The 138,775-nt window shown below is 53.5% G+C and overlaps 6 protein-coding genes and 1 long non-coding RNA gene across 8 annotated transcripts; 3 read left to right on the forward strand and 4 right to left on the reverse strand.

Annotated features, from left to right (window-relative positions):
* Positions 1-35,562: 35,562 nt before the first annotated feature.
* C16H1orf174 (chromosome 16 C1orf174 homolog) lies at positions 35,563-41,634 on the forward strand. The gene is made up of 4 exons (XM_052654002.1): positions 35,563-35,683; positions 39,320-39,430; positions 40,185-40,658; positions 41,081-41,634. Exons 1-4 carry the CDS (start codon positions 35,669-35,671, stop codon positions 41,192-41,194), a joined length of 714 nt encoding a protein of 237 aa, XP_052509962.1. The 5' UTR covers positions 35,563-35,668; the 3' UTR covers positions 41,195-41,634.
* Positions 41,635-44,086: 2,452 nt separating this feature from the next.
* DFFB (DNA fragmentation factor subunit beta) lies at positions 44,087-57,521 on the reverse strand. The gene is made up of 7 exons (XM_052653957.1): positions 57,367-57,521; positions 55,666-55,792; positions 52,513-52,701; positions 51,662-51,741; positions 50,415-50,585; positions 49,054-49,154; positions 44,087-45,121 (listed from the first exon to the last, which is right to left on the reverse strand). Exons 1-7 carry the CDS (start codon positions 57,487-57,489, stop codon positions 44,887-44,889), a joined length of 1,026 nt encoding a protein of 341 aa, XP_052509917.1. The 5' UTR covers positions 57,490-57,521; the 3' UTR covers positions 44,087-44,886.
* A 325-nt stretch (positions 57,522-57,846) lies between these two features.
* Positions 57,847-97,402, forward strand: CEP104 (centrosomal protein 104). Its single transcript, XM_052653722.1, has 22 exons — positions 57,847-57,974; positions 61,856-61,981; positions 71,443-71,616; positions 72,012-72,150; positions 73,223-73,285; positions 73,570-73,646; positions 76,309-76,477; positions 76,918-77,073; positions 77,848-78,075; positions 79,183-79,380; positions 80,041-80,208; positions 80,829-81,002; positions 82,597-82,773; positions 84,350-84,556; positions 84,996-85,103; positions 89,102-89,138; positions 89,351-89,417; positions 90,447-90,555; positions 91,895-92,033; positions 92,191-92,258; positions 94,375-94,465; positions 95,318-97,402. Exons 2-22 carry the CDS (start codon positions 61,869-61,871, stop codon positions 95,431-95,433), a joined length of 2,778 nt encoding a protein of 925 aa, XP_052509682.1. The 5' UTR covers positions 57,847-57,974; positions 61,856-61,868; the 3' UTR covers positions 95,434-97,402.
* On the reverse strand, positions 81,357-102,442 carry LOC128061413 (uncharacterized). Its single transcript, XR_008200732.1, has 3 exons — positions 101,705-102,442; positions 82,648-82,951; positions 81,357-81,979 (listed from the first exon to the last, which is right to left on the reverse strand). It is a non-coding gene; the product is annotated as an uncharacterized LOC128061413 (long non-coding RNA).
* A 24-nt stretch (positions 102,443-102,466) lies between these two features.
* On the forward strand, positions 102,467-112,438 carry LRRC47 (leucine rich repeat containing 47). Its single transcript, XM_052653723.1, has 7 exons — positions 102,467-103,180; positions 108,916-109,368; positions 110,060-110,176; positions 110,715-110,830; positions 111,122-111,224; positions 111,459-111,548; positions 111,693-112,438. The coding sequence occupies exons 1-7, from the start codon at positions 102,482-102,484 to the stop codon at positions 111,939-111,941; spliced, it is 1,827 nt and encodes a 608-aa protein (XP_052509683.1). The 5' UTR covers positions 102,467-102,481; the 3' UTR covers positions 111,942-112,438.
* Positions 112,439-115,355: 2,917 nt separating this feature from the next.
* SMIM1 (small integral membrane protein 1 (Vel blood group)) lies at positions 115,356-119,354 on the reverse strand. 2 transcript variants are annotated; one of them, XM_052654035.1, is made up of 4 exons: positions 119,311-119,354; positions 118,892-119,017; positions 116,538-116,664; positions 115,356-116,283 (listed from the first exon to the last, which is right to left on the reverse strand). In XM_052654035.1, the coding sequence occupies exons 3-4, from the start codon at positions 116,648-116,650 to the stop codon at positions 116,157-116,159; spliced, it is 240 nt and encodes a 79-aa protein (XP_052509995.1). In that variant the 5' UTR covers positions 116,651-116,664; positions 118,892-119,017; positions 119,311-119,354; the 3' UTR covers positions 115,356-116,156. The 2 variants fall into 2 exon arrangements, with proteins under 2 accessions (XP_052509995.1, XP_052509996.1); XM_052654036.1 differs by lacking the exon at positions 119,311-119,354 and adding an exon at positions 119,184-119,253.
* Positions 119,355-120,568: 1,214 nt separating this feature from the next.
* On the reverse strand, positions 120,569-136,589 carry CCDC27 (coiled-coil domain containing 27). Its single transcript, XM_052653558.1, has 13 exons — positions 136,404-136,589; positions 135,716-135,848; positions 134,457-134,567; positions 133,772-133,929; positions 128,985-129,164; positions 128,225-128,317; positions 127,799-127,954; positions 127,519-127,720; positions 127,176-127,306; positions 124,108-124,185; positions 123,668-123,880; positions 122,253-122,357; positions 120,569-120,712 (listed from the first exon to the last, which is right to left on the reverse strand). The coding sequence occupies exons 1-13, from the start codon at positions 136,587-136,589 to the stop codon at positions 120,569-120,571; spliced, it is 1,890 nt and encodes a 629-aa protein (XP_052509518.1).
* Positions 136,590-138,775: the final 2,186 nt, after the last annotated feature.

Raw genomic sequence — 138,775 nt, forward strand, 5'->3', positions numbered from 1 at the left:
AATGATTTTTTATGGGAGCACAACCACTTTATTTACACAAAGAACTCCTAAAACTCACTAAGAAAACAAACTCTTATTTTCAAATGGGTTAAAGACCTGAACAGACACCTCACACAAAAAAAAGTGTACAGACAGAAAACAATTATATGAAAAGATGTTCCCTATGTTATGAGAAAAATTCAAATTAAAACAACAATAAGATACCACTACACACCTATTAGAATAACAAAAACAATCTGGAACACTGACAACACCAAATGTTGGGAAAGATGTGCAGCAGTAGAAATCCTCACTCATTGCTAGTGGGGGTACAAAATGGTGCAACCACTCTGGAAGACAGTTTGGTGGTTTCTCACAAACTAAATCCAACGAGTATGCTCCTTGGCATTTATCCAAACGAATTAAAAACTTATGTCCACACAAAAACCTGCACATGGGTATTTATAGCAGCTTTATTCATAATTGCCAAAACTTGGAAGCAACCAAGATGCCCCTCTGTAAGTGAATGGATAAACAAACTGGTACATCCAAACTATGGAATATAATTTGGAGCTAAAAAGATATGAGATATCAAGCCATGAAAAGATATGGAGGGAATTTAAATGTGATTGCTAAAGTGAGAGAAGCACATCTGAAAGGCTACAGAGGGACAATTTCAACTATATAACATTTAGACATTGGAGGCAAAACCATGGGGACAAGAAAAAGATCTGTGTTTGCCAGGAGTGGAGGAGGGAACAGGCAGAGAGCAGAGGAGTTCTAGAACAGTGAAAATACTCTACGAGGTTATAATGATGCAGATACACCATTGCCCGTTTGTCCAAACCCACAGAGAATACAGCACTAGGGTGAACACTAAGGTAAGCTATGGACTTTGGGTAATAACAATGTGTTGATGTAGGTTCTTCTTCCGTGGTAAAAAGTGTACCAGTCTGGTGAGTGATGTTTTTTGTTTTTTTTTTTAGTATTAAGTTTTTTATTTTTTTAATTTTAAAATCTTTAATTCTTACATGTGTTCCCAAACATGAACCCCCCTCCCACCTCCCTCCCCATAACATCTCTGTGGGTCATCCCCATGCACCAGCCCCAAGCATGCTGTATCCTGCGTCAGACATAGACTAGCGATTCAATTCTTACATGATAGTATACATGATAGAATGCCATTCTCCCAAATCATCCCACCCTCTCCCTCTCCCTCTGAGTCCAAAAGTCCGTTATACACAGCTGCGTCTTTTTTTCCTGTCTTGCATACAGGGTCGTCATTGCCATCTTTCTAAATTCCATATATATGTGTTAGTATACTGTATTGGTGTTTTTCTTTCTGGCTTACTTCACTCTGTATAATCGGCTCCAGTTTCATCCATCTCATCAGAACTGATTCAAATGAATTCTTTTTAACGGCTGAGTAATACTCCATTGTGTATATGTACCACAGCTTTCTTATCCATTCATCTGCTGATGGACATCTAGGTTGTTTCCATGTCCTGGCTATTATAAACAGTGCTGCGATGAACTAATAGGGGAGGCTATGCATGTGGAGGGCAGGCAAAGTACATTGGAAATCTCAGAGATTTCTGCACGTTCCCCCTCAATTTGCTATGAACCTAAAACTGCTCTAAAAAGGAATTTTAAAAAAGAAAAAAGTTATTACAACTGTCTTCCATATATTCAACAAGTTAGAAACAGGTAAAATACTTTAAAAGACTGAAAGTTCTAGACATGAAAACCACAATATCTGAGATGAAAAATACACCTGATGAAATTAATAGCTGATTAGATGTTGCAGGAGAAAAGAGCAATGAACTTAAAGCAATAGAAATTATACAAGACATAACACAAAGAAGAAAATAATTTTTAAAAATTAACAGATGTGTAAGCTGGAGGATAATTTCAAACAGTGTAAACAGTGAAACTGGAATCCCCAAAGGGGTAGAGAATAGAAAACCTATTTGAAGAACTATGACTGAAAATATTCCAAGTTTGATAAAAACTACAAACTCACAGATTCAACAAGATGTGTGTGTTAGTCACTCAGTTGTGTCGGACTCTTTGCGACCCCATGGACTGTAGCCCATCAGATACCTCTGTCCATGGAATTCTCCAGGCAATAATACTGGAGTGGGTTGCCATTTCCTCCTCCAGGGGATCTTCTTGACCCTGGGATCGAACCCAGGTCTCCCACGTTATAGGCAGATTCTTTACCAACTGAGTTATCAGTGAATCTCAAACACAAGATAAAGTTACACCATGATCAAATTGCTTGACTTCAAAGATAGAAAGAAAAGACCAAAATTAGCCAGAGGAAAAAGATGTGGCATGCACACAAAAATTAAAAGGACAGATTTCTTACTGAAAACAATATAAGCAAGAAGACAGCAGATGAACATCTTTTAATTTCTGAGGAATCAAAAACCTAGAATTACATGCAGTGAAATTATCTCTAAAAGATAAAGACAAGGATCTCAATTTCGGAAAAGTTGAAACAAGCACAGGTCATCTGGTCTCTCCCACTAAGCACAACTATAACACCTGGACGTGTGCATGGAGCAGTTATTAGAGGACTTTGAAAAGTAAATAGAGCAGACAGATCAAGGAAGAAAACCAGGTTTTTTTCCTTTAAGTACCATGGGGAATTTCTGGGCAATCCAGTGGTTAGGACTCCGGGCTTCCACGGCAGGGGGCACAGGTTCAATCCCTGGTGGGAGAACTAAGATCTCACTTGGTGTGCCAAAAATAAATGAAGTATCACAAAATCAGCAGTGAATTCACCATCTTTTCCTCTAGTACCTTGGCCTGAACACAATGCAACTCACAACCCAAAAGTGAGCATTGGCACAAACAGACAGCTTCAGGGGCAGCCCTCTCATTCTGGCTCAAGGAGCGGGAACAGAACCTCCTAAATGCTGTAAGAAAATGTAGAGCCCACGTCCTTTCTCTCCTTTATTTTCTCATGCCTCAGCCCCCAAATAATCCCATAGCAGTGTTGGCAGGATCACCACAGGAACCCCAATGGAGGGGAAACTTCTTCTCCAGTTTGGATCTGTGATTCCAAAAATGGGGAAAACCCTGTTGCTTTTTCCTCTTTCTATCTCCACCACTTGACACCAGATAATGGTGTAGTCACGTGGTGCCAGTGGTAAAGAACCCACCTGTCAATGGAAGAGACGTAAGAGACGCAGGTTCAGTCCCTGGGTCAGGAGGATCCCCTGGAAGAGGACATGGCAACCCACTCCAGTATTCTTACCTGAAGAATCCCATAGACAGAGGAGCCTGGTGGACTTCCGTCCATAGGGTCTCAAAGAGTCGGAGACGACAGAGTGACTTAGCTGTGGTGTAGTGACAGAATTGCACATCAGAGCAAGGTCACTAGAGCCCTAGATTTCTGACCAAAAGACTGAAACAAGTCCAGAGATTATGAAAAGACTACAGAGAGGGGAAAGCTGTGGAAAATAACGCCATCAGGATGTATTATAGACTCCTGGTCTCACCTCCCAGGCTGCGCATGGCATGAATCTGATCCTGGACAGTATACTGAGGACTTCAAGAACTGAACCTCTGGGTTGTGCACACAAGGGACAGATGTGAACAGCACCCCACAGGCTTTGAAAACTGAGCTGACATCGGAACCACCTCCCCAAGCCTCCTCAAGTACAAGCAACAAAGGAAAGCACCACGTATCACCAGTTGACCACACTGTTTGCTCCGACACCAATCCCCATGGAGTTTCCCCCAAGCACAGCAGCCAGCCCGCCAGCCCTCATCTTTCTCTTTCATCAAGTGGCCTCGTCACTGACCGCATTTCATTCTCATCACCAGCCTGCTAGGTCAGAAGATACAACGGGTCTGACATGTTACCCTGCTTGCTAGGTAACTGGCCCAGCGGCCGTGTATTCTGACACAAACAGAATGCTTATTGCTCACAGCAAAGCCAGTGCTCAGAGTAGCTCTTTCACAATCCCATGGGCAACCAGCTGACTAAGCTCACAGCTGCCTGGGTTACACTGTGGGAAGGAGCACCAAATTATGAGACTCAGCGCTTCCACAGGGCGACTGGGACCCCTGCCCCTCCATCCCTTCCGAGAGACCTTGTCTCTACTCTGGAATGTGAACAGACCTTCCCCAGGCTCTGGTGGGAGCAGGAGAGGGACCTCTGTGTTCACTGTCCAGAGTGTAAACAGGTGTATCTGAATAGAGGTGTGTCGGCTGTTCTGTCGACATGCCAACACCCTCTACTCAGACGCCCCACCTGTGCAGACTGTGAAATTGTCATTGAGAACTGCCCCCCGACAATCTGACAGATCTGGAGGGGTTCATTTCAGATTGGGGAGGCATGTGGGGGGGGGGGAATGCCGAGGGAGGTCACGTGCTCCTGGGTGGGCTCCTTCAGAAGCTGGGAGCTGTCCACAAAGACAATACAAATGGCTAGAGGGACCACTTCTTTCTAGCAGGGAGGGAATTAGAGCCTGTTTGAGTGGGGATTCCAGGGTGGCCTCACCCTCAGGGCAGGAATAATGGTTTCCACTCACAGTGTTGTCCACACTGCCCTGGACAACTGCCCAGGTGAGCCAGGGACTGTCTGCACCACTGAGCTAACAAGTCACCTCTGCCTCCCTGGGCAACAGATGTTCCCAGGGACATTCTTCATTCTTCCCTGTGAGAGCACAGCCCCCAGAATTGGATGGCCTGCCTTCAAATCCCAGATCCACTGTTTGTCAGCTGTGTGACCCTGGGCTAGTTCTTGCCCTCTCTGTGTTAGGCAGGTGGGAAGATGGCAGTGCCTGCATCACCAAGGATCTGAGAGCTGGCTGAGCTGAGCATGCATTCTGGATGCCTGGGCACAATGAAAGTGCCCAGTGCTGTGAAAGGCAACTGACCTGGACACCCACAGGTGCTGGTCAGGGACAAGCTGCCTCTCTCGTCCCCAGCACTGCCATCAGTCACAACTTCCCCTGCAGCCACCTTCCTCCCAGAGGAACAAGGTATGGCTGCTTCCATGTCTTGGGGCTGCCATAGCCAACCACCAGGCTCAGCAACTTAAACAACAGAAGTCCTCACGATTCTGGAGGCTGACGTCCAAACTCAAGGTGTCAGCAGACTGGTTCTCTCTGAGGCAGAGGTCAAGGCCCAGTCCAGACTTGCCCCTGGGCTTGTATGGGCCATCTCCATGTTCACGGGCGTGCTCCCTGAATGCATGAGCCCACGCCCAAACTCCCCTGAGAAGGATATCAGCCTTGTTGGATTGGGGCCCATTCTAACGGCTTCATTTTTTTCATTTTTTTATTATTATTATCTTTTGGCTGCTCTGGGTCTTCATTGCTGCTCGTGGGCTTCCTCTATTTGTGGCAATCAGGGGCTATGCTTTAGTTACTGTTCTCTAGCATCTCACTGTGGTGGCTTCTCTTGTTGCAGAGCATGGGCTCTAGAACACACGGGCTTCAGTAGTTGGGCACATGGGCTTAATTGTCCCTTGACGTGTGGGGTCTTCCCAGACCAGGGATGGAACCCAGGTCCCCTGCATTGGCAGGTGGATTCTTAACCACTGGACCACCAGGGAAATCTCCTAATGACCTCATTTAACTTTAACCTCCCCATCCCCAAATGGGTCCACCATGTGAGAATCTGGGGGCTAGGACTTCAGCACACAAATCTGGGGGACGTGATCCATAATCTGGGGGACATAACCCACCCTCTCAGGTTAATGCCTTGTGCTACCCACGAGTTCATGAAGAGGGGCCTTCGTGTGACAAGGTGGCACTAACAGTGGAGGATAAGGGTGCAACTTACCCTCCAAGTGGCCCCAGACTGCCTGGTGTATGTTTCTCGCTCCACGGGCTGGGGAAGCAAAGAGACCAGACCTTAGTACAGTTTCTTAGGGTGGGTGGTGGTGGTTGTCTAGTCACTAAGTCGTGTCCACCTCTTTGTGGCCCCATAGACTGTAGCTCACCAAGCTCCTTTGTCCATGGGATTTTCCAGGCAAGAATGCTGGAATGGGTTGCCATTTCCTACAGGGGATCTTCCCCACTCCTCCAGGGATTGAATCTGGGTCTCCTGCATTGCAGGCAGATTCTTTACCAACTGAGCCACGAGAGAAGCCCTTCTTAGGGCAGAGGTGCTCCAACAGCTGCAGTGTGAGGGGAGAAAGGCCAGCCAAGAGGGGCATGGAGAGCCAGTCACAGGCATCCCACGTCCAGGCCCCCCTGCAGCCAACAGATCCAGACTCATTACAAGCGGGGCTCAGGTGGGCTCTCCTACCCCCACTAGCACCCACAGGCCTCTGCACATGTGTGAGGTGGCGGGGGAGAGGAAGAGCAGGTCAGAAGCAGAGGTTCCAAATTGTTCACGTCCTAATTTCCTTCCCCAAGAAGAACAGCATCACCAGGCAATTGCTCTCGTTTCTCTCTCGGCATTTTTATTTTCCTCTGGTTCCTGTAATTACCCCTGTGCTGGCAGCTGCGTTAGAGGTCAGCCCCCGGAGCCCAGTGACTCAAGGCTGGCCCTGGGATGACCCCAGGATCTCACGGCAGGGGCAGGAATGAGGGTTCCCCTTAGTCTCTCTACTTGGGGAGGCATTCAGAGAGATGCTCTTGGTGGGAGCTTGATAAACTGTGGCATGAAATATTCATCCACTTACACTAGCCTAAGTAATTTGGGTTTGCTGGAAATCAGCATCATGTTTTCATTTTTAATAAACTGTCCATAAAGCAGCCCCTTCTGTCACTGTCCAGTGCGGAAAGCGGGAGCTGCCAGAGCCCGATGCAATTTTAATTCCCTTCACAGACAGCGTTGAACAAGGCTCCATACCGGCGAAGCCCGGCCCAGACCTCGGGGAGCTCGACCTTTCAGTCCAAGCAAGCCCCTCGTTTGTCAAGGAGGCTCAGAGCAGGGAACCCCTCCTCCACTCTCCCTACTCTGATTGCCAAGGATACTCGTCACTCTTTAGGCAGAGCCCACAGGGGCTGTGGTTGGCTAAAGGATGGCCCCTGTAGCTGTCCCCATCCTAGTCCTGGGAACCTATGGATGTGTCACCTTACCTGACAAAAGGGACTTTGCAAAAGTGGCTAACTTAAGGATCTTAGACGGGAGTTATCCTGGATGACCTGTGTGGACAAAGCAAGCCACCTGCCCTGAAAAGAAAAGAAAGTGAAAGGGCTTCCCTGATAACTCAGTTGGCTAAGAATCCACCTGTAATGCAGGAGGCCTCGATTCAATTCCTGGGTCTAGAAGATCCGCTGGAGAAGGGATAGGCTACTCACTCCAGTATTCTTGGGCTTCCCTGGTGGCTCAAACGGTGAAGGATCCACATGCAATGCAGGAGACCTGGGTTCAATCCCCGGGTTGGGAAGATTCCCTGGAGAAGGCAATGCCTTCACTTCCCTTCACATCCACTCCAGTATTCCGGCCTGGAGAATTCCATGGACTGTATAGTCCATGGGGTCACAAAGGATGTTGCAGCCGTCAAGGCCAGCAGCCACGGCAGCCGCCCCCAGCTGGGAACCCTGAGGGGACTCAGGATGAGGAAACAGGACACTGGCCCTAGATAGTTACGATGCACATCAAACGAATGATTTCAGTGAGCCCAGACTCTTGCATCTTCCCATACGTAGCAAAGTGCTAAGTCCATTCACTTGAGGTGTCTCTGTTGTTCAGTCACTAAGTTGTGTCCCACACTTTGCCACCCTTTGGACTGCAACACGCCAGGCTTCCCTGTCCTTGACTCTCTCCTGGAGCTTGCTCAAACTCATGTCCATTGGGTCAGGGATGCCATCCAACCATCTCATCCTGTCGTCCCCTTCTCCTCCTGCCCTCAATCTTTCCCAGCATTTGGGTCTTGTCCAATGAGTCAGCTCTTCACATCAAGTGGCCAAAGCATTGGAGCTTCAGCTTCAGTATCGGTTCTTCCAGTGAACACTCAGGATTTATTTCCTTTAGAATCAATTGGTTTGGCCTCCTTGCTGTCCAAGGGACTCTCAAGAGTCCTCCAGCACCACAATTTGAAAGCCTCAATTCTTCAGCACCCAGTCTTCTTTATGGTTCAACTCTCACATCTGTGCATGACTACTGGGAAAATCATGTCTAGTTTTCTTTAATTAACAGTAATCTTTTCATGTTCTACTTGGTTTTTGCTTTAAAAATTCCTTTATATCCTGGCTCCTTCCTTATCTCTTCTAAGCAGTCCCCCGGAACTGAGAGGCTGTCTCCTGGGCTTGAGTACTCAGAAAGTCATTTAAATAAAGCATAATTCTCACCTTTTAGGTTGTGCATTTTTTTCAGTCAACACCTGGTGGCCCGATGCCATCACAAAGTCCCTATAAGAGGGAGGCAGTGGGGGTCACAGTCAGGGGAAAGATGCTGCACTGCAGACTTGCAGGTGGAGGAGGGACCACAAGCCAAGGGAAACCTGGAAAAATTTTTAAAATGGGTTCTCCCTGGAGTCTCTAGAAGAAACTATCCCCAAAGACCCATTTCAGAGTTCTGGCCTCCAGTGGGTAAAAGAAAAAATTGGTATGGCTTTAAGCCACTGTGTACATGGTCACCTGTTACAGCAGCGATGGGAAGCCAGTTCTGTGAGCGTCTCATTTCCAACTTCCCCCCCAGACACGTGGTCAGTGCTGGCCCCCTGGGCTCTCCGGACACCCAGCTTCAGATCTGCCTCCCGCTGCTTCCTGGCCCTGTGACCTCGAGCAGGTGCCAGAGTTCTCTCTAAAGTTGGGACAGCATCGTGTCCCGGGCACCACGGCAGTGAATGTGAGCGGCTGTGCTTCCATAGCCCTGCACCTCGGGCTGCCGAGGGCAACACAGTCACTCATGCTGCCTTCAGAAATGCTGACCACAGAGCCTCATAGAGCAGACAAACCTTCTGCTGGCTGCCCCCCCCACCCCCCGCCTCCAGGAAAGATGAAACAAGCACCACCCACGGCCCAGGGAGGAATAACGAAGCCTGAAGGTGCCAGCTAAGCACTGGGTGGACAACAAAGCCCCACATGGGGCTGGGACTCCAGGGCTGGGACAATGACTCTGACGGCCAGAAGGAGGATGAGAATGCCTCCCACTCCCTTTCCAACCCCAGCGCCGGCCTCGAAGAGAGAACCCTGGACATCTGACTCATGCATCCCACCTTCTGAATCCCAAGGGCACAGGAACAGACTTGGTCTCCGCCCTCGGAAAGCCCAGGGTCTAGACGGAGGAAAAGAGCTGGGCAAGGAACTGAGGGCGCATGGAATGACCCTGTCTCCTGAGGGCAGGAGGTCTTCCTGGAGCAATGAGCTGGAACCCATGGGAATGAAGTGTCTTCGGCAACACAGCACCTGGTTACAAACTGGTCTGTGTAGTCCCAGCAGGGCAGGGAGACTGTCACCTGGTTGGAGACAGGCGTGTCCACCTGCAACTCACTGTGATTCAGGAATCCACGGGCGGCTGCCGGGAGGAGGCAGAGCCAGGGGCCATTCAGGGGACAGACACTGATTGGGAGGACGATTCCCTGAGGGGCCAGGAGGGCAGAGGAGCTGCAGGTGACTCTGCCAGCTGTGGCCTGGGGAGCTGGGAGGACAGAGGACCATCGGCCAAGATGAGAGCTTGGTCAGGGCAGGGCTAGGGGATGGATGCAGGCCTGAGCCTGTATGGAGCTACAGACTTTGAGGTCTGGCAGAACCTCTGCGTCAAGGCATAGACAGCTACCACTAGTGGAGGGGGACGTGCTCAAAAGACCACCAACAGTCAGAACGGGGGGCTGCCGAGCAGGAGAGGCCTCTCTGAAGGGCGGACCCTTCCTCCCTCAGGCGGTATCTTTCCTCCTCCCATAGCTGCTCTTCCGGGCCATTGACAGCTGGGGGACGTTACCCGTCATCCTCTCATCCACAGTGACAGGCAGTACCAGGCACAGAGGCACTGCCTAAGAAACCAGTGGTCTGGAGAATGTGTGGGTGCTGCCTGCCCCCAGGCGTGGGTCCAGGCAAGGTGGGTACAGGTACAAGAGCGCCCTTCCCATAGGATGGAGATGCAGGGCCCACGGAAGAAAGGGATGGAGCCCCGGGGCAGGGCAAGAGGGTCCCATCTGGCTCCTCACAGCTGCTCCGAGGTCAAGTGCCTCCAGCAAATCCCTCAGGACAGTGAACTTCTAAAAGGACATAATCAGAAACCCGTGCGTCGGCTCAGCCGGCGGCTGTCAGAGCATCTGTAATGACTTCAGACTTTCTTAATCCCTCCAACTCTGCAAGTGTCTTACATAATCCGCCCGTCCATCAGCAGGGAAACACATAGTGCAATGAGCAGGCCTGTCCCCACGTGACCCGGCTTGTAGGACCGCAGGACAGCAAAGACAGGGCTCCCCCTCTGCCTGGTCAGCAGGCTGCTCCCAAACCCGCTTCCCCCAGGGCCCCAGGGGCTAGGCGGCTGGCATTTCCAGACTCACTTGGTGCCCAGTCATGGACAAGGCTTATTCCTTTCACTCCCAGTAAAATACTGGATGCCCAGCGGGGCCATCCCTCCCCTGGGGTGTGAACAGGCCTGGCACACCCTCTCCAACAGGTCTGGGCCTGGGTCTGTTTCTCATCCCTCCAGCCAGGCCCCGCCAGCTTCCCATAACGATGTGACACCCAGGGATTCCTGGCCTGTCCCTGGGAGACTGAGTCGCTGGTGGCCCATCTGGCATGACTCTGGGGTTCTGAGCCCTCCTCAGGTGTGTGATTTTGAGAAGATGCAGCAAAGTCAGTGGTCCAGAGAGTGAAGCCAGTGCCCAGAGCCAGGGTCTGAATCCGGGCTTGGAGCCATGTGGCCCGGGTAGGCTGTCCTCCCCATGGGGGCCCCACTTCCCAATGTTGGTGAACACACTGCCTGCCAGACACACTCTCAAGGCCTCAAAGGCATCCTGTGTTGGTGAACACATTACCTGCCAGACACACTCTCAAGGCCTCAAGGGCGTTCTCATTTTCTCCTTGCACAGCTGCAGGAGGCTGTGTGAACACGGCCCTGAAGTTGCTGGTGAAAACACCGAGCCAAGGGGAGGTTGGCTGGCTTGTCCCAGCTCCCCAGCTTGTCCTCGGTGGCAGGGACAGGACCAGATTCATGCCTCTGGCTGACAAGCTTGATTCTGCCTCTCAGAACAGCAGCGGCTCCAGGGCACAGAAGCCCAAACCCAGGCAAGGGCAGGGCTGCTACCTGCTGGAGGCCCCTCCCAGCTCCTGGTGGCTGTCGGTCACCTATAGCTTTCCTTGGCTTATAGACGCATCGTCCTGGCCGCTGCCTCCATGGCCAAGTGGATTTCTTCCCTGTGTGTGCATCTGTGTCCAAGTGTCCTCTCCTTGTAAGAAGACCAGTCATCGGATAAGAACCCATCCTGATCCAGGATGACCTCGTCTTAACATGATGACATCTGTAAAAGGCCTTCTTTCCAAATAAGGTCATGGTCACAGGTATCAGGGCTGGAACTTGAACTTGTGTCTCGAGAGAGACACAGTACACCCCACAACAGCAGCTGAAACCAAAAATCAGTGAAACAAGACTCTACAGGCTGCCTCACCGCAGGGACCAAACAGAGTTTGATTTTTGTGGTTCAGTTGCTCAGTTGTGTCCGACTGTTTGCAACCCCATGGACTGCAACATGCTAGGCTTCCCTGCCCTTCACTGTCTCACAATTTGCTCACATTCATGCCCATTGAGTCGATGATGCCATCCAACCATCTCATCCTCTGCTGTCCCCTTCTCCAGCCCTCAATCTTTCCGAGCATCAGAGTCCTTTCCAATGAGTCAGCTCTTTGCATCAGGTGGCCAAAGGATTGAAGCTTCAGCTCCAGCATCAGTCCTTCCAATGAATATTTAGGGTTGATTCCCTTTAGGATTGACTGATTTGATCTCCTTGTATTCCAAGGGTCCCTCAAGAGTCTTCTCCAGCACCACAATTTGAAAACATCAATTCTTCAGTGCTCAGCTTTCTTTATGGTCCAACTCTCACATCCACACATGGAAAACACACTACTGAAAAAATCATAGCTTTGACTAGACGGATCTTTGTCAGTGAAGTGATGCCCCTGCTTTTTAATATGCTGTCTGGGTTTGTCATAGCTTTTCTACCAGGGAGCAAGTGTCTTTTAATGTCATGGCTGAAGTCACCATCCACAGTGATTTTGGAGCCCAAGAAAATAAAGCCTGTCACTCTTTCCATTTTTTTTCCCCAGCTATTTGCCAAGAAGTGATGGGACCAGATGCCTGACTAGAGTCTGATTGAGCCTCTGGTTTCAGCTGCCTCCTGCCAGGAAGTCCCAGGACAGAGGAACACGAAACACAGCACCATGAGGATGCAGTCAGCAAACCCAGAGTGCAGGCACCTCCACTGTCCCAGGGCCCAGGCCCAAGTGTAGGGGCAAGAAGGGATGAATGTGGAATTTGCCCAGTAAAAGAGACTCAAAGATACACCGGGTTTAACTTACTGAATAAACAAAACCACATTCCATTTCTTGATGTGGATGGTGGTCTCATGGGTGTCTGCCTTATAATAATCCAGCAAACTAAACATTTCTCTATGGTTTTTCATACACGTGCTTTATTTTACTATGAAAACATTGGGCTTCCCTTGTGGCTCAGCTGGTAAAGAATGTGTCTGCAATGCAGGAGACCCGGTTCAATTCCTGAGTTGGAAAGATCCCCTGGAGAAAGGAAAGGCAACCCACTCCAGTATTCTGGCCTGGAGAATTCCATGGACTGTATATAGGACTTTGGGATCGCAAAGAGTCGGACAGGACTGAGCAACTTTCACTTTCTTTTACTATAATTGTCATTATAATCATCATGTTTAAATCACTCCCAAAGGTTTCTGGAGAGTTCCTAATGTCCAAGGCTGTGCAGTGTGGAGCACTCAGTGAAGACAGACAGACTTGCTCCCTGCACCCATGAAGCGCACCACCGGAGGCAGGTGGGTGGCAGACAGGTAAACCCTGTGCACACAGGCGATCACAGAGTCTCTGCATTGATCCAGCGTGGGGTGCATGAGTGGGGGCGGCAGGGGCATGAAGCCTCAGGGAAGATGAATCTGACCCAATGAACACTCCCCAATTCCACTGAAGACAGAGTGCATTTCACTTCAGCGGAAGGATCTAGACCAATCACCAGGAATAACAAAGTGAAAGTGAAGTGAAGTGAAGTCGCTCAGTCATGCCCGACTCTTTGCGAAGTGGTGACAATGCTGACGGCTAGCCTTTATTGCCAATTACCATGTCCTGGGCCCTCTACCAAGAGCCTTGCGTGGATATCTCATTTAGCTTTCACAACAGTCCCCATTTCACACATGAAAAAAAGCAGAAAGAACTACTAGCTGGTGCTTGGGAAATGTTTTAATGGATGTATGGTTTACATATCCCACAAAATGCACAATGCTGAAGTGCTCATTTCCACAAGTTTTGGCAGCTGTATGCACACATGTAATCACTGCTCCAAAGAGGAGCTGCAGGGGGACATGCTCCACATTAGAAAGTTCCCTTGGGCCCCAGCCGTTCCAGCCCAGTGCCTCCCCCACAGGTCTTGACCTTTATATTGTGAGAGCCTGATCGAGGTGGTTTTAAGAAGCTGTTCTGTCATTTTTTTTTCAATTAAGACTTTATTTTTGGCCATCTGTGACACCTGAGACCTTTGTTCCCCGACCAGGGATCAAACCCATGCCCCTAGCCTTGCAAGTGTGGAGTCTCAACCACTGGACCACCAGGAAGTCCTCTGTCATCATTTGCTTGCATCTCTCCCTAAGGAGAAGCTGGAGCTGGTGGCCACTCCCAAGGCCCTTGGAGCACCACTGCCCGTCGTCACTCCCAAAGGTGCAGAAACAAGCAGGAGGAAGCGCCAGGGAGCAAACACTTGGGGATGGGGCCAGGTGGGCATGGCGCCCAGGTCCATGTCACCCTCAGGACTGCAGAGTTCACAGAGCCCGCCTGCACTCAGGGATGAGGGCCCAGAAACCTCGACAGGCCTGGGCTGCAGGCTGAGAACTCAGAGCAATTTCTGGAACATGAGGGGACAAGGATGCCATTCCTAGCTGGCCAGAAGCGTCCCTGAGCCTGGAGAGTCGGGAGTCTTTATCGCCTCTTCCTGGGATCGGAGCGCTGGAAGCAACCCATCTCCATACGTGGAGGGTGGCTTGGTTTGGATGTTCCTCCAATCCGTCTCTTGTCAAAACATCCCTGGAACTTAAGCAGACATAGTCCCTGAAGGTTAGCTCTCCTCTGCTTCCTGGTGTCCAGCTGGCCACTTGCTATCACTCACCTTGATCACAAGGTAAAGTGGCCAAAGAGAAGGTGGGGGTCTCAAGATGAGCCCCGCCCCCTACTCCCCACCCACACCCGCTCCCAGAGCATCACCCTCCATCCGCTGCCTCAGTTCGGAAGAGGTATCACAATGCAGGTGATTTTATGCCCTATTTGGGAAAGGAACACAGTTGTCTCTGAAAAAGCAACTGACGTCCGTGGGCTGGGACTCAATGGCAGGAGGAGCTATCCTCCACGCTGGCCTTCCTGGCTCACAAAGTCTTTCTCCAAACCAAGTAGGAGACACATCTGAGCAGAGAAGCCACAAATAGCACAGGAGAGGGTGAGCCCTTTGAAGCTGGTGAATCGCCTGGCAGGGGTCCAGGGTCAGGAGAGAGGGATCAGGGTGTCTTGCTGGGAGGTTGAGGAGCCCAGAGACTCCCTATCTTCTATGCCAGCCACTCCCAACAGCCCTTTGGCTCCTCTCTGGCAAGTCCCAGGGGTGGCGATCCTGGAAGGAAGCCCCTATCCTAATAATAGTCCTTTGGGGCACAGGGTGGAGGAGTGGGGGGTAGGTCACCCTCTGACATCACTCCAGCAGGCTGGGCTGTTTGCAGCAGGGATTTTGGATGAGAATTCCACTTGGAATTAGTTCCAAAGTTACATAGGAAATCTGCTACATGGAAGTCAGTGAGGTGCACCTGGAGTCAGTCTTCCATCTGCCCTCCCCCCACCCTGTGGGCAGACACAACTGTGCTTATTCAGAAAAAGGAGGTGAAGTGCTGATGCCCCCTCCCAGGCAGAGACATTATGTGAGTGGACGGTTCCCTGCATGCCCTTCAAGGGCAGCCCCACACAAATAAGGCCTCCTTTGGAGTTCCGTCAGGCTTGCTGGGGGGCCTCCTTCAGCATGCTGGCACCCCCTGTTCTCCTCTGCACCCCCGACACCGTCCGGTCAGCCCCGAAGAGCAGATGACTGAATGGGAGGGAAGGAGGGGAGGAGAACTGAGTCTACAGAAGCCCCAACGTGCGCCAGTCCCTGCGCAGGCATGCAGAGGGCCCTGTTCACATAGAAGCGGGTGCAGGGGCCTGGTGTTCGGGCATCAGCACATGGTCCCTTGCCCTGGAAAGACCCCTCTCCCCACCCATCTGGGGTGCCCTGGGGCATCCCAGGTCTGAAGGGGCATGTAATTCAGGCCTGACCAATAAGCCCCACCCATGCCCTGGCTCACACAAGGGATGGGACCCAGTCAGCACCCAGTCAGCAGGGACGCTGGCACCTTCCCAGGTGCCTGGAAACTGGGAGGACCTGCCCTGAGCTGGCGTCCAGCCCCCACATCCAACATGAGGTGAGGAGAACTAGAGACAGAGGCCTGGCCTGGGTTCTGCTTCCCAGGCAGCGCTAGTGGTAAAGAATCCGCTTGTCAAGGACATAAGAGATGCGGGTTCGATCCCTGGATTGGGAAGATCCCCTGGAGGAAGAAATGGCAACCCACTCCAGTGTTCTTGGACAGAGGAGCTTGGCGTGCTATAGTCCACAGGGTCGCAGAGTCAGACACAACTGTGCGACTTAGAATGCACACACCCATCACTTCTTACTTTGGGGCCAATTTGGGTGATTTCCCCTTATCACCTGCAACCCAAAAGGCAACCTGGGTTACGTTCACTCTCAGACCAGGTAACTGGGGTTAAGTAACGGGGTCAAGTTCACACGGCTGCTTAGCTGCAGAGCTAAGCTTTTAACTCAGATCTGTGTGAATCTGCTTGAAATAAATTACACATTTCACCAACTCCAAGGCAACTCCTGTGTAAACCACTAAGAAAGAATGGGAAATGCTGCCAGTGCATCTCCGCACAATGCTTTCTTATCACTTATCATTCAATTGCAGAATCCTTGAAAAAAAAAGTTTCATACTTAAGAGTTTTTAATTTACGAGCACAGCAGAAACATGGAAGGGCTAGAGGAAGTCAAAGGAAGGTTTTGGGCCACAAGCAGGACCCCTGTTCCTTCTTCACATGGTCCCTGGGTGGCTGGTGGCTGGAGTCTCAGGCTCCTGGGATGGGGAAGAATGTGTCATACTGTTTGTATATGGTTCTAGGCAGCTTTCAGAAAACTTGCTCATCTTTGAACCGTCCCATCTGATTCTGAAATTTTCAACAAGAACTAATTTTATATGTATTTTACTGGGAGGACCAGGGATTCAAAAGTGTCACCAGGCCACACAGCTGATAAGGGGCAAAGCCTGGATCCCAACTCAAGCTTTCTGGGTGCAGAGCAGAAAGGAGACATTCAGGTGGAGAACAGAGTGTTAGAGGCTTTGAGATGCTATTTGTACAATCACCTGTTGCCCAGGTCTTTCAGTTCAGTTCAGTTCAGTTACGCAGTCGTGTCCGACTCTTTGCGACCCCATGAATTGCAGCACGCCAAGCCTCCCTGTCCATCACCAACTCCCGGAGTTCACCCAAACTCATGTCCATCGAGTCGGTGATGCCATCCAGCCATCTCATCCTCTGTCGGCCCCTTCTCCTCCTGCCCCCAATCCCTCCCAGCATCAGAGTCTTTTCCAACGACTCAACTCTTCGCATGAGGTGGCCAAAGTACTGGAGTTTCAGCTTTAGCATCATTCCTTCCAAAGAACACCCAGGACTGATCTCCTTTAGGATGGACTGGATGGATCTCCTTGCAGGTCTTTGGGGGGACACAAAAACATCCCCCTTTCCACCCTTTCTGAACTGTCACCTAAAAAAAAAAATGGGAGCTATGACTTTCAGGTTTACTTGGAGACTTACTGCGCTCTGAGGGACTGCTTCAAAGAGGTTGGAAGGAGGTTAGTATGTACATGATTCTGGAGAAGAAGGTACATACCATCAAGCATACACCTTGGCAGAAAATTGCTGCTCGTCACGAGGAGCAGACATATCAGTTAATGATTTTAGTGCTTTTCTAGGTAAGTGTGTGTTAGTCGCTCAGTTGTGTCCAACTCTTTGCAGCCCCCTGAACTGTAGTCTCCCAGGCGCTTCTACCCATGAGATTTCCCAAGCAAGAATACTGGAATGGGTTGCCATTTCCTGCTCCAGAGGCTCTTCCTGACCCAGGGATCGAACCAGTATCTCTGCATCTGATCCATTAGCAGGCGGATTCTTTACCACTAGTGCCACCTGGGAAGACTTTTCTGGGTATTACCCCACTCCAGTACTCTCGCCTGGAAAATCCCACGGACGGAGGAGCCTGGTAGGCTGCAGTCCATGGGGTCGCTAAGAGTCAGACACGACTGAGCAACTTCACTTTGACTTTTCACTTTCATGCACTGGAGAAGGCAATGGCAACCCACTCCAGTGTTCTCGCCTGGAAAATCCCATGGACGGAGGAGCCTGGTAGGCTGCAGTCCATGGGGTCGCTAAGAGTCAGACACGACTGAGCAACTTCACTTTGACTTTTCACTTTCATGCACTGGAGAAGGCAATGGCAACCCACTCCAGTGTTCTCGCCTGGAAAATCCCATGGACGGAGGAGCCTGGTAGGCTGCAGTCCATGGGGTCGCTAAGAGTCAGACACGACTGAGCAACTTCACTTTGACTTTTCACTTTCATGCACTGGAGAAGGAAATGGCAACCCACTCCAGTGTTCTTGCCTGGAGAATCCCAGGGACAGAGGAGCCTGGTAGGAGGCCGTCTATGGGGCCACACAGAGTCAGGCACGACTGAAGCAACTCAGCAGAAGAGGATGCAAGAAATTGGGTTCATAAAACTTTCTCCTGAAAACATCTATCTGAAGGCTTGTGCTGCCCATTCTCCCAGAGCACAGAAGGCCTCCCTCCTGATCTCTGCCCTGGACTCCTTTCAGAAGCTGTTGAAGGTCGGCGATTGCAGAGGCTAATGACTCAATCCTTGTAGAAACTGATGACGAGGACATTTTGTTGTTGTCAGAATCAAACAGGAAGTCAGACAAATGGGTCAGCAGGTGGAGAACTCAAATCTCAGTATTGTTGGGAGTGGTTGGGGGTGAACTGGGTCACAAGGCCACGCAGAGGGAGCAGAGTGGGAGCACCCTAACAGGAAGGCATGGCTCGCTGCCTCTCCTGGCCTGGCAGAGGCCAGGGAGGAGGAGCCGCCCATCAGCTCAGGACACCTCCAGTTTGTCTCCCTCCAGTGGGCAGAGGTGGACCCCAGGCTGCCCCCAGGGGAAGTTTCACCCACTGCAGACGGAGGGGACAGGGCTCTGGATAAGAGCCCAAGAGCCTCCCTGGATGGACGCCTCTCCCTCGAAGGGAAAGTCAGTGGATGGCAAGCACTCCGCCCAACACCCCTGTCTGTCCCCTGAGCCCTGGAGTGTCAGGGTTTCACCTGGGGAGAACCTCCCCTCTGCTTAATGGGAAATCTCACCAGCGGGCTTTCTGGTAACCCAGAGATGCACCCAGAGCCTCCAGGTTGTACAAGAGGTGGTGTGTGGTAGCGGGGGGTGGGGGGCACTGGACACAGTGCAGACCCCTCTCCTGGGTCCTGCTGAGAACACATGGTACAGGCCCGTTTGGGTCCAGACAAGAAGACAGAAGATGCCTCACATTTTAGGAAAAGGGAGTTTCCTATGGTAACTGAGGCTTTTGTAAACAAGAGGGTGGCTGAGGCAGTGAGGTCTGGGTGAGATGGGGAGAAAGGCCCCTAACCCCCAAGCCTGGAGGAGGGAGCCAGGCCCCCAAGTGGGACCACAGCCAGGGCTCTGGGATGGTTAGATGAGACCCCGAAGCCTCTGCATCTGGGTGCCAAGATCACAGCTGATGCTCCATGGCCACGCCACAGGTCTCATGGTCCTCCTCTCGCTGGGCAACCCCAGCTACCAGAGGAGCAGGCTCCAGACTCACAGGAATGCAGGCAGTAAATGACCTGGCAGCAGACGACCCGGCCCTCTGGCTGGGGTGAGAGATGAGGGATCAGAACCCTCAGGGATGGGGGTGTGGGCATTCCACCATGGGGCTGGGAAGGAAGGAGAGAGGCACAGAGGACCCAGCATGGACAGAAGGACCAAGGGATGCTTCATAAAGACAACAGTAAGATCCTCCCTTTCTGGAGGGATCCATGGGTCAAGTAGGCCAGGACCATAACAGAGCAACTCACCAAAGGGAAGAGACTGCAATGAGATGGCAGGCTGCCCGGGCAGGGGCCGAGAGCAGGTCAACTTTGGAGGGGCTGGAGGCTTCCCTTGCAGGAGGAGAGGGTGTCGTTATGTGCTGTGCTTTAATGGGAGGTTTTCCTGGGGACGGTGAGGCTCTGACAGCACAGCCATCAGCAACTTGGCCTAAGGACAGAAACTTTTCACTCCAAGAAACCATGGCATCACACACTCACTCTCAGTCACATTCTTGGAGTCACCACACGGACCTCATCCAAATCCCCAGGATGCTCCTCAGCCCTCACTAGGTGCTGCTCCTTGGACAGTCACCATTTCTACTCTTCTGCGTCAGAACACCCAACCGTGTCCTGCCCTCATGCATGAATCAGGATTTCAGAGACACAGAACCAAAAAGACGTGTATAACATGGAGAGTTAATCCAAGGAGTTGGCTCACACGGTCACAGACACTGGAAGCCCAACACTTGCAGGCTGGAGATGCAGGAAGCGTTGCTGCTGAAGTTCAGGTCCAAAGCCCATCTGCTGCAGGACTCCCTCTTGCTGGAGGGACAGCAGCCTTTGGGTCTATTCAGACCATCGCCGGATTGGACGGGGCCTACCACTCTAGCAGATTGGAGGGCAATCTGCTTCACTCAGAGACCACTGATTCAATGTTAATCTCATCCAGAAACACCCTCACAGAAACATCCAGAATAGTGGTTGGCCCTGTGTCTGGGCACTGAGGCCCAGCGCAGGTGAGCATAAAGTGCACTGCTGCAGTTGGTCTTGAGGTGGTGCCTGGGTGTCTCCACCAGTTCTTTGTCACAGCCAGGAATAGGGTCACGCACCCTGAAGATGAGCAGGGGTGGGACTTGGCTGCCCTTGTTTCTCCCTTATCCCCCAGTAGCATGGCTACTACCACCATGGATCAGAACCACTCTGAGGATGAGCAGCTCCAGAACCCACAGGCGTGCCAAACCCAGCCAGCCTTTGCTGGTTCTCACAGCCCTGCAGTGGTCTCTGAGCTCATTCTCAGGATGCTGGCTTCCGTTACAATGTTATTAACATCGCAGGGCCTCCCCAGTGCTTCTGTCCCCCATCCATCCTGTTTAGTCTCCCATTGCCCTCGGCACGATCTCACAATGCTGTGTAGCCTGCTTAGTCACGTAGATGTTACTCATTTTCCATCTCCCTAGGCCCCAACCTTCACAAGGGCAGGCACTGGAGCCAGTGGTGTCCCCAGCATTGTCCACATCAACGTCATGCACATAAGAGACAGTAAGTACGGGCTGAATGCATGGATAATCCATATCTCAAAATCGATTTCGAACCTAAGCCTGTCTCACTCAGGCCCCAAACAATGACCCCATGGTTTCTGTCTGCAGACCTCAACACTGACAGTTTTATGGCCAGTCCTTCCCTCAGTGTCATTTGTCACTGTCCCCAAATGCGCTTAGCAGCCCGAACAGCAGAAGCTGAGTTTAGATCACCTGGACCTCAGGGCAGAGTGCCCGATGAGGAGAGAGGTTTCTGAGCCACGTCAAGAGGGTTCCAGCAAGAAGGGCAGTGGACAGGTCTCCACCCAAACCCACGAGGTAGTCTGCACCCAGAAGCCCAACACCACGCTTCCTAAGGCTGCCGGCTCACCTGGGCCTTGAAGCTTGGAGGTCAGAGGTCAGGCCCAATGAGCATGACTGAGGCCAGAGGGGAGACCCTGCCAGACTCCAAAGAGATGAGGTGACCCCTTCACAACCTCCTGCTCTCCTAGCACCCCCTGGCCACTTGCCACAGGAAAGGGCCCACCTGGGGTCACTGGGGGCCCAGACACAGTCTGAGGGCAGAGGCAGGAACATGGTACCACAGAGGTCCGGCCACAGCAGAGGTCTGTTTCCGGGGTTTAGGGCAAGTTTGTGGGGGAGTCTGAAGCAAGGATAGAAGTTCCCCCTCAACAGATATGTGTATATGCACGGCTGAATCCCTTCACTACTCATCTGAAACTAACACAACATTGTTAACCAGCTATATGCTATGCTTGCCAGGCTCCTCTGTCCATGGGATCTTCCAGCCTGAATACTGGAAGGGGTCGCCATGCTCTTCTTCAGGGGATCTTCCCAACCCAGGGATCAAACCCGTATCTTACATTGGCAGGCAGGTTCTTTACCACTAGCACCACCTGGGAGGCCCGATTCTGCTGCTGCTAAGTCGCTTCAGTCATGTCCGACTCTGTGCGACCCCATAGACAGCAGCTCCCCAGGCTTCCCCGTTTCTGGGATTCTCCAGGCAAGAACACTGGAGTGGGTTGCCATTTCCTTCTCCAATGCATGAAAGTGAAAAGTGAAAGTGAAGTCGCTCAGTCGTGTCTGACTCTTAGGGACCCCATGGACTGCAGCCTAGCAGGCTCCTCCATCCATGGGATTTTCCAGGCAAGAGTACTGGAGTAGGGTGCCATTGCCTTCTCCAGCCCAACTCTACTCCAATACAAAATAAGAAGTTAAAAAAAAAAAATTCTCCCTCAAGGAGAATGAAGAGCAGTGGCTGAGACCAGGAGTTAGACGCTTCTGAGACTCGGTGGATCCCCTATGTCTGCTCCTGAAGCTGAGCAGCCCCACCTCTCCCTGCACTGGGGTCACTTTTCAGCCCAGGGAGGACCAGGACACAGAGCCAGGTTTGGGGAACCCCAGTGATGACTCAAGACAGGCCCATCCTGAGTGAGAGCCTGACTGAGCTCTGAGCGCTGCCATCCCCTCCAGGCGCTCATGGGAGCCAAGGAAACAGAAAGTTACCCCGGGGGCTGCGTTTCAGATCTGTGCAGAGAGGGCTCTGCCTCTGCGGGTGAGATGAGCTGCAGACGGGCTGCCTGGTCAAGATGACCTCAAAGGCCCAGAGAGAGCGGGCCCAGAGGTGGCTCTCCAAGTCTCTGCTTTGTTTTGGTTCAGCCTGCCGACAGACACACTGGCTCCTGCACCACTAGGGCCTCAGCCTCCCTCTTGGGTCCCCATGACCTGCAGCAGCTCAGAACTGCACCCACAGGCTCAGGTCTAGGAGGAAGCCAGTGTCGTGGGATGATCTGACAGTACATCCACATGTTCGGTTCCAAGTCTGTTTTGGGGCCCAGATTAGTCGAAGACTCAGGGTCAGGTCTGGAGGAGACTCTTGAGAGTCTCTTGGACTGCAAAGAAATCAAATCAGTCAATCCTAAAGGAAATCAACTCTGGATATTCATTGGAAGGACTGATGCTGCCAATGGACCGAAGCTCCAGTACTTCGGCCACCTGATGCAAAGAGGTGACTCATTGAAAAAGACCCTGATGCTGGAAAAGATTGAAGGTAAGAGGAGAAGGGGATGACAGAGGATGAGATGGTTGGATGGCATCACTGACTCAAAGGAAATTAATTTGAGCAAGCTCCAGGAGATGGTAAAAGACAGGGAATCCTGGCATGCTGCAGTCCATGGGGGGCAGCCTGGATGAGTGCCCCCAAGAAGCAGAGGAAGGAAGAAGGTTTGGGGCAAGAGGAGAGAAAGGAAAATCTGGTGGAGAAAAGGAAATAAACAGTAGCTGGAGCAGCAAACAGGCCCAGAATCGAAGCCCTGGGGAAGTACAGCCGCCCACAGGGAGAGCTGGCAGACACACATCAGGAGCCAGCCCATCAGGGGCTCCGGGACTGGGAAGCTCCTGAGTCACCTTGAGTTCCGTTTCCCCGCCTCTGTGAACTAGGGATGTGGACCATCGGGTACCCACGTGACCCCATAAAAGAGCAGGATTTTCCAAAAGTCCAGGGGAGAGTGGGGCAGGGGAGGGAGGGACAGATGAAACTCTAACTGAGTCCTAAGACTCCATGCACTAAGGCTGGAGGCAAGGAGCCCTGCTTGCCCACCAAACGGGATGGCCAGTGCTGGCGAACTCGGGCGAGGGCCAGAGCCCCCACCTCCACACAGGAAGGTCCCTAGGCAGCAAAGGTGCTTGAAACGACCACCAAAGAGGTCAGAGAAAAACAAATGCCATCTGATTTCACTTATAAGAAGAATCTTAAAAAAAAGGTACAAGTGAACTTATTTACAAAACAGACCCATAGACACAGAAGACAAATTTATCATTAACAAAGGCAAAAGATGGAGGAGAGGGATAAATTAAGAGGCTGGGATTAACAAACACATCCCTGTGTCTAAAAGAGATGACCCACAAGGATCTACCATATAACACAGGGAATGCTACTCAATGTTCTGTAATAGCCCACAAGGGAAAAGAATCTGAAAAAGAATACATATAATATATATGGAAATATTATATATATAATAGTATACAGTATATTTTATATATATATACACTTTGTTACATATATATACATATTGCTGAATCACTTTGCTATATACTGGAAACTAACAATATAAGTCAACTATATTCAATAAAAATAAATTTTAAAATTAAACTAAAAAAGAATTTGATCAGTTAGGAGCTTGGGATTAGCACATATACACACCATTATGTACAAGACAAATGACCAATAAGGACCTACTGTACAGCACAGGGAACTGAATATCCTAATAACCTATATGGGAAAGAATCCAAAAAAGAATAGATGTGTGCGTGCATAACTGAATCACTTTGCTGAACACCAGAAACTAACACAGCATTGTTAGCTTCAACTGCGCTTCAATGTTTTAAAAGTGTAGGAAGACAAAAGACCAGCAAAGGAGGGGAGCTGAGCCAGCCCCAGGCTAGAGGCAAAACTCCAGAATCAGCATTCCTTCACCAAGATGCCCCTACGAGGTACAGAACCTGCAGGGACCCCGAGGGGATCCATGTGACCGCCAGACCAGAGGGCAGGTGGGGGCACGGGTGTCCTTGCAGGTGCTGCCTGGCAGGCCAGTTCCACTCCTGACAACCCCATGCTGGAAGCAGCTGCCGCTTCTTTTTAATTCATTTTTAATTCTCTCAATTCACTCCCTGGCGGTTCGCCAAGGTGTTGGGAGCCTGAGAGGCGGAAAATGTACACTTTCTAAAGAAGTAGGGCTACTCACTCTGCACCCAGCCTGCCAGAGGGGCCTGAAAGTCGTGAGAAAAACAGCCACTTTCTCTGCGCCACTTGCCTGCCCGCACCCACCGCCCTCCGAAGAGCAGGGCCGGCCCGGAGCCACCACCTCCACCTCCGTTCCCTGTCTCATCCTGCCCCCTGGTGTCGAGGACCCGAGACACGGAGACACCAGACCTGGTGGGTAAGGAGGCCCTGCTGCTCCAAGTGGCCCGCCCTCCCTCACCCCGCGCTCCCTCCGCACCCAGCCCTCCCCGGGGGCAGGTCCCCCCACTGAAGAGCCCCAGTGGGTGGAGAAGCGGGAGCTTTGGGCCCAGATCCTGCCCTAGGCCCTCCGTGCTCTGTGGTCTTGGGCAAGTCACACCCCACCTCTGGGCCTGTTTCCAGGTGTAAATGGGGCCTGGAGAGAAGCTGTCTCGTGGAGGGCGTGAGAAGATGGGGAGGGAACCCTCAGAAGAGGCTTAGAGCTGTCCAGGCACCCGCGGACACGCTCAGAAAACTTGGGAGCCTCACCAGACCCATCCCATCAGCATGGAGCTCAGATGTCAACACAACTTGGTTATTCACTCAGTTGTTACAGGGTACCTGGTAGGGCCCGCGCTCCTGTCTGGCATATCCCACCCAACCTGTGTCAGCTGCCGTCCCAGGTGGACACCCTATTCTCTGCAAAGCTGAAGCTCTCTTGCTGGTCAGAAGTTGGGGGGACCATGTCTGCAGAGCTGGGGCACCTGGCCCCTCTGATGCCTTCACCTCCGTATCCCTGCCATCCCCATGAGACCTCCCCAGGATCTGAGGCCAAGACGCAGCCTCCCTGCCTGACTCAGCACCCCAGCCCCAGCCTCGGGGGTGATGCTGCACACTGACCACACAGAGAAGTGTCCATGGCACAAATGCAGCCCAGGTGGGAAGGCTTGAGAGGTAGATGGGCACCCCCTGACCTGGACCATGGGGCCTCAGATGCTATTTCCAAGAGTCAGAGGTACCTGACACTGAGCACCCTGGCAGTAAAGTTTAAGAACCAATCGCTGAGAAACTCAAGTGGAAAAGATCACTGTTAGGACACAGCTCTGCCCTGTGGGTGATGCAGAGCAACTGCCAACTCAGGAGCTGCCATGCAGGGAACCATCAAAACTTTACTGACCTGAAAATACATTATTTTTAAAAATTCCAGGCAGAAAATGAAGAGCAGACAACATCTCTTTGGGGATATGGAAAATTAACTTCTCAGCAGACAGCGGAGGCTGGCCTCTGGTCTGGATGAGGAGCTGGGGTCATTCTGAGTCAGGCCAGAGAGAGGAGCCTCGCTCCAGCGGGGAGGGACAAGGCTGTACCGGGCAGCCTGGGGTTCCATTTTTGTGGTTTCGGCAAGATGACAGGAGTTGCCTTACAAATCACGCCGTGGCCATCGCTGGGCGCCCTCTGCAGCAGCACAAATATTAAAACATTGTTATCTGCGAGCCCCGCTGCTGGAAGATTGCATCCTTGAAGCAATGGCATCAAAAAAAAAGTTAGTAAATTAAAAATTATTCAGAAGAACATTTATCTCTCACTGAGAAATGGGTAGGGTGCCTCTTTTTCTTCCTGAGAGGAAAAATGTTCTATAAAACCTTTTCTTTTATAATCAGGTACATACAGACAATAGGCATTCATTCCAGGGAATTCAACAGAAGTCAGGAAAAAAATAGATAAGAAATTTCCAACCAGCCTATGAAAGGAGTTGTAGACCCACAGAGCAACATTTTATTTCATTTCCCCCTCCCCACCCCACTCTGCCTGTGTGTGTTAATGCATTTAATCTGGCTTTTGTTCCCCACTTCCAGGCAATCACTCCTAAGATATCTTGCCTGATAGGAGTGTCTTTGCTTTCCTGGGGGCCTCTGTTCACCCTTAATGGGCCAATAACAGGCTTCCCAGGTTGTGCTAGTGGTAAAGAACCCATCTGCCGATGCAGGAGACATAAGAGACTCTGGATCGATCCCTGGGTGGGGAAGATCCCCTGGAGAAGGAAATGGCAACCCACTCCAGTATTCTTGCCTGGAGAATCCCCATGGACAGAAGACCTTGGTGGGCTACAGTCCATGAGGTCGCAAAGAGTCGGACACGACTGAAGCGACTGAGCACGCAGTGAGATGCAGGGTGGGGAGCAGCTCACCTGGAAGGCTCAGGGTGGGGCTGGCTGGGCCAGAAGGACCAACCTCGTGATTCAGGGTGGGGGTCAAGGGCATCAGTGGAGACTGAGGCCAATGATGTGGGAACTCAATCATCAATCAAAAATCAGTTGACTGGAGGCCTACCTAGTCAGGGCATGGGACACGGAGGTGCAGGAGAGCACTCCACAGGGAGGGCACTCCTCCTCAGGTATTTTCCTAGGACTCGCCTGGGCGTCTCCTCCTTTGGTTGATCTCCATCTGCATCTCTTCCCTGAAGAAATGAAACCGAATCCTGAGGATCATACCTCTCATGAGCTCTGTGATTCCTTCTGGACAATCAGCAACTCAGGGTGGTCCTGGGGGCCCCCAACCTGCAACTGAATGAGGTCTTGCGTCCTTTGACTTTGGCTTCCCAGATGGCGCTAGTGGTGAAGAATCCACCTGCCAATGCAGGAGCCAGGAGAGACTTGGGTTCGATTCCTGGGTCGGGAAGATCTCCTGGAAAAGAGCATGGCAACCTATTCCAGTGTTCTTGCCTGGGAAATCCCACAGATAGAAGAGCCTGGCTGGGTAGAGTCAGACACGACTGACCATGCACACACACTGAACTCTCCAAAACGTGCCTGTGTGTGTGTGCCTGTGTGTGTGTGTGCGTGCGTTTGTGTGTGTGTGTAAGGGAGGACAGAGATGAGTTTCTGTCCCAACCCGGACCCGATACAGATCTGCCTTCTGGAATATGGAAGTTAGCGATCCTGGGACTGGCAACTCCAACAGAAAAGATCATCCCCACCTTTTCACCTCTAAGCTCATGCCAACTGCATTAGCTTGAAATGTTCCCAGATTTCCAGATGATTCAGTCATAAAAGACTCAATAAAGCACAAACCTTCTGAGCTGCTCCCTGTCCACGAGCCAGCACCCCACAAACTGAGATGTGTTTGGACACCAGACAACAAAGCAGGTTCCCCCTCCCATTTTGCACCCAGACTGAAAAGAGGATTGGCTCGAGGCAGGAGGGGAGCCCACGCCCGGGTGAGACAGGTGAGACTGCAGAGAACCAGGCAGCCAGCCAGCCGTGGCCGAGGCACCCCTGAGAAGCAAGGTTATGTCCACAACATCAGCTCACACCTGCTAGCTGCTGAGCAGGAGCCACAGGTAACCCTGGCTGCACCACTTCAATCTGCGCACGGTAACACTTACCCGGCACTGAGCTGCCTCCGAACGCAGGGACTGAATCTGCTCTGGATGCTTAGGAAGCAGCATGACGGGGACGCCAGTGCGGGCGGGGATGCGAGGAAGCAGACGCCCTTCAAGGACACGGGGATTCCTGCGGGCACAGGAGCCAGCTGGTGCGGGCAGGGCGGCCACGTGTCACTGTACTCCCTGTGCCCATGGATCTGGGAAGACCCCACTCATCAGTGTGGGGTGGGGGCCCTTTTGGCATCCCTTAGGGCCCCTGCAGACTCATGCAGATTATGTTTCTGTGAATTAACCCCCTCCCCTATCAAGTAACTTTCTCCCTCTCTGAGTCTGGCCACCAGCTACTGGGCCAGGGAAACAGACGAGGTCCCAGAGACCTTGTCTTGTTTCCAAGCTGCTGGAGCAAAATCTCCCCGCCCCACCCACATCACTGAGAGCAAACCTGCATATTCATGGCTTTCTAGTCTTTCTAGAGACTGAGGGCATCTGGAAGGAAGGCTTCAAACTGTAGTCCCAGGTCCCCCCACCCCACCCCAGGCGGGCACTCCCATCTCCCTGCTGCCCCTCAGAGGGCCTTCATCACCTTTCCCGACAGCAGGGGCGGGGGCAGCACCTTGAAACCTCTCTGCAGCCCAGGTGGAACTTGGGGGATCTGGACTCCGATAAAGTTTAGCCCCTTGAGACCTAGACTTGAGGTCAACTGTTCCCGGTGCTAACTGACTCCATGTCCAACCAGAATGTGATGTCAGTGAGAACCACGGTCACCACCAGCCTCTCCTGGTAGCCTTCCCCATATCACGTCGGGAATGCAGGGTCCTGTGATGCTCAGGCTGGGATGCAGGCAATGCCCAGAACTCAGCACCTTACAAGCGTATTAACCCCACGCTCAGCCCACACACACCGAGACAGCCGAGGAGGGAGAATGCACTGAGCTAATGATGCAAATTCACACCTTTGGCAGCTGTCCCTAACGCGTCACTGACATTTGTTTAGCCAAAGGAGCTGAGAGGGCAATGGAAGACACCTGGGAGCAAAAGGCAGGAGTAAATCTGCAGCAAGAGACAAATTCACACTTTCCCTCCTGACCTGAGCATCCCCCTTAATGTGACCATGAGCCAAGGTCCACTACCCCCACCCTGGCCCGAGGGCCTGGAGCTCTCAGAATAGACCTTTTCACCTCTGTGTCGTTCTTTCTGCTGGCCCAAAGGTCCTCATAAAACAGCACTTTCTTTGTCTCACTGAAAATTTAGCCTTTTCCAGGCTCTGCAAATCCCTGGGTTTTTACTCAAAGGACACAATCACTGTGATGCCCGTGCCCACCGAAAAGCTTTGTCCCAACACAGCCAACCAGAACTTCCAGGCCAGCACACAGTCCTAAATGTCCCACTTGGACTGTGGTTCCATTAATACCCTCGGGGAGTGTGCTCCATGTGTTGTCAAGGCAAATGGAGATCACAGCGGTTCTCAAAGCACCAGCCTGGTGGTACCTCTGCCCTGGCTTCCAGTGAACGTCTGCGGTTTCCCGAGATGCCAAGCCCCCAAGCTTCACGGGAGCCACCCCCAACTTATAGCTGTCAACCGAGCTGTGTAATGTGGACACAGTATTTCTTACGGCGATGAAGTGCGGTACACACACAGAGCTCTGTAAATGTTGGATGAATGAAATGAATGGATACTGATGGCAGTTACAGTGCAATCGGAAGGCCTCCAGGGACCAGCCCTGGCTGATCCTGGTGAATTTCTAGCTATTTGATGTCAATGCAACTGGAGGCATCAGAAGTATTTGCCTCATATACATTTACATCCTGACTACTTCCTAAGACGATTCAGAGTTGCTAGCAGTAAAAACAGAAGCACAGTTAGATTCTTTTTTTAGAACACACACATGATTAATTGAAGATAAAAGACAGAAGCCCAGCATGGAAAGCCAAGTGAACAAGGAAAAACAAGATCAAGAAATTCTGAATAAGGACGCCTCCAAGTTTCCTGTCAGGGAGGAAAAGAGAAGTGGGGAACAGCCGTGAGCTGGGGGAGGGCGCCCTCACACAGGTCTCTCCGTGGATCCTGTATTTGCTGAAATGTGAACTTGTGTAATAGACCCACCATTGACCCCTCTTCCCAGCAGTTTGTAGGGGATTTGAAGCAGAAAATGACCTATTATTCTCAAAGGCTTTAATGTCACAGACTGATTAGCCTGCAAAGCAGCTGATGGAAGCTGCACTGGTATTTAACCAGCAAGACCTTGTATAGGGCAGCCCTGGGCTCCCACACCCACAGATTGTTGTTCAGTCGCTCAGTCATGTCTGACTCTTTGCAGTCCTGTGGAGTGCAGCATGCCAGGCTTCCCTGTCCTTCACCATCTCCAGGAGTTTGCTCAAACTCATGTCCATTGAGTCAGTGATGCCATCCAACTATCTCATCCTCTGTCGTCCCCTTCCCCTCCTGCCCTCAGTCTTTCCCAGCATCAGGGTCTTTTCCAATGAGTCGGCTCTTTGCATCCAGCATCACCTCCTCCAAAAAGCCTTCCCTGACCGTCCTCCCTCCACAGAGACTGTTTTCTGCACAACACTAGTGGCCCTTTGGAACTTGTTGGCACTTGCTCTGCTCACAGGAGGATATGTGCACCTCTTGTGAGCCCTGCAGGGCTCTGAGCCTGCACCTCCTTGTCAATGTTCATGTTCTGAAGATGCTTGGTGCCTGGTAGGACCTTGGCAAATTTGCGTGTGATTGACTCGTTCAAGGAATTAGATGGCTGCACAGCTGTAGCACTGTGATTGTGAGTCAGGCAGGAGAGGTGAGCTACTAAGGAAACTGTCTTTCAGGTCAATCAAAACATTAAAAATCAGGCTGTGAGATTTTTCTTTTTTCTAATCACGGCTGAAATTTATCACATTTTTTTTGCTTCAGAGGGTTTTAAAAGAGAATCTTTAGGCTCACGGAAAAATTGCAGGGAATGCACAGAGATTTTCCACGTACCTCCCATCAGCATGCCCACTTGAGGGATACATTTTTCACAATACATGAACCTAGGCTGACATGTCATTATCATCCAAAGTCTACAGTTTACATTGGGCCTCACTCTTGGTGCTGTACACTCTACAGATTTTGGCAAGTTTATGATAACGGGCTTCCCTGGTGGCTCAGCTGGTAAAGAATCAGCCTGCAATGCAGGAGACGAGGATTCGCTCCCTGGGTCAGAAAGATCCCCTGGAGAACAGACAGGTTACCCACTCCAGTATTCTTGGGCTTCCCGGTGTCTCAGACGATAAAAAAAAAACCACCTGCAATGCGGGAGACCTGGGTTCAATCCCTGGGTTGGGAAGATCCTCTGGAGAAGGGAACGGCAAGCCACTCCAGTATTCTGGCCTGGAGAATTCCATGGACAGAGGAGCCTGACGGGCTACAGAGTTCATGGGGTCATACAGTCAGACACGACTGAGCCACTTCCACTTTCATAATGATACGGGCTTCCCTGGTGGCTCAGACGGTAAAGAATCCGCCTGCAAAGCAAGAAATGTGGATTCAATCCCTGAGTCAGAAAGATCCCCTGGAGAAGGAAATGGTGACCCACTCAGTGTTCTGGCCTGGAGAGTCCCATGGACAGCAGAGCCTGCAGGCTACAAAATCCACAGGGTCACAAAGAGTCAGACATGACTGAGCAACTAACATTTTTCACTTTCTTTCCATGACACGCAGCCATCGTGATGATATTGTACAGAGTATTTTCAGAGCCCTAAAAATACTCTATGCTCTGCCTACTCATCTGTCCCCTCCCCAAGCCCCTGGCAACCACTCATCTTTTCACTGTCTCCATAGTTTTGCCTTTTCCAGAATGTTATATTGTTGGAACCACACAGTATGCAGCCTTTTCAGATTGGCTCCTTTCACTCGGTAAAATGCATTTAAGGGTCCTCCTTGTCTTTTCAAGGCTTGGGAGCGCATTTCTTTTTAAACAGTAAATAATACTCTATTGTCTACCGAAGGACATCTTGGTTGCTTCCAGGTTTTAGCGACTGTGAATGAAACTGACATAAACATCGTGTGCAGGCTGAGTGTGGACACAAGCTTTCAGCTCCTTTGGTTAACTACCAAGGAGCATGGTTGCTGGGTCAGATGCTAAGACGCTGTCTGGGTTTGTTGGAACCTGCCCAGCTGTTTTCCAGTGGCTGCACTGTGCTTCAATCCCTCCAGGAACGAATGAGGGTTCTTGCTGCTCCATGACCTACTGAGAGCTTTATTTTTTTTTCATCTTTCTTTTAAATACAAAGGGTCAGGGTATCAGAGACAACCCCTCATCATATAGGCCAGCATCTGCTGGGAGTAACTAGACACACTCCAGATTAGGGGTGGCCTCAGATAATGAACCGACGGACTACTAATCAGTGGAAAATTCTCTTCTGATTTCTCGCCTGCCCTGTGGTGTTCATAAAATGCAGACACTGAGCTATGGACACACAGGTGTTTCAGCAGTGAGACTGTGTCTTCATTGAGAAGACAAAGTTTCCTCGGAATCTTCCATCCTCAGCTTCTTCTGATATGTCACACCACCATCCATCTTTTGTCCAGTGCTTCCCGAATCCCTGCCAGCATGTCCCAGCCATGGGCCAGGGTCCTAGGACATCATTGTGAGCAAGACACAGTCCCTGCCTTCAGGGAGCTTGCGATCCACCTGGGGGACCAACCAATGAGGACCAGCATCCTGCCATCATGAGACACCCCTCTCAGTGCTTCTAACCCTGACAGGGCAGGGGGTACAGCTGTTGAGCAAGAAAAAGAGACACCAAGGGCACCGAGGAACCCAGAAGGATGCTCCGAGACATGATTTTGGTTCCGTGTTCTCTGTGCACCCTCCAGGATGGATTACATCCCGACATGGCAGCTGGGGAGGTGGGGGAGAGCAAAGAGTCCAAGCACGGCTCCTCCACCAGGGCAGAGCCTCCGTAAGGGTGACCCTCTGCCCAGGCGGGGGCTCCTGTGTGATTCACCCTGGGGAACATGAAAAGGGCTTGGGTCCTGGGGGAAGAGGTGACTCCTGATCCACTCCCACTCTCCAAGGAGTCTTACTCGACCCCATGTGGGTCTGACATCCCAGCTGCTGCCCCTGTGTGGCTTCTCCCTGTGGCCTCTTGCTCCAACACAGACTGATGGGTCCTTGTGTGATGACTCCACCAGTGCCCAACCCCCTGCAGGGCCAAAGCACTAAAAGGCAGGCTCCGTATGAGCTCACCACCACTGCCACACCAGGCCCAGCTTGGTGCCGGCCACGAGAGGAGCACAGCAGACACATGGAGTGAGCAAGTGCAGGAGTGTGCCATGTGGTGCTCCAAGAGAGGGCCGAGCCAGCTGGCACTGTGTCCTGGAGCAAGACCGCATGATGCTTAAAAACAATTGGCAGGCTGACTTTCAGTGGTTAAGACACCAAGCTCCCAAAGCAAAGGGCACAGGTTCAATCCCTGGTCGGGGAACTAAGATCCCACATGCCCACATGGCATGACCAAAAAAAAAAAAAAAAAAAAGATTGGCAGACTTAATTTGGGGGTTTGAGGGGGAACATTTAGTAATGTCCCCCAACCAAGACACTGAATCTGAGTTGAGGTTTAAGGAATGAATTTGCTGAACACAATGGGTGGGGGCTGGGGAGAAACTTGTCCAGGTAGAAAGAACAGAGCGTGCAGGGTGGGGGCACACAGGGGAGTGGGGTGCACAGCACAGCGGGAGTAGGGGCAGCAGGGCTAGATGGATCCAGATGGGGGCAGCGGTGGGCAACCTCACAGGGGCTCCTGTGCACTTATTCAACCAACATTCATTGAGTAGCCACTGAGCCAGGCACTGTGCCGGGCCATGCAGGTCAATTAGGACTGTTGGTCTTCATCCTAAAAGCGGTGAGGAAGAGCTGAAGAGCATTAGCAGACGGGCAGGTCACCATGCATCAACGACCATTCTGGCTGCCAAGGCAAGAGGAGAAGGGAGACCAGAAACGTTCACTGAGGGACTCGGGCAGTAAGGGCCTCGGGGTCAGGCCTGAGCGGCTGCTGGGCAGCTGGAAGTACCACTCACACAGACTAGGGGCAGGAGCGTGGTGAGGGAAAAGCTGAATGTGTCAGCAACAAGAGCCCAAGAGCACCTTAGGGAGGTTAAACCAGGGTGACACTGAGAGGATGTGGTCCAGCTCATCTCAACTGACATCAACCATAACCACCTGGAGCCAAACGCTAGCTTGTGACCATCAACCCCAGGTTAATGAGAACTCAGAGCCCTAAAGGAGCCTTAAGTAAAACCACAGAACCTACCTTATTATGAAACCCACTCCAGTGAAAATGGAATGTTCATGCTCAGTTCTGTATGACTCTTTGCAACTCCATGGGATTTCCACTGAAGTGGGTTGCCATTTCCCTCTCCAAGGGATCTTTCCTACCCAGGGATCAAACCTCCATCTCTTGTGTCTCCTGCATTGGCAGGGGGAATTTTTACCACTGTGACATCTGGGAAGCCTGAAAATGGGACAGGTTAGGTATTTAACACTGTATCACTTTGCTTCTTTCTTAGCAGCTGACAGTGATTATGTTAGCTTCCTCTTCAAATGGATTTCCTGCCAGTCTGCATTAGTCTTTTTTCCCTTCCCTGTGCACCATGGGGAACAACTCGGTGAGAAGCAGGGGACTGGGAAGGAAGATGGACAGGCCAGGTGGGTTAGCTTGTGCAGGTGTGTGCAGTGTGTACTCTAGGACTTGATGCACTGCCGAAAGCAAAGCCCCAAGTGCGGTCTATGGGAAGGGGCTCCCCCTAATTAGCAAAAGTCAGATTTCTAAAGACGGGACAGTCTGCAGGGCTTTTTGGAGGATCCTGAGGGACCCTGCTTTTTATGTACTAAAAACGGGCATCGACTGTTTTTCCAGGCTTCGAGGGTCATTCCGTCAGAGCAGAGCATAACATGAAACCTTTGGCAGAGCCAGGGAACATGAGTGAGGGTCCCTCAAGCGGTACACACTTCAACCTTTACACTGTAAGTGCAAAATCTAATGTTTCTTATAAAACTGCCTGATGTAAATGTTCTCACCTGTTAGAACAGTAATAACAAAAGTACACAGCACTGCGTCCCTAATGAGAAGGTGGGCGGTTCCCGGAAGGAGCCTCCCGCGGGCACAGAGGCCGGTGTCTCCCGGCTCTGGAGGCCCGAAAGCCCGGCGGACTTCAGCCACGTCCGTGGACCTGGCTCCGTGGCGCCGACGCCCGCGCCCGCGCCCCGGGACCCAGGAGGCAGGTTCCCGCCCGTCGGCCGCCGCCAGGTGGTGCGGGCCAGCGCGGGGGGCTCCACCCGAGGGTGGCCGCCCCGGAGCTCGCGGCGGGAGAGGCCGCCGCCTTCCGAGCCCCCGCGATCCGGCGCGCTGTGCAGCCCCGGGCCCGGCCCGCCCCGCCCCCGGCGGCGGGCAGGGCGAACACGGCCGGGGACGGCCTCGCGGGCCCACTTCCAGAGACTGTGTAGCATCGCGCCCGGAGCCCAGAAGACAGGGCCGACACCGGGGAAATTCAGCTGCCCGACTCGCGTGGAAGAGACCACCACGCAGGACCTTTCCGCCCACCTCCACGCACGTGGCCAGGGGCAGCAACCAGGGTCCCTCAACCTAGTCGCCACCGCCCCACTTAAACATGGGGACCGCAGAAACTACCAGGGAGGCGCCTCTTATAATCATGGCCGCCGCCCCACTTAAACATGGCGGCTGGAGAAACCGCAAGGGAGGGCCCCCTCACAAACATGGCCGTCTCCCCGCCCATACGTAAAACGCCGACTCTGCTGGGTCACATACCTGGGGACGCCGAGCTGTGATTGGCCAGTCTTCTGGTGGCGTCACACGCCGCCGCGCGAGCCAAGGGCCGCCGGATCTCTTCTCCGGTGGAAAGGATCAAGCTGGGCGCGGGGCCTTGGCGGCGGGGCTGAGAGCGGCAGCGCGCCGCTCACACTCATGAGGAGCCGGAAGGTGAGGGGGGGCGGAGGCCGCGTGGGAGCTGAGGCTGAGCCACAGGACGCCTCGGATGGAGAAGGGGAGGGGTCTCCGCCTGTGTCTCGACCCCCGGAAGGGGTCTCCCAGGCCACGCCCCCCGGGAGCGGGGTTCTCCCAGGCCACGCCCTTGGGCGCCCCCACGCACACACCAGACACACAGACGCACGTACCCTAACCCCCCCGGCTGGGAGCCTCTGAGAAGGATGTTCCCAGACCAAGTTCTGGAATGCGGGGCTCCCTCTCCAGAGCTAGTTTGAACCCCCGATACTCTGATGCTGCCTGGCCCGGGGTCTGTCAGCCCAAGTTGGGGCACACGATGAGGGGTCCACCGCGGAGGGTGGAAAGAATTGAGGGGCTGTAGCTCCTGGTACTGGTTGCCGTCGGGCGGTCTAGGGCCCGGGACTGGATACGCCCTGCCTGGGGAGGTGGGCCTCTTGGGGATGGGAGCCGCACCTGGGCTCTCTTGGTCTGCTCTTCTTTTTATTGTTTGTACCTTTGACTCAAAAGTGGGTCTCCTGAAGACCCCATGTGGATGGCACTTTCCCAGTCTGACTTCCCTGACTTGTGATGGATTGTTTAGCTACGCCGCTTGGGGATTCCCAGAATCCTGCAATGCAGGAGGCGCGGGTTCCATCCCTAAGTGGGTAAGAGCCCCTGGAGGAGGAAATGGCAACACACTCCAGTATTATTGCCTGGAGAACCCATGGACAGAGGAGCCTGGAAAGAGTCGGACACGACTGAGTGAGCTCTTGCTGTTTGCAAGACCTTCCATAGTCCTTGACTTGCCGCATTTGTAGTGTTGCATCTGATTATAGGTCTCTTTGCAGTTATCCTACTTGAAATTCAGCTATTTGATATTGCTGGGTTTGTACATCGTTCTTCAATAAATTTGGGAAGTTTTCAGCCCTTATTTTTTCCAATATTTTTTGTACTCCTTTCTTCCTGGTACTCCCATTACATGTATGATGGTTCATTTAGTGGTCTCTGAGGCTCTCTTCATTCTATTTCATCCTTATTTCTCTTTGTTTTTCGGTTTGTGTAATCTAGCAATCTATCTTCTTTTTTTTTTTTTTAGCAACCTATCTTCAAGTTCTCTTATTCTTCTGGTCCATGTCTATTCTTGAGCATTGCCCGCTCCGAACCCACCAGTGAATTTTTAATTTCAGCTATTGTAATGTTCAACTCCTGCGTTCCCATTTGGTTTTTTTATAATGTCTATTTTTTTTTATTGATAATCTCTATTTGATATGATGTCATTAAATCTTTAATCATGGTTTCTCTTAGTTCTTGAACGTGTTTAAAATGGCTAGTTTGAAGTTCTTTTCTGATAAATCCTGCATCTGATCACTGTCACAGGCAGTTTCTTTTACTTGCTATTATTCTAGTGTTTGGGTCTGCATTCCTGTTTCTTTGCATGCTTCCTAACTTTCTGTTGAAAACTGGACATTTTAGATACTATAGCAACTCTGGGTACTGTGTCTGCCACCCCCGCCCTGAGTGGTAACAAGCCATCTGAGGAGCGGTTGCACCCCAGTATTTTAAGGACTATGTAGAGAACACCTAGACGCACCTTGCTGCTACTGGAGGGCCTACACAGCACACACCCCAGAACCGGGCAGGGTCTTGGCTCAGTCCCCCTGACAAGCCACCAGGGCTTTCACATGGTAACTCTGGTGGCAGAGCAGGGAGAGGGGCTCCGATGAGTGTGTGACCCCAGCAGGGTCCTCGCCCGAGTTTGAAGTGGGAGTGCTGCTCCTTTTAAGGCTGTTCAGCACAAGCAGAACCTAAGCAGCAACACTTGGGTGATGGCAGCTGTCATGAGGGCCAGTCCATTCCCCACACCCCACCTTGAGAAAGCCGGTGTGACCCGGGATCGATGCATTTGGAGTTGGACTCTTAACGGTGAGACCTACTGGTGTCATATCTGGGGCTCCAAAGAGCTCCAGTACCACTGTCCTTTATGTCTCAGTGCAGAAAAGAATTCAGCAAGAGCAAAGTGATGGATAAGAAGAGATTGTTAGAATGGATGCTTGTGCGGTTTACGAGTGGGTGGAAGAGGGGGTGCTGCACCCTGAGAACTTAGGCTTCAGTTTCATAATCAAAGGGAAAGTGGCCAGGGGGAGAAGAACTTTGTCTTTCTTGAGTAGACATCGTGCTTCCATCATCAGCTCCTCCAGGCTGGGCAGGGGAGTTTTCTTGTCCCTATATGGTCAAGGAAGGTCCACAAATTATTGTTTTGTGTGTTCAGAGAGCACATCCTAGGGATCGTTACCTTACTGAAGTCACTGGGCAGGACGTGGGGCTCAGGTCACCACTGTTTTATTGTTTGAGGGCATGTCTTATATTTCTGTCTCATGGTTTTGTTGCTAAGCAAGCCCACTTTCTCAAGTAATTGCTAACTTAACAGGGGTCTCCCATATTTTTTCCATTTACAATCTCCTAGTGGGATTCTCCTGAGAAGGCAATGGCAACCCACTCCAGTACTCTTGCCTGGAAAATCCCGTGGACGGAGGAGCCTGGTAGGCTGCAGTCCATGGGGTCGCTAGGAGTCGGACACGACTGAGTGACTTCACTTTCACTCTTTACTTTCATGCATTGGAGAAGGAAATGGCAACCCACTCCAGTGTCCTTGCCTGGAGAATCCCAGGGATGGGGGAGCCTGGTGGGCTGCTGTCTCTGGGGTCGCACAGAGTCGGACACAAATGAAGCAACTTAGCAGCAGCAGCAGTGGGATTCTCCAGGCAAGGATACTGGAGTGGGTTGCCATGCCTTCCTCCAGGGGATCTTCCCAACCCAGGGATCGAACCTGTGTCTCTTAGGTCTAAGGCTCTGTGGGTGGGGGCGGGGCAGGGATGGGTGAGAAGCTGCTATTAAAGGTTTCTCAAGGAGCTTGTGTGATTTCTGATCTCTCCTCTCCACTCTGGCACGTGTTGCTCCCCATCCAGCCGGTCTGTGTCTCCACGTCTCGGTTACTGTAGCTTGCCCTCCACGACTCCCTTCTCCCTGTCACCCACCTCTTTCACTTTCAAGTTCTCACTTGAGCTTTCGTGTGTTGTTTGCTAAGTGTCTGAGTGTCCCCATTCTGCAACAGAGAAAGCAGTTAGTGAAGAAGCTGGTGAGACTCGCATAAAGCGCGGTCTCATCTTCATTTTGACAGATGTGCGGGTTGTTGGCTCCAGGGAAGCTGAGGGAGGCCCAGGGCGGGAACTCCCTTGTCATCTTCGCTGTTTTTCTGAAAACCTAAAGTTACTCTTAAATAAAATGATTGTAAGTTTTATTGTTTTAATTAATCCCTTCCTTGTTACTAGAAGACTTAATTTGCCTTCTGAGCAAGATGGCAGTAGGGTGGTTTGTCAGCATCGAGGTCTGTCCACCAGCAGCTGGAGCGCCTTCAAGCTAATGGGATTGGGACCCCTCCCCTGAGATTTCAAGGAGGGGCATGGAGGGGTGTCTTTTGGTTTTTTCGCTTTTTACCAAGAACTCGGGACACCCTGTAAAAGTTCGAGAACCTTCTGAGCAGGGACACAGGCCGCCGTCTTTCCACAGTCACTAAAAACATGGGGGCGGGAGGGGCCCTCTCCGGGTGTCTGACTGGCTTCTGGTCTGGCCCAGCTGGCAGGTGGAGTGCGGTCCTCAGCACGCCTCCGAGCTCGGAGCTGCTCAGCTGCGTCAGCCTCAGACCAGGACACCCACGTCGCCACGTCTGCCCAGACAGCATGTCAGGTGAGCCTCACCCCTCAGAGACAGGACTGGGCAGAGTGTCCACCTTCCCACGAGACGCATTGCGTTAGAAAGCCTGGGGCAAGGCCAACAGACCAGCATGAAGGTCATGGTGCTGGGACCGTGGGAGGACCCACCTCAGGGCTTGTGCTGCCCTCTGAGGGCAGTGGGCTCAGCGGCCTCTGCCAGGCAGCCTGAGTGACGTGGGCATGGGCTGTGCTGCTCCCCACTGTGGGCAGGTGGGGAAGGAGGGGCCCCGTGTCTGCCGTCCAGGGTATTGCAGGCCTGGCAGCCAGGCAGCCCCGGCTCCTGGAGCTGCTCCCTGAGCCACAGCCTGGGGTCTGGCTGGACTGTGTCTCACAGCCGCACCGGCCTATATCTCCCAGGGCACTGCTCCTTAAAGCTGCGCTGAGTCCAGTCCCGTTCCTGCGCCGGGACACAGAGCTGTCTCCTGGGAACCTGCGTCCCAGCAGAGACAAACAGAAGCTGGTTCTTGGGTTGTCGTTTCACTTGTCACAACACCCTTCCGGGGACAGCACTGGGCGTGTCTGGACTCTTTCCCAGCCATCCATCTGGACACTGCCCCTTCACTGGAAACAGTGAAAGGACCCTGTCCTCAAAGCTGTGGTTCCAGCAGAGACGCTGTCAGCAAGGAGCAGGACGATCAGCCTCCAGGGTTGAGGCATGTTAATTATATGCCATCTGCTTCGTATCCCAAGACATGTCTGGTGTCCCCTTGCATGTTCTCTCCTGACAGACTCCCTCATCACACAAAGCCACCGACAGGCGGACGTCCAAGAAGTTCAAGTATGACAAAGGTCATCTTGTGAAGGCAGAACTCCAGAAACACCGGAGTGACAGCGCTGCCATGCCCTCCGAGACCCCGGGTACACACGACCCTCTGGCGTCAGCCGAGGATGGGGCATCGCTTCTGGGAAAGGAAGCTGGCGGCTCCGCTCCCCAGGGGACAGCTGGTCCCCTCCCAGGGCGCTGCGGAACCGAGAGTGATGCCAGCCCGGCAGAGACTGAGGACGAGCCGCTCCCACCGAGACATGGGGCTCCTGTGGGAGGAGAGTCCAATGGTGGCTGCCCTGCTAGGGACGGGGTGGCGCTGGACCTGGAGCAGGGCCCCGCGGCCCCACTGCTCATGGACGGCAGCGCCCTTCTGGACGATGACAGCAACCAGCCAATGCCTGTGAGCCGCTTCTTTGGAAACGTGGAGCTCATGCAGGTAAGGCCAGTGCTTCTCCCCGGCTCAGGATGGGCATCCCCAGCAGACTGCGTGCTCGGTCCTGACCTTGGTCCACATGTGTGCACCCTGCTCGGTGAGGATCACACACAGTAAGAACTGTCACTAGGGAGGAGAGAGCAAAACAGGTGCCAATTTGGGGCCCCACACCCCTAAGTCTGAGAACTGATGCCCTGGTGAGCGCAGGTGTGGGCAGGCCTGGCCCTGTGTGAGTCTGGGCCCTGCTGTGCAGTGGGAAGTCATGGCTATGGCCTGTGGTTCTCTGGGCACCTGCCCACACTTGCCGGGCTGGCTCCTGCCTTTAACCTGCTGCCTCTCCTTCCTTCCGTCATGCAGTGGGGAGTTGAGCCCACAGTGGGGGCTGGAGCCAGGGGGCTCATGCCAGGTGTTTTCTTCCCTCCAAGGACCTCCCGCCAGTGTCCTCCTCCTGCCCTTCCATGAGCAGACGCGAATTTAGGAAAATGCATTTCAGAGCCAAAGATGACGACGAGGATGACGCCGATGGTGCGGAAACGTAGCGGGTGAGAGGCTCACGCTGGTTCTCTGCACGGCTAGTACCACTGACAGTGATGATTTTGCAGATTACGGGGTTTATTCAAAACACATCTCCAAGAGGACGTGCTCGTAATCAGCACTCAGCGCTGACCCACACAGGTGGGCAGTCCCTGCGGGAGGCTGGTGCACGGGGGCTAAACGTCCTCAGGTATAAAGCTGCTGTTTCCACAGTGATGTGTTTTCTCCCATCTCTACACGTGGTGGTGGGTTGAGCCAACTTCTCTCATAAATGAGAGACATCTCTGTCAAAAAAACTCTTCACTCAAGCTCTCTACTTTTGATAACATGCAGGTTTAGTTTCTATAATCAAAATTTGATCATTCTTATGACTGATTCAATGCCAGTTCTTAAAGAACTCTCCTTTATTTCCATACACAAAGTTTATGTTTACCTTGGACATTTAGCAAAATCCATATGGAAAAGAAATAAAATATATTTTGAAAATGTTTTTAAGGAAGTTTTCTGTCCCTTGAGCTGTATTCCTTCAGTGAGAAAGCTCATTCTGTCCTGTCTTCTCTGCTCAAGGCTGGCTTGGCCCTTGGGTCCATTCAGCAGCCGGGAGTCGGGGGTGGGGGTGGGGGCCCTGGGTACAGCCCCCTGAGCTGAGAGCACAGGGCTGTAGACTGGAGAGGACACAGCCCCTCTGGTGAGGTCGTGGGGTCTCTGAGGAGGCAGGTGTTGGATGCATCCCTCCCCCGTTTGGTGGGGGGCCGCTGTCTGGCGAGGCCATGCTCTCTGTGGTGCAGGGTTGCCGGGCACCGCTGCCCAGCTGAGCTAAACTGCCAGGGTCCTCGTGTCATGGGGCACCTGGGTCACGTCCCTCCCAGTGGGCGCTGGAGAGGGACGGGGCCTGCTTGTCTGCCACCACCTCCTGTCACCGGCTGCTGGCAGAGGACACCAAGGCCAGGGACAAGGAGGGCGTCCAGGAGGAAGCCTGTCCTGAGTGATGGGCACAGGAGGGGAGCGGCCTGCAGTCCCAGAGGCCGAGCTAGGTTTTCATGAGCAAGTAGCAGTCTCGCTCTTTCTGGGCTGGTAGACACTTCTGGTTCAGTCATGATGGCTGCTAGACCCCATCCCCCTCAGACGTCCTATGAACCACGTTTGGGAGCAAAATGTAGTTGAAGTGCCCAGTGAGGTGCCACAGCCCTTGACAGTCCACAGTGCTGCCCTGAGGTGCCTGTCGCCGCAGCCACTCTGCCTCCGTGTGACCGCTGTCCCGTCGGCAGCCGTGATGGCCCCTGCTCTGAATTGTTCTGTGATTTACTGATGACAAACTGCTTTAATGATGGGACGATACTGCTTGTGAGGCACTGTGGCAGCAGCCAGGGAGAGTAATTTACAGAGATTCTGCGAGAATGACTGTTGTGACTGCAGCGCTGGGGTGCCTGGGGGTCGACCAACGTGCTTCCAATTTCAGGGGACTTTACGTTTCACCCACACTGGCTCCCAGGAGAAGCGTCACCCCTGCAGGACATGTGCCTCCTCATGTTCCCGCCAAAATGCAAAATGTCACCTTTAGTCTTGGAAGCCCAAGGTCTGGTAGCTCACGGTCCTCGGGGAACCTGGAGAGGCTCCTCCCCAGCCCCCCAGTCTGCCCTGTCAGCCCCAGGCAGCGTGTTACCAGTTCTGAGCCTTTCTATCTCTAACCCATGATAGATAGTATGGTGGGTCGTCCTGCCTACCCCCTAGCACCAGCTGGCACCCCTAAGTCACAGCTGTGGTCTCTTGTGGCGACTGGAGGGTCACACTGAGCACAGGGAATGCCCTATGGACTCTGCTGGGTGTTGGAGGTGGCAGGTGGCAAGTCTGTCTGTGGCAAGTCTATGTCACCAGAAGAAAACTCGCGGTGTCCCTGTAAAGAGGGGCTGGGACCACTGCGACGCATCTGGGGAACCTGTTCTGTACTCACACGTCCAGACAGCACACCAGCCCAGGGTGACAAGCAAAACAGGAGGAACACGGATCAGGCCCGGGACGAATTAAAGTTTCAAAAGGCACATTACAGTGCATGTTAAATTGCTCTAATTGTGAGTAATCTGAGGGTGCATCCTGCCCAGGGTGTCTGGGGTGGGTAGAATAAGGAGGCGGGTCCCGAGGAAGCTCTGTGGAGCTGCTTTCCAGAAACGTCAGGAAGAGGCTGGAATGAGTGCACCCCCACAGCGCAGGGTGTTGGGGAGTTGCGGGGGCCAGTCAGTGGAGCTGGAGGGACCAGGGCTCCTGGGTGTGGTTGGGACTCCACTGCACAGACATGACCGCCGCGCTCTGGGGCCTCTGGCCCCTCCCACGTCCCCACTTCCCATCAGACCAGGTCAACACCAGGAGTTGACACAGCACTTCTCAAATCCCACACAGGACTGGCACTTTGTAAAGTGTGCGGAAGGACTTCCCTGGTGGCCCACTAAGACTCGAGTTCCCAATGCAGGGGGCCCAGGTTCCAGCCCTGGTCAGGGAACTAGATCACACATGCCACATTTTTAAAGTTCTTTAAAAATAATAATTAAAAAAATTCAGTGTGTGTATGTTTCAGTGACATACATAGAAAGATTTGGGTCAGTTTTTTATGTCGTTGACCCCTTATTTTTCTCATTTTCGTCATTCTCAATGAGGGCAAACTTTTTTGACATGTTTATTTTTAAAAAATCTTTATTGCTTTGTGATTATACAATAAGTATAAAAATTTAAGTATTATAAAATATGACTTCAAAAAGTGAATTTTTAAAAATTATGAAATAAAGGATCATTTTAAAATCTTCAAGTATCATAAAATGCATGGTTTAGAACATTGGTCCTTTGTGACTCAGTTGCACCCCACTCCACCCCCCAGGATTCCTGCTGTTCACATGCTTTGTGTCCCTTTGTGACAGGCTCTGCATGACCAGCACGCGCTTGTGATACACACTCATGTCACACTGGACATGGCCAAGCCACCTTCCTCGCCTGTACACTCAACAGCCAGCTTCCCACATCTCACAAAACGCCTGAAACTGCTACAGTGTTTTGCATTAGGTAGATGTGTTGGGTTGAATCATGAAATTAATCTGACCATTTCTGACCCATAAAAACAGCAATTTCCTCTGGTTCAACGTCATGCCACAGTCAGCTCTCTGGACATTTGGAGGGTTTCCCACTGTTTGCTGTTGGAAACAGTACAGCAGTGGATATCCTTGTATTTTACCCAAAAAGAGTCACAACTCTTTCAGCCATTCAGAAGAGGCCTGAGGAGGGGCGCTGCATTGCCTGGGGAGTGGAGGCCCGTGGAGCTGGAGGTTCCCCGAAGCCCGCCCAAGTGGCCAGGCAAGGGTGGAATCTACCTGATGGGGGACACTGCACTCACACGGGTGAAGCCTCAGGGCCACCACTCCTGACCCCAGGCATCCTGGGAGCCCCTAGACTTGTCCTCTGGCAGCTGAGCTCGCGGAGTTCAGAAAACAGCTTCAGAAATGTGCTCCAACAAGAGTCTGTAGGACGATGTTATCAAGTGTTTTCCAAGAATATTGGAGTGGCCAAAAAAACCGAGACTTCACTGGTGGTCCAGCAGTGAGGACTCCACTTCCGACGCAGGGAGCACGGGTCCAACCCCTCGTCAGGGGGCTAAAGCTCCCCCACGCTGTGTGAAGTAGCAGCTGTTGGAAGGATGCCAGCAGTCCGGGGCGCGTCATGGGCGCTGGCGGGCAGGCCGCTTCCTCCGCGATGCCGCTGGGGTACAGTAGACCCTGCTGGGGTCGCAGTGGAGTTTGTGGGTGGTCTTCTTGTGGCAGGCGATGTGGACTAACTTGAGGTTCTCCAAGGTGAAGAGCAGGCGGTAGAAGTACTCCCAGTCCACCTCTCTCCCTTCGGCGCCATGGACGGCCGCAGCCAGCGTGGGCACGACCGCACGCTTCTTTTCTATCCTGTAAAGCAAGCTTAGGAATGTCATCTTCTGTCCTCACAATGCCTGCGCCACCTGCCCCCGTTTAGTTAGCGCCTCATCTTCTGCTAAACTACAGAGATGGGTGGACATGGTGTCTACTCAGCTGAGCCATCAAACAAGATTTGGCTGCATCCAGGAGAGACAGGTGGAGAGGGTGAAGCTCTCCAGAGGAGCCGCCCTTGGATCATCCCAGCCAGAGGCGGGTGGGCACTGGGAAAGGGCTCACCCAGCAGCCACTGATGCGCTGGGGACACCCCTTCACAGACTGACAGGGGCACCATCGCCGTACATGGCCCCCACCCACTGGGCCAGCCACCTCACGTCGTAAAAAGTACATGGTGCGTAGTTAAAATACCGAGAAGTACACCGGAAAAAATGAGTCAAGCATAGTCCCATCACATGAACAACAACATTCTGACTTCCTTGGCTCACACTTTATCTATGTGCAAATTCACAAAAAAATTACAAGATGATATATGAACATTTTTTAAATAGAACCTTACAAACAAAGCTATACTCACCTCCAACTATAGCCTTTAATCTCACTTCCCAGAGACAATCCCTGTTAAGGGTCTGACATCTGCCTTTCCAGACCCCATCCTATAATCTTATCTGCAGACACATGTGTCCATTTAAAACAACCATGACGTCGCTTTATGTGACCCAATTTCACGTATAAACAACAGTTCAAAAGACCTCACGGCACCCAGTGGAGAAGCTTGTACACTGATAGATGGGACCGGAAACAGCGAAGCTGGGGGCTGGGGGCCACTAAACTGGCACAGAGGGCCCTGTCCCCATGACACAGAAATGCTGAGCACCAATGAGTAAGCATCTGGGAATAAAAGAAAGAAGGTGGCTCCCTCTGCAGACACAGAAACCATGGCTGGACCACAGGACTGCGCTGCACTCCACAGCCCCCCAGGGTTCCAGTCCTGGTGGGGCCCAGGGGCCTCGAAAGCCAGGTGGGGTGGGGCTGAGACCCCCTCCCTGGCCATTAGTAGAGGAAGAGAGAAGATGCCACGGGTCCGGGTCTTCCAGAAGAGGAAGGAAAAGCCTCTGTATGAATTACCAACCCCACCTACTGGTTCTGTGGGTCAGCCTGGCCCACTCTCAGGGCTGTGCTCTGCTCTTGGGCTGGCTGGGGGCTGGCCCTTCTCCCCACAGGGTCTTTCATCCTCCCTGCGGGTCGGGTTGGGCTTCCTTGAGTGGTGATGGTGGCATTCAAAGAGGATGTACCCATGTGCGAGCCTGCACCGGGCCTCCCCGGCTCCCTGTCTGCTGGAGCAGGTGGCCAAGTAGATGCAACGTGGGGGTGGGAAGGAGGCCCGAGGTAAAGACACGCACAAGTGCTGGGCACAGGGCGCCATCAGCACCCTGTGAAGCTCCAGTCACATGGAAAACCAGGCCCTCAGCCCACCTCTCACGCAGACACACATCCAACTTCCACACATCCCACCACATACCGCTGCAGGTGGTATGGAAGCTGCCACCAAGGAAGCAACATGCAGTTATCTGACAGCCTCTGACTGAGCCTCACCACACGGGCAAAGGATGGCAGCTGTCAGCTCAGATGGGCCTGTCTCAAGCCCGTGGGAATAAAAGCAATAACATGGCCAGTGGGACAGCCCTCAGACCAAAGGACATGTCAAGGTTGACAGGACAGGCCAGGAGTGGCAGATCAGGTTAAATCCAGCCGCGCATATCTGAGGCCACGTGGATCTGAGTCCACAAACACTCACACCGCCACCATGCAGGCTCGGAGGAGTCATGAGTGACTGCGGCATTGAACAGGCACCAGGAGAGGCAGCCAGGAATCCGGCAGCAACTGAAGACATATGCCTACCCCTACACCTGGCTCAGACGGCAAAGAATCCGCTTGCAATGCGGGAGACGCAGCTTCAATCCCTGGGTCAGAAAGATCCCCTAGGGGAGGAAACGGCTACCCACTCCAGTATTCTTGCCTGGAGAATCCCACGGACGGAGGAGCCTGGGGGGCTAGTGGAGCCTGGTGGGCTACATACAGTCCACAGGGTTGCAAAGAGTCAGACACAACTGAGCAACTAACACTAACACCAAGCAGTTCACAGAGCAGCCATAAAATCGCGACGGAAATGACGGAGCCCTTAGACCCAAATAACAATACAGTCACCCAACTCACAGCAAGTGGCTAAAGCGGACACCGACCTGAAATGTGTGTGTTAGAGGACAAGAAAGATGCAAAGTAACTGATAAGCAAGACAAACACCTCCAAAATAGAAAGAGCAAATGAAAAATAAAAGGCAAATGAATGGAGTTAAAGAAGAGGCCGAGGACAGCTCTGAAGGGAGGGAGGGAAGTGCTGGTTCCAGAAGGAAGACCTGTCACAACACGGGGCCCTGGGGGGGGTGCCCTTGGGGGTCCGGCCCCATGCTCCCAGGGGCCCCTGCTGCAGGCAGCAGGCCTCTGGGCCCAGAAGCCCTGCCCACCTGAAGCCCACCTGGACCCCTGCCCCGCCACCCAGCCATCACTTCCAGGACAGGCTGCAACCTGGTGCACGCACCCTCGTGGTGTGAGGGGGCCTGAGGGTGGGGGAGGAGGGCAGACTCTGGAAGCCAGCCACCGCAGCCGCATCCCAGAGCCCTGAAAAGGCCACCAACTGGGACAAGGAGCCTGCAAACCGTCCAGGAGGGCGGACGACGTATGCTGCATTGAGAGTCGGTTACTCCTGTGTTTCACTATTTAAACACATGGCTTCAGCCCCCCCAGAGTCAGGGTGGGCCTGCGGCCATATCTCAGGAAAAGAAGCCGATGTTTTCAGACCCTGGCTGCCTCCTGGTCAAAACCACATTTTAAATTAAAAGCCAGTATGTGTATCTATGTGGATGTACATACGTTTAGAGAAAGAGCGGAAATGTAACCGACGTGTTTCAGGAGACGTGCCCCTGGCTCCAATGTACAAGCCCAAACCGTAAAAACGTACCCTCAAAGAACCAGTGTCCAGGATGTAGAAAGAATTAGGAGACCAAAGCCAGACAGAAAACGAGCAGAGGCGGCAACAGCAGCTTCACAGAACGCGAATGGCCAACAAACTCACAGACAGCCCAGCTTCCTAGTAGCCAGGCAAACGACCTGTGACCAGAAAAGCTGCTCCCCACCCAGCAGGCCGGGAGCACGCAGAAGACCCGACACCAAGGGGGGCAGGGCCGGGGCCTGAGGACTCTCCACTCTGCAGGGCAACCCGAGACTCGTGGGGGCAGACGGCAACGCTAGGAGCTAGCGCCCCACGCAGGCGAGAACCCGAGGATATCTTTGTGGGGGGCTCTGCCTGCAGGTTCCTCCGTATCTGTGCCTCCTTCATATCCGTGGATTCAGCCAACGCAGATGGAGAACTGTAGCATTTCCTACTGAAAAACCTTGTGCGTAAGTGGACCCGCGTGATTCAAACCCCACGTTGTTCAAGAGTCAACAAGAAAAGCGTCTTGGTTAAAATAGTAAAATTTTCCATTTCTTTTTTTGAATGAGCTAACATACACATAAAAGCGATCCTGCCACCCAAGACGCACTTACACTAGCTAAAGCAGGAAACGCCCTGCACATCACCGCCCAGTCCCCCCACCCCCGACCCCGGGACAGGCAGGGATCCCACCAGTGCCAAACTGACTGGGCCCTCGGCTGCCAACCACCAGCTTGGCCCACTGGTGGGTGCTGGGGATGGGCGAGGGGACGTGGAGGGCTGCACTGGTATGGATGGGGGCCTGAGCCACCACACTGAGTGACACCACCACGCAGGTGACAGTGGACATCCAGGGGTCTGTGGTCCACGAGCCGGGCGTGTGGAACACCAGGCAGCCATCAGCCCCGGAGCCCGGGCAGGGCCAGGCCAGCAGGCGCCCTGCAGTCTGTGCCCACACCCCCACCCCACACACTCACACGTGGTCCAGGTTCCAGGTGCTGAAGAGCACACGGCTCTCCCGGTTACTGTAGGGGTTGATGGAGTGTCTGGAGGTACAGTCGTCCACATCAAAAGGACCCTGGACAGAAGAGAAGAGGTGACATCCCCGAGGCCAAAGAGCTGCACCCCCAAGTCGGAGGCACCCGAGTCGGGGGTAAGGCCCTGTACATGGTCTGTGCTCAGGAGGCAGACACTCTGTCCTGGCAAGGCACCCCGCTCCCTGGTGACCCCAGTGATGCACTGCATCTGCAGAGGGGACCAGTTAACCTGTCAGCCGCCAGGAATGCTAGGCTCCCTACTGTGTACCTTCTGTGCCCCCGGCCCTCCCCACGCTGCTCCATCACACGGCTGCTCCCTTTCTGCCTCCTCCATAGCATCCCGGCATTTCCCTGTTACCTGCACAGGCTGGGCCATGCAGACGTGCTAAAGTGTCACCTCCCCCTGAAGCCCCAGCTGCACCCCACCCAGAGACCCGGCCAGCATCCTGAGGGGCCCCACAGCCTCTCTGCAAGAAACCCACCACCCAACTCGCTGACAGGCCTTCGACCCAGAGCCTGCCCAGACCGGGGTAGAGGAGCTGGTCACTGTCCCCGCCACACATACCGCCGGGCTCAGGACACACTGCCCGGGAGGGAGTGGTCAGGTGAGAGTGACGTGAAGCCAGGTGGGAAGGAGCAGTGTCTGGGTGCTTAGGACATCACCTTTGGAAGGGGCTGCCGGAGGGGGGACAGAGGCACGGGGGGCTACAGGGGGAGACTGGCCCACTGCCAGTGGCAGGGAGGGGCTTTCACTGGAAGTGCTACATGCAGCTCACATCCACCCACACCTGGCCTGCGAGCAGCTGTGCACAGCAAGCAGTGCCCCTGCGCTGTCCCCACGGCTCAGAAGGCTGCTGCCAGCTGATGCCGCCCCGCCAGGGCGCCAAGCTCTACCAGCGCCGACATGTCGCGTCCAGCCACGACCCTGAATCCAGGCGGGCTCTCTCATCCGGGCTTTCCCACAGGGCAGACCACGCATCAGCCACCACCCAAACGCTTCCCTCCTCTGAGGCCAGGACAAGGTCTCTGCTCACAAGCAGTTGTGTCCTGACCCCTCCCTGCATGGGCATCGTGGGAACTCATCGGGAAGGCAGGTTCTCAGGTCCCATGGAGCTGCTGAACAACAACCCTGGGAGGGGCCCAGCCGTCCTCACAAGCCCTCCAGGGGTTCCAACACCACTGAAGTCTGGGAACCACTGGTGGGGCTGACCATTCCCTCACCGTGTGCAAGCTGGCTCCCAAGGGCTGCCCCAGCTCACCAGGCCTTGGCCAGGCTGGCCCAGGAGACACTCATGACTCACCTGGCAGGAGAACCAGCCTTCGGGGGTGCAGAGCCGGCGGCCGGCCTTTGCCCCTCGGTCGAAGTAGCTGCTGTTGTACTGGGCGGCCTGGAGCTTCTGCTGCATGGACCCCACGAGCCGCAGGTACTCCTCACGAGCCTCTGCGCCCACCAGGGAGGCGCCAGAGGTCACCTGGAGAGGCAGGAGCATCCCTGAGCACTGGCCACACACCCTAAAACCCACCGCTGCCTGGCTCCCAGTCCCCTGAATGCCATGGCCCTCAAAGACCCTGCCCCCCGGGGTCCCAGCAGGGCCCTGAGATTGGGGGGGGGGGGAGGTGGTCTGAACTCTGCCCCCTGAATTCCCAGCAAGGCCCTGAGATTGGGGGTTCTGGATCCTGCCCCCTGGAGTCCCAGCAGGGCCCTGAGGTCAGGGGGTTAGAGCTCACACCCACCATAACTGTCTGACTCTGGGACGTTCCTCTGGGCCCATGAGACGGAGCTTTGGTCACAATCAGATAAGAAGCTCAAGCTCTAGGCACACTGGCTGCTCCGTCTCCCGAGCGCCACCCGGTGCTTCACGGCAAGAAACCGGAGAAAAAAGAGTGCAGGTGAGAAGCGACCTCCACATCACCACCCACTAGAGTGCAGGTGAGGACTCGCACCCATGGGCCCACACTGAGCACCAGGCAGAAGCAAGGGGACCGCCTGGCCCAGTGGGAATGACAGCAGGACAGCAGACAGGTCATCACAGAATGGGGCTGGCACCCAGCGGGGTCTGTGGATGATGCCCTGGAGACACCCATCAGCCAGCCTGGGAAGAGCACTTCACCAGCAGAAGGAGCCTGAGGGTGGCTATGGTCAGCAGGGGTGGAAGCAGGGATGAGGGGGAGCTGGGTCAGGCCCCAGGGCCTCAGATACCCCAGCCCTGAGGTTTCCTCTGTGTTCTTAACAGAGCTCACGTGGGCAGTTCTGCACCATGAATGATAAACTCTAGTCCAGGACACACAGCCGGGAGCAAGGTCAAGGTGTGGGGGTGGCGGGTGGTCTGCAAAGAATGGAACATGACACCTCCTGGCTGACGTCCGACCATGAGGTATAGGAGCAACGGCAGGGGGCTCCCGGGGCGAGCAACTCAGTGCTGGCTCACTTTCACCTGTACCCACACCCACACCAGCCCTCACTCCTCTGACATCCACGCCGGTCCTGGGAGCCAAGTCCCAGAGGCAGAGCCGGCTTCCTAAACCTGCCCAGCATGCCAGGACCTACTTCTCTCAGATAGCTCCGGATCCGGCTCTCGCAGCTGTATCTCAGATAGCCAGACTTGCTCCTAAAACGGGACTCCAAGCCTGCCGGAAAGAGAGACAAGACGCCTGGAGCCTGGGGCTGTGATCTGGGAGGGGCGGACAGGAGGGCTCTTGACTCGGCTCCATCTAGAAACGTTCTGACGGGAACCTGCTCCTTCTGCAAAGGAAGTCATCTCTGGTCCACCAGCACAGAGCACCTCAAATGCCACCAGGGAGCCGCTTTCCCAAGGGGGCTGCTCCACCTGGCTCAGAAGACCAGTCCAAAAGGTGAGATAGGTCCAGGTGACTAGATAAAGAAGATACGGTCCACCCATGAGATGAAATATCATTCAGCCTTAAAGAGGAAGGGAACCCTGACACCTGTCTCCACACGATGAACCAAGAAGAGATTATGCTGAGTGAAGAAGGAAGATGCATGAGCGCACTCATATGAGGTCCCTGAGGAGTCATATTCCACGGACAGGAAGATGGGGGACCAGGGGCAGGGGAGAGGTGGGGAGTGATGCCCACTGGGGACAGAGCCTTAGTTTGGGAGGATGAAAACCTCTGAGAACAGGTGGTAGGGCTGCTGCACAACACTGGGAATATATTCAATACCAGCGAAGAACTACATGCCCAAAAATGGTGAAGATGGTGAATTTTACTTCATCACGATTGAAAAATAAAATGGCCAACTCCAGGGCTGCCTGGACCCTGGCCCTGTGCTTGGGAAACCCCTGGATCTGGGAACTGACGGAGACCCCGGGTCTCAGAGAGTCAGTCCCAGGGAAGCCCTCCGCACCCGCTCCCTCCAGGCCAGAATCCATGAGGTACCTTCAAACCACGGCGGGTCCTCGGCCCTGGTCTCGGCCGCGATGTTCTCGCTGACGGTGCCCAGCAGGTCGGCCAGCAGCTTCTGCCGCAGTGGGGCCTGCTCATCCAAGAGCAGCTGCCGGGCGGCCTGGATGACACCCGCGTGCGGCTCCTGGAACACGCTCAGGAAGCGGCTGATGTCACTCACGACTGCCACCGAAGAGGACAAACACAGAGGCCACCAGGCCTTGGAGCACGGCCTCTGGGAAATCGCCTCCTTCCCCTGCCCCGACAGCCACCAGCCCAGTGCTCCAGGCCTGGGGTCTGGCCCCCCACATTTAAGGTGGCAGTGGGGAGGACAGATGGGGAGAACACGGGAAATGAAACACACCAAAGAGAGTTGCTGCCCTTCCCCGTCGGCCTCGCCTCCTCCAAGTGAAACCACCTGGTCTTGGGCCCTCACTCGAGACCTCAGGCTCCAGATCATCCCTTCACTATCCGGCTGACTCCCCACTTTTCCACACGCACCCAAAAGCAGCCAGCCCTCCAGGTAAGCATGAGAAACTAAGGGCTTCGTCCTATAAGCAGAAATCCAGACCCACACGAGGAACAGGCCCCACAGTGGCTTGGGTAATTTCAAGGACTTGGGGCTGCTTGGAGTTCAAACATCAGTGTGATCCACTCTCCACAGGCTAAGCAAGAAAAGCCATGTCATCATAGCAACTGGCGCAGAAAGACAGAGAAAATCTTCAAGACCTAGAGCTTGTCGAAAAAGTCTCAGACTGAACCGCAAAAGTATATGTACAGAAACATAAAGGGGCTTCCCTGATGGCTCAGTGATAAAAAATCAACCTGCAATACAGCAGATGCAGGTTCAATCCCTGGGTTGGGAAGATCCCCTGAAGAAGGAAATGGCAACACACTCCAGTATTCTTGCCTGGAAAAGTCCATGGACAGAGGAGCCTGGTGGGCTATATAGAGCTGGACATGCCTTAGTGACTAAAATAAGAACAAAGAAAGATAAAAAGGGACAAGAAGGACTTCATCAAAAGTAAAAATTTCTACTCCATGTATAAGACCTGGTTAAGAAAACAAAAAAGATGAGCTACAGAGAAACTATCTGCCAACCACACATCTGACAAAGACTCACGTCCAGAATGGACCAGGGGAACCCGCAGGACTCAAGCAGGAAAAATACCCAACTACACAGTGGACAAAAGATGCTTCGCAAGAAGGTTTACAGATGGTAAATCGGCCCAGAAGATGGCCAGCACCATCAGCTGGGAGGGACATGAGAATCCAGACACCACCACATGCCTGCCGGAGTGGCTAAAGCAGAAACAGCGACAAGGCCAAGAGCTGGTGAGGCCACAGGCGCCTGCTCCTGTCCTTGTTGTGGAAATAAGCCAGGACTGCAACTCTGGAAAGCAGTGTGGGGCTGCTTCCTTTTCTTGGTAACAACGGTATTCAGATTTAATTCTCTAGAAGGATAAGGCCCGACAGAGGAAGGATGCTCGCCACACCATACATGTCACCTTCACTGCTGCCAGCAAAGTCCCAACAAAGGGCCGAGGCCACATCCACATTCCTGTCAGTCTCTCTCTCCCCATCCTTTCAGCAGAGGGGGCAGGACAATCTCAGTCCTCGGAGCTCCACTGCCTCCCCATAGCACCTGAATTGGAAGCCCCTTTCTACAGGGGCCAGACGACCCTCCTGGGGAACATGCCTGGCCAGTGGCTTACGGCTCCAGTAGCACTTGTCACCCAGCAAAGATTCCACTAAAGACCCACCTCCAAGGGCACTGGCTCCAATGAGGCAGCGCCAACAGGACCCTGAGGATGGATGGGTGTCCCCAAACCCGACAGAGATCAGACACCAAGCGCGGAGTCAGTCGCCTGCCCGTCCCTTAGAAAACAGATTAAGGAAATGTTTACCGACCGAGACACGGAGTCGTTTGGACGCCTACAGAAGTTAACTTGAATTTGATGCTGACTAGAACAGCCTGTCTGTGGTAGATCATACATACGGTGTGCACCTGCCTCAATTATTAAAGAAAAGGTGCACTGACCAGAAGTAAAGAATGTCCACGTTAAAAGTAAAGATTGGGGAATTCCCTAAAGATCCCATGGTTAGGACTCTGAACTCTCACTACCAAGGACCGTGGTTCAATCCCTGGTTGGGAAACTAAGATCCCACAAGCTGGGCAATGCAGCAAAATAAGTAAATAAAGTTTAAATACCCCTGTTCCTGGGACGCCAGTGATGGTTACTCCTTCAATGGGCAAGACTCTGCCGGTGCCAAAGCCATGCTGACGCTCTGTGCACATGCTGATCTGCTGTTTCTGAACCCTTAAAGGAAGGCATCCCTGACTTGTTTAACAGTCTTTGTCCTGAAGACACAAAACTGTGCTGAAAACCCTGCTTCTCCGGAGCAGATCCTCGGAGTGATCTTAGAGACTGTCTTCTGGGCTACAGTCCTCAGTCTGGCTCAAATAAAACTTTTCTATTCTTATTATTGACTGTTTATTGATTAGTTTGGTCAACAAAGCCCAGTAAACGGGACAACCTTGCTCTCTGGCTCTGCTTCTCCTGTAAAACTGGGCAGCCTCCGAATCCCAAAGCCCACTCTCTGCCCTTAGGAGTTACTGCTGCTGCTGCTAAGTCGCTTCAGTCATGTCCGACTCTGTGCGACCCCATAGACGGTAGCCCACCAGGCTCCCCCATCCCTGGGATTCTCTAGGCAAGAATACTGGAATGGGTTGCCATTTCCTTCTCCAATGCATGAAAGTGAAAAGTGAAAATGAAGTCGCTCAGTCGTGTCCGACTCTTCGCAACCCCATGGACTGCAGCCTACCAGGCTCCTCTGTCCATGGGATTTTCCAGGCAAGAGTACTGGAGTGGGGTGCCATTGCCTTAGGACACCTCAAATGAACATAAATAAAACTAAAGGAATTTCCTAAAGAGACACATACAACAACAAACTGGACAGGTGGACTCCTGGCCAAGAAGATGGACAACTCTGCCATCTGAGTGAGCTCTGCCTCCGGGGGCTTTTTCCTTTAGGGACCAGAGCACAGGGACCCTCCTTCCCAGGGCTGGCATCCCCTAGCAGACCCTCGGCACCTCCACGACCACACCCACTTCCCCATCAGTCTCCAAGATCCCCAACACTTACAGCCCTGCCAGGTCTGGCCGGCAGTGAGAAGCACAAGCTCTGAGTTGTCAGGGGCACTCCAGAAGTAATCTCCAGTCAATTCCGTGCCATCCTCATAGAGACACAGGCGGGAACCAGGGACGGGGAGCTGGGGAGAAGACGGAGGTGAGATCGGGGTGGGATGCTCACTTCCTGGGTCTTAGGGGGGCCCAATCTTGGGGTGGCCAATCTTGGGCTCCCATCTGCAGCCCTCACAGAGAACAAGAAAGAACCATGTTGTAAAGAATCCTGCCAGAGATGCAGTCTGCACGTAGGGAGCACGTCCATCCAGGGCCCCTACTGTAGGTTGTTCTAAGACTTGGAAAGTCACAGAGATGAATATACACTGGTGACCCCTTTGCAGGATTCACCACCACTCAGACCCTTTCAAACAGAGCTCCCCTAAGGGACTTTAAAATCCAAGCCTGTTTCCAAAAATGACGCTTGACTGCTTGCACTAAGCCTGTAAATGCATCCCCATCAATGAGGCACATGGCCTGACAGGTGTCAGCATGCAGTACCTATGGCTCAAGTCTCTCCCTGGCACTGATTAAGGAGAACCTTACTGAACAGGACTCACCTCCTCTGTCTACAGAAGTGTGACCAGCTCACGGGACTATGAACCTGCTGAGGTTTACTCCTTTGCCACGCCACATTGATCCATTTTATAAGTTTTTATACCCAATTCCTTCCCTTCCCCCGTGCCATGCAAGTACACACACACCCAGCGCTGGTCTAGGCCCAGTGGAGGAAGTTAAGACAAGGGTAGGAAGGATGGCTGAAATCCCTAGAACAGTAGTGCCTAAGGGCCATGAGAGGCCTCAGAGCCTGACCCTTCATGTTACACCAGGGAAACCAAGGCAGGGAGCATGTGAGCCATGAGCTGATGGGCACCAGAACCAGGTCCCTGGGCATCAGGCCAGAGCTGTCCCGAGCCTGGCAGTCAGAAGGGAGGAGAGCCATCCCAGTTCTCTACAAAGTCCCCCTGCTCTGACCTGGCCCAGGCACCAGACAGGGCACTAGGGACTTCACAGCACAGGAAATGAGGATCTCTGCAGCTCAGACGTCTCCCACATCCCTGGTTTGGAAGTACAAGAGCAGTGCCTCTTATTCTCCCCAGATGTCTCCCAAACAGGTGGGCTCCTAAGCGCAGGGGCAGAGGCTTCACTAACTCTGCTGAGACCCGGCACCAGGACCCAGAAGCCTGGAAGGACCCCAATCACAGCCCACCCCCTATCACACACACACACCCCTCCCCGCAGTGCCCACACCATCAGAGGCTCGGCTAAGAGGCTTTGGGTGGACCTAGTACTGGGTTGGGTTTAAACACCAGCCTTTCCTCGGTGGCTACAGCAGATTACTCAGTCCCTCCGAGCCTCAATTTCCTCATTTGTGAAACGCGGTGGGAGCATCCAGTTCAGAGCAGGGCACCTGAAAGCCACCAAAGCCCAGGACAGAGCCCGGACAGAGCCCAGGGTGGGGCACGTGGCCATCGGCAGTGGTCAGGCTCAGGCTCTCTGCCCAGAGATGGTGGACAGCGTCCTCTCCCACTGTCAGGACTCGGAGGCCTACTGTGTGGCTTGGGGCAGCCTGAACTCGGCCAGTCCCGACGCCGCAGGACGATGGATCAGCACGGTCCCATCCTGCAAGTAGAGGCTCCCACCCCGCGGCCCCACGGGGCACCTGCAAGTGTTGGCACCCCTTCCGCAGCACTTCCTCACAGCTCCTGCCCGCCACCCCAAACTTCTTCTCGCTATGCAGGGACCGCAGCTTGAACGTCTTGGGCTTCCGGAGCACCGCCGACATCCTCAGAAACTCTGGCCCCGCGGGCGGCACCTGCTCGGCGGATCGCAGTGGTCTCCACTCCAGGTGGTCTCCACTGGGAGAATCAAGGCCACGCGCCGCCCTCGGAAACTACATTACCCAAAAGGCCAGGAAAGCGGCGGCGTGCCCCTGCCTTGTGCGCAGGCGTCGCCGCCAGAAACTTCATTACCCAGAAGGCCAGGAAAGCCGCGGCACACCCCCGCCTTGTGCGCAGGCGCAGCGCGACGGGGGCGGGGTTGCGCACGCGCGGCGGCCCGGGCGGGCCCGCCTGGTTGTCATGAGAGCGGCGGCCGCGGCCCGGGCGATGGGCGCTGGCCGCCGCGGCTGCTCCTCGACTGCCACCGCCACTGCGGCTCGGGGGTGCGGGCCGGCCCGGGGCGGCGGCGGAGGCGTTGCCTGAGCTCCGCAGAGGGTGCGGCGCTGCCGAGGGCTGGCGGAGATCCTGAGTCTTGCGAGTGTCCTGACAGGTACCTGAGCGGGCCGGGGCGGGACCGACGTGCGGGGTTTGGAGCGGCGGGGCCGGGTCCACACGGGCCTCCGTGGGCGCGGCCCGCGCGCTGCGTCACCGCCCGGGCGGCCCGCGGCGCCTGCGCTCGGTTCCTGCGTTGGGCGGCTGCGCGAGCCCGGCGACCCCGACTCCGTGCGGGCGAGGTGGGAAGGAGTCGGCTCTTGAACCTCTTCTGCTCCGAGGACTCTCTGGGGCACTTGCGAACCTTGAGGTTGCTGCACCAAAAGCCATTTAACTGTGTGCCATTTACCATAAACCGTTTAACTGTGTACTACTTACATTTTCGTAAGAAAAAAGTGAGTACAAGTTTGTCTCCTAAGCCTTGTAGCAAGACGTTTGGAAGTTGCTGAATTGTTTCAGCGTAACGTAGCTATCCAATTTCCCTGGTGCAGAGTGAAAAGCTGACTCCGCAGGGATGCCGGAGATAGAGCTGGCGCTGGTTGTGGGGAGAGGACCTCTGCACCCGGCTAGCTGGGGCCCGACCGAGCTCCGGTTCCCCCCAAAATGTTAATGATGAATTTTGTAGTGCCTGATATTAGTGTCCTCAGTGACACCCCAGGTCTCTTACAGAAGACTTGAAGGATTATGCAGAAAAGATTCTAGGGTACAGGGTGGAAGGAGGTGGCCGAAAAAGAATCCTTTTCAAATACCCAAACCGAGGTAATAACGTTGCCTCTGCCGTTCCTCTGCACTTCTCCTACCTGGCTCCTAGATGCCAGGGCTGTGTTTGGGATTCATTGAAGCCGCATTGTATAGTGGACACAGCCTTTATTCCCATTTAAAGGGCCCCATTTCCGAGTCTTAGCGCCATGGCCGAGGGTATTGGTCAAGATCAGAGACTGGAGCTTGAGCAGCCTTAGGACAAACCCTGCCTGCGTGGCTTCATAGCTGATGATCCTGGGCCAGGCCTCTCTGTGCCTCAGATTCATCATCTCTACATCAGGACTGTCAGAACTGTCATGAGGGTGTAAACACGTGTATCTGCATGGAGACACACAGTGTGAGGATGTCGGTCTGTACGCACATAGCAAGATGAATAAATAGCATTTCAGATCTGCAGAATTTCAGGGTACACAGTCACACTCAGGTGAGAATATTGAATAGATAACCTCTTTTGTTCAAGGTGGGATAGACAGTAACAGCACCTTTAAAGGTGCTGGAAGGATGTGGGGAATCCCCAGCACAAGGCTCTCACCCTGAGCTTCAATAAGTTTGGCTGGACTTTAGAATCTACCACAGGAAGAGAGGGTTAGAAAGGCAGATTGGGCTTGAGTAGGGTCCCTCAGGCGGGGCAGTGCTCCAGGTCGAGAGGCCTGGCTACTGTCTTCTAAAGAAGACAGTGGATCCCTAAGAGGGGATGTATTCAGTCATCCTTCCAAAGGTGGGGCCAGTGACACTTGGCACAGAGGGTGGACTTAGAAGTAGATGGGCTGGGGGAGGTATGGAGACTGAGGGGAAAGTCAGCCCTGGCTGTGAGCCTGAACCCTAGTGCGTGGGAGGAGCTGCAGGCTGGGCGAGACTGGTGCCCGTCTGGCACTGGAGCTGGAACAAAGGCCACGCTCTGCAGTTGCTGTGGATTATGTCACACATGTCCATTTTCTGTGCCTGCATTTCATCAGTTTCTGGGTTAGTTTGATGTTCCTCTACTATCCTGTGACGTCCTTCAGCGAGCTTTGTATACCGAATGACTGGGATCTTTAATAGTGGTATCTCTTTCTGTTTTTAATGCGTTTGTTCATATAGTCCAAGAAACCTTAGCAAGTGCCGGCCAGTAATTAATTTGTCGACATAGTCCTTTTCAGGGTATCAATAACAGTCAGAGGAGGATCCAGATCCATCCCGAGCACGTTAAAACAAGCATGTCTTACGTGGGGTGTGCTCATGCGTCACCGCTTCCTGAAAATCTCAGTTAATAGTGTGTCCCACCCCAGAGAACCTTCTGGAGAAGCCTTTATCCTCTGTGTTTTTGAGGGCTCTTGGTTGCATACTGACCCTTCAGCCAAACTGGCCAACTGCAGAGCATCAACGGCCTTAGTAACTGGGGAGTCAGTGGGAGTCTGTGAGTCCTTTGGGCTTTAAGTCCTGATGCTTACAAGTTGGGGGTGCCTGCCTCTCTCAACACTGCTTCCCCATGTCAGCCCCACCCCCTGCCCAGAGCTCCCCGCTACTCTAGCAGCCACCCTCCTCCCAACTCTTACCCCCTACCCCTGATGCTGTGCTGCAGCTCAGCCCCTGCAGCAGAGTCCTGGGACTGAGCAGCTTGGTCCTGTTCTCATGGCTCCTGAGTCAGCTCCTAAGGAGGACGTGGAAGTCTTGAACTGGCTGAGCTGGGAAACATGCCCCACAGGCAGGGGCTGAGGGGTGCAGGGTGTGGGGAGGGCGGAATCACGGAGGGAAATTGGGATTGCGGTGCTGTTTTCAAAGGAGTGGGCAGAGCTGGACATCATTACAGCCACGCTCAACATGATGGTAGGTAGCTGTGAGCCAAGCCAGGTGCGATTTTTTTCTCCTGAGAGGCAATACTTACCCATCTCCCCACCGCTGGCCACACACCCTGGCTCCAGGAGCACGGTTGTGCACGGAAGGTTCTGTCTGTGGTTCTGCTCTCCCTCTGCTGGTCAGCGTTTTCATGTAGCAATGGTTATGCTGTTGATTAAACGGCCCCCTTTCCCGCTTATCTTTGTATAGCTGTTTAACACACTGATTTATTAGTTTCCTAACTAATTTGAAAAACTTTGTATTCATATCTTAGCAAATGACCTTGTTTTTCGGAGTGACACAAACTGGATGAATTAAAGCCACAGAGATATATTCTGGAGACCAGAAGTCCAAAATCAAGGTGCACGTGTGTAGGGCCACACCCCCTGTGCAGATCCTCCTGGCCGCTCCCAACTCTGATGTCCAGGTGGTCCTGGTGCATGTGCAGGGCCACGCCCACTCTTCAGATCTCCTGGCCCCTCCCAGCTCTGGTGTCCTGGTGGTCCTGGTGCATGTGCAGGGCCATGCCCCCTGTGCAGACCCCCTCCTGGCCCCTCCCAGCTCTGGTGTCCAGGTGGTCCTGGTGCACTTGTACAGGGCCACGGCCCCTCTGCAGACCCCTTCTGGGCCCTCCCAGCTCTGGTGTCCTGGTGGTCCTGGTGCACTTGTACAGGGCCACGGCCCCTCTGCAGACCCCCTCCTGGCCCCTCCCAGCTCTGGTGTCCAGGTGGTCCTGGTGCACTTGTACAGGGCCACGGCCCCTCTGCAGACCCCTCCTGGCCCCTCCCAGCTCTGGTGTCCAGCAGGGCCACACCCCCTCTGCAGAACCCATCCTGGCCCTCCCAGCTTAGGTGTCTGGGGGTCTTGATAGCCTTGGCTTGTAGGTGTGTTGCTGCACCTGCTTGGCCCTTGTCACTTGGCTCCTGTCTGTGTGTGTCCCTGTCTCTTTACTGATAAGGACACAGTCGTGTTGAAGCAGGGCCCTCCCTACTCCCATAAGACGTCCTCTTAACTTGCACACTGTTCCTGGATGTCCTGTCAGTGGTCCTGGGAGTGAGGGCTTCAGAGCGCTTTGGGGACACAGTGCGGCCCACAGTGCTGCTCAAGCTCTTTGGACATGTTAGTGTATTTGGGAAAAGTCATGGTAACTTGAATGATACTCTTAAGTAATATCAGAGGTGCCTTAGAAATTACATAATGGGAACTAGACTGTTTCAAAGCAATGGGACAGCCTGACTGGGCTGTGAATTGCTTGTGTGTTAGTGAGGCGAGAACTAACACGTAAGTGACACTCGTGACGGTGTCACTGTGTGCCCCCGAGCCCCCTGATTTTGAAGCCATCTCTCCTGCTCTCACACACAGCCTGGCTCACAGAATGCCCCACAAGATCGGATTCGTCGTCGTCAGCTCATCTGGACATGAAGACGGCTTCAGTGCCCGGGAACTGATGATCCACGCACCGACCGTCAGCGGGTGGAGGTCACCAAGGTAGGCGGGATGAGGGGCCGTGGAGGGTGGGTCGTCAGGGGCACGTGGACTCTCTTGGTCTAAGTGCTAATGTTGTTACAACTCAGACGCAGGACCATGCAAGTGTGGGGTTGTGCTGCCGCCTCAGCCATCTAGTTACATGCTGGGCTCTTTTCTTTCTATTTTTAATGAAAATTTGTTGAAACTTTTCCTCTATAACTTTACCCCACATTCACTTAAGTGTGCACATACGGAAAAGTAGAAGGAGAACTGCCTGCACACTCCGCCGCCCTCCCCCCCCCGCCCCCCACACACACCCAGTTCCCTGCTTGAGGGCCAGTCTGCATTCTCTGTGCTGGGTGGTAAGGATTTTGCATCTCACTGCTGTTGTGTAACATAGGACCTCAACCCAGAAAGTCTCTTTAAGATTCCTCTGGAATGTTTATTTGTACACCTTTAAAAATGCTCGTTACTTGAGTGATGTAACACTAGTGAGTGTTTTTCAGAAACGTATTCCCGAGAAGCCTTCTTTCTTCCCCAAAGGTGGGGCAGAGTTGGTTATTGGGCTGCCCTGGGGCTTGGTCGGGCTTCCTGGGTGTTGTCAGCGTCAGCCGCCTGAGGCTGCTCACCTCCGGGGTCCGTGCTCCTCGAGCCTGGTGTTCCAGGTGCCAGGAGAAGGCTGACTGTTGCTCCTAAGTCATGAGCGTGTGAATCTGTGTGACATTTACCCTCAGTCATGTGCTCGTGAGTTACATTTACTCAGGAGGTATGTTGCTGAAAAGTTGAATGCAAATCCCATTTAAAATTCAGACGCATTTTCCTCTCGGAGTTTTTAAGAAATGATTATGTAAAACAAAATTTAAAGTAATGTGACAGTTCCAAATTGTATGATGGTTCTGACCCACGACCGTGGGCCTGAAGGTAGCCAGCTGAACAAATGAAAGGACCAGGGAATATCAGGTGAAAATTTTTTGCAACCAGTGCACTTGCTCCCTGATTTTGTGTAATTGGGTTTCTACCTCTCCTGGAACATTTTTCCATGTGCAGTAGGCGGTATTTGCTGTCATTCCAACACCTCCTTACTCAGCAAATCGGTAACTGGGGGCTATGTACTCTTTAGCCAGTAAGTTAAATGATCGCCACTGGGTGGCTACTCCTGTGGCTGTGGAATCGGCCAGCTCTTCTAATGGTGGGAAGAGGTTTCTAATCATGTTCGTTGGCACCTACTCTGATGGGAGGAGAAGGACCCTCCCTACAGAGGCAAACCCAGGGTCCTCTACTGTGCCTCCGAGAAGCTCCATGTAAGGCAGCTAAGGAGGTTTAATGGGGTGGACCCATTGGGGGTGGGGGGTTTATTTTGTTATGAAGAGAAAGTAGAACAGTGAATATAGCAAAAGCGCACTGTTTTTTTACACTCCAGCTGTGGAGACGATGAGGTGTCCAAGCACAGGGCCATTACCAGGACTTCCACATGTGAAGGAGTAGCCAGGAGGAGATGTAGGACCCCCTCCTCAGGAGCAGCATTTGTGGACTCGTTTGTCCATATCAAGGAGTCATTAGCATCATTCAGCCAAGCCTCAAATACGACGTTATCACATAGTGAGAGTCTTCCTAAATACAGGGGTATGACAGCCAGTTTACACACGGTCTGACTCGCATCGGCTGCTCCAGTGTCGTCTGCATGTATATCCAAGAGAGCTTGAATTAAGCCACAGAACAGGGGCACGTGGATTTCGTATTCTCACCTTATAAGAGGGCCCTACAGAACAGTTAGGTACAGAGTGGCATTGGGATTCCAGAGAAGTTACATACAGGGTGAGTAAGGGGTCACTGCTGTCATGGACAGGTCGTTTCTGGTGATAACTCCAGCAATCAGAGAGCACCCTTCTTTCACAGTAGATTGGGAAATGCGTACAAAAGTGTCTGTCCAAGGGAGAGAGGGGGAAATAAAGTAAGAAGCAATGGTGAGAAAAGGGCATATGGGCCTGGCCAGTCTTGGCCATCCATCTCGTCAGATGTTGTCTGCTTCCATTCCTGGAAATTGGTGCTTTCACATCACCACTCATTGGTGTGCAGGGCCATCCACTCAGGGCTTGGTGCTCTCTCTAGGTGTGACGTAAATCCAGGAGCTTAGCCGCACAAGGGTTGGTTAGCAGTACCTGATGGGGCCTTTCCAGTGAGGTTGAAAGGAGTCCTTCTGGGGTGTCTTTTCCAGAAGGTGAGATCTCTAGGCTGCAAGGTGTGACGCTCACAGCAGTCGTCTCCCGGGAACCTGCTGTGAGAAGGCTATGCTATTAAAGCACGATCATTGTCAGTGGGAGCAGTAAGGCTCATGCAGTATTGAAGCACGTCTCTGTTTATCAGCTGTAGGTCAGAAGAGGCAGGACTGGCTGTCCTGGGCATCCTCTGACCATCTCAATGGGTGAGTGTTTGAGTTCCCAAAGGGGTTGATCTGGGGGTTTATAGGGACCAACAGCGATGCTTTTGGCCAAGGTATTTGGAAGGTCTCTACAAATGAAGCTTCCCTGATGGCTCAGGCAGTAAAGCGTCTATCTACGATGTGGGAGACCCAGGTTCGATCCCTGGGTTGGGAAGATCCCTTGGAGAAGGAAATGGCAATCCACTCCAGTACTATTGCCTGGAAAATCTCATGGACAGAGGAGCCTGGTAGGCTACAGTCCATGGGGTTGCAAAGAGTCGGACATGACTGAGCAACTTCACGTTCACGTACAAATGTTGCCAATTGGGTCTTAATAATGTCATTAATGCATTAGATTAGCCCTGTGGATTGAGAATGGTAAGACAGTAAAAGTGTAAAACCGACCAGACAGCACAGACCCACCTGTCCAAGTGTTCAGCTACTGAAGTTCAAGGGGTTCCCCAGGTGTAGATGGTCTTTTCTAACAGGATCTCAGTCACAGAAGAAGCAGTAGCCTTTCTACAGGGGAAAGTTTCAGTCCAGTGAGAAAACATGCAGCTCATAACTAAACATGTTTATGTCCCTGAGATGGGAGCAGCTGAATAAAATCCCTTTGCCAGGCCTCACATGGCCCGTGAGCAGTTTAATGCAGTGCAGACAGGCTTTCCTGGATTAAGTTTCAGACAGATGAACAAGTAAGGGGGTCGCTTTACACAACCTTATTAATATCGTCCCTCCAATACTGGCTCGTGAGCTCTGTCGTTTTTGCCAGTAGACCAGTGGCATCATGCGTGTACAGTGGGCAGTGATGGGGACTCTGTAGCTTCTGCTAGGACCAGATTGTGGTTTGGCCCAAACCGAGAGTTCTCTTTTTTATCAAGCCAACAGTTATTCAGTTCCCAATATTGTTTTTCCTTTTCTGGGGCCAGTTGTTGGGCATTTCTAGTCAGTGTTCCCAAATTGTCCTCTGGGGCACATGGGGCTGTCTCTTTGGACCACGGTAGAGGTTTAGCCAGAGGTTCCTTTGAGAGCAGCATTTTGGCAGAAACGCCAGCAAGGTCATTTCCTTTTACTTCCAGGGAGTCGAGTCAGGAATGCCCAGGGACCTTGACAGCAGCCAGAGCAGGTGGCATGAGTATGACATCTAATAAATCTCAGACATAAGAGCCATTTTAAACTTTATTCCCATCAGAGGTAATGCTGTTTCCATATCGTCCCAAAGTCATGGGCAACTGCACAGGCATACAGGCTCTGAGTATAAACACCGGTGGTTTTGCCCGTGGCTGCACCACGAGCTCCAGTGAGAGGGTGTGCTTCCTCCTGTTGGGCTGAAGCAGCCACAGGTATCGGTGCTGCCTTGACAGTTTCAAGAGACGCTGCGACAGCAGCCCCACGTGGTGATGCCTTTTCATCCTGTGAATAAGAACCTTAGTAAACCATGGAAAATCTGCGTTGGTCAGAGGAGTCTCCTGTAAGTTACTACAGAGTCAAAGGGGATGTGTCGGTGTGAGCCGTCTGAAGGAGTTTTGTCGGTGAAGCGGGAGAGGAGTAGCAGGGGTGAGGTTATTACAGCAACAGTGAGTTATTCAGGAGCAGTCAGAAGGAGTGTTTCCCAGGAAGTGAGACGGCTAGCAGGCCAGCATGGTGAGGATTCGGGAGAGCTCAACTGCACAGGCTACAGAGATGGTTAGAGGAACCCGGAGATTAGTTTTTGGTGCCCGGAGTGGCTCTGAGACAAGGGGGCTGTCCCCATGGCACAGGGTCCAGCTGTCGGCCATATACCCGATGGGTCGATGATGGTCCCTGTGTTTTGGGGCAAGTGCTCCAAGGGTATTCCCCTCCTCCTCATGTCAGAGAGGAAGAAAGGAAACTGAAAGCTGGGATGTCCAGGGGCAGGGCCCTTATTAAACTTCTCTTTAAAGCTCCAAAGGCAATATCATCCTGATCTCCGCAAATAAAAGGACCAAGTTTGTTGGTTTTTAGAAAACATATAAGGGCTGGGCCTTAAGAGGGAAATTTGGAATTCAGTTTTGACAGTAGCCAGCTATCCAGAACACCTTGTAATTGGACTGAGTTTCAAGTTTGGGGAAGTTGAGAATACCGTGAAGCCTACGGGGATCTAAATGTAGCCTCATTCTAAGATCAGGTGCCCTAAATACTGAATCTGAGTTTGAGCAAATGGCAGTTTTTCCTTAGAGACCTGGTGTCCCTTTAAAAGGTTTAACAAGTGAATGCTGTCTTCCTGTGAAGTTTTAGAGGAGAGTACAGAAGCAAACCGTTCATATGTTTTAACAAAGTAGAGCCTACAGAAAACTTGATTGTCCAGATAAGCCTTTAAGGTTGGAGAAGTAAGGGGGACTTTCAGGGCCTTCCCTGGTGGTCCAGTGGTTAATCTCACCCTCAGGAAGCAGTCCACAGAGCAGTCACAGGGTGATTCTGCTCCTGGTAGGAACAGATGCTGATCTTAGATGGTTTAGGGACCACAGGGTGCCAGGGGTAACGACATTGTGGATTCCAGAGATTCTGGACAGACCTCCATCCTCAGCCATTGCATTTCTCATGGGCGAAACAGAATGCTGCAGGGACTGATAGGAGCAAGCATGTGGCCCTGGCTTTGAAATCTTCTGCTATGGACTTGATGCCTCTAAGGACCTCTATTTAATTATAAGGTATTGATTAATTCTGGGGAGAAGTTTTGAGGGATATGTTTAAATATTAATGTGAGAACACTGGATTCTGTGAATTTCAGTTGGAGATTTTTCATATAAGGAGAGCAATAGCCGATCCAGTGGTGACCAGTGATTAGTGTCCTTGAAATCAGCTCTAATACATCTGAGACCGAGCAAGTAAAAGATAGTGGAGGTCATTCAGTTCACCTGGTTGGCTATTTTGATGGCCAACAGTTCAAATTCTAGACCTGTTTCTCCTTTCAGGAGAAAGAAATTCCAGGATGGCACTTTCCTAAGAAATCTCTGCTCCTGCTCGAATAGGGGTGAAAGAACTGAAGGAGAAAAGAGTATGTGTCTCTCAAATGGCCTGAACGAAAGGGAGCAGGTTCCAAGATGGGAACCTTCTGGGGTTTGTTAGACATCCCCCGCTTTTTCAGCTGTTCAGCACTCTGAGACAGAAGCTCCCTGAGAGCAGTGGGCTGAGCACCGAGAGTGTGGCTCTGGTCATTGAGGATACAGATTCCTTCCCAGTCCAGAGGGTGGTTTCTCCAAGCCAATTAGGAGGTTTGGGAAGAATCCCTGTGGTTCCTCAAAGCCTGGTGCTTGGGTTAGCAGGACATGGAAAGGTTGTTTGGAGCATGGAAGGCACCTGCAGTGCTTAAGCCCTAAAGGTCTTCCCCCCACTCCCCACAATGTCCTGGCTTTTTGCAGTAATAGCAGAGACTAGGGTTTTTTCTTTGTTTGTTTGGAGGTGTGACGGGGGCTCTATTTGTTGAAGATTAAGGATGTTAGTGGCTTTCCTTCTGGTTGAATCATCCAGGGCTCAAACAAGCTGATCTACCAAAGTAACCAGACCTGGAGTGGACATTGTTTTCCATTCTATTCTGGTCCTTTTAACTGAAAGAGAATCCCCATTCAGCCCATTCATGAACACAGAGTTGGAGGCAACCCAAGTGGATTCAATATCCAAAAGAAGACCCGACATTCTCAAGTCAACTATAGTGGTCGTGAGCAGGGTTTATAAGTTTCTGCATGCAGGCCTGAATTTTGTTCCAATCATCAGGATTAAGAAAACCTTTGGAAACTGTTCAGTGAAAATTTCTAGCAAGTTCTTGGGTTTCCTGCTGTCAGTCAGCATCTGTTTCTCCAAATCCTTTTCAGGATTTTCCCATCAGGCAAGTTTCACACAACGTCAGTCCTGACGGACATAAACCTGAGAAGCTAGGTTGCTAAGTTCAGAAGTGTCCTGGACTCCTCAGCAAACACATGGGGTTCCTCAGTTCCTTTGGGAGCATCTCTGACTGTAGCTCAAAGTTCAGCTTTAGTCCAGGGACCATTAAGAAGAACCCAGGGGTTTAGCATCTGGACCCCTAGAAGGCTAGGCTTTCAAGGGGCAGGATTTAAGTTCAGGGAAAGGAGAAATGGGGAGGGTTTTGGAGAAAAAGGAAAGTTCAGCCAGATGGGTGGGGGGTTGCAGAGGAGTGGAGGATGAGCAGAGGGGGAGGGAAGGTGGCACAGGGTAGGGGGAGGGACCTCAGAACCCATCTTGTCTTCCTTCAATTGCTTGTTCACCCCCACTATTTCTGCTTTATTGACTGTGCCAAAGCCTTTGACTGTGTGGATCACAGTATACTGTGGAAAATTCTGAAAGAGATGGGAAAACCAGACCACCTGACCTGCCTCTTGAGAAACCTATATGCAGGTCAGGAAGCAACAGTTAGAACTGCATGTGGAACAGCAGACTGCTTCCAAATAGGAAAAGGAGTGCATCAAGGCTGTATATTGTCACCCTGCTTATTTAACTTCTATGCAGAGTACATCATGAGAAACGCTGGGCTGGAAGAAGCACAAGCTGGAATCAAGATTGCTGGGAGAAATATCAATAACTTCAGATATGCAGATGACACCACCCTTATGGCAGAAAGTTGTTGCTTTAGGGGTTAGAATATACATCCTTAAGTTTAACAGTCTATTTTAAGTTGATACTGAATGAATTCACATGTGATGTGGAAACCTGCAACTTTGATGACTGAGTAATATTCCCTTGTATATATGTACCATATCTTCTTTATCCATTCCTGCGTCTTGGCCGTTGTAAACAGTGCTGCAATGAACACTGGGGTGCATGTATCCTTTTGGATCATGTTTTTCTCTAGGTACATGCCCAGGAGTGGAATTTCAGGGTCGTATGGTAGCTCTAGGTTTAGTTTTTTAAGGAACCTCCATGCTGTTCTCCACAGTGTCCATACTAATGTACATTCCCACCTACTGTGTAGGAGGGTTCCCTTCTCTCCACACCTTCCCCAGCATTATAGTTTGTGGATTTTTTTGATGATAACCACTGTGGCTGATGTGCGGCAATGTCTCATTGTAGGTTTGCTTTGCATTGCTCCAATGGTCAGTGGTGCTGAGCATCATGCGCCTGTCGGCCGTCTGTATGTCCTCTTTGGAGAAAGGTCTGCTCAGGCCTTCTCTGGCTCCATTTTGCATGGGGTTCCCCTTCATTGCTTTTCACAATGTATTGTCCTTTCTTGTAATCAGTTTGAGGGGTAGTGTTGATTCATCTGTAAACTCTCAATAAGCTACCTTTGAATAGCTAAATCATAGGCTCTTTTTTTTTTTTTTTGGTCGCACTGCATGACTTGCAGGATCTTCATTTCCCAACAGGCATGGACAGGCATCAAACTCTGGCCACAGCAGTAAAAACGTCGAGTCCTAACCACTGTACCACCAGGGAATTCCCATAGCTTTTTTTTTTTTTTTTTTTGAAGGGTTTTAAAATACACAATTTCAAAATTTTGTCAGTAGTCTTAGTTTTCCTTAAACAATTTTGTAGTTGTTTTTTTTAATAATAAAGGATTTTTTTTTCACACAGATTACTGTGTCCCTATGTCTAGAATGGTCTCACCACCAATTATAGTGTCTGTGCCCTGCATTGAGAGACAGTAAACATCTTAAATGTCTACAGCAGTCTTGGCCAAAGGGGATTCGAAGCTCGAATTGCTGGGTTCCCCATTTCCTGGCTGTCCTGCCCCACATGGGTCTCTTTTAACAACAGTGGCAATTTTGAAAACTCAGCATTAGGAAACCCCAGGGATCTCACCCCCAGAATAAGAGCGTTTTGTCCATCGTCACTGGCCCCACTTTCTCAGTCAAACACAGAAGTGCCCAGAGCCCCATAAGCTCAACCTAGCATTCCTCCCTGTGCGCTCTTTCTGTCAGGACGGGTAGGAGCCTGGCAGGCGGGTCGGGGAGCTGGGCAGGGAGCATGTTCGTCTGTGTGGTGTCTCACGCCTCTCGGATGCCTGTGTGCAGTGTCAGGCCACCTGTGAGATGCTCAAGTTCAGGCTCAGGGTGGTGTGTGCTTCGGGTTCCTCCCCGAGGGGAGGTTTTCAAAGCCATGGGGTCGGGGGGATGCCCCACGCACGGTTGAGTCTGCACAGAGAAGGGAGCCTGGAACCCTACCCAGGGCATAGACAGGGCAGGAAGGGCCAGATCATGACCGGCAGATGCAGGTCGGACTCGGCCTCATGGAGGTCACTGGTGACCTGTGATGTTGGCTGAGGGGGCAGCTAAGAAATGAGATGGGGCCCAGAGGGCGGGGATAGGTCACAGGAGGCTCCCCGGGCCGTCTGGCGTGTGTGTGTAGCTGTCTGGAGGGGTGTGATGGGGCGGCTGGGAGGAGAGGCGGGAGAGGGGCAGGCAGGCCAGCCGCCAGGTCACTGCTGCGCTCTCAGGCATCGTGACGTGTGCTGGAGGGGCCCTGCCTCCTGCCCCATCCTCAGGACTTCCCCGGCTCCAGTAGCCCCTGGACACCTGCTGCCGGGTACACCCAGCCTGGCCTGCTCGGCACACGCCCCTCCCACTGTCAAAGCCTTGTGTTGTCTCTCTGGTCATGACCGTGTACTGCGGCGTGAGGCTTCTGACAGCTGTGTGCCTTCTGAGCAAAACTGATGCTCCAGTGGGGTCAACCGTAGGCTGCTCCTCCAGGCTGCTGAACGAGCGTGGGTGGCACTCAGGACAGATTGCTCATTGCCCACTCCACTCAGGATTCTGTAAAGCGAGGGGTTTTCTCAAGTGTATGGGTTCCAGCGGGAAATCCTCTGGCTCACTTGGACAGCCTCTTGTTTATCTCGTGTGTTTATCTCATGATAAACTTTGGGTTTCACTTCAAACGACAAACTAGCCACTCCAAGTTTAATTCACTCTGGGTGCCCAGCAGACCCCACTCTTGAGTTCCAGCTGTGACTGGAAGGCTTTGAGGGGGCCAGGACCGGGGCCCTTGCAGCATCAGAACCCACAGAGCCGCCCTGTTACCTGGACATGTGGGCGGGGACCACCTGAAACCCTCCTTGGTGATCCTGCAGGAAAAACAGGACTGTGCTTGCTTTCAGGTTTTGCCAGTTCCCACAAGAAATCGTTCTTCAGATGGTGGAGCGATGTCAAATAAGGAAGCTGCAGCTGCTCGCGCATCAGTACATGATCCCCAGCAAAGTTGAGTTCTACATCAGTGAGAGCCTGCCTGAGTACTTCACCCCATATCAAGCAGAGCGGTTCCGGAGGCTTGGGTAAGGGTGGAATTTAGCGTGTATGGTGGGATGTCTAGCCTGAACAATTCTGCCTCAAAGTGGGTAAACACTGCGGCATCCCCCTTGCCGTGGCGCTTGCTCACACGCTCACGTGTGGGTCCGGATCTCACAACTTGTGTACACCTGCTACATGCCGAGCATGTTCACTGAGCAGCGTTCCCGCTGATTGGTCGTGTTCAGACTGCATATCAGATGCAGAACTCGTCTGGAGAACACTGTTTAGAATTTGACTTCTGGACTTTGCCCAAGGTTTTTTGTTGTTTTTTTTTTTCATTCCAAGCCTAGCTTTCCTTGAAACCTGTGGAGTTCATTGGGAGCCAAGGGCAGCACGTTTCTGCACTGACGTGGTTCCACAGTTGTATTCTTTCTTCCAGCTACGTGTCTCTCTGTGACAATGAGAAGACAGGCTGCAAAGCCCGGGAACTGAAGTCGGTGTACGTGGACGCAGTGGGGCAGTTTCTGAAGCTCATCTTTCACCAAAACCACGTCAACAAATACAATGTGTATAACCAGGTGAGATGCATGGGCCTGCCCCTCAGTGGTGTCTCCCTTCATAGAAGAACCTGGACTCTTCCTTCAGGGTGGTGTCTGTGGGGCAGTGCTAGGCTCTCTGGAGCTGTTCCTCCGATTCAGAGCCACCAGTCCCGTGTGGCCGTGTGTGCTAGGGGCGTGACTGGTCCACGGGCATGGGCTGTGTGTCACCCAGACTTGGTAACCAGATGAGACATTTTGGATGTATTAAGTTTAAATATATTGTTACAATCAGTTTTATCTGTTTCTTTTAAACTTTTTTTTACTCTGCCAACTAGAAAACTTAAAATTATCTATGTGGCATCATATTTCTATGGGACAACACTGTTCTAGGTATACTTTTGTAAGGTAAATCCCTTACAAAAGGTGATTTCATGTGGCATGCAGTCCAGAATCTCTCTGGTTCCCTTTCTGTTGCTTTGGCATAATTAACACAGTGGAAATCAGAGGTGTCAGAACAGTCTTGTTAATTGAAGCAGATATTTATAACACTCCTTGCCCCTTCCAGAGGCACGCAGGTGTTCCAGCCAGTCAGAGTTTATGCTGAGCAGGTGAGCTGGAGGAGGGTCTGAGACATCAGGTGCCTTGTCCATACATGGCAGCAGAGTTCTGAACTGTCTCTTTCCTCCACTTCATCTCCTTGTCCACCAGGAGTTCCTTGGGTTTTAGCTCAGCCTCAGTGATTCTCGAGGGCTGGGGGGCATGTCATGGGAGAATCACTGCCTCGGACAAACCGAGCTGTGTTAATGTCGGTTTTCATTCATGGTCTAACTTACCACCATCAGGTAGACATGATCCCATTCTTAACTCAGGTGGATGTTTCAATATAAGGCTGCATTAAAACTTTGTTACTGTTTTAACATCCTTCAAACATTAAAATAGCTACTTGGTTCAACATTAGAATATTAATAATTCTATGTTAGCATGAGATTTTGCATTAGTACATTTAGATGTACATCATCCCATTTGATGACAGGATGAATCAGAGTATTATAAAGGGGTTAAGTCCTGTCTAACATTTATACTTAATTTCTGTTGGTGAATTCTCTCTTAGGTTGCTTTGGTTGCAGTAAATATCATTGGAGACCCTGCAGACTTTGGCGATGAAACCAATATTGTAAGTTTGGGAAGTCTCCTTCCTAAAGAGAGACATTTATTTCTAACAAGGAGGGGTCATTCATTTTTGTCACAAAAGTGTCATCCTATAAATTCTCACAGAAGTGTCCAGTGACCAGCTTGCAGGTGATTTTTCAGCAGCTGTTGTTTTAAACTTTCCTTTACTCGAGAAGTTTAGTTGTCCCTCCAGCAAACGGGATCACCAAAGCCCCTTCATATCACATCATCTCTTTGTTTTATGTTGTTCCTTTTTCCTCTGAGATACTAAGCAGAACTCCCCCACAGACCTCCAGGGAGAAGCTGATTGATCACTACCTGGGGCACAATACAGAGGACCCAGCTCTTGAAGGAACTTGCTCTGGGTAAGAGCCCCGCCCGCCCCAGGCCATAAACTTCTGTGACTTCCTCCCTGGAAGCCAGCTCTGAAGGACCCTGGACTCGGGGGCCCCAAAGTGCAGTCTGGAGCTGAATAAGCCACTGATGGGATTGTCATAAATACACTGTAGATTAAGGTCACCCTTCTGTTTAGCACATCTTCATTCAGCACCCTTCAGAGAGGACTTCATTTCCTGTGTGGTTCGGTATCACCAAACAAAAGAGCCATCAGCCGTCCTTTGATGTTTTAGTGGCACAGGTAAATTCATAGATGGAATAATTGACCAAGATTGTCAGTTACTGAGCTTCATCTTCCCTCTACTCAGAGCTTCAGTCCTTCAGGGAGTGAGACCTGCCCGTCTCGTCAGGTCTTCCTGAGAGCCTCTCTACACTCTGCATGCACGCAGTTGTGCAGACTCAGCCATCCTGCTGCCTCTTTAGCAGGTCAGGCTTGGAGGGCAGACCTGAGGGTCCAGCTCTTTCTCCCTGTGTCCCAGCACCTCTCTGGGATCAAATCCTCAGCACCCTGCCTAATACCACCCAGCCTAAGGAGAGAGGAATTCAAAATGACACCCAGGGCCCCATCTCTGACAGCAGCTCCCCAAGAGTGAAAGGATAAGATGCTTAGAAAAGATAAGATGCCTCGATGTCAGTAGATGGTATTTGCCCGTGACCTGTGGTGTATGTGGCTCCATGCTCACGCGCACATGGTCGGAACAGCCGGCTCTTCTGTTTGCATCACATGTGGGGTCAATTCTCCGCCCTGTTGCTCGGAGCCATGGCGATACCAGTCATGCACCCGGCAGACAGTGAACCCATCCCCACAGAGCTCCCCAGCCCCTACAGGCCTAGGCTTCATGGTCCCTGCAGCCCGAGCGAGACAGGGACCAGGATCGCCTCAGGTAGTGGTGTGCGTGGTGCCTTGGAGTGGAGGCCGCGCTTACAGTTTAGTGTGTAAGAAGGCACAGTGCAGAGTGAGACATCCCACCTACACAAGCCACGTGGACACCTCCCCTTGTCAGGTGGGCATGAGGAGCACGTGGGGGAGGCGGGCACTGACAGCAGGTGCTGCTTCCTTCAGCGTCGTGGTGGCACCACCTGCGGCTCTGCCCTCGTGAGCAGAGATGACCAAGCTCACTGACGGCTCAGTATCTCTGATAAAAGCCCTCTGGGGAATGGTGACGTCTGTTTAAATCAGTTCTTCAAGTTAGCCACAGGGGACAGCAGACCTCGGCTTCCTGTCCTGCTGTGCCCCCACCCAGGGTTTTCCTGAAGGTGAAGTGAGGTCTTGACAGGTCACGAGCAGCACCTCAGGCTGAGTCCACAGGTACCGCTAGGGTATTGGGGGTAGTGGGCACTGCTGACGCTGGGTGTTCCAACATCATCTCATCCTTTGTAGGGTTCTATAGTGGAATGGAGTGTTGGTTTCACCTCTGGAACTTCAGGGCAGAGCAAGTTAGATTTGAGAATACGGTGTGTATTTAGGTAAAAATAGTCACCGTGACCTTGGGGACATGGAGACATGCTGCTGGTCAGTCCTCACTGAGGTTAACAGAGATGCCATGGCCACCATGCCTGCTGCTGTGCCCACCAGTACCTGAGTCAAGGCATGTGGAAGCAGGATGATTTTGAAAGGGGACATGGTCCCCTGTCCTGCTTGAATTTATTAATCAGCTAAACTTATAACAGATAACATCTTTAATAAGTTTCCCAGTGTATAAGGAACCCCGAGTCAAAGTTAACAGGAAGTGTCTGTCTGCATCTCATGGCACAGATGGGGAGGTTCTGAACCATGTCCCTAACTCTTCTGTTGAGGAGTTAGATCGGTGTCATGGTTATAGACATCAGGCCCAGGAGCTGCTGTCCTGTCATAGAACTAGGAGGAAGGAATGGAGGTAAGAGTTCATGCGAAACAGGTCACTCAGATCACGTTTGGGTCATTTATTCCAGGAAGGATCTTTCTGATCTGCAGAACCGGATGGTGTTGTATAGTTGGACACTTTGAAGTACAAGCCCAGTGGTAGCATCTTTAACGCTTGTCACTGTTACTGTGGCATGAAATGGAAGCCTGGACTCAGCCTGAGTGCCCCCGAATCAGCCTCTGCAGGGCCAGGGCCTAGTCGTGGCCGGCTCTGATGTTGGTTTCCCAAGGCTCCAAATGATTCATGAGCGGACTCTCATGCACTGGGCACAGTGCTGGGCACAGTCTGCATTTGAGATACCTGTTGAATGAGTGAGTGAGAGTGAATGTGAACGAGTGAATATGAATGAGTGCATGAGTGAGAGAGTGAATGAGTGGGGAAAGAGTTGAGTGAATGAGTAAGTGAGTGAATGAGAATGAATGAGCGGGTGATGGATGAGTGAGTAAGTGCATGAGTGAATGTGAACAAGTGAGTGAATGAGAATGAATGAGCAGGTGGTGGATGGATGAGTGAGTAAGTGCATGAGTGAATGTGAACAAGTGAATGAATGAGAATGAATGAGCGGGTGATGGATGAATGAGTGAGTGAATGAGATCTGTCGGCAGGAAATGCCATAGGGGCGGGGGCTGTCTTCTCCCATCTTTAGCCCTGAGTGTGGGGGGAGCACCTCCCCCGCAGTATCACGTAGATTAAAACTGGCTCTAAAATACTCTATTCTTTCCTGTAGGAAGTCTGATTACATCTCTCCACTAGACGACTTAGCCTTTGACATGTACCAGGACCCAGAAGTGGCACAGATCATCCGCCGGTTAGATGAACGGAAGCGCGAGGCCGTGCAGAAGGAGCGCTATGACTACGCCAAGAAGCTGAAACAAGCCATCGCTGACTTGCAGAAGGTACTGCCTCTGGGAAACAGCTCCTCTGCCGCCCGTGATAGGCTTTTTGTCTGATTACCCTGGCACCTGCCCAGAGAAGGGGCCAGGCCTCAGAAGGCCACAGGGTTAGCATGGCTTCAGGGGTGTAAGCAGATGAGAGAGACCACGAGCACATAGTCCTGCAGAGCCCTCCTCAGGGCCGCATGCCATCTGAGGCAGCAGGAAGCTGAGATGCTTAAACTGCCGTGAGCTTGCCCCAGCGTTGCAGGCGACCCGAGCAGGCTGTGAGGCAGCCTGAGCATTGCAGGCGACTGTGGCCAGTTCCTTCCATTCCCGGTGTCATTCCCCCATCTCCCAGACATGAGGCTGGTTGCCCACACCGTCCTCAAAGCGTTAACTTTGAAACGGTCTCTGCACTGGGCGTAAGTCTATGAAACGAGAGCTGACGCTGTGTGCTCCAGGTGGGGGAGCGCCTGGGCAGGTATGAGGTGGAGAAGCGCTGTGCCGTGGAGAAGGAAGACTACGACCTGGCCAAGGAGAAGAAGCAGCAGATGGAGCGCTTCCGCAGCCGCGTGTACGAGCAGCTGCAGCTGCACGAGCTGGTGGATGCCGAGCTGGTGGGTGGGGCCCGCAGCAGGACCTGAAGTCGGGGGCCCGGGAGAGCTATCCTCCGAATCCACACGGGTGGGTGTGCAGGAGGACTGCAACGGTGGACATGGGAGCCGGTCAGCGGGGAAGCCTCCCAGCAGAGGGCTGTGTCTCCCGGTGGCAGCCCCACCCTTGTGGTCCTGGGGAGCACAGGGAGAGGGGCCCCCGACAGCTTGGGCCAGTAGGGGAGGGTCCTGTGTCCAGACCCATGTTCCAGGCCAGTAGACAGCACGGAGTGCAGGCTCTGGCTGTCCCTGCTGGCTCCTGGCCCCACTCCACCCGCCCCACTCTGTGGTCTCAGACTCATTCCTCAGCCTCCCTGGGACTGTTTCCCCATTGTATGCATGGCAGTGAGAACAAGGAACCTGAGATGTGGTCGTCTGCCCAAAGCACTTTCCGCCAGTCCAGCACATGACCACAGCTGAGTCTGCTGCGCTCATTAGAGTGACATGAAGTAGTCTGCTCTGCAGACACACAGGGACCAGCGCCGGCCGTGTGGGTCCAGCCCAGGTGCCCCTGCCCACCTGCAGCCTCCACGCTGCAGCGCCCACTCTGGGCAGCCACCTGCTTTGTTAGTGTCCCTTGAGTGGTCCACACGGTAACTTCAGGCAGTCGGGGGCCATGACGTGGGCCTCGTTAATGCAGCTTCCACCTGTGTCTTCCCAAGTCAGTGCTCCCCTGGGGAACAAGGCGGGGTCTGTGTGGCGGGGACCCTGGGAGCTGAAAAGCCCATTTTCCCCCAGATGAGAAGGCCTCTCGACCGGCCCCTGCAGCCCCTGGCCTGTCCCAGCAGCCCCCACCACCAGCCACCCATGCGCTCCCTGCCACAGCCAGAGGAAAGGGTGACAGAAAACCGGCTTGCGGACCCTTTCCTTCAGGAGAAGCCTTCATCACACTGCCTGGACATGTCTTCTCAGCGTCCCACAGTGGACTGGCCACCTCCCGCCACTGACCCCCCTCCCAAGATCCACGTAGGTAACTCAGGTTCCAGCCGTGGGCAGGCATAGAGGCCCTGTGTCTTGTGGGGGCTTTCCTGGGGAATGAGTGTATTGGGGAACAAGAGCGGGGGAGGCCCCTTCCCCGCCCTGCATCCAAGAACACCGCCCATGACTGAGACTCTGCCTCCTCTGAGCCTCTGCTGGCTCTCTTTGCAAAGACGTGCTGCAGTGTGGGAGAGGGTGTTTCTGGGAATGAGCGAGGTTCCCGCCCTGACGGGACCTCAGCAGAGCCTCAGGACAAGTCGGATACAAGGCCGTCCCTGTTAGAGCTGCCTATGTGGCAGATGGCAGAAAGCCTGTTTCCAGTGGGTTACTGGCATTTATAACTGGGAGTCTAAGAGTCCACATGGGTTTCAGGGTGGGTTTGACTCCTATCTTTCGGGTCCGCTTTCTTGGTTCTGGATGCCGTCTCAGTGGGCTGGACCTGTCCTGGGTGCCTCAGCTTCCGCTCTGTACATCATGCCATCGGGGAGGTTGGGGAGGGTGGGTGGCATCAGTCCCACTCTGAGCCCGTCCCCAGGCCCCAGGTTTACCCTGGTTAGACCGGCCTTATCACCTGGCAACCTCATTGCTCATGTGGGTCACTGAGGACAGGCCACAGGAGGGCTCTGCTGAGGGCTGTAGGTTTGCAGGCTCTGGACAGGACCCAGGGTTTCCGTCACCTGTGTTAGTGCAGGGCTGCTGGACAATGGATGCATTCAGAGGAGGCTTGATAGTTAGAAGTAAACTAATGAACTGAAAAAATACCAGAGGTCTTTCCAGAAGAAGAATATAATAACTTTTACTGTAGTGGTCTGCTGGCAGGTGAAATCTCTAGTGGTAAGCAGTAATTGTGGCAGAGTCTAGATGGCTTGTTGAGTAGGTCTGTAACAAGCTCAGAAGGGAATAGAAACTCCTGTCTGATTTTTTCAGTTACACCCAATTCATAAATTATTCTAACCTGACGAGACTGATACTTCAGCAAAATACCGTCGTTCAGACCAGACATGTCCCAACCAGGCAGCTTATGGGTGTAGACGGGGATCAGCAGGCGAGGGGGGACCCCACGCTGAGCCCTCTAGCCGCCCTGTCCTCCCACAGCCCGAGTCCCTGCCCTACGATGAACGGCCTCTCCCCGTGACCCGCAAGCAGCTCGGGGCAGCGGTCTCCGAGGCAGAGAGGAGAGACGTGCTCGGCGACGAGGCTCACAGGGCAGACGCCGCAGGAGAGCCAGAGCCCCTGACAGAGAAGGCCTTGCGGGAAGCCAGCTCCGCTGTGGACGTGCTAGGAGAGGCCCTGGTGAGGAAAGAGGCCAACGTGGGAGGGGTGGGCAGCTCCGCAGGGCTCCTGGTCCCCTGCCAGTCCCACCCTTGTCCTCACCGTCCAGTGGGAATGTCCTGATGATCAGCCATCATGTGGGACAGCACGAGCATCAGCTCGGATTTCAGGTCTCCTGATGGTGTCCCTTTGAGCCTGGCCTTTCTTTCTATTTATTTTTCTGCTTTAATTATTTGCCCACACACTGCAGCGTGGAGGACCCTAGCTCCCCAGCCAGGGATTGAACCTGCATCCTCTGCACTGGGAGGTGGACTCTTAACCACTGGACCACCACAGACATCCCAGCCAGGGCCTTTCCTTGGGCTTACAGGTTCCGGCCCCAGCTCCCGCCTGGAGCACTGCTGGCTCCAGGGTCGAGGACAGCAGAGCAAAGAGAATACTGGAGCATCACTGGCCTTGAAAAGTTCTCTTGCTGGAGCTTTTAATACTGTCCATGTTTTAATGGACATAGACTTAAAACTTTCCATGCTAGGAGCAGTATTTCTCTAAACCCATGTACCCAGAGCGTGGATGTTCTGTGTTTAGAAAAGCTGTGTCTTGTTGAAACAAACCAAAGCCAGGGGTGCTGGGGTGGGGACAGGGCCAACCGCCCACCCTGAAGGCCGCCCTCTGCCCTCCCAGGTGGCCGGAGCCTACTCCAAGACATGGTCGCACCGGGAGGATGCGCTCCTCACCCTGCATAAGCAGCTGGTGGACACGCCCGTGGGAACCCCGAAAGAGGACCTGAAGAGCATGCTGAGGGCTGCCGTCTTCCTCGTCAGGAGAGCCATCCGCGACATCGTGACCCCAGTGAGTCCCGCCACCCCGCAGGGCCCCCCATGTCTGCTGAGAGCTGCCGGGCCGTCCCCTGGAGGTCAGGGTAGCCTGGGAAGCAGCCTGGTCCCTCACTGTCATTACCAAGCACGAGGTCACTAGGGATGAAGACCTTGAGTAAGAAACCCGGTCGCCAGGGAGCCTGGGCTCTGTTCCCATGGGCCGTGCCCTCTAGCCCTGTGTGCGCAGAGACCTGGCCACCGTACTGTTCACGCTATGTTCACTTGTGTGATCTTCCTGACACCGGAGGAGCTTGGAGTTACCAGTGAATTTTCCTAACTCTGAAAGGGCCGTAAGAATGAACATCCCCAGTTACACCATCGTCTGCATTCACACAATACCTTACGCAGTTCAGCAGAAACGTCAGACCCTCAGTCTCACGGGGTGGTGTCGGAGACCTTGTAACACACGGAGATGAGCCCGTGCCCTCCGTGTGCAGGGAACTGTGTGCACAGCAGTTGGCCGTTTTCAGTCCTTCAGACAGCGTGTAGTTTTCAGTATAACGTTCCTGTTGATTACTGAGAGTAAATTTCATATTTCTTTTTAGTGGAATTGAGTTAAGAGTGGCTTATTCGGGTTTATCACTTTTTTCTTAGGTCTTTCAGGCATCTTTGAAACTGTTGAAAATGATAATTACACAGTATATTCCTAAACACAAACTGGGCAGGCTTGAGACGGCTCACTGTGTGGAGAGGACGATTCCTGTCTTGCTCACGAGAACTGGAGACTCTTCTGCTCGCCTCCGGGTTATGGCTTCTAATTTTATTCAGGTACAGATTTCCCCGGGATGTTTGAAGCCATCGATAATAAACACATAACCGGAGATACTTGGCTTTCTTAGTATAGTACCTTACAAGGTCCCATCTGTTCAAGCCAGTCATAGGTTATGCCGCGTGATTCACCGTCATAACTTCCTTCTCCTCTGACCCAGAGAAATGCTGCCTTAAACTTGGCTGCAGTGTACAGTTTTTCTTTGTTTCTCTTCTTTAACATAGGCTTTTAATTTTTTTAATAAATAAAATATATGGAGAGCCAGACCAGAATAGAAAAATGGAGTTAAAAAAAATAATAAACAGGTCACAGTCTTGATGAAGTGTTTTTATTCTTTCCACCAACACGCCTCCTCTCGCCTGGGCACTGGGGGAGCCAAGGCAGACGTGAGCAGCTGGGAGTCTGGGGCCCACGCTGAGCCAGGCAGCACAGGAGAGTGCTTTGCCCTCTTGTCAGGAATCCTTCTGGGCCAGGAGACCTCAGGTTAAGGTGCAGGGTGTCTGTGACCTCCTCCAAATGTGAACCCAGTGCCATGAGCAGGCTGGCTTTCTAGGGAAGGAAGCCAAAACTTCCATAGTTTCTCCACCAGGAAGAACCACTGATCTTGTTTTATTTAACTAACTAAAACGTTCAGGGAAAATGAGTGAGTGGTATTATTTGGGGGAACTCTTTCAAAGGATACATTGAACGTGCCCCTAATTGTTTTCAAGCCCCGTTCAACTCTGGGACAGCAGTGATGCTGAGCGGCCTCTGCGTGCAGGCGTTCCCATACTGCACCAGCTTCGACGGCCCACGCCGTTTTCTCCATGTGGGTCCCTGTGTGCGCGGCATCTGTGTGTCCCAGCAGCCCCCTGCTGCTCTCGGGGGCTCCCCTCCCTCCTCCTCCTTCCCATTGGTTTCCAGCCACTCGTGGGCCCAGAGGCAGAGCCACGGTGCTGCCAGAATAAGAAGGTGTTTGGGTGGTGTGGCCACAGACCTGCAAAAAACAGACTTCTGTCACAGCTCATGTTTCATCAATATTTTATCATTTCTTGAGTGTTTTCCTTTAATATTTTATCACTTTTTCTTTCCTTGCGTCTGGCTAGTTAAGTGATGAATATCTTAATTATAGAAAGACTTGTGTGGAGACAGTAGAGCGTGTGGAGGCACTTGCCCTCTTTCATCTCAGCCGATCAGGGATCAGTTCATCTGAGTATGTGCCTGTTACACGCTTGGTTAAAATTTAAAAATACTGAAATGGAGGTTCTTACAGCAAGACTTAATTTCTTTTAGAATTTTAGAAATCAGAAAATCTTTTTCTTATGGTTGTGAGATCCTAAGAAGGGAAACTAAGGTTTTAATCACACTTTCTGTAAAGCTTTAATTCATCTCTAAGTGATCATGATTCTTATTTCTGATGATTCAGGCTTTTGTTCTTAGTTGTTATCATATCTTAAAAAGAAATAGGAGCTTACAGACGAGTGACTTTACTGTCATTTGTCACTGTCATTTTTTATTTCCCATTTTTTTCCCTCAGTGTTTCCTTTGCGGCTAGCAATAAGTTACCCCTCGCATTTTCCAGTAAAACTTAGCAGATGCTGTTGGTCTCTCTAGGAGATAGCCTTGTTCAAGGAAGTGAAGTCTCTCCAGGTCATCCCATCTTACCTGGTCCAGCCACTGAAAGCCAACTCCTCAACTCACCTGGCCATGAGCCAGATGGCACTGCTGGCGCGACTGCTGCGGGACCTGGGCACAGAGGGTGCGGGCTTCACCGTGGACAGTGTGATGCGGGTGAGCGCCCTGGGGTGGCTGCCACAGCCAGGCCCGAGCTGGTGGCTGGAGCACGTGGGTGCCTGGGGAGTGCTAGCTGCAGATCAGTGGGGCATGGGGTGGAGAGGCATGGTTTCAGAAGATCCCTGCTTCCTCTGACACATGTGGGCGCTGGAGCCTGCAGCACCTTCTGCTTCGCCTGGTGAACACAGAACAGGAAGGGGACCCCAGATTTAAGAGTGGGCAGAAATGCCAGGGTGACTCAGTGATGGACCCCCCCACCCAGGGCAGGAGGACCTCGTGGGAGGTGACAGATGGGAGGGAGCACGGATGAGTGGGCTGGGGAGGTGGGAGGTCACCATCCCAGGTAGGGGGTGGTGGGTTCCTTGCAGTCAGAACATCTCAAGGTTCTTACAGGGATTGAGGGTGACAAGGTTCGGGGTAAAACCTGGCTGTGCTGGTGGAGACAGGAAGTGAGGAAGCCCAGCCAGTGAGAGACCGATGCCTGAAAGGCCATTATGTATGGGAACGTTGGTATGTTGTGATAGGTTCATGTGATCCGAAAGCACTTAGGATGGATGGATCAGATCCTTTCAAGGTCACACACAGATCTTGGAAAAGAAACATTAAATAAGAAATAAAGTGTCAGGATGATAAGCACGGTGAGCCACTTATGTACGCGTGTGCTCAGTCATGTCCCACTCTTTGCGACCCCGTGGACTATAGCCCACTGGGCTCCTCTGTCCATGGGGACTCTCCAGGTAAGAATATAGGAGCGAGTTATCATTTCCGCCTCCAAAGGATCTTCCCAACCCAGAGATCAAACCCACATCTCTTGTGTCGTGCTTTGGCAGACAGATTCTTTACCACTGAGCCACCTGGGAAGCCCATTTATGATGTCAAACAAAAGCCTGTGTACACACACACGGCACATAGGCTGTGCAGCTAATGAGAATGTCTGGGGGTTGCATGTCCTCCAGCTTCAGGGACTGATGCCTCGGGAGGGGGAGGGGGCAGGTGGAAGGAGCAGGGAGCTGGAGAGAGTTCCAAGGGGTCTTGTGCAGTGGTCCTAGCATTCTGTTTCTTAGAAAGAGCTGAAACAGACACACCTTGTAATACTTAGTTTATAGGAGGATATAACTTTAAAACTGCTATTTATTACCTGAAGTAGGAAAGAGCAAGACAATAATTGTATACACAAGTTCCAGTATAAAATAAGTGAGGGAAACCCTGCATCTTAGTAGCTGGGATTCTGTGGGTAATGTCTTCTTTATTTTTATAGTGTTTTTATATTGCCTATATGTTGGGGCTTTCTTGGTGGCTCAGATGGTAAAGAATATGTCTGCACTGTGGGAGACCTGGGTCCAATCCCTGGGTTGAGAAAATCCCCTTGTGAAGGAAATGGCTACATGGCTACTCCACTATTCTTGCCTGGAGAATCCCATGCACAGAGGAACCTGGTGGGCTACAGTCCATAGGGTCGCAGAGTTGGACGTGACTGAGCGACTTAACACTTATGTTTCTTCTACGCCAGAAAAACTAAACGTGGCTGTTTTCCAACTTGAGTCACAAGAGCGCGTCCCGGCCCTCTTCTCAGTTTTCAGTGCAGGCCCTGGAGCACAGGGTGCGAGAGGTGCGGGAGGCGGCTGTGGGGATGATCCTGGACATGTATGCGCAGCACCGGGCTCTAGTCCTAGAGTACCTCCCGCCCGACGACAGCGCCACCCGCAGGAATGTCCTCTACAAGACGATCTTTGAGGGGTTTGCCAAAATAGACGGCAGACCCACAGATGCCGAGATGAGGGTGAGTTTAACTTTCCCAAAGTTATGATTTGACCCCATGTTTAAGAAGTAATCTGGTGCCAGAGTAAACTGACGCATGTTTCAAGGAGCTGCATGGACAGGGGAGACACTGGTCCTGGTTCCTCCACTGTGTCTGTGAACAGGGGTGATGGTGGCCTCATGTGAGGACATCCTCAGGTTTATCCATAGGAGACATTTAGCACATGTCCACCAACTAGGCTCCAGTATAAAGTAAAGCATTTTATATTTAATTAAAAAAAAACAGTAAACATTTATTAGCTGAACCTGGTGGATCTTTCTCTTAATCATAGGTATATTATTCGAATGTCTTAGTAAGCATTGTAATGTATAAGACAGATAATATATGTGCTATAGCTTATCACTCAGTTCCGAAGGCTACCCTGAAAATCACTTCTAATGGAAAATCTTTCCATTACCAGGCACAGAAAAGAGCTGCTGTTGAAGAAGCGGAAAAACGAAAGAAAGAAGAAATCAAAGCTTTGCAAGGGCAGCTGGCGGCCCTAAAGGAGATGCAGGCCGGAGTCCAGGTCGGCAGGGGTCTCTGTCTCCCACCCTCGTGCTCTTGGTCAAAATCCTGTGAGCAGTTATTTCCTTACTTAGATGAGCAGCGAGCTTGGTCTGCTTTTCGTGGGATTCTGTAAACAGACACCTTTATCCTTTGTTGTTTCTTCAATGAGTTCAGGGGGAAATAAAAGGAATTCCCTGCTGAATCATCTGCTCTTCGTTCCCATCGGGGATGAAGCACACTGCTGGCCTGGCTGTGTTCAGAGCAGACAGGACACTTGGGCCTGCAGGAGCTTGGTGGGGGTGGGGGTAGGGGGGTGGATCCCCCACCCACAGGTCCTCACCTCCTTCAGAGGCTAAGGAGGAAAATAAGCTTGACTCGAAGGTCTGCCTTCCTTATGCAGAAAACAGAAGGTTTCAGGCAGACGTTCCCATCAGGAAGCCCTAGTCCCCATGCACAGGGGATCAGACGGCATTTGGTCCCATAGAAACGTGTCCCTTCTGAAGGGCCTGCCTCTGTGATTTACACGTGTGTCCTCGTGTGCTCACTTCGGCAGCACATACACACGCGTGTCATCACCCTGGCTTTCAGGGTTACATCCTTCAGGTGACAGTAAGAGGGCAAGGGCATGGGCATCTAAGCTGGCTACACAGCCGAGGACTCCCCAGTTGTGGCCACAGCGGGTCTCCTGGGAAGTGCTCTGACCACCGCTTTGTAAAAAAGAATAATAAGTAGCTAAGAATGGTGGAAAAAGCAAGAGAGTTCCAGAAAAACATCTATTTCTGCTTTATTGACTATGCCAAAGCCTTTGACTGTGTGGATCACAATAAACTGTGGAAAATTCTGAAAGAGATGGGAATACCAGACCACCTGACCTGCCTCTTGAGAAATCTGTATGCAGGTCAGGAAGCAACAGTTAGAACTGGACATGGAACAACAGACTGGTTCCAAATAGCAAAAGGAGTACGTCAAGGCTGTATATTGTCACCCTGCTTATTTAACTTATATGCAGAGTACATCATGAGAAACGCTGGACTGGAAGAAACACAAGCTGGAATCAAGATTGCCGGGAGAAATATCAAGAACCTCAGATATGCAGATGACACCCTTATGGCAGAAAGTGCAGAGGAGCTAAAAAGCCTCTTGATGAAAGTGAAAGAGGAGAGTGAAAAAGTTGGCTTAAAGTTCAACATTCAGAAAACGAAGATCATGGCATCTGGTCCCATCACTTCATGGGAAATAGATGGGGAAACAGTGTCAGACTTTATTTTGGGGGGCTCCAAAATCACTGCAGATGGTGATTGCAGCCATGAAATTAAAAGACGCTTACTCCTTGGAAGAAAAGTTATGACCAACCTAGATAGTATATTCAAAAGCAGACACATTACTTTGCCGACTAAGGTCCGTCTAGTCAAGGCTATGGTTTTTCCTGTGGTCATGTATGGATGTGAGAGTTGGACTGTGAAGAAGGCTGAGCCCTGAAGAATTGATGCTTTTGAACTGTGGTGTTAGAGAAGACTCTTGAGAGTCCTTTGGACTGCAAGGAGATCCAACCAATCCATTCTGAAGGAGATCAACCCTGGGATTTCTTTGGAAGGAATGATGCTAAAGCTGAAACTCCAGTACTTTGGCCACCTCATGCAAAGAGTTGACTCATTGGAAAAGACTCTGATGCTGGGAGGGATTGGGGGCAGGAGGAGAAGGGGACGACTGAGGATGAGATGGCTGGATGGCATCACAAACTCGATGGACGTGAGTCTGGGTGAACCCCGGGAGATGGTGATGAACAGGGAGGCCTGGCGTGCTGCAATTCATGGGGTCGCAAAGAGTCGGACACGACTGAGTGACTGAACTGAACTGAACTGAAGAATGGTGAAAAGGAAAGGAAGCATGGCAGAATACGTGTCAACGTGCCTGTGACAGAGGGTGGCAGTGACGCTGGCGCGTCATAATCCATGAGAAGAGCAGGAACACACCCGCCTGGCGGGAACAAGGAGGAGGCCCATGCCCACGAGGGACCTTCCTGGACAGTCAGCGGCCCCTGAGGCCTCCTGGAGCAGGCCAAGCTGCTGCTGCTTTTTCCCAGCACGATGTTGATACAGATGAAGAACCCGCGCAGAGAGCTAAGTGCTCACAGAACTTTTGAGCGGTCAGGAGCTGGAGGTGGCCGAGCTCCGCCCTTTCCATCTTATAAAAGCACAGGGTCTGGCCACCGTGGCCCCTGTCACAGTGCCTGTGGGGGCTTGCTGAGATCACAGGCTGTGTCCCTGTGGTGTCTGTGGTCACAGCACAAAGGTGCTCATCCCCCGCCTCCCCGGAGCACCCTCACTGGCTCCTCTGTGTCCTTCAGTGTTTGCTGAGCACTCGCAATGCACCCACCCTTCCTGGGCTCCAGAGGTGCCCTAGGACCACACCGCCTGTCCTTGTCCTGAGATGACTGCTAATGGCGTCTCACAGGAGAATAAGAATTTTTTTTAGTTTTTATTATTGTAAAATATATATAAAATTTACCATTTTCACCATTTTTAAGGTTACAGTTCTGTGCCTTTAAGCACATTCACCTCGTGTAACCACCACCACCACCCGCTGTCTCCAAAACTTCTGAGAATGGCAGAATATTTTTAAATCACCTGATTGCTCATGAGTTTTAGGGAAAAGATGTAAATCACTAGTCAGTTTTCTAATCTGTTCAAAGCATAGATGAAGGTAAAATTTGTAACTAAAATTTCACTTTTGGCATAATTTGTTTCCCTGCAAAATGTACTAACCCATCATTACCTAGAACCCATCTATAAGTTTACCTTTTCTAGATATGTGTATAAATCATGTGAACCCCATTTGGAAGTTCAGTGTCAATCTATTAAGTCTGTCCCTAGCCCCAAATAGTGTTTCTGTGTGGTTTTTGTGTTCAGAAATGAAGTTTGAGAGAAGTTCCTTACTGTCATGTAAACTGTGATTTTTACTATCACAGTAGACAGTGTCTATACCATGCACTTAAGGCCATGGGTAAGGGACAGGCTCATCCCTGTTCTCCAGTGAAGCTGCAAGCACTCGTGAGACACCCTTCCCCTGGGCCAGGGCAGCAAGCAGCCCAGGCCGGCAGGTCTAGCAGCTTAGGTCGAGCAGACTGGCCAGTGGGAGAGGAAAGCCTGGAGTGGGAGGAGCTCCTGGAGGCTGACGCGGAAGCCACCAGGGCTTTTGAGCAGAAGTGAATCCCTTAGTAGGGCATGATGGGTCCCTCTGGCCCATGTGCTTGAGGTGGTGACAAGGGCAGGCATCCAGGTGTATGAAAGCAGAGCCTGCGGGCTGGCTGATGGGCTGTGACCAGGCCACATGGGGAGCGGAGGGAGGCGTGACGTGTCCAAGTTTCCTGACTGCGCTGGGCTCCATGCCAGAGGCTGTGAGGGCACGGGCATGGGGGGAGCACAGGAGGGCGGGGGAGTGGAGCACAGGGCGGGGGGCTGGGTAAGTCACGTTCACGTGACATCAGAGACCTGAGTACGTTCTGAGCAGCAGAGAGGCCAGCTGACAGGACAGACATCCAGGTCATGAGCACAGAGGTGGGCGTCCAGCCTGGAACTGGACAAGGGCACCCTCAGGATCTGTACAGACAGACAGCGGGTGGACTGAGTCCCAGAGGAGCGCGGGGCACCCTGGGAGCCCAACTAAGAAGGGCCTATAGGAGCGGGCTGGGGAGCCATGTGCCACCTGGAGCCCACAGAATGTCCCACGGGGGACACCATTGGGGAGCAGGTGACCCAGAGGAGAGTTAAGTGGCCTTGACAAAGACTGGTTTCCATGGAGACAGGGCAGGAGCCCCGAGGGAGGGGCCATGGGGGAGCAGGACAAAGGAGATGGTATAAGGTCAAGTGTGGGCGACTCTTGGACAACTGTGTTGTTTGCGGATGGAAATTCTGCCTCAAACCCTGAGGTCACACTTTGAGGATCACACTGGATCCTGGGTAGACTCTCATAGGCACTGCAGCCGCCTGACCTGAGCCTTCTGTCTTTGTGTTTTAGGAAAAAGAGAGTGAAGCTACGAAGGCCAAGAACCAGGGTACGTAGAATGTACATCATGAAAACTCTGCATTGAAACCACCTCTGTATATTCAACAAATATCTTCATCCCAGACGCTGCAGAGCCAAGTGTAAAACATTGCCTGTTACTAACTTGTACTTCTAAACTGTATTTCATATCCAGCTGGTTACTAAAACTTTGAAAGTAGTTTTCTACAAAAAGTTACTTAAATCGCTTTCTAATTTCTTTAGACACTCAAGAAAGGAAAGTGGCCCGACCAAACGCTCCAGAAATTCCAGATAACCACTATTTAGACAAGTGAGTAGAGCCACCTCTAAACCCACTGTAGGGTGATTAGAGGGACGAACCATGAAAACACTGTGAGACAGATAATATTCTCCCTGGCTCATTAGGGTTCCATGAACTAATTTGCTCTTTTCAGTGACTTCAGGAGCTCAGAAAAGCCCTCCAAACCAGGCAGCATCAGCTCTGAGTCAGGATAACCTTCCCTCTCTTCCCCGACAGAAGCAAGCAGCCTGTTTGTCAAAAGGCCTGTCACAAACTCAAAAAAATTTTTGATGTTTTATACTGTTGATTTACGATGTGTGAATTTCTGTTGTATAGCACAGTAACTCAGTTATACATGTGTATACATTGCTTTTCAAATTCTGTTCTGTTATGGTTTATCACAGGGTGTTGAATATAGTCAGGCTCATTTTACAGGAGCAAACTGCTTTCTCCTGTGCAGTGGCCGAGACAAATCTACAAGGAGTTTAAGGGAAAGGTCTTGGTCTGCTCAGGGCTTCCCGGGTGGCGCAGTGGTGAAGAACTTGCCTGCAATGCAGGAGACACAGGTTCAACCCCGAGGTCAGGAAGATCCCCTGGAATAGGAAATGGCAAGCCACTCCAGTATTCTTGCCTGGAGAATCCCGTGGACAGAGGAGCCTGGTGGGCTACAGTCCATGGGGCCGCAGAGTCAGACACTACGGAGCATGCACGCAGACACGCACACACAGACGGACACACACAGGCTACTCTTTTTGTGACTTAAAATACCCTTTCTACTTGATGACACTGACAGAACTCAGAGGGATCCTAAGCTCGTTTATCTCAGACGCCCACATGGTGAAGACTTCTTTTACATCTGTAATAGGGAGCCATCCAGCCCTCCCTGAGGACCCTCTGGTGAGGTGTGGCCCTGCCTCCAGGTCCAGCTGCAGCCCACTCGGGACGGTGACCGTGGCTACTGGCTGCGGTCTGGAGGTCACGAAGCTCCTGCGAGCCGGCAGAGCGGGGATGGCCAGCCTAACCCTGGGCCTCACTTCTGATCTTTCTGTCTCGTTTCAGTTTATGTATTTTTTGTGGGGAGAGGAGCGAGTCCTTCACAGAAGAAGGCCTGGACCTCCATTACTGGAAGCACTGCCTCATGCTGACGAGATGCGAACACTGCAGACAGGTCAGGCACAGAGGCCTTAGTGTTTTTAGAGGAAAGCTGTGGGGAAAATCATTGAATGTAAATCACTCTGTTTAGTTGGGATTGATTTTTCTTACTTTTTAAAGTGTAACACATGTATAAGTGTATTCAAGCCATAGGTGTTATAGCTCCTGAATTAGCACAAAGTAGATACCTCAGTGTAATCACCACCAGGACACATACCCCACGGACCCCACCCTTCACTCCTCATTGTCCTCATTCCTGCTTCTTACTTGTTGAGTTTTATAGAAGTGGAATCCTATGCTGTGTTTGGGGTTTGTTAACGGCATTCCATTGTCTGAATATACAGTTTATCCATCCTTTCTCCTGCGTGTGGTGGGGTTGAGACTGTGAGGAAGAGCGTTGCTGCAGCCTCTCTTGTGTACATCTTCTGAGTGTGTGGATGCACCTTTCTGGGTGCACGCCTCGTGGGGTCACGGAGTGGGCCCTCCCTGCAGAGCCGTGCCACCCGCCGTGTGCCCCATCTCACTTTCCTGATGAAACTCAGGGGGAGCCGCGTCCCCTGTTGGCCTGCTGTTCCCCTCTTTGCAAAGCACTTCTGGTGTCTCACCTGGCTTTTGAATTGGCTGTCTCATCATCACTGATGTGTAGTCATCCCTGACACACTTGGATGCGCGGTGCCCACTGTGTCCAGCATTTTCGTTGACGCGCGGGAGCTTTTTGTTTTAATGTTCTCCTCCCTGTTGGTCCCTTTCAGGGCTAACACTTTTCACATCCTGTTCAGGCAGGCTTCCCCCACCCCCATCGTTCATCTCCTGTGATGGAGCCTGCCCTGCTCAGACAGAGGAGAAGAAGCAGGAGAGAACCCCTCCCCATCTGTCCTCAGGGTTTTCTGGCCTGCAGAGAAAAGCACAGAAGACAGATCCCACTCTGAGAGCTCCTCTCTCCTGAGCAGTATGCCAGTCTGTGGGGTGAAGCTCTCTGGTGCATACCAGCTGCTCCTGGCAAAGGTGTCCCAGTGGCGAGAGGGTCTCTTCCTGTGTTTCCAGTATATTCTTAGAAACAGCCAGGAGCCAGGATGGAACCCCAGGCCTCACGTAGAGCCCCTGAGCTCTTCAGGTTCAGGTTAGGGTTAGGGTTGTGGGGTGAACCCTCATGTCCCCTCCCCGCCCCAGCCATGGCCTCTAGATGCTCCTGGCATCACATGACAAGCACAGGAGCAGGGAAGGGGTCTTCAGCAAAGTATCCTAAATGACCACGGAGGTGACAGGCAGGCGTCTGGCCCAGGAAGCAGCGCTCTTGCAGGGGCCGGGACAGCACCACCTTGCGCTTAGCCACGTGGCGGGTCCTCTCTCTGCAGGTGGTGGAGATTTCCAGCCTGACGGAGCACCTGCTGACCGAGTGTGACCGGAAGGACGGCTTTGGGAGATGTTACCGCTGCAGCGAGGCTGTTTCAAAGGAGGAGCTGCCCAGACACATCAAAACCAGAGACTGTAACCGTGAGTGCCCTCGGACCTCGAGACCCCAAACTGGGCCATCCCCGGGGGCCCAGCCGCAGGGCTGGGGGTCAGGCCCCGCGTCTGCCAGTGCCCCTGGTGCCGCATCCACGGCCTGCAGGAGTAACCAGAAATCCTTGTCTCGTTCAAATCCATGCAGCCGCCAAATCAGAGAAGTTGGCAAACCGGTGTCCTCTGTGCCATGAGAACTTCAGCCCCGGAGAAGAGGTGAGGGGTGATGGGGAGGGGGCTGATGTGGGACGGGGGCTGACATGGGGAGGGACTGGTGTGGGGGAGGGAGCTGACACGGGGTGGGGGCTGATGTAGGGGAAGGGCTGGTGTGGGATTGGGACTGGGGGAGGGGCTGAAGTGAGGATGGCGACCAGGCATCTCAAGGTTCGGTATCGAGGCTGCTATAGTGCTGGGCCAGCGCAGGGACAGGGTGTCAGGAAGAGGTGGTTCTGGAGCACTGTCTCCAGGTTTCTATGCCGTGCCCCCCACCCCAGAACATCTGTGAGCTCTCAGGGAGGCGGCTCTGCTCTCCTGGCCGTGGGTCTGGCTGTGTGTGGGAGGTACATGAAGGCTTAGTCCTTCCCTTTCCATTGTCAGCTAGTTTTCAGAATAACTAGCTGTGTGCCCAGCATCTTCTGGCAGTAGCTTGTTTGTTTGTCTGGATCTTAGCAGCATTGTGAACCCACGGCTTTAGGCTCTGGGAGATGCTCAGCTGTGTGGGCATCACAGTGCTTCACGGTGTGTGGATGAGCCAGCCTCTGGCCAGCGGGGCCTCTGCAGATGAGCGCCTGGCACTGTGAGTGGGCCCTGGGGACGCAGAGCCTCCTGGCTCCAACCAAGCCTTCCCTTCCTGGTTCCCTTCACTGGAAATTACCTTCCGTGACCCCCTCAGGTGCTCTGTGGTTGTGGGCCAGTACCGTTCTGGGCCTCTCTACAGACAGAGCCGGGAAAATGTTGAGATAAATCCATGTAAAGTTCACGCTGACATTGCTGCTTCAGAGTCTAAGCTGCAGGGTTGCTTTAACCCAATGGGTCTCAGGACAGAGTCTGTTTCCATCCTCCCAAGAATTAGCTCCCAAAGCCCCCAGAGATGCCCATCAGACCGTCGCACAGTGGGCCCTTCTTGGCCCCAGAGCCCCTCGTCATTGTGGGCAGGGCGATGCTGCTGGCCATCCCAGCTCCTCTTGTCCCTCTCGTCCCCTTGAAGGTGTGGGCTCCGGCGTCTGCTTCAGGGCCCTGGAGTCGCTCCACTTGCTGTGCCACCGGCTGGTAACAATTCAGCCTCATTGTTTCAGTTTATGTTCAGGTCCTGGCAGTTTTCAAAATCAAGTTCTGCAGTTATATAAGGCACTTAGATGGTTCTGAAATCTGTAAAACGAGGCCAATTCAGAGAAGACCAGGCAGAAGTTGCCGGCCTGCCCCTGCTCCTGCTCCCTATCCCTCCTCTTACAGAACAAGCGTTTTTTAATGGCTTAGCTTAATTTTTTCCTTAAATGTAGGCAGCTCTCAAATGTGCGCTTTTCTCTGTCCCTGCTCAGCTTGAGAGGTTGGGTGGCTCTGTGCTTAGTTGTCATCACCTTGCACTGCCACTGTTGTACGTGACCAGCCCCCTCCTTGTGGCCCCCTGCTCTGAGCAGTGCTGGCATCTGCAATGACCTCCGCCCCTCTTGCCCCCACCACCACTCCAGCTCCGGCCTGGAGGGGATGGCACCTGCCTCAGGCCACGTGGTGCCTCAGGCCACGTGGTGAGGCAGGAGCAGGCTATGCTCCTTTCCCCTCTGTTTCATCTATATTTTCTTCACCAGTCTCCACCCGCCAAGAAGCTTGAACACCCCTTATTCTGTCACGGTTTCTGCGGGTCAGAAGTCCAGGCACGGCCTGGCTGGGTCCTCTGCTCGAGATCTCAAAGCGCTGCACTTTCAGTGTCAGCCAGGCCACACTGTCATCTGTGGGCCCGAGTGGAGGAGGAGACACTTCCTGGCCCATTGCCTGCACTGGCAGCACCCTTTTCTTACTGGTTGTAGGACCGAGGTTGCTGGCAGGACCTCCCTCAGCCCCTTCCCCCCACCGCATCATCACGTGTGTGACAGCAGCCTCAGCACGTGGTGCTCAGCTGTGCAAGGGTTGCAAGGCATGTGACGTGTGGGCCAGTATCTCAGAAGCTCACAAGCCACGGGTGCTCTGGGATCACTGTGCTCAGGGGCTCAGGGCAGGACACACACAGAGTTCAGGAACCCCCCGAGACTGCCATGCATAGTAACTGCCTCTGGTTTGGTCATCTTGGTGGCCCCTCTGGTGGCTTGGTTGCCACAGTGCATGCCTCTCATTTCAGGCGTGGAAGGCTCACCTCATGGGCCCCGCCGGCTGCACCATGAACCTGCGCCGGACGCATGTGCTTCACAAGACGCCCGTGCTGCTACCGGGTAAGTGTCCATGCAGTCTGGGCCCCGTCCCTGGGTCCCTGGCAGGCAGGGTCATCATGTTGCAGCGCTGGCTCTGGCTGAAGGCCCTCCGTGTGACCCTGCTTCCCCCAGACTCCGTGGTGGTGCTCAGGGAGTTGATAGCGGATATTCACAGGCACACTCAAGTCTTGGTGTCCCTCCAGACCACCCACACCAGTGTCCAGAAACAGGATCTGCAGTAGCAGACCACAGATGGCACCACAACCTGATTCCTAAATCAGATTTGGTTACTTTATGTCAGATTTAGAATGCCTTACAGAAAAGTTTGTATTTTTCATTAGAAAGTTATTCTTGACCTGAAAGAGTACTGGATACCGGACTTTTATTTTGGGGGCACGTGATCAATGAGACCATGAGGAGCCATGCTAAGTCAGTGCAGGCGGGCTGGCTGGACGGCTGAGGCGATGCTGTGCCTCACGCGCCCCACACCGTGAGTGAGGACCGCGATGCTGGGGAGCCGCTTCAGCCTGGAAGTGGGGCCTTGGCCACATGGCTTCTGGCTTCTCATTTGGGAGCCGAGATTTTGAACTTGAAAATGAGGTGTATGGCTTGGTCCTTCCAAGCGTGCGTCAGGCTTCTCTGGCTCTTCCTTCTTCCTCTTCTGCCGTCACACGTGTGTCCTCCTGGGTAGCCCTGCCGCCTGAGGGCTGGTGACCGCCGTGTGCAGTGCTGACCCCCGGTAGGTGCGTCCAGGCCCCTCATACTCCGCTTCTCCCAGTATCTGGTGATACCTGCCACTCACACCGTCACTGGGCCCTGTGCCCTGGCTCACACGTGTCCCCTGCGCTCTTTGTGTCTACATGTCCACTGCAGGTAAAGGCCCGGCCGCCACCAGGGCAGGGACCTCAGGATCCAAGGTGGGAAGCAAGATCCCCACCCCAAAGGGGGGCCTGAGTAAAATCTCCAGCAGGACGTACACGAAGCGGTGACAGGACGCAGCGCCCGCCTCCAGAGGAGCCGCACAGCTCCCATGACGTGGCCGTGTCTCCTCCGAGCATCCCTAGATGTGCTGACCCCCACTTCCCCCAGCTGCCCCAGGCTCCTGGCTGTGCCCGTCCCGAGTGCGGCCCTGTCTCCTGTGGCTCCACTGTCGGGTCTCTGCCCTCCCGGCCCGGGGTCACAGAGGGAGACAGCTCTGCCGAAAGAGCAGCACCGGGCAGGCGCGTGTAGAGCGACCTCTCCACAGACGCTGGGAGTGATTTCCATAAAGTCCTCGCTCCCGCTAAACCTCTTGCACATGGGTCTCTGACAGCGCGGGGGATGGTTCACAGGGCTCACGGGGCCAGGGTGGGACAAGGTGGGCTGGTGCCTGCGAGTCACCCTGTGCCCCTCCTCCCCAGTTGCGACTCCTCCCCTCAAGGTCGGGGAGCCATCAGCCTGCAGAGCCTGCAGCAGCATCAAGTAAGGTCAAGGTGGAGAAGTAAGGTCGCTGCCCAGCCCCCTCAGTTCTCACCTGCAGGTGCTCTGAGCACAGCCCACCTGACACCACCACCCCCATGCTGACCCCCACCCCAGGGGGATCGGAGGTTAATGCTGATGGCTTCACAGCAGGCCCTTCCTCAGGGGGCTTCAAGTTCTTTACATGCATGAAGCCCTAAAAATATATGAGACATTCCCTGATGCTGCTGCACTCACCTGAGCAGGTGTCAGTCAGAAAGGCCCTTCCTTAAGCCCCTGGGGCAGATGGAGTGACCCCCACCCTGTGTAACTTTCAGAGGAGCCTCCGAGTCTCTGCCCAGCCCATCACACGACCCACTGAGATCCGAGGAAGCTGGAAGTGTATGTTCTTTTCTCCAACACTTTATACCGTACTTTAATAAAAGCCAAGTAAAACGATGAAACCCAACCTCTCCTCACCAGCCCCCAACCAACCCAGCCCCCTCAGCCTGTGGAAGTGGCTTGCCTGGCTTCAGAGCCAGGTAGCTGTAGGGAAAAGCCAGAGTTTGTCCAAAACGTGCTTGGAAAGGCCATCTTCGTGTCCAGGCCTGTGGTCCCCAGGTGCCCAGCCCACTAGAGACCCAAAGAAGGTAGCCCTGCCCTCCCTGCCCGGCGATGTGCCCAGGGGTACACCTTCCTCCTGAGTGTGTGACAGGTAGTCTTCCAGGATGCCCACTAGAAACTCACGGAACTGATGAAATTTGTTCCGCACAGTTAATGTAAGAAGTTTTAATTCCATACCATATAAAATAACAACAACAAAAACCTAGTAGCTCCTTGAGCAAGGTGCTCCCTGGGTGAGTTAGTGACAGTGGACCGGTACTAGTCAGCCTCTGGTGAACTGATACTTTCCCATGTGGGTGACTCAAAATCCTGAGCCAGAGTAAGACTGACAAAGAGAGTTACCTTCAAAAATACACGGTATTAAAGAATTTTAAAGTATGGGGGGAGAAATAACAAAAAACTTTACTCGATAGAGCAGAGTACGGATGCCAAGGTAATTATAAAGTGATTCTTCCTGGTTCAAAAAGGTGTTGCCATGACCTTCTAACCCATTGCTGAAGTACACATGAAACACTCCTTTAAATAAAACGAGAAAAGTTAACCAAGAAATTATCCTTTTCTCACCAATCAAAGCTTTTAAGAAACATACATGTAATGTTTTCTGTATATTGTAATGTAAAGAAAATGTTTATAAAAATACTTAATTTTTAGTGATTGACAAAATTAATTGCATTTAAAACAGGTCAATCTTGCTGATTACAGAAGAATCATGTGTTTATGTTCAAATGATTCCTGGCAGTGATCAGTGGCCATTTAAAAGGTTTCCAGTTATATGCTATTAAGGAACCAAGAATAAAGGATAAAAAAGTAAAAAGGAACTGTAAGCTGCCTTGGCCATTCATAAATAGCTAAACTTGGAACAGTAATTAATAACTGAAATTTCATTCATGAATATGTTGTGGCTATTTAACAATATTTTATTTTCATATTTCAGAGTATTCTAATTTAAAAGAATTATCTATAAATTTGGCATTAGAATACAAATGTAAATACTTTTAATGAAAATTTGCAACTTTTTAATGTTTTGACATAGTTTTCTATTTGTCTTTATTTCAGGTACCAAAATTATAAAACATCTAAGTAATATATTTTTGTTGTTTCAGGGCTTAGGGGTGAATTCACCCTGAGCATGTGAACATAATAAAAAGATTACTAAATGTTCTGTCCCTTTGAAGACTATACTTGAAAAGCTTATGGTTAAGTTACATCTTCTGTAAACATGCAGGGGTGACGCAGCCCCGAGATGCCACTGAGTCACTGAGGTTTGCTAGGCAAGGGGCAGGGGGCACTAAGTTGCCAGGACGGCGTCTAGTTCCTAAAATAAGTTATTTGTGGGTTTACTGCTAAAGAAGCTAAAAGACTTTAAGCTTCACATAAATTAGAAATAGTGACCAATTTTATCCTATGGGATAAAGAGAACATTTTATAATCACTCTAGTTGTGCTCCCATCAGAGGTTCATACCTCTTAATCTCTTCCTGTGTTTTTTTTTACTCCTTTTGAAAGAGGGGATTTTTACCAGCCAACAAGGCTATTTTGCTTTTCAAATAAGTAAAACAGTATTTTCTCTGCTGTAGACTGGTTTTCAGCTTTTACTAGTTTTGATTTTATGATTGTTTCCATTTTGAAGTTACAGTTTTTTCCATATGTATATATATACACACACACACATATAAGGGCTTCCCCTTATATGTGGAAAGGGAAGCCTTCCACAAGTGGCTCAGCAGGTAAAGAATCCACTTGCATTGCAGGAGACTTGGGCTCAATTTCTGGGTCAGGAATATCCCTTGGAGGAGGGCATGGCAACCCACTCCAGTATTCTTGCCTGGAGAATCCCTATGGACAGAGGAGCCTGGCGGGCTACAGTCCATAGGGTCACAAAGAGTTGGACACGGTTGCACATATACATAAACTTGAAATTTAGGGGCATTACAGTTTAAACAGCAAAAATCGGTTCTCTTACCTGCATAGGCAGGGTGTGTGAGCGAGCCTATGCATGGGAGGGAGGGGGAAGCTGGTGTGAACTCGGAGAGTATGCTTCCATCTGTGCCACTGCTCATCTGCTGTTAAAAACTAGATCAGCACTAAAAACAGAAGCCTGCAAAGCAACGTGTGCCCCGAGTCCTGGGAGCCCAGGGGCCTGCACCCACCCCTCCCCCACTGCTGCCACCACCGGGGGCAGGGAAGCCCTGGGTGGAGGCTGCCCCTCCTGGATCTGGGGTCAGGGCTTAAGGCAGCGACCCCCTAAGCTGCTGCGTTGGAAGCAATTCTGTAGAGGTCCTGTGCCCCAACGTGGGTATTCTGGAACGCTCTGAAGACCTGCAGGGCAGCTGTTCTCACCTCCACTGTAGGCAGGGAGACTGGCTCAGCGCCCAAACCTTGCACCTCTGTGCACCCTGGAACGGGGATGTGGGCACAGGTTCCAGGCAGTGGAGTCCAGATTTGCTTGTCTCTGCCTCGGTCCCCCCCTGCAACAGAGCTGAGAGGAAGGTGCTAACAAGGCCCCCACCTACCCCCGTGCACACAGCAGATCCGCCCAGGCAGCCTCCACTCCTTCAGCTCAGGTGAGGAAGGTGCTGAGCCCACGGCGGGGATGGGGGAGACTGAAGGCGTGGGGCCATCCACCTGCCCGAATGGCCTTGAAATCGCTCCAGGCTTCTTTCTGGCCCAAGGTACCTGGGGATGCTTCCCGGTGGGGCGGAAGCAAGCCCCCCACCTCCCCAGCTTCAGGATGAAGGACACCACAGCCTCCACCCCACCCCCACCCAAGTGTGAACACTCAAGTGCAGGGGCAGTGTGCAGGCCCCTCCCCATCAAGAGGTATCCCACAGGGCAAGTGGAGAGTGGAGTCAGATACTGAAAGGGGTGATCTTGTGAGCAGGTAGCCTGGGTCTGGCTCATCCCCATGACCCCTTTTCATGGCCCTTATCCTGAAGGTTGAGGGCTCCCCAGGAGTGGCCCACAGCCACCTCCACACCAGTCATCTGGCCATGCCTTCACTATTAGTGCCTTCTGGTGTCCAGAGACCAGTCCTGGAAATGGAGGGGAGCGACATCCCGTCTGACACTGGGGCGACTGTTGGCAGCACTGTGAGGTTTCTGAATCGAGATCTTCCTTCCCCTGGGGGGTAAGGACACAATGCTTGGGAGCGCCGTTCACCAAATTCGGGGATCCTAAGGCTGGGCCAGAGGCAGGAGGGCAAGTGAGGCTGGCGCCCAGGGCCTCCAGCCCCCAGCCTCAACCAGGGCAGGGACATGGGCGGGGACCAGGGTATGGACAGTGATGGAACCAGGACTCAGGCTGGGAAGGGGATGGAGAGGGGTCTGGCTGGACTGGCTGCCCCTGCAGGCTGACCCAGCAGCTGGGCCAGGCTGGGGAAGGTGCAGCCATAGCGCTGGGGTCTGCCTGCACCATCCCCAGGATCCACCTCGGCTGTCTTCGTGGACTCACCACAAAGGCACGGGTCCCTTCATGATGGAATCCTGAGTCCGGCGCGTCTAAGCTGTGCACACGGAACCATCCTGTGGTCTGCCATGTGCAGCTCAGCGCATGCTCTCCACACAGCCATCTGCTCTCAGTTTGTCTCACAATGCACTATTCTCTTTCCTGGGGATGGTGGATGGCGGTGTCCAGTGTCAGCTCCTATACACCTGTTACTACCCACACTGCCTATCAAGACGGCTTGTGTTAGCACAAGCTGTCGCACAGCCACCCAGAAACCTACTCCAGCAAACTAAGCAGGCGAGAGGACATGCAGGTCCCAGGAACCGAAAGCCACTGATACTAAGCATGTATGTAGAATCTTCCTAGAAGTCACTGAGGAGACCGAACGCTCTTCTGGGTGTGGCTGCAGTGCCAGGGTGGACGAGATCTTAGGGGCCTCCCCTCACCTCTCCTGACCTTGGGACAGTCACCGCCTGTCCTTCACAGATGGAACTGGTCACAACGTGACGAAGACAAAAACGTGTCTTTCCTGTGTGGGGTCACAGGGTGACAAGGGTGAAATCAGTGCAGCACAAAGGCTCTGCTGGAAATAAACACGGTATATTCACAGCAGACTTCCCAGGTGGCGCCATGGTAAAGAATGTGCCTGCCAGTGAAGGAGATGCCAATCCCTGTGTCCTGAAGATCCCCCGGAGGAGGAAATGACAACCCACTCCAGTATTCTAGCCTGGAAAATCCCCTTGGACAGAGGAGGCTGGTGGGCTACAGTCCATGGGGTTGAGTCAGACATGACTTGAGCACGTGTGCACGCACACACACACACTACAGTCCATGGGGTTGAGAGTCAGACATGACTGAGCGCGTGCGCGCGCACACACACTACAGTCCATGGGGTTGAGAGTCAGACACGACTGAGCGCGCACGCGCACACACACACATTACAGTCCATGGGGTTGAGTCAGACACGACTGAGCGCGCACGCACACACACACACACACTCATTCAAATGTACTGAAACACCAGAGAGCAGACAACGCACAAGAGCCACCCACACACAGATGACTCACGCAGACCCAGGCCTGGGCCTGCACCATATACAGGAAGTGCAAAAAAGCAGCAAAACTACAGTGTCAGGGTACAAGGGGGTGCTGTAGGGACTGGTGATCATTGTTTTCTTGAGCTTCATGACGGCTACACAGATGTGTTGCGTCTGGACTAAATCCACTTACGCTGTGTGCACACTTTTCTGGAAGTCCATCACCCTTCAATACAATGTTCAGAAATTTCAAAACAAAATAAAACTGGCAATTCTGCTGGGGTGAGGGGCTAACAAAAACAGGAGCAGAGAACAGTACAGTCGACCTCGGCACTATTCCTCTCACCCCCTCCTCCAAACATTTCCGGCCCGTGGGTCCGAACACAGGGAAACTGTCTGCTCCCAAGCAGCCTCACAAACTTGCCTACCCAACAGAAACGCCTGTGGAGTGTGTAAATCCCCACACCCGAGCTGCAGCCCAGACTGCTAGGCCAGTATCTCTGGACAAGGGGGCTGGTGCCTCATTCATTTCTAATTTCCTGGTGACTCCAATACACAAACCACTAACCTATAAAGAAAAAAAGTGCACAAGGTGCTTGTTAAAAACAGCAAAGACGACTTATTTGACGCTTGCGACAAGGGAAAGTCATCTCAACTCTGATTACAGGACGGCTGGGGCTTTATAGGGCTTCCTGGGTGGCGCAGAGTTAAAGAACCCACCTGCCAATGCAGAAGTTGAGGCGCAGGTTCGATCCTTGGGTCGGGAAGATCCCTTGGAGGAGGAAATGGCAACCCACTGCACTGTTCTTGCCTGGAGAATCCCATGGACAGAGGAGCCTGGCCGGCTACAGTCCATGGGGTCGCAGCATCAGACACGACTCAAGTACACACGCACGGGGGTGATTATAGCCACAGGGCAGGGAGAGGGAGCCAACAGATGGGAAACTACCGAGATGAACTTGTTTGAGTTTGAAGGCTAGAGGACTGTGCCACCCGGAAACGTGTACTTCGGTACATTGGCTATTCTGAGCTGTGTGCCCCTGAAAATCAGTCAATGCAGGGAGAGGCTTGTCTGAACTTCCCTTCTTGCCTAAACAGCCTCCCAGAGGAACTCAGTCGTCCGAGACCCCCGAGGGACCAGGAGGAACAACATAGCCGGTGTCACACGGTCCTCCCGCCCGTCCGTCTTCTAAGGCCCGTTGCTCTCCCCTAAAAGCCACTCATCTCCTCCCCCTTCGCCCTGTATATGGGCTTTTAGCCCGGGGAGTCACGACGTTCCCGGGCACCTCCCCCGGGCCGTGAGGCCGACGCGTCCTCTCCGGTCTTTCTTAGGGACTCGGTCGTCCCCGCTGCTTCCCGACAGCCTCGCGGGTGGGAGGGCTCGACCGGCGGCCCGATGCTCCAAGGTCCCACGCCCACAGCGAGAACCGGGTCCAAGGCTCTACCCGACTCCTTTAAGAAGCTCGCGGCGGCGCTCTAGCGTCCGCGCCGCTCTCTATGGCGCCTTCCGGCCCAGACCGGAAGTTTCACCGCTTGCCCCGGAAGCGCACCGGCAGGGGCTGCGGGAGCGGCGGCGCGATGGCGGCGGCTGCTGCGGTGTCAGAGGCCTGGCCAGAGCTGGACCTGGCGGAGCGGGAGCGACGGCGGGAGCTGCTGCTGACGGGGCCCGGACTGGAGGAACGAGTGCGCGCGGCGGGCGGGCGGCTGCCTCCGCGGCTCTTCACCCTACCGCTGCTGCATTACCTGGAGGTGAGCGGCTGCGGGAGCCTGCGCGAGCCGGGCCCAGGCCTGGCGCAAGGCCTCCCGCAGCTGCACAGCCTCGTGCTGCGGCGCAACGCGCTGGGGCCCGGCCTGAGTCCAGAGCTCGGCCCGCTGCCCGCGCTGCGTGTGCTCGACCTTTCCGGCAACGCGCTGGAAGCTCTGCCACCGGGCCAGGGCCTAGGCCCCGCCGAGCCGCCGGGCCTCCCGCAGCTGCAGAGCCTCAACCTTAGTGGCAACCGGCTGCGCGAGCTGCCGGCCGACCTGGCGCGGTGCGCGCCGCGCCTGCAGACCCTCAACCTCACCGGCAACCGCCTGGACGCCTTCCCCGCCGCGCTCTTCCTCCCCGGCGCGCTGCCGCTGCTCAGCGAACTGGCGGCGGCTGACAACTGCCTCCGGGAGCTCAGCCCTGACATCGCCCACCTGGCGTCGCTCAAGGTCAGCGGGGCGGGCGGGCGAGCGGGGCAGGCCCTCTGGTAGCCGCGGTGGTCGATCTTCTCCCGGTGTTGAGCCGTTCCTCCTCGGCCAGGAAGGGCCACCGCAGCGTCGGCACCGCTGGGAAACCAGTCCACCCCCAGGTCCCTTCCCACTCGCCTGACCTCCATCCTCAGGTGGTCTCGCGGCTCTCATCACATTCTGCTCACAACTGGGTTTTAACGCTTAACACTTTGATTGTGTTTCTTGATTGCCAACTGGATGGGCTTCCCGCTCAGGTCGGAAGCAGGTCCGCAGCAAGGACTCATTGCTAAATGTTTGTATCTCCAAATATTTGCGAAAAGACAGTGAGGTAGCTCTGTGCGCGGGACCTCCCAGACAGGCAGGAAGCTGTGAAATGACTGGAATTGCATAAGGCCCCTCGTGTGATCTCACAGGATAGTTCACTTGATCCCAGCAGCGACTTTTCAAGGCAAAGGTTGTTATTCCTGTCCTACAGGATGCGGGAAGGATTGCCCAGAGTACACAGCGAATAGCTTGCAGCATTCTTTAGACTGTTCTGTCTAGGGACTGCTTGCTTGTTTTATTTATCCGGGGACCCCAGGTCAAACAATGCTGGGCTCATAACTAAGGCCTAGTAAATCTATTGAGGAAGAGACAGAAGGGCAGAGGTTGTGGTACCATGGCCTAAGTCCAGTCTAGAGGCTGAGGCTCTTGTCCTTAAAAGAGGCAGGCCTCTGTTTCTTTCACTTGTTTTCCATCCCTTTTGTGCAGTCTTATCAAATGTGTATGCAGTTTAGCAACTGACCTTTTTGCAGCGGGAATAGCTCTTGAGATGTTGCCAACTCATTTTACAAATGTCTATGTGTCAGGATTAAAAAGCAGACATCGCTTGCCGACAAAGGTTGGTATAGTCCAATCTGTGGTTTTCCCGGTAGTCATGTAGGGATGTGAGAGTTGGATCATAAAGAAGGCCGAAGAATTGATGCTTTCAAATTGTGGTGCTGGAAACGACTCTTGAGAGTCGCTTGGACACCAAGGAGATCAAATCAGTTAATCCTAAAGGAAATCAACCCTGACTATTCATTGAAAGGACTGATGCTGAACCTGAAGCTCCAATACTTTGGCCACCTGATGTAAAGAGTCAACTCATTGGAAAAGATCCTGATGCTGGGGTGACAGGATGAGATGGTTGGATGGCATCACCGACTCGATAGACATGAGATAGTGGGGGACAGAGGAGCCTGGCGTGCTTCAGTCCATGGCATTGCAAAGAGTTGGACACAACTTAGTTTCTAAACAACAACATCATTGTGTCAGGATAGAAGTCTGTGTGTGGAGGGTCACGAGAACAGAGTGACGCACACTTGCTGATGTTTCCAGGAAGGCGCTCAGGAGGCTCCTGGAACGACTCCCAGACACTGGTTCCCAGGGCTGTAGCTTCCCTAAGAGGCTCGTGTGACACATGGTGTAAGCCCTTTCTGTTCCGTCACCCATCTCCTCTTGATTTTACAGAAGGTAAAAGTTTGGGTTTGTTTTGTTTCTTTAATGTTCTGTGTACCTCTGCATACCTGCCCAGTAAAGTCGTCTTTGTTGTGCCCAGAATGCCCTCACTCAGGTCAGAGAGAATGTCTCACTGCTCCACCTCTAGTTTCCTGGCCCACCTTGTTCCCATTTCTAGACTCCCATCCATCTCTGTTACGTGAAGAGGCCGTTTCTTGGAGAGCGTCACGTCAGAGCTGCTGGGAATCTGCTTGGACTTGGATGTCCTTTGGGAGCCTTTTCTAAAGTGATCCCTCCCTGGGGGAACGGCTGCTCGAACTGGGTGAAGCAGAGTCCCTCCACCTGCTGGAGCTGCAAGGACACCGGTTTTCTCTGTCCTTCCTGCACTGTGGGGAGACAGCCGAGCTCAGAACCGGAAAGCGTGGGTTCAGTTCAGCGTCTTGTAGTAGCGCCCTGGGCTCCTGCCCATCCCCTCCCCCATGAAAACTGTGAGGGTGACCCTGGTGTCATGAAGAAAGCATGGTGACAGTACTGGTGCGTGTCTTCTGTGGCTACATAGCCGTGCCAAGGTTGTGGCTTAACACAACAGCAGTTTTCTTTGCTCCCAGTCGTCCGCTCTGGGCTGGCCCAGCTGGACCAGCGCCTCTTGGCTGCTGATGGCCCGTGTGGCCGCCGTCAGCTGCTGTGGGCTCAGCCTGGGCTCAGCTGACACGGCTGACTCCTCTCCCTGTGTCATCTCGGGACGTCTCCCGCCCCAGCCAGATGGTCTGCCCTCACGTGGTAGCTCAGGGCTCCGGAGCCGGGCCTTCTTGGGAAGCAGACACGGACCCCACAGCCCGCTGAGCCCACTGCATCCTGCTGTTTCTGTAAGCTCAGTTGGGAGTCGTGGGAGACGCAGCACGTGGATGTGGACACCTGGAGGGGCCGCCAGAGTGACACCACACAGCCCTGCTTGTCCCACTCAGCCCCCGTCCATAGAGGGCTCCTGCGAGCACCTTGGTGTCCACTCACCTGGGAGTTGTGCACCGGACCCTTGTCTCCACTACAGCCACGGGGGCAAGGAGGCTGCGCAGAGAGCTGTGCTCCCTTTCCCGGCCCACGCTGCCTGGAGAGCCCAGCTTCCTCCTTGGCCCAGCCTCAGGGCCCCCAGCCAGGCTTCTCCCCACCGGGTTCCATTACCCATGGACTCAGCCGCTGGACTGTGATGAGCCAGAGATGGGCCCCCACACAGCACTCTGCCCTGTCAGTGACCGCTCCCCAGACCCGTGGCCCTCCCGTTGGGGACCGCTGGAGGGATGGGCAGGACACACACGCCCCCAGCTGTCCTGGGACAGCACATTTGTCAGCTGAAGGAGCACCGTGTCCAGGGTTTGTCCCAGTCCTGCCAGTGCCAGGCCCAGTGTCACTCACATACAGGACTCCTCCCAGAATCAGCTTCCACAAAGAAGTGTCTTTCCATCTTTTTATTTTATCAGTTGATGCTGGAGATGGTGGGTCCTGGGCCCCTCAGCTGGAGCAGAGGGGTTCTTCCACACCCCCAGGGACAGTGTGTGTCTGTGGTCTCAGCCAGGAAGTTAGGGTCCTTACCCTGCAGTGTGGCCCATCAGTGGTTAAGTTGTAGTCTAGGATGAAGACTGGCCGTGCCCAGCCAGTGTCACCTACAGGAAGGAGGGAATGGGTGGGTGTCCTGGGAAGATGCTTTGAAGGGGGTGCCTCCAAGTGCACTTAATTCTTCCCTTGCTGATTATGCATTTCTTACCTTCTGCCCTCCTGTGCAATTGAACTCCCTGTGTGGATGTTATGTCTGGGTTTCTCCCATCTCCTGGAGCCCCGACACCGACCCCCCATCTCCCCCCAACCCCGCCCCCCCCACCCCCCAGCGCTCCTGGTCCATTTGGGAAACCTGTGGACTCTACTCCTCATCAAATCTGCGGTTTACATGGGGCTGGGCATGGCACATGGTGCTGCTGGGGTCAGTTTTTGCTTGTTAGTGGTCTCCAAGCCCCCAGAGACCTAGCAGCTGCCCAGTCCCCTCTGCCCAGGGCCTCAGGGCATGTCCTGAGCTGCCACCACTTGTTGCTCAGAAATACCCAGTGTTTGTGATTGTTGCCCTGTATGACCCCACCCCAGTACCACTGCACCTGCCCTGTGGAGACCACTTCACCAGGCTGCTGGCCTGGCATAGCTCTGTTAGGGCTGGGGACCCCTCCTGCCCCCATTCCTTGCTGGCGCCTCCCCTGCTGCTGTCTCAGGGCCTTCTCACCACGGAGGCAGATGCACTCCACTGTCAGCGGCTGTGGTTTCACGCCACAGAGGTGCCAGTGGAGTCCAAGCTGTTCGGCCAAAGCCCGTCTGGATGGCACAGGAGACCCCAAGGCTGGACGTGCAGGTCAAACCTGCCTGTGACACAGCAGCCCTTTGCCCCTGCTCACAGCCTCCCTGCGGGCACGGGGCCCAGCTCATCTGGCCCCAGCCTGGCTGAGTGTGCACTGCAGACACAGTCTAGGTGGCCCTGGCCAGTCCTCCAGAGCAGGCGTCTTCTGATGCAGGACACGTGGGCTCAGCACTGCCCAGCTGCGGGACAGGGGCATCGCCGTGTCCTATTGGGTGGGGGTGGCGGGGGGCAGGGTGTCAGAGGGTGGCCTGGAAGGGCCACGTTTCAGCCCATCTGCCCACCTGTCCAGTCTTGCCCACATGGAGGGACTGCCCAGGAGAGGCAACACTGTGACTGCTGAGGTAGCCTGCAGCCCAGTGACCACTGAGTATTCAGTCCCTGGGGACACTTGGAGACTGCACTGGGCTCACCTTTTCTGTTTCCAGGTTGAGTGCAGGATCAGAGCCTGCCTGGCAGTTGCTCCCTTTTCCCCAGGCCTCTGGTCCTGCCAGGCGGAGGCTCTTGTGCCACACACCCACCTGCCACGGCCCTCCACACTGCTGTCCCAGCCTCGCTGCAGCCTGACTGCCGAGCCAGAGGGCCCCAGACAGGAGTGATAAAGAAGGGTCCGTTTGTAACTTGGGGTTGCCTTCTGTGTAACCACAAGAAGCCCCTGCCCACCTTCCCAGCTGGTGACAACCCTGCCACCGGCTGTGGGTCTTCGGGGACCATTGTGTCCCAGTCAGGACCAGGACTCCTCGCAGGCCATGCTGGTGTGAGTGCTGCTCCCTGAGTGTCCAGAGGAGCCTGCCCGCTGGGTTGTCACTGGGGCTCCGCAGTGCTCTCACCCAAGCACTCCCTGGTCCTCAGTCCTCAGGAGGCCCCTGCCACCCATCACTGTCTCACTTTTCAAAGACCAGGCCCCTGTGCTCGCTCCAACTAAACCAGGCCAGCAAGCTTCTCTCCAGGCCACCCTGTCAAGTCCCTAAGCCCAGGTCAGGTGTAAGCAAAGCTGTGCAAGGTCTTGCCAGAGCTCCCCACAAGAAGCCATTTACTTGCAGGGCTGGATGGCCCCTGGGACAGTGGTGTGGCCAGTCTCCTGCGAGGGGCTGTCCTCTTTACCACCAACTGAGTTGTTCCTCACCTCCCCCACCCCCAGACAGCAGTGGCCCCCCCACTCCTTCCCACATCACAGCAAAGGGCCCAGAGACCTCCCAGCATTGACGTAAACGCACCATCACAAACGCAGGGTACAGGAGGATCCCCTGTGTGCTGGAAACGCCACATCTCAGCATGGAGCGCGACGCTGTCACTCATGCTCTGTTCTTTCTCTTATGTTCATTTACTTACAGACATCTTGGGGCTTCCCTGGTGGCCTTGCAATGCCAGGGGATGTAGGTTTGATCCTTGGTCTGGAAATTAAGATCACACATGCCATGGGGCAACTAAGGCCACCAAATAAAATGATAAAATAAAATTGAAAATGATAAAAACACTATCACTATTTTGTGGGAAATTTGTTTTTCATGTGAAGTTCCTACTTGTTCTTAACCAAACATTCCCCTCCTTCCTTGCTGTCTTTTTCCTCACCCTAACCGTCGACCTGAAACTGTGCTGTAGTTGACAGCCGTGAGCACACAGTGGTCAAGCAGCATTTTAGAGAGGTGACTGGCAGGCCATCCACACCTCCCCTCGGTGGACAGTTCACGTTGTCCATACTGGGCACCGGGCAGGGGCAAGTATGGCGTGTGCTGTGTTGCTGATACAGGGCAGACGGTCAATGAGGGTGGGCCTTGGCGCCTCTCATAGCCCAGCAAAAGGCCAGAGCTGGGGATCTGATGTGTCCCGGTCTCCCTCACAGACGCTGGACCTGTCCAACAACCAGCTGAGCGAGATCCCGGCAGAGCTGGCTGACTGCCCAAAGCTCAAGGACATCAACTTCAGGGGGAACAGGCTGCGAGACAAGCGCCTGGAGAAGATGGTCAGCGGCTGCCAGACCAGGTCCATCCTGGAGTACCTGCGTGCTGGGGGCCGGGGCCGGGGCCGAGGCAAGGCCGAGGGCCCCGACAAGGAGGAGGGCCGGCGGAAGAGGCGGGAGCGGAAGAAGAGGGAGAGCGGCGAAGGCGCAGACGCTGTAGTGGACGAGGCCAGCCGGCTGCTGCTCCGGGTCCTACACGTCTCGGAGAACCCCACCCTGCTGACCGTCCGGGCAAGCCCCGAGGTCAGGGATGTGCGGCCATTCTTCGTGGGTGCCATCGTGCGAGGCATGAATCTGCGGCCCGGGAATGTGCTCAAGCGGTTTCTGTCCTGCCAGGTGGGTGCCCACAGCTGTGTGCGTGGGGCGGGGAGGATGGGCCGTGGGCCTGGCGTCCTTGGGCGTCACTCCTGCAAAGCGCCTGGGTTTCCTCCCCTGACCCGGCCTGGGCCTGGGCGGGTGGGGAGAGGCCTCCATCCTGAGTCTTTGAAATGTCACTAGTGCACTCCTGTAGTAAGGGACACACTTGATCTCACATGAGATAGTATTAGGACTGTCAGCTCTTGCCAGCACGTTATTGGGTGAGTTGTTGAGTGTCTGTGACAAGAGGAATTTGTGGTCTTTATGTGACATCTGCCCAGGTTTTAAAATAAACAGCACATCCTTGCCCGTGGGAAACCCCAAGCATGATTGCGTGGCTGAGGCCACCTGTGGAAGGCCGTGCGTTCAGGGAGGGAGCCAAGCCAGGACCTGAGATCCGGGCTGGTTTTTCTTGTGAAGTCACACTTGAGCTTGTTCACTCATAAACTTAGCCCGAGATGGATCCTTGGAAGTGTTGAGCATCGTGCAGTAAGAGTTGGGGAAAGAGAAAATCCTGCTAGTGAGTAGATAACAGTTCTCTAAGGAAGGCTCCACAAGAGAAGCAGGTGGCTGGGGGGTAGCGAAAGGAGGCAGCAGGTGGGGCTGCTCCGGAGGCCAGGGTGATGGGGGCCTCACGCTGAGCGCCGCCGCCCTGGGTCCCCTGCTGCAGACGAGGCTGCACGAGGACCTCTGTGAGAAGAGGACGCTGGCCACCATCGCAACCCACGACCTCGGAGCTGTCCGGGGGCCTCTGCTCTACGCCGCCCGCCCGCCACAGGACTTCAAGGTGAGGCTCACAGCCCAGTGTGCAGTCTCAGTGTTCCGTCTGTGGCTTTAGAAAAGCATACGTGTGGACGATCGTCAGAGCATCCTGGTTAGAATGTGACCCTGCTCTACTGCAAGAGGATAAGGCAGGCTGTGTCAACAGTTATTTTCAAAAGTAAATTCCTTAAAGGAGGTGTGATTTGAAAGTGATTCCTTCACCTGCTCATTAACTTAACCAAAACTGCTGTTTACATCCCAGTTGCAAACCCCCTGATCTGGGGCTGACTGCAGTGTGTGTTGTCCTGTCAAGGTCCTGCTCCTAGTCTCTGTTCCTACATGAGGCATTGCGGGCCCCGGCAGAGGAGGGTTCCCCAGGGATGGCTGCCTCAGAGCCACAAGTGTGGGGATGCACTTGTGCCTTAAGGGGTTTCAGGTTCAGCCCCTGGGGTGACCTTTGAAGGCACGTGTCCACACGTGGCGTGGAGGGAGGGCTCTCAACCAGCTGGCCCTCTGGCTGGGACCCACAGCACCAGGCCAGTGTGAAGCTCTCCCCGTTGTAGATCATCCCCCTGGGGCGCCGGGAGGTCAAGGCCAAGGACCTGGTGCGACAGCTGCAGCTGGAGGCCGAGGAGCACAGGAAGCAGAAGAAGCGGCAGAACGTGTCAGGCCTGCACAGGTTGGCAAGGGGACTCTCACTCCTCCCCGGATTCACTCTGGGGGCGCTTACACTGTTCGCACTGTGTCTCCTGGCTTCAGAGAATCAGTGCCTGGCAGGGGTGTCATCTGGGGAAGGGTGGCCATTGGCACATCCACTAAGTGCCTGGGACAGAGGCCAAGGCAGGGGACAGCCGGGCCCACCGGCTGGGACTGGGCCCCTTGGAGGCCCAGGGAACGTGCCCTTGCCCTGACAGAGAGCCCCCTCCAGCCTGCGTTTAGGCCGAGCCTGAGACTGTGTGTGCTCGACCAGGTACCTGCACTTGCTGGACGGGAAGGAGCACTACCCCTGCCTCGTGGATGCAGACGGCGATGTGATCTCCTTCCCACCGATCACGAACAGCGAGAAGACCAAGGTGGGGGCTGCTGTCAGCATGAGTGTTTCTGAGGCCACGTCACGTGTCTCATTCACCTGCGTCACTGCTGGCGTCTGTGGCCGCCCACGACTCACCGTGTGTGCTGCGCTCCTCGGGGGGCCATGTCTGGGTCCATGTGCCACAAGGGGTTTTCTGCAGGAGAGACATCAGAGCTGAGGCGTCTGCTTGTGATAACTTGGTTCTTTCCTGAAATCTTCCCAATTTCTTTTTAAGATTAAGAAAACCACAAGTGATCTGTTTCTGGAAGTGACGAGCGCCGCCAGCCTGCAGATTTGCAAGGATATTATGGACGCGCTCATCCTGGTGAGCCAGCCCTGCCCCACCCTGCGCATGCCACCCACCAAGGCACTGGCTCCACAGGACTGATGGCCCCATCCATGGCCCTCTACCATGACTTCCCTGGGTTGGCTTTTCTCTCTCGATTAAGATGATCTTTTTCATTTGCAGAAAATGGCAGAAATCAACAAGTACACTCTGGAAAACAGAGAAGAAGGCTCCCTCTCGGACCCCGAGTCTGACGCCGTCTGTGGACACGGCTCGGACCCCAAGGCGACTCCAGGTGCCGAAGCGACAGGGAGCACCCCGCTGGTGGTGGAGCAGGTCCGGGTGGTGGACGAGGAGGGGCACCTGAAGGTGGTGTACCCATCCAAGACGGACTTGGACTTCGCTGCTGCCCATGTGACCGTGCTGCGCTGATGGCCAGGCTGCCACCTGAGGCTCCCAGGTTGCGCCATCCACCGCGCCAGCTCCTCTGGGCTTCCGTGGGGTGGTATTAAACAATTCTTCACCTCGGTGTTCTTAGGATATATGCACCCTCTGTTTAGTTCTCCATCTGGCCTGCCGTCGGGGGAGGCCACAGTGTCCGCCTTCACAGCCGGAGTGACTGCCAGCGCTCTTTATGAAGTCACTCAAATGTTGGAATTAACTGCTCACAGGGTTCTGCAATCATGTAGACACACAGCGAATCACTGTATTCAGGGGGAAAAGGACACCATAATTGGTGTGAATGTTCAGCTCTAGGTTGAGAAGCTGAACCCTGTGTGTGTTACTGAGCTGCACAGTTATTTTTCTACGATTCAGGGTCTTTTAAAGTCCTCTGGCGCCAGCACTGCAGCTTAGAGACAAGGGGCAACGTCAGGGTCTCCAGGTGCCGTAAACCGTCATCTTTTTATAAAAACTTTTTTTTAATGTGACCTTAGAATTGGTCCAATCATTTTTCTTGCTAGTGCTGCTGGATGCTTTGGGGGTGGGCTGCAGAGCCTGCCGCTGAGTGACAGCCCTCCCCCTGCACTGGCCAGACCTGGGGTGGGGTGGGGGTCACTCTTGTAAACCAGCACCACCAGGTGTCACTCCTGAGTCTGGAGGACGGTGCGCAGGTTTCCCACCACAAAACAGGCTTCCCGGCGTGGACAGGGCGGTCAGCCATGCTCAGCTCGAACCAGGATGAGCTGATGGTGCCTGGAGAGATGTGAGGCGCCTGACACTTGGAACCACGGGGCACGTGCCCTGAGAGGCTCAGCATCACCCAGCCTTCTAGGTGATTCCAGCTCCACCTGGCAGTTCTCAGACTTCACTGCTCCAGGAGCAGCCGGGACGGGACAGTGGGACCCGCCAGCTTCCCCATTGTGGAGGGACACCGTGGCTTCTCTGCTGTTTGACCTGCGAAGGACAGTTAGTGTGTTTTGTCAGAAGGACAGTTTTGGGGAGGCAATAGCGAGAGCCCCACCAGACCCCAATGTGCAGCCATCAGCAGCAGAGAGGCCCATACCCCGCACACAGGGCCTGCCGCACAGCCATATGGGTTTCCCAGGGCCCAGCCAGCCCACCTGGAAGGATGTGGCAGGGCTGTCTTGATACCCAGCCCAGCTCTGCAGTTGCCAGCATGACTGCCAGTCGTCAGCCCTGGGGCAGCCACACTTAGCCAGGCAGAAGAGGGCGCCCATGACTGTTCCCCAAACCTACCGGATGTCTGCCTGGGTGCCTCCACGTTGTCACTCTGTGACCTCTGGCTGTCAAGGCTGCTGACGCCGTGGCTGGGATGGGCGCGGACATCACAGCAAAGCCCTTCAGGGAGCTCTAGGCCAGGGCCACAGCCAAGCTGCTCCCTTGGCTCCCAGCTGGCTTCAGCGGCCACATGTCACCAGATCTGGGGCCTCCCTGATGGTGGGGAGGCTGCCAGCCCTCCGCTCTTCTGGGGCAGCTTGATTGCGTGTGAAGTTTGGAAACATATTTAATGTACAGCAGGAAAACTCTGGTGTTTTTGTCAGTCCAGCCCTCTAATAAAAAACGTTTGATAAGAACATCTGGGCTCCTTCCTGGTGAATCCTTCCCAGGATTTCTGGAGGAGGGTGTGGGGAGTGTCAGTGGGAGAACTGAGGACCAGGGTCCCCCTGGCCACAAATAGCAGGACACAGTTACCACCTGTCACAGGGGCCTGGCCCAGAGAGGCTGCTGCCCTCAACCCCACCCCGGTCCTGGGAACCAGCTCCTGTGGCAGTGCGCAGAAGACCCCCACCCAGGGACAAACATGAAGGAGTCAAGTTGCTGGGACCCCAGCAGACCACCCCAATCCTAACCTGCTGAGGGAGGGGCCAAGCCCTTCCCTTCTCCCTACTCCCCCAGGGCTGCCGGGACATGGCCTCCACCCTGGCTACGGAGTCCATCTGGGGCCCTGGGCAGAGGGGTGGGGTTGGGGGGAGGGGTCTCAGGTAGCTCGTGTATGTGTGTGTGGGGGGCGGGGTGTGTGCCCTGTGTGTCCCTGCCTGCAACCCCCACCATGGGCCAGGCACCCAGTGCCAGCAGAGCCCAGGGGCCGAGGTCACAGAGCATCCATCAGGGTGTAAACTGGTGGCCCCAGCTCTCCATTCTGAGACCCACTGGGTCATGGGGGCACACGGGGTAGGGCTGGCCAGACCCAGGCCAGACCCAGGCACTGTGTACAGCTGCCTGCTGGCAGCCCCTGCCCACCTCCCTGCCTTGCCCTGGGCAAGACACTCCTGTGCATCAGCAGACTTGCTTCTGTGGTGGAGGGAGGGGGCTACCAGAGGAACATGGCCCTGGAGGCTGCAGGCCATCTCAGAAGCCAGGGAGGCCAAGCCGGCCTCAGAAAGAGGGAGTAGGGTGCAGGGGACAGCCAGGGTGACTCCTCCCTTCTGTCCCGCACCATCGCCCCGCTCCTGTCCAAGGCTACACCAGGCCTTGGGGGGTCCAGCCCCTGTACCCGTGGACTGGACTGCTGACCACTTAGAGCCCAGGGAGGCCACCCAGCCTAAATCTGCCAGGCTGGTGGCCCCTGCCCACCTCCCCACAGTCCCCGCCCCAGTGCTAGTCCTGAGATGGCCGGAGGGGCCTCCCAACTGGGGCATCAGAAAGAGGCCAGACAGGTGTGGGTCAGCTGGCGCCCCCTCCCCTAGTGGTGGGTGGGGATGGGGGGGGTCTCTCTGGAGATGGATGCTGAGGCCCCAGAGGCCAGGGTGCTGAACAGACCCTCCACCACGGCCCCTTACCCTGCTTTCCTACCCCCTGCAGCAGGCCTTGCTGAAGCATCACTGCTGGGGGAACCCCCGCCCAGCAGGGAACTCAAAGCCAAAGGGTCACCTGGGTGGTGCAGCCCCACCTCATGCTCACCTGACCCAGGCCCGCAGCCAGTCCCGTGGGGTCTCGGCCCTCCCTGGCTGCTCAGCCTCCAATACCCAGGTCTGCTGAGCCCATGAGGGTCCTGACTGTCCTTCATCTCCTGCCTTCAACTCTAGGGTGAGGACACTGTCCTAAGATGGTGTTTCTCACAAAGGTGCCCAGAACAGGAGGGCCCAAAGGCAGGGAGACGCTATCTGTGGTCAGGAGACACAGGAGTAGGCCTGGCCACATATGGAAACTCAGCCCTGCCCCATGTTCTCACCTCCCGCCAGAGGGCCTGGCCAGGACTGGGTGCATCCCAAGGCCAGAGCTCAGCGAGAGGCCTCCCAGCCGCCGTCCAGATGCCCTCCAGCCAGTTTCACATCAGTCACGCCTCACTGCGGAGGCCCACAGGAGACACCATCATCCATGTTTTTGTTCAACAGACATTTAATGACCACCTCCGAGTGCAGGGTCTGGGCCTCCCACAGGGTGTAGGTGGAAGGGCCAGGCTCCTGCAGAGCCCACCCGGTGGGGTGGACAGCCCCAGGGAACACGCCCACGTTCCTGGAGGGACAACACAGCAGTGGGTCTTGGGCAAGGGCCGAGGCCCCCTTCCCCCTCTGCCCAGAAAAAGACTCAGCCCCTGGGGAGGGTGGATGGACAGAGAGACATACATACCCCTGCCCTTAGAGGCATCCTTCCACAGCGGGAGTCAGAAGGGCTAGAGAGGGGAGGAGCTTGCAAGGCGGGACACAGCCCCACTGGAAGCCCACCCAGGGAGGACCCCAGTAGGGAGAGAAGGGAGGTTTGGGGGCCCTGGGCTGCAGGCCTAGCCTGGGTGTGTCCTGCAGTCAGGTTGGGACTGGTCTTCCAGTCACGTGGGCCCCTGGGTGGGTATGCGCCAGGCATGCATGTGTGTGCTCCCATGTACCTGTATCCCTGTTTGGCTGTATGTCTGTGGGTGCCTGTGACAGCTGTGCACACCGGTGTCCATGCGAGTCCCTGGAATCTGTGCATTGGTGCAAGGAATGCCTGTATACATGGCGAGGGGCTGTGTATACACGGGGGGGCTGTGTATAAAACAGGAGGGGCTGTGTATACACGGGGGGGCTGTGTATAAAACAGGAGGGGCTGTGTATAAACGGTGGGGGCTGTGTACAGACAGTGGGGCTGTTATACAGGACTCTGGGTACACCATGGTCTGTGTAGGCAGGTGGGTCCATGCACATGGAAGGGTTCTTGCACACAGGGTGTCCCTCCAGCCTTGCACCTGGGGGTGTGTCTGGGCAGCGTTTACTTGCACTTGTGCACGTAGTAGCCAGTGACGTAGCCCAGGATGAACACGACCCAGAAGAGGGCCATGCCCCCCAGCACCTTCATGGCGATGCCCAGCTTGCCCAAGCACAGCTTCTGGGAGACCCTAGAGTGAGAACCGCAGGCACGTGAGCCCCGGGCAGCCCTGACTGGAGTGGGGCTGGGGGCTGGGGGAAGAGGAGGAGCAGGCCCCGGCAGCAGGGCAGCCTGGGCACTCTGAACTCAGAAGACAGGAGGGAGCAAGTGAAGGAACAAGTCAGGGAAAGTGTGGGGCCCGGGTCTGCGGATGTGGTGGCTGCCAGGAAGGACAGGAGGGGTCTGCATAGAGCGAGGTGGGGCCCCTCCTTCCTGGCCCCTCACCTCTGCCAGCCTGAGGCCTCCTCTGTGCTGGGCCCGCTGGCCACATGGACTTCATCCGGGTGACTGTTCTCCCACCTGCTGTACCTGATGCTACTCTCCTGGGGCTCCATCATGGGGGCACAGGGTTCTGGTGGGAGAGACAGAGGGTGGACTGAGGCCTGTTCTACCCCCAGGGGGCCAGTGGTCAGGTTCCATGTGCCATTGCTTTTAGGGTGAGGGTCTGCCTGGGGGGTGGGGCCAGGGCAGAGGTTCACTGAGGTGGGCTGGCTCCTTTGTGTGCTCACTCAGTCATGTCCAACTCTTGGCGACCCCATGAACAGGCTCCTCTGTCCATGGATTTTCCAGGCAAAAATACTGGAGTGGGCTGCCATTTCCTCCTCCAGGGGATCTTTCCAACCCAGGGATCAAACACATCTCCTGCGTCTCCTGCATTGGCAGGTGGATTCTTTACCACTGTGCCACCTGGGAATTTCTTCCCACATCCTCTCATCTGGCTTTAGGGATGCGGAATGGTTAGGCCACTTGCCCAGGGTGACGTGGGAGGAGGCAAAGAGGGAATTCCAATAGTCTGAAAGTCTGCCAAACCCTGCCCTCAGGAATGTGAGAGGCTGTGTTTCCACCAGCTTGCTCCGCCCTGGGGGTCAGGCAGACACAGCTGCTGCCACCCTGGAGGGCCCTTGGCTGGGGTCAGGTCACCAAGCCTGATAACAGCCTGACCTCCTCCCATTCCTGCCAGATAAGGCCCCAGAGCCTTCCCTGGAGGCTGGGAGGCAAAGGGCTGGCGCCTGCAGAGTGGCAGGCCTGAGGGCAGCTGGTAGGGCTTGGCAGCAGTGGCAGTAGCTGTGAATTTTGGCCTGTCCCCTCCCTCACCTACTGCTATACCCTGCTGGTGGTCAAGGGGCTTGAGAGCCCCGTCTCTTTTAGAGGCCTGAGACTTTGCTGCAAAAACCTGACCTGTCTTCCAGGTAATCTGGGACACAGAGGCTTAAAGGCACAGTGAGCCACTTAGCAAGAAGCCAACCCAGAAATTATGAAAGCAGGCGGTTCTGAACCCACTTCAACCCCCTCCAGGTTCAGTTCAGTTCAGTTCAGTCGCTCAGTCGTGTCCGACTCTTTGCGACCCCATGAATCGCAGCACACCAGGCCTCCCTGTCCATCACCAACTCCCGGAGTTCACTCAGACTCGCATCCATCGAGTCAGTGATGCCATCCAGCCATCTCATCCTCTGTCATCCCCTTCTTCTCCTGCCCCCAACCCCGCCCAGCATCAAAGTCTTTTCCAATGAGTCAACCCTCCAGGTTGCCCTTTCCCAAATCCAAGACTCAGAGGATGAAGGAAGGGAGCTTGTCTCAAAGCCACAAAGCCTGTTCTTCCCGTGGGAGCCTGTGCTCTGGGGGCAGCCATGCAGGCCAGGTCTCAGGCCCCAGGGAGGCCAAACATTTGTTGACTGTGGGTTCTGCTTTCCCACGGTGTGTCCAGCAAAGGGGCTCTGAGCCAGCTTGGTGCGCTACCTAATGTCCACCCCTCCCTCCTGTGGCCAGATCCCCTGTCTTGTTCCAGGCTACAGTGTCCCAGCCCCAAGCGATGCTCATGAGCTAAGACAAGTTTTGATTGCTGCTTTGTATGGCATCACCGACATCAATTTAAGCAAGCTCCAGAAGTTGGTGATGAACAGGGAAGCCTGGCATGCTGCAGTCCATGGGGTTGTAAAGAGTTGGATACGACTGAGTGACTGAACTTAACTGAACTTCCCATGACACCTGCATACGAGCAAGGTGCTGGAGAGCAGCAGGAGCAGGAGGCTTTTGCTTTTGTGAAAGAGAATAGCCACCTCCTTCTCTCTTCCTTGATGTGATGGCTGGAGCTGAGCAGCCAATTTGCAGCCTGGATATCCTGCAACACTACCCGGTGGTGCTGAGTCTTCAAATGCACACCCACTGCCCACCCGTGGGTTTCTTGGTGTGAGGATGGCCAGCCCAATCTGCTCCAGCCTGGCATAGTGGGGTCCTGGTATTTGTGATAGAACGGGTTCCTGACTGATGTGGACTGTGGCCCTCAAGTCAATCTGGCTGGACAAAGCCACCAGAAGCTGCTGATGTGCTGGAGCCAAGGTCTGAAGGCTTCGCTCACTCATCTGTAGCAGCCTGACCAACCCACACGTGATGGCCACAATGTCACAGGACCCTGGGGCTGTGCTGCCTGGCAAGGACACCTGCTAAACCCTGGAAGCCTCACTCCCAGGGGTACCACTGCCTCTTGGGAGTGTGTGGGGACAGAGTTCTGGGCACACAGGGACTGTACATACATTAAGACCCCTTCACCCCAATGCACTTCCAAGGAGCCCACAGCTTACAAGAGGAGAGTCTTGACGTCAGGGATTGAAGCCTCTGTGATCCAGGAAGATGGTTAGAGCTCAGGCCAGTGAATCTCACCTCCCAGCTCGCAGTTTGGGGTCTGGGGAGTCTCAGAATTCTCCAACCTTAAAGAAAGAAAAAATAAAGAAAAAGTGAAGAAGAGCAAGAGTAGGGAAGGGAAAGGGGCTCTGGGGCGTCCCAAGCGGCCAGCAGGAGCTGGCCCGGCAGTTGGCCTCGGGGGTCTGTGGGCCGGGGGACCATTCAACCCCGCCCCCACCCCAGCAACTCCACTTTTCCGGGCCGGGCGCTCGCAGGCCAGGGAGACCGCGGCCCCGAGGGCGGGAGGCTGTAGAAACCAAGCCCACCACCTCCTCCCACTGGCTTCTCGAGGAAGCTGCACTCCGACCCCGCGTCTCACCTGGCCCGACAGCCCCCAGCGGCTCCGCGCCGCAGACGTGTCCCGGGCCGGAGTCGGGCGGGGCTTAGAGGGGGCGTGGTCGGGTGGGTGGTGGGGCCTGAGCGGGGGCGGGGCCGGAGGCGAGGCGGTGGATGGTGGGATCTGGACAAGGGGCGGGGCGTTGGCTCGCTGGGTGGGGCCTAAACGGGGAGGTACCTGGGGCCGTGGGTGGGTGGCCGCAGGACTCCTAACACAGGGATGGGCCGGGTGGAGGAGAGGGGCGCTTCCCGGGGGCGTGATGGGGGCGGAGCAAGCCAGAGCCCCAGGCCTTCCAGGAGTCGCGTTCCTCAGGGGCCGCAGGGGCCGCAGACCGCGCCGCTCCGCGGTGCCCAGACGCGGCCGGGATCTCCGGACTCTCTCCCCACTGTCGCAGTTTCCCCGCCGGGAGCCGGGCTCGAGCGCAAAAGCGGGTCCCGGGTGCGCCTGCCGAGCTAGAACAGAGGCACTAGGCGATTCGAGGAAGCTCCCGGGGCGTGTGCAGTTAGGCGCCGGTCTTCGGGGGCCTTCTGCTCTCTCGGAGAGGCTAGAGGCCTGGGTCCGGCGGCCATGCACCTGACGCCCTCAGCGGGCGGGCGCTGCAGTAACGGAAGGATGCGTGGGCAGGTGGAAGTGGAGAGCAGAGGGAAGAGGCAGAGGCCCCGGTCCACTGAGCACGTGTTTGTGTGCGGGGCACAGACCTCTGTGTACAGCACAGACAGGCGAACCTGTGCTCTGCAGAGCTGTCATCACCAGAGCGATGGACGGTCAGAGAAGTGCGCAGCCCGACCCTCCTCCTTCCGCAGGGGCGCAACAGCAGAGCAGTGCCCCTGCGGGGCACCCCAGCGGGAGAGCCGCGCAGGTGTGTGCAGCTGGCGTCAGAAAAGGACCCCTGTGGGGGTGTGAACCAAATGCGGTGGACAAGAGCCCAGTTCAGGCCTCCTACACCTGGGACCACCAGAGGGCACTATATTCAGTGTGGGGTGTCCCCAGGAAGGAGCTATGGGTGCAAGCTGCTGTGCTGACCCTCAGTGAGCTGTGGAATGGGAAGGGGTGTTCATGTAACCCAAGCTCCCCTGTGTGTCCTAGTGAAGGAGAAAGTGAGACCACGGCCTGCAGCAAGTGTAATTCTGAATCAGAGGGCCAGGGTGGGGCCACAGGTTGGGGAGGGGGTGATGGAGGGGAAAGGGGGCACCCAGGGGACACCCAGGCTGGGCCCTGGCCTCTGCTGTGCTGGCTGCACCTAGGCTCTGAGCTGGGCCTCCTTGGAGCTTATCTTCTTGGACTTGCTGGGTGAGGATAAGACCTCCATCTGCTGCAGCGGGGGCACCTTGACTCCCTTCTGTTTCAGCTGGTTGTAGTAGTCCATTCTGTCTGAGATGATCCTCTAGAAAAGACACCCGGCAGTGTCTGCACAGGCCTTGCCCACTGCTGGGACACCACCCTGTTCTTCCCGAGAAGGGCCTGCTGCCACAGTGCTGTGCTGGTGAATATTTACAGCCTTTCCAGGAGGGATTAAAAAAGCTCTATTTTGTAGCATTTGCCAATTTCTGTGCTGAAACCACTCCCACCAGGGCTGATCCAGCCAACAGGGTGAAGTCAGAGAACTCAGAGCTGGGTAGAGATGCCCACCATCCAGGCCAGCTCACTCCTAGAGCCTGGGCCAGATCCACTTCGTCCTCCGGAAATTACCAGGAGCCTAGACTCCCAGAGACATCAGAGGCTGTCAAGTTTGACCCTCAGGGCAAAGTCTCTTCTACCTTCTGTGCAGGAAGGCTGCCCTGCCTCCTCCTTAGCCTCCTTCCTTCTCTCTGGCCTTTTGCTGGTTTGTGCGGGGTGGGGAGGAGCAGGTGTTGGCAAGGGAAAGGGTTCTTCCCTGACTACTGGTGGGTGGTGATGACTCCTTCTATCCCCCTCCCTCCCTCCCTTCCTCGTATCCTCTCCCTCACTCTCTTTCTACCACCCCCATCATCTCCTGTCCCTCCCTCCCTCTCAAAACCTCTCTCCTCCTTTCTATGCCCATCTCTCCCCTTCCTGTCTCTCCTTCCCCCCTCCACCTCCTTCTTCCCTTGCCCCAAACTCTAGTAGTCAGACAGAGACCTTTCCCCAGGTCTCCATGCAGGGGTCCCCCTCTGCCCTGAGGACTGGCCACCCTACAAGGGTGCTATTAACCAGGAGCCCACCCAGCCTCACAGAAGAAAGGAACCAGGCCCTGGGGACAAATGGGCCAGTGGCAGGTCACAGGTAGCTGCTGGGGTCAAGGGCCGTGCTGTTGGAGAAGGCTTGGAAGACAGGCACCCTCTCCCTGGTACAGAGGGGGTGCTCTAGGGCTCAGCAAGTCAAGTGACCAGCCTACAGCTGCGAAGCCAAGGTCCCGGGGTGGTGACACTCCCGCCAGCCCCAAAGCAACATTATTTCTCCTAAACCTCCCTGCCCCTCTGAAACCTCTGCTTGTTGGTGAGGAGCTGGTGTGGGCTGAGGCCAGGGAGGGGGTCCATGCCAGGCTCCCAGCTCAGCAGCGATTCCAACTGAGGCCATGCTGAGATGCTAAGAAGCATCCCTGGGGGAGCTGGGCTGGGCAGAGCCTAGGGCTGGGCTTCCGCTGCAGGAGAACCCAGGACCCAGCTGTTTGGCTCCCTCCCTACCATACCAGGTGGGTTTTCGGCAGCTGCTGATGGTTGCTAAACACTGACAGCAGCTCCAGGATGTTGTTCCCTAATCCCTTAGGGAAATCTAGTCCCTTCTGCCTGAGCAGAGAGAAAGGACCATGCTGGGGTCATGGTGAAAGCATGACACCACCAGGACAAGAATGGGGGCTCCTAATCTCCCATCCAGGCTTATCCCCTCTGCTCCCAGCTGCAGATGCAGGAGCTCTGGCCTAGAGATGGGGCCCTGGGGACAAGGAGGCCTCTGAGCACCGTTTATACCTGCAAGCCTTCCAAAATGTCATTGTCAGAGATCTCAGTGGCCAAGGACTTGATCCCTATGGTGTTGAAGGTGGCCTGGATGATCTTGTTTCTCAGTCTTTCGAGCTGTGAGCACAGAGGAGAAACAGCCAGGCTTGCCTTGAGCAGGGAGACAGTGTTCTCCACACCCGCTGCCTCTCTGAGGTTCCAGAGGAGGTGGACCTGTCTTCAGTTCTCCTGCTTCAGGAGCTGGAAATAGCGTGCGAGTGGTCAGTGTGGTCTCCTGTGAGCTGGAAGGGACCTGATCAAAATCCAGACCCAGGAGACCTAACACCAAAACCCAAAGTCTCTCTACCACACCACATTTGTTTGCTTGTTTCTTAATTGAAAAAGCAAAACCTGCACATGGTCAAAACAAAACTCTGAATGACCCCCCAGGCTGTCCTCCATCCCCCAGAGGCGCTTTAGCCCAGTCTCCCACTGACCCACAGCAGACAACCTGCAGACTTGGCCAGCCCTGCGATGGGCATTATACTCCCAGCCCATCCTCCTTCTCTAAGTGACCTAGAAGTGCTCCATGCCGTGGACGTCTGCACTAACAAGGCATTACCCAGGAGTTAAGCAGCTTGAACCACTGAGCCTGTCTAGTCTTTGGCAGCCATTGGCAGCCTCGTGCATAGCAGGAGGCCGGCTCCAGCAGGAGGGAGAACACAGCTGGTTACAGCCAGCACTCTTGGTTGGCCAGTGGGGAAAATGTCATTTCAAAAGCCTTTGCACTCGGGGCCTCTACCTTTGCTGGTTTTAGATTCTAAAGAAAGTCAACTCTTGACTGATGGTTTCCTCCTATGCCTTTGCTCATATCTATCAGGGGCTCAGAGTGAGGACCCGGGACCTCACACCCCAGCACCGCCTCCACACAGCTCTGGAACCTCGGATGGGCTGTTCGTTGTCTGTGCTGCAGGTGCCAGGACACCAGCGGTACCCACGTCATGGCTTTGTTAACGGGGTTGAATGACTTTAATAAATGCTCAGAACAGCACCTGACCCACCACAAATGCTCTCTAAGTTATAAATAGGCGGCATCGTTACTACTACTTCTCTCCCACCTCAGAGCCTCCCTGGCTGGCCACCACATCCCTGGGTCTCTTTCACAGCACAACTCAAGGGGCTCCTCCATAAAGGAAGCCCCTGCACTCAGCTCTTTCCGGCCACTACAGCTGACCAAGATGACCATATCACACCCTCGCCTCCTCCTCCACCAGTATTTCTGGACACAGGAAGAGGGAAGCCCAGAGCACTTGGTGCACGGTCCCCAGGGTGGCAGTTTCCAGGGATGGCAGTGGTGGGCAAGGGCCCCTGCAGGTCTTCAGGAGGCAGGAGTCAGGCGTACTCTGGCCTGAGCACTCTCGAGGGCCGGGAGGGGGAGCCAGGCTTACCCTGGCCTGGGTGTATTCCAGGGCCTCGCGGGCCTGCTGCTCTGCCTGCTGAATCATCTCGTTCTTGTTCTGCATCTCCTCCTGGAGCTGCTTCCGCCTCTGCAGGTGGTTCTGGCTCTGATTCACCTGGGCCTGCAGTTGGTTGACCTCGGCCTCCAGCTCCGAGATGGTCTGTTCCTGCTTGGCCAGTTCACTCTCCAGCTCTGACACTTGCTGGGGGGTGGGGAGCAGTAGGTCCACTTGCCCACATCTCCTTCCCCCAGAGGCAGCCACCTCTCCCTGAGTTCCTCCAGCCAGCCTGGCTCTGGCTGTGGCCAGTTCCCCAGTGGGTTTCCAGGGCCCTGGATTTACTGAACAGGGTACTGTCTGAAATGAGGGGCCCCCACCCAGCTGACTCTCTCCCTGCCGCCATCAGGACCTGTGGCTGCCCCCCAGGGCACCTGTCTGAGGAGGAGGTTGTCTTTCTCAATGAGGCCCATGGTCTCCTGGTACTTCTTGTCTTCCCGGAGGTTAGAGAACTGCAAAGCAATGGGGGTTCGCTCAGGGGCTGGTTGGGGGAGAGAGATGGCTGCCTCCTTGAACCTTCCTCCGTGAACCTCAGTAAGATGAAGGGAAGCATCGGAATTTCTGATGAAGAGGGAAGGGAGGAGGGAAGGTATCAAACACACTTCGGAAGCTGGGAAGCAGAGCCAAGGAAGCAGACTCCCAAGCCAGCAGCAGGAGAGCTGCAAACAAGCCCAGTTCACAGGTCCCTGGACATCTCAGAAGTGGGGGATGGTGCCGGGCTCTTCTGGACATGGAGGCCGACACAAGGAGGAACATCATATCAGAAATCAGGAGCCTCAGACTCAGCCCTGACCAGGAGATGCTGGGCACCTGCCCTCTTTTCCATCTGTCAGGAGACTGGAGGCCCTGGGGTTGGGGGGCGGGGGGACGGGGGAAGAAAAGGATCTCTGGTCTGGGAGATGCCAGGCCACGCAGTGGAGACTCCTGGCGACAGATGCAGGGTGTGGGGCTGAACATGGAGACAGCAGCCTCTGCCCCACTTTGTTTGAAACACCAGCAGCTGGACTATTACACTTGGGCAAGGAATTCTTCCATTTTCCCAGATTCCAGGAGAATCCGAGCAAGCCAAGGGGAAGGAGCCAACGACAGGACCAATGAACTAAACTTCCGTTGATGTACCCAAGCACAGTTCTCTGCCGTGAAACACAAAATGGTCACCCACAGTTTGAGAGACTCCAGGCAGCTCTGACCTTGGAGCAAAATTCTTGAAGGAGTAACAGAAACTGAAAACAGACTTACAAAAGGAGCTTATAGGAAATAGAAACAGCACAAGCAGTCAAATCCCTTAAGTATCTCCCATAACTCTCACTTAAGCTGTTAAGGAGGTCAGACACATACCGTTATTAAGAAATAAAACATGAGTGTGCTTCTAAATAAAAGGGAGTGGGGAAGGAACATTCAGAGAACCAAAGCAACATCTTAAAAACTAAATGAAACAAAGTTAAAACTCAAGAGGAGGGTTTCCCTGCTGGCTCAGTGGCAAAGAATCTGCCTACATATAGGAGATGTGGGTTCGATCCCTGCTCTAGGAAGATCCCACATGCTGGGGAATAATTAAACCTGTGCGCCACAACTATTGCGCCTGTGCTCTGGAGATTGGGAGCTGCAACTACTGAATCTCGTGTGCCCTACAGCCCATGCTCCACAACAAGAGAAGCCACCGCAATGAGAAGCCTGCTCACCGCAATTAGCGAGTAGCCCCTGCTCGCTGCAACTAGAGAAAGCCTGTGCAGCAATGAAGACCCAGTGCAGCCAAAAATTAAATAAACAAAATTATTTTTAAAAAAAACCTCAGGAAGAGGGCTGCTGACAAAGTTAAAGTCTAAAATCCAAAAGTAGAACAAGAAGACAAGACAGTGAAAGGAACAGACAGAAGGAGAAAGAGACCCAAAGAGGAGGTCTGCTGGCTGATTGATGGGGTTGCCAGAAGGAGAGTTCAGAGAAAGCAGAGACAGGGACTAACAACTAAGTAAACAGAGAACAGTTTCAGAACTGAAGGACACAAGTTTCCAGCCGGCTACTGAGTGCCCAGGACAAATGAGAACAGACCCTTAATAAGGTCTAGCTATGGCAGCTTCCCTGCAAGAATCTGCCTGCAATGCAGGAGACCCGAATTTCATCCCTGGGTCATGAAGATTCCCTGGATGAAGGGAATGGCAACCCACTCCAGTACTTTTGCCTGGAAAAGAATTCTGTGGACAGAAGAGGCTGGCGGGCTACAGTCCATGGGGTCGCAAAGAGTCAGACACAACTGAGCAACTAACACTTTCATGGAAGCTTCCGAATATGAGGGATAAACATGGGATCTTGCAACTTTGCAGAGTAACCAACCACCACCAAGACCTACGTCGTAAGAAAGCTCAAGAATCAGGTTGAGTTTGTGCCTTCCCTCTAGGAACCCTGGAAGCTCAGAGACATGAAGTGATGCCTCCACACTGCTGAGAAAAAGCAGTTGCCAAACTGGAATTCTGTTCCAACCAACTTCTGTTAATGTGTAAGAACATTTGCATAATATGGTATCTCCCAAATTTTACCTCCACTCCCCTTTCTCAAAAAGCTACTGAAGGATGTGCTCCAGTGAAAATGTGGGGGTAGACCAAGAAACAAAGATGTTGATGGCAGCAGCTTTAAAAAGTGGTTTATGGATCTTAACACTGTTTCACAAGATTTGTGTTTCTGTCATATATCACAGGCCCAATAACTGTCTTAGTGATATAAATGCTGTGTCCACTCACTAATGCTGTGATTAAATAGTATTGGGAGGGAGCTGAGTTCTTGGGGGTGGGAGGCAGGGGAGGAAAGAGGGAAGCATTAGATAATGCCAAGATGGAGAAATATCTAGAATGCCTTATAAGCATGCTGCCTAGAAACGTGGAGAGCCAGTCGTCAAGGATTAGCTAGAAGAGTTGAAAGCATTTGTCTTGGGGAACAGGCAAATGAGAAAGAAAAGGGTTGGACTCCTGTCTTACATAATAAGCTTGTGGAATTGCTTGGTTCCTAAAACTATGTAGTTTTATGCATGAAAACTTGGATAAAAATAAAAACTAAAAGTGCTTCAGGGAATTCCCTGGCCAACCAGTGGTTAGGACTCTTTACTTTCACTCCCCAGGATGCCAGTTCAATCTCTGATCAGGAAACCTGCGATCTCACAGGACACTCAGCATGACCAAAAATAAAATAATAAAAGTACTTCACGAGGACTTAAGGTCATGGTGTTCTCAGTCCTGGGACCACGGACTGGGAGATGCTTGAGAAATGGCCAGAAACCTAGTGGTCCAGGAGACAGAGATGACCACTGGGGCCAGAGGACGGCACAGCTTAGAGCATGAAGTGCTGTGAACCCCAGGCCCGCCACTATCAGCTCCTGAGTCCAATGTCTCTGTCAGGGGGTGGGGGCGGGGATGGATGGCACGTGTCCCAGCACAGCAGAGGACACCGCCACCTTGTCAGACATGGCCTGCAACTGTTTTTTCCTCTCCCGCAGCTCCTTCTGCAGCATCTCATTCTCCGTGTTGATTTTCAGCAATTGCGACTCTTGGAATTCCACCTGTCGCTGTAAAGACTTGATGGCTCCTGCAGATGAGAGCAAACAAGGAGGAGGGGGCCAGTCACTGCACCATCCCTAGGGCTCCGCGGAGCTTCAAGCTGAGGGCTGGCTGCCTGCTCCCATCCCAGGGGTCCAGTGCTGCCCCCGCATGGTCCCAGCCAAGAGGGACCCAGGGCAGAGTGAGCGGTCCTTGGCATCCTCGCTGCGGCCCCCACCTCAGCCTCCTCTGGCATCCCACCTGTTGCCAGGGAGTATCTGGTCCCGGTGATCTCAAGCTGGAACTGGAACTCCTGGATCAGTTGCTCATACTCCTCCAGCTGGGCTATCAGCTCCTCCTCAAAGGTGTTGTCCACAAAGCCGCCCCGCCTCCTGGCCGCGGCCTCCTCCTGCTGCAGCTCCTTCTCCTCATCCAGCTCCATCACCTCTTCGTCCTCCTCTTCCTCCAGCTCCCTCGCCCCGTACACATCCCTCTCCTCGTCCTCGTCCTCGTCCTCCTGCACAGTTGCCATGACCACCACCTCCTCCTTGTTTCTGTTCTCCTGCAGAGTTTCCCTCCTGCTGGCTCTAGCCTTCGCCCCCTTGTCCACTGCCCTCTTGGCCTCCCCTTCCAGGTGCTCTTCCTCCTCGTAGTCGCCTCCTTCCAGCTCCTTGCCTCTGTCACACTCTTCCTGCAGCTGGGGGAGGGGAGGGGATGCTGGACAGGGCTACGGGCACCCCCGGGAGGGAGGCTTGAACCTTCATGGGGGCATTGGGAGGACGGTGCTGCGGGGCCGTTGGCCAGCTCCCCTCGGGTTACATCTCCAGGAGCCGCCCCACCACCCCTCCCCTGCTGTGGCTGAGGGCTCAGCCTGAGTGAGGGCCACCAGGTTAGCACAGCACGTGGGACACTGTGGCCTGAGCCTCTCCCAGGCAGCCTGGCAGACCGGGCTCTGGCCAGCCCACACCTGCCGCCAGGGCTCTACGTCCTCCTCGTCTCGGAAGGTTCTGAGGGTGCTCTGTCTCCCCTGCAGCTTCGGCACAGACTCCAACGGCCGCTCCTGCGAGATGCCTGCAGCAGCCTCAGGGTTTCAACTTGGGCCTTCGGCTCCCCCAGGGCCCATGTCGCTGAGACCTGTCCTCCCAGAAGGGGGCCCACTGTTCCCCTGCTGGGGTTGCCCTGTCGATGGGCAGGGGGCCGTGCCGTGTAGGTGATGGCCCTGGGGGTAGCCCTGGTTAGTGGCCCAGCAGTAACAAGCACAATGTTTTGGAAGAGTTCAGGAGGGCCAACCTCAAACACGCCCGCAGGTCACTGCCCCCACTGCCCGCTCACTGAGAGCCCCTGGGAGGCTGGGGAACAGGGGGACACAGGACCATACTTCCAGGCTCTCCAGGCTCCTGCTGCCTCCCTGCCCACCAGTCCCCCACCATCGGTGTCTGGGTAGCTTTTTCTGGAGGTGTCCAGAGGATCCAGCAGGGGTCTGAAGCCCCTCACCCCCACTTCATATGTGCACCCAGCATAAACGCAGGCTGTATCCTCAGATGAGAAAGAAACCAGTTCTCAGACCAGGCAACGGCCGCTGGATCCCCACCCTGCCCTGCCTCCTCCAGTGCCCACCCCACACCTGGGGTCCAGAGGAGCAGCATGCCATCCCTATGTTACAGTCAAGGCCCTGTCCCAGAGCCAGACCAGGCCAGGTTGTCCGCAGAGCGCCTGCCACTGCTCACCCTCAAGACATGGCTGGGCGCGGCCTCCTGGCTCTTGCTCTTCAGGAGGCATTTCAGCTGCTTCCTCAGGGCCTCCCTCTCCTCCTGGAGAGCCAGGATCTCTTCCTCTCTCTTCTGAGCCTGCGCTTCCAGCTCCGAGAGGCGTTGGACTTCCTCCCCTAGCGCCAACAGGCACTGGTCCTGAGGAGAAACGGGGAAGCCCAGGGGGCCACTTAGCCACTCAGATGCCCCTGCTGCACCCTCCCTTGCCCACCCCCCACCACCACCCAAGAGCAGCAGCTCCGGGCCCAGGAGGACCCCGTGACCCCAGCCCAAGGTGGGCGGCTTCTTGCATGCAGCCCCCTCCTGCTTAAGGGCCACGCTTGCCCGGGATCTCCTGGCAGCCTCCCCTCCAGGCCCTGGTCCCAGTCAGTGCCCAGGTGTGATTGAAAGTGAAGTTGCTCAGTCACGTCCAAGTCTGCGACCCCATGGACTGTAGCCTACCAGGCTCCTCCATCCATGGGATTTTCCAGGCAAGAGTACTGGAGTGGGTTACCATTTCCTTCTCCAGGAGATCTTCCCAACCCAGGGTTTGAACCTAGGTCTCCCACATTGTAAGCAGACACTTTACCGTCTGAGCCACACCTACTAACCAGCACTACCCACCAAAGACCACTTCTAAGGAGCTTTTTGGGGCTGGATCTACTGCCTCTCAAAATCTCAAAACCCTCAATCATTCCAACTTGAAGACCAAATAAAGGTGTTTTTGGACAGTCACTGAGAGAATTTGCCATAATCAGAGCTGAACGACTGACAGAAATACAACGGGGATTCTTCAAGCAAGAGGGAGATGGTCCCAGATAGAGTCTGAGGAAAAGATAACTAGGAGGTCGTCCAGATGTCTAAGAATTAAGAGATAGGTTTCCGTGGAGCCCATGAGTCAAAGAAGAAGCCACACAAGAAATTATGAGATATTTTAGACAGAATAATAACAAATACTTGGACATGGCATGACATGGGGCAAAGCAAAAACTGTGATTAAGGGCAAATTTATAAGCTTTGAATGCAACAATTAGGGGAAGCAATGGAATATCAATGATCTAAGTATCCATCTCAAGCATTCAGAAAAAAGAACTGGAAACTTCACTTAAAGTATACAGCAAGAAGGGAATTCTTAAAAATCAGGATAAGAATGTGTGATATAGGGACTTCCCTTGTGGTCCAATGGTTAAGACTCCATGCTCCCAATACAGGGGGCCCAGGTTCCATCCCTGGTTAGGAAGCTAGATCCCCTGTGCCACAAGTAAGACCAGGTGCAGCCAAATAAATTTAAAAAAAATTTTTTTTAATGAATGAATGACATAGGGAAACAGAGAAAAGGGGGAGGAGAGGAGGATGAAGCAAATTGGCAACATTTTAACATTTGGAGAATCTGGAGGGTGTATGGGAATTGTTTACACTATTAAGTTAAAACAGTCATAGAGGGACTGCCCCAGTTCCAGTGGTTAAGAATCTGCCTGGCAGTGCAGAAGACATCGGTTCAATCCCTGGTGGGGAACCAAGCTGGCTTAAAACTTAACATTCAAATAGCTAAGATCACGGCATCTGGTTCCATCACTTTATAGCAAATAGAAGGGGCAAAAGTGGAAGCAGTGACAGATTTTATTTTCTTGGGCTCCCAAATCACTGCAGACAGTAACTGCAGCCAAGAAATTTAAAGATGCTTGGTCCTTAGAAGCAAAGCTATGACAAACCTAGACAGCGTATTAAAAAGCAAAGACATCACTTTGCAAACAAAGGTCTGTATAGTCAAAGCTATGATTTTTCCAGTGTATGGATGTGAGAGCTGGACCATAAAGAAGGCTGAGCACCAAAGAACTGATTGTTTCAAAATGTGATGCTGAAGAAGACTCTTGAGAGTCTTTTCTTGGACAGCATGGAGGTCAAACCAGTCAATCCTAAAGGAAATTGACCCTGAATATTCATTGGAAGGACTGATGCTGAAACCCCAATACTTTGGCTACCTGATGTAAAGAGCTAACTCATTAGAAAAGACCCTGATGCTGGGAATCATTGAGGGCAGCAGAAGGGGGTGACCAAAAATGAGATGGTTAGATAGCATCACGAACTCAATGGACATGAACTTGAGAAAACTCTGGGAAATAGTGAAGGAAAGAGGAGACTGGTGTGCTGCAGTCCATGGGATCACGAAGAGTCAGACACGATTTAGTGACTGAACAATAACAACAAATGTGTCCAGAACAGAAGGAAGTCCTGGAAGGCGATGCTGGTTTCCAGCGGGGGATGCTAACTTTGCAACACCACATACTTGCTGCTGCAAGTGATGCTGCCTATGACAGGGCTGAGGAAGACAGAGGTGACATAAAGAAGACCCTGAGGACACAGTGTGAGCCCCTGGAGACAGCCCAGCCTGCAGTCCTCCCCCTGGAATTCCCTTTCCTGAGAGGACTGCAGAGAGCATCCTCTTATGTATGTCTGTATTCAGTTCAGTTCAGTTCACTCAGTCATGCCCGACTCTTAGCGTGTCATCGACTATAGCATGTCAGGCCTCCCTGTCCATCACCAACTCCTGGAGTTTACTCAAACTCATATCCATTGAGTCGGTGATGCCATCCAACCATCTCATCCTCTGTCATCCCCTTCTCCTCCTGTCTTCAATCTTTGCCAGCATCAGGGTCTTTTCAAATGAGTTAGTTCTTTGCATCAGGTGGCCAAAGTATTGCAGCTTCAGCATCAGTCCTTCCAATGAATATTCAGGACTGATTTCCTTTAGGATGGACTGGTTGGATCTCCTTGCAGTACAAGGGACTCTCAAGAGTCTTCTCCAATATCACAGTTCAAAAGCATCAATTCTTCAGCACTCAGCTTTCTTTATAGTCCAATTCTCACATCCATACATGACTAGTGGAAAAACCATAGCTTTGACTAGATGGACATTTATTGGCAAAGTAATGTCTCTGATTTTTAGTAAGCTGGCTAGGTTGGTCATAACTTTTCTTCCAAGGATCAAGTGTCTTTTAATTCCATGGCTTCAGTCACCACCTGCAGTGATTTTGGAGCCCCAAAAAATAAAGTCTATCACTGTTTTCATTGTTTCCCCATCTATTTGCCATGAAGTGATAGGACCAGATGCCATGATCTTGGTTTTCTGAATGTTGAGCTTTAAGCCAACTTTTTCACTTTTCTCTTTCACTTTCATCAAGAGGCTCTTTAGTTCTTCTTCGCTTTCTGCCATAAGGGTGATGTCATTTGCATATCTGAGGTTATTGATATTTTTCCTGGGAATCTTGATTCTAGCTTGTGCTTCATTCAGTCCAGTGTTTCTCATGATGTACCCTGCATATAAGTTAAATAAGCAGGGTGACAATATAAAGCCTTGACGTACTCCTTTCCCTATTTGGAACCAATCTGTTGTTCCATGTCCAGTTCTAACTGTTGCTTCCTGACCTGCATACAGATTTCTCAAGGGGCAGCTAAGGTGGTCTGGTATTCCCATCTCTTGAAGAATTTTCCAGTTTGTTGGAGAAGGGAATGGCAAACCACGTCAGTATTCTTGCCTTGAGAACCCCATGAACAGTATGTCTGTGTAACTCTATCTAATTATATCCTCAGGCTATTTTCCAAAGGTGAAATTGTTGATGGTATCAATGCTTTTTAAATTGTGAAATCTACAAAAATTAAAAAAACCGAATTGTGAAATCTATCATAAAATTAAAGGTACAGTTTCGGGAATAAAGATTAAATGAATACTCATGGACCCATATTATCAGGGCTCACGAGTCCCCACTGTGCTCATGACAAACCACCCAGAATCTTATGTGACTTATTTCCACAGCTGTTGTTAGTGCTTCATGAGCTTAAAAAAAAAAATCTGTAAAAACCTGAAACTGACTCTAAGAGACTTTTTACGTTGACAAGACTGGTGGAGGGAAAAAGAGAGAAGACACAGATTAACGGTCAGAAAAAAACAACCAGACAATCTTCTTCAGAATCTTCTCCAGACACCAGAAGGATACTAAGAGAGTCTTGTGCACAGAGTGAGGCTTCTAGATTTGAAAACTGACATGGCCTGGACACCTTGTTAGAAAAACGTAGCTTTCCAAAACTGGAACAAGCAGGAAAAGGAAACCTGAATATTTTTTAAAGGAATTAATTTAAAAACACACACACACACAAACCCTGTAAGAAGTCACCAGGCACAGATGACTTCAATAATGAAATCTTAAGAATTTAATAAAGAAACAACAACCAGCTTAGGTGAATTCTTCCAGAGAATTGAGAAAGAAGGAACGCTTCTCAACTTTTGCTGTTGTTACTCACCCAGAAGACTCTGACCCCAAAAGCAAATACGGGGATGACAAGAATGGTAAATTACAGGCCAGCCTCCCTCACAAACAAGGATGAAAAAGATGATATCATGGTGAATCAGTCCATAGGCAGATCTTTGCCATCCAGCTGATTGTTATTACTACTGTGTTAAGGAATACAGTCTCCCAAGTGGAATGACTGGGTTAAAAGCCTATGGATGCTGAGGGTCTTGACACATGGGGTGAAGCTGTGTAGGAGGGGGCAACATCTAGGCCAGCCTAAACTGCTCCCCATGGGGAAGAAGACAGATAGGAACCTGGCCTGTAGAAGCCACGAGAGAAGTCTGAAGGTCAGTTCAGACTGCATCTGGGCCCAGAGACTAGAACAAGAGCCCCAAGGGCCAGGCATCCCCTCTGGCAGGACGCAGAGCCGGGACAAGAGGACCAGGATCTGTGCCCAGGCTCCGTGCCTGGCCATACCTTCTCATGGATGACGGAGATGTACCAGGGTACCCGCTTCCTCGGGTAGCTCTGCCCCAGGTCGGGGCTGCTGGGGGTCGGGCTCAGCACATGGGACTCGCTCTTCTTCCGCAGGTAGTTGAACTCACAGGCACTCTTGCTAAGGGGAAGGAGGCCACCTGTCAAGAGGGGAGGTGGTGGTGGGACGGTCACACTCTTCCCGTGCTGAGCGGCCCTGGATCTTCTGTAACTTCCCTCTTTTGAGACTCCCCCGGAAGCCCTTCCCTGCCCAGCTGGGCTCCTCTCCATCTCCCCGTTGTCCCACATTCGTCCCCACCACCCCCAGCCCAGTGTGCATAAGCGGCATCCGAGCCCCCTTCAGGGTCCCAGAGCTGGAGTCAGGGCAAGATGCTGCCTGTGCACAGGGGGCACTTCTGAAGTGAAGCAGACTTCTGGGGGTGGAGTTCATCTCTGGGTAACCAGAAGTATGTGTCTGTAGGAATGGTGCCTGGGTGTCCCTCTACTCAAGGACAGATGCATCCCAGGGCCCATGTGAGGAACACCGGGCCAGGCAGGTGGTCCTGGGAAGGCAATTCCATGGGGCACCATAGGAATGGAGGGAACAGGGGCCCTCAGGGCTGGGGTGCCAAGGAGAGAACCCCATGGGCCATGCACACCCCCAGTGCCCCACACTGCCCGCCCTCACCGTCCACCTTCACATCCAAGCCTCGCTGGCTGGAGAGTGGGTTCTCGGCCCCCTTCCAGGTCTCAGAGCCAATGCCTGTGTCTTCAGGCAGAGACAGGGTCGTGGCTGAACCTGAAGGATGGCAAATGGAGGACAGTTGAGGCCAAGTCTCCCCAAGACCTCTGGGCAGGGACTCGTATTTCCTTCAAAATAGTGGGTGGGATTCAAGGTGCCTTTTCTCGGTGGAAGCACAGGACTGGACTACAGGACCGAATGGAAACGTGGTTCTGTCCCCCTGCCCACCTGGCATGTCCCCTCAAACGGATCAGGTGCAACTTAGACTCTGTAAATCAGTGCGCCTCTTCCCCAGAGGACGGCCCCTGTTCCTCCTGTAAAACTGTCTCCTCAAAATCTTGCAGAATGCCCTTCACCCCAAGCGTCAGACCCATGTCCTCTAGGCTGGCACAAATCAGATGGTGGCGAGTGCACCAGGAGCAGTATGTGGGCTCCGCCCTGCACCCAGGATGCTCTGTGTTCTCCCACCCTCCCCAGACACCCCCACCCTCCTGGTCTTGGAGCGCTGGCTGCTTTCCAAGGCCCCCCGCACTGAGAAAGGAAGGCTTAGAGCCTGACAAGTAGGGTGAGACCCCACTTTTGCCTGACTGCCACCTGAGATCCGTAGAAAGGACCCCAGCTGCTGGCTACAGGCACTCAGCCTTGATGTTGGCACCGTGAAGATAATGTTGTGTGTCAGAGAACAAAAGCAGCCCAGGCCCTGGAGCGGGAATCTGGGATGGCGCCTGGCCTGATCAGCACCACTGGGTGACAGCTGGGCACCTTAGTTGCCCTCTCAGAGGCTCTTGACTGAATCAGAGCACTGTGGGGTTAGACAAGAGGCTGCTGAGGCTCCTTACAGGGCTCGGTCCCTAATGACCCACCTTTGGACCTATGGACCTTGTCACTGAAGCTTCCAAAGTCTTCACCTTCTCCGCCCATGTCCCAGCCCTACTGAATCTTGGTGATTGACAGTCAGAGAGAGTAAGTGGGCTGGGAGACCAATGATACAAATGTGCCCAGTGGAAGGAAGAAGGACCTTCCCTCCTTCCCTTCCCCGAGGAGCAACCCCAGCCTTAGCTGAGAGCCAGTTTCAGAAGCAGCAGCTGCGGCCACCGCACATGCCCCCTCCTCTGGCCACACCCGCAGGCTATCCTGGACTCCAGCAGGTGGGTTAGCTGGAGTGGGGCTGGGTGTGCACACAGGGCCCCATCAGACACACTCACCATAGTGGGTCATGGACGTGGATCTGGTGCTGAACTGGGGGCAGCCGGGACGTGTGAGGAACTTGTGCCGAAGCTCCTCCATTTCGGACATGAAGCCACTGTCCTGGGGGCTGGCGTTCTGGTTGAAGTCTCTCTGGGGAGTGGGGAGAATGAGACCAGCAGGAAAAGAGGGACCCAGGAAGCCCTCCACCCCCTTCACCCCCTCCACCAGTGGAGCTCCAGGACCTGGCTCTGTGTGCCAACCATGCAGGCTGTCTCTTCCCCAAAAGCTGGCCGGTCAATGAGGGCCGTGCGAGCCCTGCTTTGGAAGTTGCAGTCAGCTGAATCTAGAGCTGCTGTCCACTTAGCAGGCCCCTGGGAAGTGGGGCTGGCTCCCCAGTCTCCCCCCGCCCCCCACCACATGAAGTACCTGCATGAAACTTGCTGCCTGCACTTTCTCTTCCTTATTTCCTCTTCCCCCTTTCCCTCCTTCTTAAAAAGGCCCCTAAGGAAGGCTCAAGGCAGACACAGCATCTTCTCTCCCAGGCCCCATCCACCCCCAGAATCTCCCCATCTCAACCCACCGCCCAAGCTTATTCAGGATGCCCCATCGGCCCTCCACCCTCGAGGCCTTTGATCCAGCGGAGAAGCACGTCATCTCCAGATAACCGTGTGTGGCTGGGCCGTCCCTGCTCCCGAGACCCCGTACCAGCTTCTTGTAGTAGCGGCAGATTGCCTGAGCCGACTTGCTGAAGGAGCGCTTTTGTTGGCAGAGTTTCCATTCTGGGGTCTGTTCGTCCCGGCTGGCCACCTTCCGGAGGACAATCAGGCCCTTTTCTATCAAGTTGGGCACCAGGCTTTTCTTCTTGGGCCCGCTGGCTCTGATGGGTAACATCATGAACGTGGAACAAAGGACCAAGATTGGTCGCCTGAAGGATGACTTGGATCAGTCCTGTGGGATTCGGGTCTGGAGCCGAGGGGGTCACAGCCCCAAGCGTGGACATGCAGGTCCAAGCACAGGTGGGCAGAAGACCAGCTTCTCTAGCTCCATGTCCTAAGGGGTCCTGGGAGCAGTGTATGGCATCACAGATGTCTCCATAGAGACGGGACCTGTCATCTGTCTTAATTTTCTACTGGGAAGGGGAAGAAGAAGCTGCTTCCACTACAATATCAGGATGTTACAAGCACAGGAAAGTACCCTGACACACTAGCCACCCATTCTCCTATTTCCCTTTTTTCACCATCCTTACTTCGTATTTCCCCTTATTTAAAAATCTGACACTGCATCAATGGCTCTGATGTGAAATTTTAACTTTTTCAGTTAAAATCCATACTTTAGACATACTTTCTTTTTTTTTTTGGCCACACTGCTTGGCATGTAGGACCTTAGTTCCCAGACCTGGGATCGAACCCACAACTCTGCCTGCTGCCAGCAGGGGCTGGCATATTCCAACTCCCTGAAGGATGGATTGAAAGAATGTAGGCTCAAACTACAGTTTTTTAAAAAATTAAGATTAAAAATCACCAACAGTTTGAGGCTACATTTTTTCAGCCCATCCTTCAGGGAGCAGCAGGCAGAGCTGTGTTTTTAAGCAGCCTCACTCTCTTTCAAGGGAACCGAGGTGTCGTCCCAGAGTCCAGTCCCCTCTGGGTCACCCCATGTGTCCTACAGCTCAGCATGGTCTTCACTCCCGCACCATCCACTGGTCTGGCCCAGCTCAGAGTTTCAAAGGAAACTGGAACACTCGTTTGAGGTCTCCTGCCTGTTTCAGTGTCACCTCCTGCTGCTCTTTCTCCAGTCCATGCGAGGGACATGTCTAGACATGAAGCGCTGGGTTCTGCATTTCTCAGAAGGTTGAATCTGCCATCTTGGTTCCCACTCCTGACTGTTATCTTGAGTCTAAAAGGAGAGGGTCCCTCTTGGAATCAAGAGGCTCTGAGAGCCAGTAGGGGCCCGCGTGCCACCCTGGAGGCGCCTGTAGAAACAGATGTGGCAATGAGAACATGAGGGGCAACACTGCAAAGGCTCTGGTGCCTGTCCCATGTCACTGGAGATACAGACAGTACAAGGGCAATCCTGCACCGTGAAGATCAAATATTGGTCATTCCCAGAGGGTTACCTTAATGCTTTCTTTACGTGTGTGCTCAGTCCTGTCCGACTCTTTGTGACCCCATGGACTGTAGCCCGCCAGGCTCCTCTGTCCATGGGATTTTCTCAAGAATACTGGGGTGGGTGGCTATTTCTTTCTCCAAAAGATCTTCCTCACTCAGGGATTGAACCCGGGTCTCCAGTGTCTCTTTCATTGCAAGCAGATTCTTTTTTTTGTTTGTTTGTTTTAATCTAAAATCCAGACTTTATTTGTTCTTGCCAGATTTTTTACCTCTCTTTTTCCTTTTTTAAAACTTAATTTATTTTAACTGGAGGCTAATTATTTTACAATATTGTGTTGCAGGAAGGTGGACCTCTTCCAGAGCCCGAAACTGGGCTCTTGTCTAACACTCAGAAATGAATTGTCTGAGGAGACACAAGTGCTGACAAAGCAAGAGATTTTATTGGGAACGAGCACCCGGGTGGAGAGCAGTAGGGTAAGGGAACCCAGGAGAACAGCTCTGCCGTGTGGCTCACAGTCTCGGGTTTTATGGTGATGGGATTAGTTTCCGGGTGGTCTTTGGCCAATCACTCTAATTCAGAGTCTTTCCTAGTGGCACACACATCGCTCAGCCAAGATGGATGCTAGCGAGAGGGATTCTGGGAAGTGGACGTCCGGACACATGGTATCTCCTTTCGACCTTTCCCGAACTCTTCCGGTTGGTGGTGGCTTATTAGTTCTGTATTCCTTATCAGGATCTCCTGTCATAAAACAACTCATGCAAATGGTTACTATGGTGCCTGGCCAGGGTGGGCGGTTTCAATCAGTGTGCTTCCCCTAACGACTGCAGTGGTTTTTGCCATACATTGACATGAATCAGCCACGGGTGTACATGTGTCCCCCATCCCAAACACCCCTCCCACCTCCCTTCCCATCCCATCCCTCTGGGTGGTCCCAGTGAACCGACTTTGAGTGCCCTGTTTCATGCATC

Source organism: Budorcas taxicolor, chromosome 16 (genome assembly GCF_023091745.1).
Source record: "Budorcas taxicolor isolate Tak-1 chromosome 16, Takin1.1, whole genome shotgun sequence".
Classification (NCBI taxonomy): domain Eukaryota; kingdom Metazoa; phylum Chordata; class Mammalia; order Artiodactyla; family Bovidae; genus Budorcas; species Budorcas taxicolor.

What these genes read in the sequence shown, in the direction of transcription:
- C16H1orf174 (XM_052654002.1), top strand. An exon ending in CTGCCCAGACAGCATGTCAG is followed by an intron (nt 39,431 to 40,184) that starts GTGAGCCTCACC and finishes CTCTCCTGACAG; the next exon opens with ACTCCCTCATCACACAAAGC. An exon ending in GAAACGTGGAGCTCATGCAG is followed by an intron (nt 40,659 to 41,080) that starts GTAAGGCCAGTG and finishes CTTCCCTCCAAG; the next exon opens with GACCTCCCGCCAGTGTCCTC.
- DFFB (XM_052653957.1), bottom strand. Translation starts at nt 57,489, where the DNA reads ATGTCGGCGGTGCTCCGGAAGCCCAAGACGTTCAAGCTGCGGTCCCTG. An exon ending in GGACCCGCCGTGGTTTGAAG is followed by an intron (nt 51,742 to 52,512) that starts GTACCTCATGGA and finishes TCTTTCCGGCAG; the next exon opens with GCTTGGAGTCCCGTTTTAGG. An exon ending in TCCGGAGCTATCTGAGAGAA is followed by an intron (nt 50,586 to 51,661) that starts GTAGGTCCTGGC and finishes CTGCCTCTCCAG; the next exon opens with GTGACCTCTGGCGCCTCCCT.
- CEP104 (XM_052653722.1), top strand. Translation starts at nt 61,869, where the DNA reads ATGCCCCACAAGATCGGATTCGTCGTCGTCAGCTCATCTGGACATGAA. An exon ending in CTTGAAGGAACTTGCTCTGG is followed by an intron (nt 73,647 to 76,308) that starts GTAAGAGCCCCG and finishes TCTTTCCTGTAG; the next exon opens with GAAGTCTGATTACATCTCTC. An exon ending in GATAACCACTATTTAGACAA is followed by an intron (nt 89,418 to 90,446) that starts GTGAGTAGAGCC and finishes GTCTCGTTTCAG; the next exon opens with TTTATGTATTTTTTGTGGGG.
- LRRC47 (XM_052653723.1), top strand. Translation starts at nt 102,482, where the DNA reads ATGGCGCCTTCCGGCCCAGACCGGAAGTTTCACCGCTTGCCCCGGAAG. An exon ending in CCCACCTGGCGTCGCTCAAG is followed by an intron (nt 103,181 to 108,915) that starts GTCAGCGGGGCG and finishes TCTCCCTCACAG; the next exon opens with ACGCTGGACCTGTCCAACAA. An exon ending in AACGTGTCAGGCCTGCACAG is followed by an intron (nt 110,831 to 111,121) that starts GTTGGCAAGGGG and finishes GTGCTCGACCAG; the next exon opens with GTACCTGCACTTGCTGGACG.
- SMIM1 (XM_052654035.1), bottom strand. Translation starts at nt 116,650, where the DNA reads ATGATGGAGCCCCAGGAGAGTAGCATCAGGTACAGCAGGTGGGAGAAC. An exon ending in GAGGCCTCAGGCTGGCAGAG is followed by an intron (nt 116,284 to 116,537) that starts GTGAGGGGCCAG and finishes TTCTCACTCTAG; the next exon opens with GGTCTCCCAGAAGCTGTGCT.
- CCDC27 (XM_052653558.1), bottom strand. Translation starts at nt 136,589, where the DNA reads ATGTTACCCATCAGAGCCAGCGGGCCCAAGAAGAAAAGCCTGGTGCCC. An exon ending in TCTCCGTCATCCATGAGAAG is followed by an intron (nt 129,165 to 133,771) that starts GTATGGCCAGGC and finishes GTTTCTCCTCAG; the next exon opens with GACCAGTGCCTGTTGGCGCT. An exon ending in ACGTAGAGCCCTGGCGGCAG is followed by an intron (nt 127,955 to 128,224) that starts GTGTGGGCTGGC and finishes CCCCTCCCCCAG; the next exon opens with CTGCAGGAAGAGTGTGACAG.